Here is a 144179-nt window from a genome sequence, read left to right as displayed (position 1 = left end):
ATATAATATACTCAGCATAAACATTTTAAATAGATTCTGTGTTTTTGGTCCATCCATGACATATTACTAAAGTAGCCTATTTACTGTTGTCGATGTGGGTCACTTGCTGTTAGCCAATTCACTTTCTCGTACCAGGAGAGCTGAAAGGAACGAGTATTATTCCCGACCTTTTTCACCAAGTCAATTTGAGGCGTTGGTCTACCCTGCTCTTTAATTTTAATTTTTTCCTCGAAAGGAAGACTGGCAAATGGCTTCGCCAAAATTAAATCAGCAATGCTTGGCATCTGTGCGCAGCTTTCTTGCTAGCTGACTAGCCCCCTCAAGTTCAAGTTCAGTCACTCAAATAAACGAAATTTCTGTAACTAAGATAGCAAACTTGACAACACTATATATTTACACTTTATTTACAATGAAAATATATACAAACTAAAAAAGCTGGTAGAAACCGTATGTAATGAATGAAATCGAAATGTAAGCCGATCTCTTACAATACACCACAGCACTTGCGAATCCGCATGGGACTGAACTGATGTTGCCAGATACCGCTGACGTTATCCAGCCCAAAATATGTTCAAAACCTGCCAAAATGCACTTAAAACCGCCCAATTGGGCGGTAAATCGCCCAATCTGGCAACACTGTCCGCTGCCTGTCTAAAGTTGAAACGAGCTGTCAATCAAAGAAAATATCCGGCCGCTTTCACCAATCACCAGTCTCCTCACGGAAACTGCCATGTCCCTCCCATGTGAGGCTCGGAGTCTGTGGGCGGGCATTTTCGCAGTATTTGTCCAATAACCGTCTTGCATTTTGAGATTGAAAAGCGCATCGCTCCCAAATGCCATTGAAGTCCATTGAGGCTGGGAGTCCGTGAGACTCCGTGGGCGGGCATTTTCGCAGTATTTGTCCAATAATCGTCTTGCATTTTGAGATTGACAAGCACATAGCTCCCAATCCACTGAGTCTGGGCTGCATCGCGCTGTCACGAGGAGGAAAAACTCACGCACACATTAGGCGAACTGGGGAAAGTTATAACGGAATGATTTCGCACTGTAGTTGGGTTGAGCACATATAATTCTATGATTCTGGATCTGAAATAGCAATGTTATAAGGTCGGCTATAACATAAGCCTAGCGCAATTCATCCTACACGATGTTCGGCATTTTTAGAGGAGGCTGAGCCTCCCTCGTTGTCTTAGAGCAATCGCCCGTGCTGCTTATCACTTTTTAGAAGAGTTTTTCAATTGAGATTTAAAGGCATTTCAAATCGAATGAATGTTCAATAAATGTTGTACAGTAATGTTATTTGGCCATTAAGTGTTTGTTGTATGTGTAGTCTATTGCATCATTTTCAAATTTTATGCATTAAACCTGATGTAATGCATGATGCAAACAAGTTTTGTACACGAGTTTGAATAATTAAAGACATTAAAAGCAGGAACTGCCTCGTCTTATTTGAATGCTATACTGAAGAGGTCCTTCCAGGATGCTGCGCTTCTCCAACATGAACTGATTAGCCATGCCTCCTGCTCACACAAAGCGATCCCAGTCCAAATTGTTATGCATGATGGTGTATGATCTATACACTGTGTATGACTTCTTGGGCTATGTGAAGTTTTTGGTTTTGTTTATATCAGTGTATACCAGTGTAGGCAGCAATACTGACATCTCTGTTATAGAACAGTATCCTGTTACCTAGAATTATCACTCAATACTTTTTGCCTTCACTTACTGAATAATTACATAGCCCTGGCAGTAACAACACCAAAACCCAACATGATGGATCTCTGCATGAAATGCAGAACTTGGCTGGAGTCAACTGGATTAATAGGCTTTCTGCTGTCCTCCCTTTCATTTGCATCCATGGACCATGGGTATGAAAAAGTTCCATATCGGTCATTGACAGTACATCACGGTGTACACGCCGGGCGTGTATATTGAGGTATTTCACCTGACGTCACAGGGTCACGTGACGCCCCGGTGTCCGCCATTTTGAACGTCAAGCTAGCTAATGTCAACAACAGTAGCTGGTATGTTACTGTAGCAATGTTTACGTTCAGTCATTTGGATGACTGTTAAAACCTTTCAGTCTCAAGTTTTTCCTTTACTGGATTTACTAGTTTACTGAGCTAGCGCGCGCTAGCTCCCAGCTTGCCCGAGCACGCTAGCTCAGTGAACTAGTAAATCCAGTAAAGGAAAAACTTGAGACTGAAAGGTTTTAACAGTCATCCAAATGACTGAACGTAAACATTGCTACAGTAACATACCAGCTAGTATGTTGTTGACATTAGCTAGTGCTAACAGCTAGTTGCTAATACACTACTACAACTACACCGACCCTAATAATACAGTTCTTGGTCATTGCCTGGTAACAGCAAATTTATAACGGGCCATGTCTCAACAGACTAAGAAGTTATTTCAATGACATTTAATAACATTTTGTTTATCCTGAGGACCGAAAGTAAATGAAAATGTGAACAAACCTTAGCTGTAATAAGATGGCGACCACCGGCTCCAGGGACGACCCACTGATGTAGGCATGTTACCCAGCCTGACACAAAATATTTGTAGGCATCCAAACTCTTATACGCTTTCAGATCAATACCTGTGTATGGCGATGGGTTTTTAATGACATAGGTATACAGATCATGTGGGCCGAAGTCAGGTAAAGACGAGGGCTTCGTGTACTTCCGTACGTCAGTGAACAATCCTGGTGGAAGCAGGTAAACGTCGTTCTCTAAGCCTGCTAACCTCAATTTTTGCAAATACCTCTCCCTCTGCTCGCCCTGTAAATGCCCTACGTCGCTGGATAGTGAAGGTGTTTTCTGCATCTCGCTCCTTTTTCTTTTATGTTTTTCGTTTGTCGCCTTCCTCGCATTCAAACGGATTCGAGCCGTGCCGTCCAAAATGGCAGCATCACATGACTTGGTCACGTGGGTGAAATACCTCAATAGCCATAAACCGATTTCTAATGATATGGCTTCCCCATTCCAGAACACCCTCACTTTTGGAAAGCTTGATACGCTCCTGCATACAGGACACTTTTCGATGGAATACAAACATGTTTTCTGTTTCCTTCCAGCAGGTTTCATTCATTTGGTTCGATAGCATGCAATATTGTTAGCATATCGCTTATCCTACGTGTATCGTCACTCTACCCAATGGAGAATGAGCGCTCAATATGGTTGTCAAGACAACATGATGTCACACATCGGCGCTGATGCGAATATTCAACATGAGAGTTTTCTGCTGCGCGTACGCAGAACCATTTCTTTGTTTGCCGGTGGCGCCTGCAGTAAACCGTCGCGGTGAATTGAAAATGCCATAATAAGTTCTATTTATATAGCGCCTTTCTCACACCCAAGGTTGCTTTAGAATTGGAGAAAGGGGGGGGGAGTCCACCAAAAAGGAATCAGGATGAAATTCCAGTGGTATAGCTACCCACAGTCCTACAAAACAGCGCACGAAATTATGTCTCGCACAGCCGCTGTGATGCCACCAGGCAACATCGCCCGGAACACTGCGCCATGGATCCACAAAGCGAGCATAGAACCACCGCTGCACAGAGTGCTCAGGGCTCGACATTAACTTTTAAACCTACTTGTGGGAAGTAAATGTTACCTTTTTTTTTTCTCTTTCCTAGTTTTGTGAGCACTTGCAAAATAATTATCTAGTAAAGTAAAAGATACACTTTGATTTTTAGACATACACATGAATTAATGTAATACAGAAGTTAACATTAAGTAATTCTAATAGGTTAATTTGAGTTGTGTAAAATTTTGTTTGAAGATTTGTTTTTGTCACAAATGGCCCTTTTCCACTACCCTTTTTCAGCTCACTTCAGCTCGCTTCAGCTCACTTCAGCCCGACACGGCTCGCGTTTCGACTACCAAAAAACAGCACGACTCAGCTCGCTTCAGCCCTGCTTAGCCCCTAAAACTCGCACGGTTTTGGAGTGGGGCTGAAGCGAGCCAAAGTGAGTCGAGTGAGGCTGGGGGCGTGAGCAGACACTCCCCTGTGCACTGATTGGTGAGGAGGAGTGTCCTCACATGCCCACACACGCCCCGCGAGCACGCTGGGATCTGTAAACACCATAAACCCGGAAGGAGAATAATTACGAATTACGAGAATTTTTGAAGCCTTATGCGCCTCGCCTCATCTATACGCTCTTGCCAGTATCTGTTGGCGTTGTCGGTGACAACAAGCCACAGCACCAAGACCAGCAACACTAACGACTCCATGTCCTCCATGTTTATTGTTTAGTATTCGGGTCGTGAGACTACCGCTTAAAAGATCACTGATGTCACTGTTTGCGCTGCTTAACGACATCACGTGACGTCCACCCACTTTCGCTAACTCCACCCAATGTGTCCACCCACTTCCAGCCAGCACGGTTCAGCGCGGTTGTAGTCGAAATGCAACTCCAACAGCCCCGCTCAGCCCAACTCAGCACGGCACAGCCGCGTTTGTAGTGGAAAAGCGGCATTACTGAACCATCCCTCCTTTTTCCTCTTCCCCTAAAGTTAAATCTCTTAACAGTTCCTAGTGAACAGCACATGTTCCCAGAGACATTTTTGAATAATCCCCCCAAATTAACATCTCGGCTCTTTCTTGAGGGCTTGTTAGTGAGCTGACGGGTTTGGCCGGTGTGTTGGCGCACAAAGCACACGAAAATGGCTGTTTAGGAGAGCTCTATGTGCAGAACTGGGACGTGCAGTGGATAAATGGCTACATTATTAACAAATCTTTGCTTCTCAGCTATTTTGTATTTTTATTGCGTGTGAAGGGTGGGGGCGGCATGGTGGAGTTTGCATGTTCTCCCCGTATCTGCGTGGGTTTCCTCCCACAGCTCAAAGGCCTGCAGATGAGGTAAAATACCCAGCCACTGGAGTTACACGAGCCGGTGCATATTTAGTGCCGGTTCCAAGCCCGGATAGATTGGGGAGGGTTGCATCAGGAAGGACATCTGGTGTTAAAACCTATGCCAAATTAAAATATGTGGAACAGGGCCACTGGGTGGCGACCCCTCACGAGAAGAGCCGAAAAAAATTCTGTATGAAGGGTGGATGACTCAAAGCTGGAGTACTCATTTTTAGTCGTGCTGACTTGAGCAAAACACTTTTAAATTGTTATACGTGTTTACACTTGGTGTGTTTCATGATGGTGTGACGTACGCCATATGGCCAAAAAAACGTGGATGCCTGACCATCACACACGTACAGTACCAGTCAAAAGTTTGGACACCTTCTAATTTATTCATTTTTATAAAATGAAATAAGACAATTTCTTAAAATAATGATGGATGTCGTTTATCTTAATTGAGCGGTTCTTGACGGATTACTACAATTGTGGAATAGGGCTATTTACTGTTGGCTCTCAAACATATTAAGGGTGTATTCAGACCAGGATAGTTCGATAGTTCACTTGCTTTGGTCCGAACCAAATGTTTTTTTTATTTTTTCATTTTGGTGCGGTTCGCTTTCACACTGTACATTTTAGTAAGCGGACCAAAATCTGTCAACAAAGCCACGCGCCCTGAGGTCGTTCAGCTATTGGTCAGAGACGACACGCGCACAAAGCGTTAAGTTCAAAAGTAGTCATGGAGGCTTTCCGTGCTGTTATTCTTTTTAATGTCATCAAAGCTATATGTTTTTTCCAGTTTTTACTGTTTTCACAATTGTGCGATTACTATGCTGTTGTACAAGTAATTTATCAACGACGACTTCAAAGGGCAAGGCGGCTACGGAGGATAGCGCTGATGAGCGCACATCATGTTGTGACAGTTCTGGCTCTTCACGCAAGACGGAGGAGGTATGTGTCGGGATATTCGCCTTATCCATCGTAATAGATGAATTTCTTTTTTGCGTCGTTAGTACCGCCACTTTTTGAAAGAATGTCCCTGATTTTAATGTAGGTCTGACGGAGTTTCTTCAGTTTTAGCTGACATTGTTCTGGGGAGCGCGTGAACCCCTTCTTCGTTTTCTCACTGAATACAGCAAACACGTCGGCATTTTTGTGTTCTCTCCAAAAGCTCAGATATGTGGACATCTGCCCATATATCCACAAGGGTACGCGTTTCTTCCTCGGCCCACGTTTGCCCCCTACTCATTTTTTGTAGTCTAGCCTACCACTGGTCTGAATGACTGAACGACTGTTGTAAGGTTCCCTTGACAACCGAAACAGTGTTTGCACTTTGCGGTCGAGTGTCAAGACTCTGTTTCCCATAATGCTCGACAAACGATGGAAGCTCCCGATGTACAAAAAAGCAAAACTGTCAGATTAGGTCCGGTCTGCTTTCACACCTCCAAAAGGTCCGCACCAGGGTTCCTTTGGTCCGGACCGAGTCCGACCTTGCAGCTCGGTCTCGGTCCGCTTGTTTGGTCCGGACCAGAGTTCGGTGGTTTGTATTCAGACCAACCCAAAAGGTCCGGACCAAGGGAAATTTGGTTCGTTTAGTCGTTTGGTCCGGACCAAACAACGTAGGTGTGAATACGCCCCAAGAGGGCAGGAAATTGCACCAGTTAGCTTTTGACGAGGCACGTGTGTTAACTCAAAAGCATTCCAGGTGGCTACCTCATGAAGCTGGTTAAAATGACGCCAACAGTGTGCAAAGCGTCGTCTTGGTAAACGCTGGCTACTTTGAGGAATCTAAAACATAGTGTTTTAAGAAATGTTTCACCACACAATTCCGTATACGTTCCATGTTCTTTCATAGTTTTTGATGTTCTGCAATGTAGAAAATAGTCAAAATACAGAAGAACCTATGAATGAGTAGAGTAGGGGTGTACAAACTTTTGACTGGTACTGTATTTGTGCAGTAGCGCTTTTTTATTAGTTAGATTTACTTTTTGAAAAATATTAATTTTACAAATTTGTTACTTAGGTCACATTTAAGCCTCGGTCACAACCGGCCGTACGTGCTCCTGCAGCCGGTCTACGTGCAAAAAACGCAAGAAACGCACGGAGGGCGCGCGTGTGACGTGCTGATTTTCGAGCCACAGACCGGCCGCAGAGGTTCTTTGTCATGTCAAACAAACTCTACGGGCGCTTACGTTTTTTTCAGGTTGCAAGACAAACTTACGGCCAACGTGCGTCTTTCTCCATGAACAAAAAAAAGTAGCGATTTGGGGAAATGCCAAAAATCGCACGGCCAAAAAATCATACGTCCGGTTGTGACCTAGGCTTTAGTAAGATTTTGTGTGGAAATTGTTGCCATGCTTGATTAAATCTCGTGGCAATACGTATTTTTTTCAGTGTTGATGGGATACGGACAGAGTTGAGACGACGTAATCAGATTTATTTATTATTTAACCAAGGTTGTTTTTTTTTAAACTGGAAAATTATTTTTTCCCTTCCAGGGCAGTTTCCTCTCCTAATTTATTGTACATTTAAGTGGTTCAGAGTAGCACTATATAATCAAGAGCGCAGGTGGGGGGTGGGTGTGGTCTCACTCACTCTCTCACACACACACACACACACTTTGTTTCTCACACACACACTCTTGTTTTTCAGGCGAGATGGAGCTCTCTTTAGCAGTGCTGTTCTGTTTCTCCCACCTAGCTCCAGTTTTGGGTGAGTGTTCTTTTTAATGTCGTCTCTGCTGCTTTTTGTACTCTTACAGGCTAAAACTGGTACAAAATGTAAACTTTTTTTTTTTTTAGGGGAGGAAAAGGTGATATTTTGAGGAATTTCATTTTCATGTGTCTCCATTGATGGATCCTTGACTATTCTAAGCCGTTGTGACTAGCTTGCGGTGTTTTCAACCTTATTTTCTGCCCTGCGTCACCGGTTTTTAAGCAAATAGTTGGAGAGAGAATGTAGAGAAGATGCAAAAAGCAACACGTGTCTGTCCATCTCCACCAGTTAGAAATATGTTACATGGAGCAAGCCCGGGGTAAATGACACCATTAATGGCCCCGAGAAAAGTCCCTTTATGACAATGACTGTGTGTGTGTGTGTGTGCGTGCGTGCGTAGGCTCAGCTTTTGGCAGGGAGATGCCAGGTAAGTGAGTTGAGGCTTAGATGTGTGCGCAAGGAATGTGTCTCTGCACCTGTTTTTGGCAAAGCTTTGTTTGGCATTTGGTTTGTTTGGTAGGATCTTCCTGATTGAAACATGCTCTGCCTCAGAGTACACCAAAATGGCTGCATGATTTTCGTTACTGTATACACATAAAAGGAAACAAATTGCAGTGTCACGCTTCCCTCAAGTCAAATGAAAATTCTTTTCACAACTGGCTGTCTAAACATTGCAAAAGAGTGTAGAATTTAGTCATCGCACAGACCCTCAAGTGCTACTTTGTCTGAGTGCTAAAGCTTAGAATTCTTTATGAAAGTGTGTGGCTTTTTTTTTTTAAACAAAGATCCATGTCCACGTGGGTTTCCTCTGGGTTCTCCAGTCATCTCTCCCCCCCCCCCCCCCCCATCACATCCGTGGTGAAACTGGGATTGTCTGTGTATCCACCGAGACCCAGACCAGGACAAAGTGCTTACTGAAGATGAAGTAATGAATGGAAAAATTTTTTTTTTTTTTTTCATCATTCAAGACTGCTCTTCAGTTTTTCACAGTTGAAGAATGACTTTTTCCATGTTGCTGGTTTAACTCTTGCCACAGTGTAGTTATTTAGGATTATATCTGTGTTTATATTCTAAATACAGCTTATATTTTTCTTACAGCTTTTTCCTAATCTAAGACTATGTTGTCTATTGACGTTTCCTATTGATAGACCTTGAACCTTGACTATAACTTAACGGCCTTCGACCAAGCAGCAGCCGCCGCTCCTGAAAAGTGAAGCCAATGCGGAAGCACTACAATCTGCAGTTCCTCGAATGGCCACTTGAGGCTGGTTCTAAAAGCGAGTCAATTCCCATAGAGCTCCATGTTAAAATGTCTAACTTTACAGCGAAAACAAACATGTTTACTATGGAATCAATTTTGTGCCAAAATGTTCATACAATACTTTTGAAATATCAAACAAAAACGACAAATCAAAATACAAAAAAAGAAAAAAGTCAATTTTTTTAGACTGGCAAACAAATTCGTGTAATCGTGCAAAATATCAATCTATTACTCTTCGGAAACCTTTTATTTTTGTTCCGCGTCTTTCTCAGTTTTGCTTGACGTAATTTATTTTGGTTGCGATTCCAGCTTTCTCGTTTGCGCTCCCTGACTTTTTGTTTGCAGTTTTGGCACAAACTTCACGTGTGGGTGGGCTGTCCAGGAATGCATTCCCATTGGGTAACTTTTGTGTTTGACTGACAGCTACGCTCAGCCATTCCCTACTCGGATTCTGGCGGACTGTTTGACGAGTGACCGATCCATTGACGGTAAACAAGGATCGAGTGGACTTCAGTGGCGACTATGATATTGAATTAATTCAACAAAGTGTAAATTCAATATCATAGTCGCCACTGAAGTCCACTCGATCCTTGTTTACCGTCAATGGATCGGTCACTCGTCAAACAGTCCGCCAGAATCCGAGTAGGGAATGGCTGAGCGTAGCTGTCAGTCAAACGCAAGTTAGCCAATGGGAATGCATTCCTGGACAGCCCACCCACACGTGAAGTTTGTGCCAAAACTGCAAGCAAAAAGTCAGGGAGCGCAAACGAGAAAGCTGGAATCGCAACCAAAATAAATTACGTCAAACAAAACTGAGAAAGACGCGGAACAAAAATAAAAGGTTTCTGAAGAGTAATAGACTGATATTTTGCACGATTACACGAATAATTTGTTTGCCAGTCTAAAAAAAATTGACTTTTTTTCTTTTTTTGTATTCTGATTTGTTGTTTTTGTTTGATTTTTTTTCAAAAGTATTGTATGAACATTTTGGCACAAAATTGATTCCTTATGGCCCTTTTCCACTACCCTTTTTCAGCTCACTTCAGCTCGCTTCAGCTCACTTCAGCCTGACACGGCTCGCGTTTCGACTACCTCGAAACAGCACGACTCAGCTTGCTTCAGCCCTGCTTAGCACCCAAAACTCGCACGGTTTTGGAGTAGGGCTGAAGCGAGCCAAACCGAGCTGAGTGAGGCTGGGGGCGTGAGCAGACACTCCCCTGTGCACTGATTGGTGAGGAGGAGTGTCCTCACATGCCCACACACGCCCCGCGACCACGCTGGGATCTGTAAACACCGTAAACCCGGAAGAAGAAGAATTACGAGAATTTCTGAAGCCTTATGCGCCTCGCCTCATCTATACGCTCTTGCCAGTATCTGTTGGCGTTGTCGGTGACAACAAGCCACAGCACCAAGACCAGCAACACTAACGACTCCATGTCCTCCATGTTTATTGTTTACTATCCGGGTCGTGAGACTACCGCTTAAAAGATCACTGATGTCACTGTTTGCGCCGCTTAACGACATCATGTGACGTCCACCCACTTTCGCTAACTCCACCCAATGTGTCCACCCACTTCCAGCCAGCACGGTTCAGCGCGGTTGTAGTCGAAATGCAACTCCAACAGCCCCACTCAGCTCGACTCAGCCCGACTCAGCCGCGTTTGTAGTGGAAAAGCGGCAATAGTTTACAGCCTGGTACAAAAAAACAGTCTCGGTCTCTATAGCTAGTTGCCACCTGTACACGGGGTGAATTTCTTGTTGGCCGCTAGCTGGGGTTGCCTCAGAACTCAAGGCAAGTTCACCGCAGGTGATGGATTCATGTAAATAATTTATGGAGCCTTGCCTATTTTCATCTCCGAGCTTTTCCATGCAAACAGCCTTTACACACTACTGCACCTGTGAGTTACTTTAATTTGCTTTATTAGATTGTATTTGCCTTGCAATATTTTTGACGTCGTCGCGGCTGAAGTTTATCGGGGTCAGTAAACTAGGCTCAGACTGACAATTTGACAGCTTGAGCGACTAAAAAAAATTACATTTTGGAGATTGACATAGAAATAATATCCATTCAGCATGAAAAGTCACGTAACAGTTCACCAAGAGACACCTCTCTCTTAAATTGTTTGGTCAGTTGTTTCATATCAAATACACTGTGCTATGTGACAATCATAGACTGACCATCTAACAGTAGCTGCTATTAACCTCAGCCACTACTAGCTAGCTAGATCGCTAGCAAGCTAGCTATTAACCAGGCTAACATTAGTTATCTAAGCTGTCAGAGGAAATGGTATCACTAATGTTATCAATTATTAAGATTGAAAAGACAACCCTCTGTGATCAAATGTTATCGGACGGTTACACACCCAGTGTATCTTATGGAGCAGCTTCTTTTAGTTTAGCCGGTAGCTTGTTAGCTTCGAGTTTAATAGGCGTGTTCCAGCAGCCAGGCTTCACTGTCCCTGCCCCTTTTTCCATTTATGGACTCGGCGGAGTCAGGCGCTACCAAGATGGCGATGCCTGTTGCCTTCTTATTTGAGTTTCAAACCCGCTCTTCAGAAATCCTATGAGTGACATCACAGAGGCTTTGTCCATTATTTTTACAGTCTATGCCTTGGACTTAATTCACACTAACGTTATTATCAGGGCTTTGAACCAGTTCAAGGAACGAAAACGAAAACCGGGAACTTTTTCTATTTCACATGGAACGAAACCAGAAACTTTATTATTTTTTATGTTCCGGAACAGAAACGCTTATTAAAAATAATGGTAACCGGTTAATACCGGTTTTTATTTCGTTCCTCAAAGTTTCCGTAGCCTACAAATAAAAAAAGTCATTCTTCTCCTGCGCAAGTTTCTATGACCCGCTGGGGTTCACTTCCTGTGTGACGTTCGCTGACTGAATGGAGAGAGCGGGAGGGTGGACTACGATCACGTCTCCACATCTTAAATAAGAGGTAAATATTGCAGTCTATCGTTATTCAAAAACGTCAATTTCAAACACGATATCAATTAGGGCTGCACGATTATGGAAAAAATGATAATCACGATTATCTTGATCAAAATTGTAATCGCGATTATTAATCACGATTATTCTTGATGTTAGGGAAATCACTTAAATTTTATTTCACTATATTCAAACAAACAATATGAACAGCTTTCAGTGCAGAATGAAATTTGAAAGAGAAATTCTGATTTCCAAATGACAAATAAATGAAATTTATCCAAGAAATTACCAAAGGATGAAGGAACTGAAAACTCAATTGCAACAATTACATAGCATTATACTGAGGCCTACAAGTTTTTAGCTAGAAAGACCAGCCTACCAACATGCTCTGGCTTTAAACATGAGCGAAGGCAGGTCACAACATTGCCTCCAGTGCTAAATAGTCTGTGGTTCCGACATAGTTAGCTTTTCTCTCTCACCTCAATCTGTTACCTACTCTCACGCTGTCACCCCTTGAAGAAGATACCGCTGCACTGAAGCTCTGCGCACTTGGCCAGTGTTGCCAGATGCTGCTGACGTTTTCCAGCCCAAAATATGTTCAAAACCCGCCAAAATGCACTTAAAACCGCCCAATCTGGCAACACTGCACTTGGCTTGCTTGCTTATTTAGGTGGAGTAATGAAACCTTACATGCGTCAGTTCGCCCCGTAATGGTTTGGCGGAGTATTGGTCAAAAAGTGCTTGATCAGATATACAGCAGAGCTCGCATTTTAAATGGAAATAAATCGCGATTTTAATTTAATCGTGGCAGCCAAAATCGCGATTTTCGATTAAATTTGATTAATTGTGCAGCCCTAATATCAATATATTTGTCCACGTTAATGAGAGGCTCGCGAACATTAAATGACGTTAACCTCTGTTAGCCTATCAATGCATAGGGCCTGACTAGCCTTTGGTAACACACTAAACGAATTATCTTTCATTTTTGGCACTTTTTCTGTTTGTGTAGATGGGAAGACATACTGAGAATCCAAATTGCCAACATTTGAAATAATAATTGTTTTGAATTATTTCTTATTGAATGAAGGTTGTAATAGAATTAGCCTACATTTGGCTTAAGCTGGATGAGACAGAGACATAATTTTATAGCCATTTGTTAAACAGCTGACAGGGAACGTAATTAACCGTTCCGGGAACGAAATTTTTTTGTTCTAACCGGTTCGGGAACGTCTATTTAATGGTGGAACCCAAAACCGGAAACGTTAAAATTCCGTTTCTGTTCGGAACGAACCAATAGGAAAAAAATTCTGGTTCAAAGCCCTGGTTATTATTGATTTGGCCAGTGCACAGTAATACATGACCTTAATGTGACACCCCCGGTGTTCTGGGCGATTCCTGAGAATAAGTTGAGCTTGACACCTTTCTCAGACTCTTTCTTTTGTTGTGCACATGCAAATGTAATTCCATATATAAACACAGAGCAGTGCGCACTTGCACTGTGGTGTCTGAAATGTCAAAGAATCTGAGCCAGTGTTTGTTCGGGTTTGTGGTGGTAGTAAGGTAACCACTCTTGGTTCTCTTCACAAACACCCCATTCATTAGCTTGTGTGTGTGTGTTTCGTTCATCTTTCCTGTCTGTACTCTGTAGCCTGCTTTTGGTAAGATGTTGCCATGGTGGAAGTGTGTATGTGTCTGTGACATCTGTTTTATTATTCAAATGTTCCCATGGTGATGAAGGAAAAAAAAGATGCATTTGATGTTGTGGGGACTTTTTTTTTTTTGGTCCCCATGAGGAAATCTTTGGTTTATTCTGCCCAACCATTCATGTCAAAAGAACTGGAAGACATAAGACTTCCTTTTGTAGTTATGTGTAGCCATGGGAGTAATAAACGTGCAGTAATAAATCGATTAATAGTATTTCATCTGTGTATACCAGAGAGAGAGAGAGGTCGACTGTCTCTGTGAGTGAGCGAGCGAGTGTGCACGTGTTTTGTGCATGGGAATGCTACGGTGTTATGTAAGCTTAAATACAGGCGGCTTTTTGGCTTCCTTTTTATTATTTTGATTTACTTATTTATTTTTACACAGTTATCAGAACTTTTTCTATCTTATGTAACTATTTAATACTAATTCACTTAGCATTTTCATTAGTGCTGGAACGTTACAATGCGTTGCCTTTCTTTTAGTGTTTTCTGTAATGACTTCCTCTCTGCTTTGTCTCTCCAGCCTCAACGATGGATGATGGGCACGGTAAGAATGGTTTCTCATTTCATGTATTTCTATCACGAGACATGACTGAGAAAGGTTCCAGGCCAAAGCTCGCTCCTGTTTAATGTAAAACAAAATGCTTGAACCACAGCAGGGGAAAGAAAACGTTTGTGAAGCTCCTCTGCTCGTGAGCTGTTATTACTGCAGCACATTCCAGGACCGCAAATAGTCTGGAGTGTGGAAGAAACTGCCAGTTTGGTAGGTGTCAAGAGAGAAAGCGAGCCAAGCCTGATTTTACCAGAAGTGTAAGAACCACTTTGGGTTCTGTTTCTTACAGTTCAGTCAGTTTTACACCAGAGTAGGGAAGCTGTTGCAGGGAACTAATGCACTATGTATGTTAAACGCCATGGTGAACAGCCAAGTCTCATGTCTTTTTTTTTTTTTTAATGTATTTCTCCTTCCAGATGATGACAGCCCATTTCATTATGGTAAGTGGAGTGAGATTTCATCTATTTAGGCAATGATCTGGCACAAAGAACAGAGGAAATTCCAGTTTTTGATGGACAGTGAACATGGATAGCATTCTGAAGGAGAGCTGCACTACACCTAGGGCTGCACAATTAATCGAATTTAATCGAAAATCGCGATTTTGGCTGCCACGATTAAATTAAATGAAAATCGCGATTTATTTCCATTTAAAATGCGAGCTCTGCTGCATATCTGATCAAGCACTTTTTGACCAGTACTCCGCCAAACCATTAGGGGGCGAACCAACGCATGTAAGGTTTCATTATTCCGCCTAAATAAGCAAGCAAGCCAAGTGCGCAGAGCTTCAGTGCAGCGGTATCCAGTGTTGCCAGATTGGGCGGTTTTAAGTGCATTTTGGCGGATTTGAACATATTTTGGGCTGGAAAACGTCAGCAGTGTCTGGCAACACTGGCGGTATCTTCTTCAAGGGGTGATAGCGTGAGAGTCGGTAACAGATGAGCGTATTTAGCACTGGAGGCAATGTTGTGACCTGCCTTCGCTCATGTTTAAAGCCAGAGCATGTTGATAGGCTGGTCTTTCTAGCTAAAAACTTGTAGACCTCAGTATAATGCTATGTAATTGTTGCAACTGAGTTTTCAGTTCCTTCATCCTTTGGTAATTTCTTGGATAAATTTCATTTATTTGTCATTTGGAAATCAGAATTTCTCTTTTAAATTTCATTCTGCACTGAAAGCTGTTCATATTGTTTGTTTGAATATAGTGAAATAAAATTTAAGTGATTTCCCTAACATCAAGAATAATCGTGATTACAATTTTGATCAAGATAATCGTGATTATCATTTTTTCCATAATCGTGCAGCCCTAACTACACCATTTCAGTGCACAGCCTCATCAGACCACCTTCAGTTTTGTGCCTTTTTTTTTGGTTTATCTAACACTTTGATTGTATGAATAATACATTTGGATGACGGTTTGGTTTGTGGTTTTCAAAAAGTTCCCCTCTAATCAGGAAACATCTGGGAAGGTCAGTGGATATTTGTGTTTTCACTCCGTTTGCTGAAGTAGATGGAAAAACTTCACTACAAGGGCCAGGCTTTTGCACAGCGAGTCAAAGAACATCAATCTTTGCTCTTAGTTTAATATCTTTTAAGTTGAGATGTTTAAAAAAAAAAAAGCAGTTTTTTCCTTTTTTTTTTTTTTAAAGTCAGATCTTCATGACAGCAGGGTTCCGAAAAATATTCTTCACTTTTTTTCCTTGAAAAATCAAGCTGAAGAAGTATTCACTTTTTTTTTTCCTCTTCACTTAGTCTTTTTTTTTCTTAGTTACCGATTATATCAAAGTGGACTTAATACAGGTTTATACCAACCAAACTGGCACAATTCAAATATTTGTACAGGTACAGCTAGGCCTCTCCATTACGTATAAAATCCCACTCCAGCTTTTAATAAGAGACTTGCTTTTGGGCACCCTGTGCACCATCAGGCTCAAACTCTTTTTAGTTTGAGCTTACTAAAGGTTATTTTAGCATGGAATTATTCAAAAGAGGTATTGGGACTTCCCTTACTTTTAACTTGAACGCAAAACTTGATTTACAATTGAACAGAATCGAGAAGAGTCTTAGACCAACCAACAGTGAAGGAATCTGATTTTCCCGTCAATTTACGAACCGGACACTGAATGACCCCACGTTTTACATCATACGTTCACCATGGGGACTCAACACGCCACGCCCCCCGAAATGTATCTCCCTTCAGTTGTTTGCTGGCTGACAGCACTTTCACTTTGGCTCTTTTTAAAACTGACCCCTGTATTACAGACATGGCCTAATGTGCTAGGGGACAGTCGGGGCTCTGAGTGCGCCTCCCCATGGCTGTTCCAGCCCTTAACCCTCATCCTACCATGCTATTTTACACCTTAATCTTACCATGTGGGGTCCATTTGGACCCCAATACTTTTCTTTAAAATTAAAGCTTATAAAGACAAAATCACCAGATAAGTTTTGTTCAGAACATCTTGTATTAATAACAGCAATACACTAAAGGGCCCAAGGCATAAAGAACACACTTAACCTTCATCCTACCAGCCAATTTTACATACACAAACTACCAGGCGGGGTCCGTATGGACCCCAGGAGGGAATACCTTGAAATCAATGCAGTAAGAACCAATTCAATGCAGCAAACAGACATAACTTTATTGAAGAACAAAATCCACTATGGCTGAATATCAATGATGTATTATAAATGCAATAACATTGCAATAATATTGCAATAACTAGCATACATGTAGCAAATTATAGCGCCACAAAAAAAAATTGGCATTATATACATGATTTTTGCAGCTCATGCAGCTGTAAAACATTCTGGATTACAACTTAGGTCTTTTCTTACAGAATTTAAAACAAAAAAGTAATTGTAAAATAATTTAGGGCTTTTGTTTTGCAGCCTGTGCTTATTGCAGCAGTGGGGTCCACACGGACCCCAAGAAGGAATGCCTTGGTAGTTTCATTATGGAACATAAAAGAAATAAAAGAAGTTAACTTTCAGTGTGCTATTCAATTATAAAATGAAAGACAGATAAACTTTACTCTGGGGTCCGGTTGGACCCCAGTAACAAATTAATTATACCTTCACAATGCAAAAAGCTGATCTTCCGGTGCTTTAGTGTTTTAATTAAGACATAAATTCCAACAAATTCATAAAACGGTGAGGCAGTATGTCACATATTTTTAAAATGGCAAACAAACGTATAGGTGCGGGGTCCAGATGGACCCCACTTGGTAGGATGAAGGTTAAACCATCTTCAGCGCTTGAAGAAGCTCGCCCAAAAAACTTCCACAGCCTGGACTGCGTCGATGTTTGGTTCACGCAGAGATAATTATACCACCACACTGGCTTTTCCAGAAAGGGATTTCTAAAAAAGATGACTTGATTTGTTTATTGCACATACAAGAACAAAATTTGCTTAACAAATACAAAGACATGCAGGGGAGGCCTGAAACCTGATGGATTTTCGAGGGCCTCCCCTTTATTAAAATAAAAATGACAATATTAAGGTCAACTTTATATAAAGCATTAAAAAAAAAAGTGAAAGTGCGGTCAGCCAGCAAGCAACTGAAGGGAGCTACGTTTCAGGTGTATTGTCCTATGATAAAGATGACAAATACATTAGTCACTGTGACGACTGCTAGTAATTTTCTCTTCGTCACAGATGGATTATGTTCGTCCATGATGAGCGTGACGAGTGCCAGCGGGAACCCTGAGACCAATTCTTTTTAAGAATTGGCAATGAAATGTTGAAAAATTTGCTTAACAAATACAAAGACATGCAGGGGAGGCCTGAAACCTGATGGATTTTCGAGGGCCTCCCCTTATTAAAATAAAAATGACAATATTAAGGTCAACTTATATAAAGCATTAAAAAAAAAAAAAGTGAAAGTGCGGTCAGCCAGCAAGCAACTGAAGGGAGCTACGTTTCAGGTGTATTGTCATATGATAAAGATGACAAATACATTAGTCACTGTGAGGTCATTAGTCATCTGAAATCAACTCAGAGCCCCGACTGTCCCCTAATGCACATCATGAGCTAAAACAACAGCATTTTTATCCCCCGCTGGCTGAAAGGCCTGAAGGGGGATTATGTCGTGGCGATGTCGGTCGGTCGGTTAGTCCGTCCTTCCCTCCCGGGAAGGGTGCTCACCTTCTGAAATCAACTCCTCTCACAATTTTTGGAGGAATTTCCTGAAACTTGACAGGATTCTTTGTTTTATGTTGTAAAAAACGCATATTGCAATTTCGTTCAATTCAGTCACATTTTACCAGAGTTATGGCACAGTTGCCAGCGGGGGATATTCTGCTCCCGGAGCACTCCTTGTTTTTTTATTTTATTTTTTTTTAATTTTAAGAATACTGATCAAACCACATGTGGCAGGTTCATATTTATTCCTTTCGGTCAAGGCTTTTTTTTTTTTAATTGTCATTTCAACCATATACAGTTGGTATATGGTGCGACATTAGACATCACAGGACTGCAAATCTCCATATAACAACATAGTGCAAGAGTACAGCGGGTGCAAACGTTGCCGACAAAAATTTACACAAACAGCAAGGACATACCGTACGGTGCCAACCGGTACCTCTTACTGATGATGTGGGGTAAGTTTGTGCGCGTATTCCCTACTGTAGATGTAACAATGGCTGTACCAAAAATGAATGAAAATCATTAATGCCATTAGTGGTGTATGTTATACCAGTATGAAAAATATACTTATAAATTTGAGAAGCTACTTGAGTAAGCCTCGTTCTCTTACCAAGAACACTTATTGTAGTAGTCTCCCCTGAACAAGTGATCTTTTTAAGAAGATATTATGAAGCACTGAAACCCATGATGTTGAAAAGGCTCATCACATGGTGTCCACATCTTGTATTTCTCTTATAAGCCATTGGTGTCATAGAGGCTAATTGGCAGTAATGCAGTGTTTACTGCAGTGAAATGTGCTCTCAGGAAATACATGTTTTTAAGTTTCAGCTCAGGAAATCCACTTGAGGGTTTACCAAACAGTAATTTAGCTCTCCAGTCATTTTCCTCAGCCAGAAGACATGCTAGTCGTGATAATGATGGGTCAGGGTAATCCTGTGGTGCTTATTATCATCAAGGCTGCTCTCATAGGTTCTAACATCACTGCTTTGCTCAGACGTACTGAACCACCACATTGCTGGAGATCGACCAAGCTGTAGAGTTTAAGTCAGGGCTTTGAACCGGTTCAAGGAACGAAAATGAAAACCGGGAACTTTTTCTATTTCACATGGAACAGAAACGAAACCAGAAACTTTATTATTTTTTATGTTCCGGAACAGAAACGCTTATTAAAAATAATGGTAACCGGTTAATACCGGTTTTTATTTCGTTCCTCAAAGTTTCCGTAGCCTACAAATAAAAAAGTCATTCTTGTCCTGCGCAAGTTTCTATGACCCGCTGGGGTTCACTTCCTGTGTGACGTTCGCTGACTGAATGGAGAGAGCGGGAGGGTGGACTACTATCACGTCTCCACCTCTTAAATAAGAGGTAAATATTGCAGTCTATCGTTATTCAAAAACGTCAATTTCAAACACGATATCAATATATTTGTCCACGTTAATGAGAGGCTCGCGAACATTAAATGACGTTAACCTCTGTTAGCCTATCAATGCATAGGGCCTGACTAGCCTTTGGTAACACACTAAACGAATTATCTTTCATTTTTGGCACTTTTTCTGTTTGTGTAGATGGGAAGACATACTGAGAATCCAAATTGCCAACATTTGAAATAATAATTGTTTTGAATTATTTCTTGTCTTATTTAATGAAGGTTGTAATAGAATTAGCCTACATTTGGCTTAAGCTGGATGAGACAGAGACATAATTATATAGCCATTTGTTAAACAGCTGACAGGGAACGTAATTAACCGTTCCGGGAACGAAATTTTTTTTTTGTTCTAACCGGTTCGGGAACATCTGTTTAATGGTGGAACCCAAAACCGGAAACGTTAAAACTCCGTTTCTGTTCGGAACGAACCAATAGGAAAAAAATTCTGGTTCAAAGCCCTGGTTTAAGTCCAAAATATTTTGACTCCCGTATTCAGATTGTACTGAAGGCCTTAATGAACAGGACAAGTTTGTAAGATTAGAGCATGGATACTAGGTACCACTGCGTGTCAACAGTTAAAAACTCATCACTTTAGGGGCAGTGGTGGCTCAGTTGTAGGTTACTGATGATAAGGTTGAGGTTCAAGTCCCAGCACTACCAAACTTCCACTGCTGGGCCCTTGAGCAAGGCCCTTAACCCTCTCTGCTCTAGGAGCACTGTATCATGGCTGACCCTGCAGTCTGTCCCCAACTTCTTAAAAAGGTGGGATATGCAAAGCAAAGAATTTCACTGTTCTGTAATGTATGTGACAAAGGCTTTGTCTTAAGAAGACCACTGAACCATCAATCTATGATGTATCTGTATGTTTGCATACTTGATTATAATATAAATCATTGCAGAGTATGTCTGGCGGGAGTGGTGTATTCATAGACCATGTACAAGTGTCCCTGCATAATTCCTGTAAAATATTCCCAAATTTTCTGTTCACTTTGTGTATAATCCTCTCATTTCTCCTTTCAGACTACGAGTCAGTGCGGATTGGCGGTTTGGTCTTCGCTGTCGTGGTCTTCTTGTTGGGGATCTTTATCGTTATCAGTGAGTTGGTGTGGTGTGCAGGAGTCCTATTTGTGGCAGATATGATACCCAAAAACACACACACTTAAAGTACTTGATTCCCCGAGACCTTCGGTTACAGAGAGTTCTGAACAGTATGCAAAAATTCTCATTAGATATTTATTTCTCTGTTCTGATGCCAGCCGCCTTTTCAAAACTAAATCATTTACATGAAATGATACAGCCAGACCTTAAGCCATGCAAATTAACTAGTCTTCCAAAGAATTACATTTTATCTGTCGTGTCTTGGTATCCTTGACCTTACAACTGACGTCAAAGCAAAACAGAAACCCGGATGTCGGCCATGTTGGTGGATGTACAAATGCGGGGTCAAGCGACGTTCCAGACAAAACATAGTCATGCGTGCGCAACTCTTTGTTTTTCCATTGCTTTAAGCGTTCTTTTAGCTCTGCCGTACCTTTGTGCTGTATACAGTTGTGGTCTCAACAGTACTCGTGACCGCAGCACGTTTCGATTTTTTAGAATTCCGTCCGTGATTCGGAAAGAGGGCGAGGACACTCTGAGGCTTAGCACGGAGAGGAGATGAGCACGGCTGAACAACATCGGCAGGGCTGATCTAACAAGCTAAAGCCAAAACAGCTCGTGTTTGCAGAGATGCCAATCACTACGATTCGTGCGTAGTCACTACGTTTTTGACAGTAGCACTATGAGGCTACGACCGTCTATTCAGTTTATATGGGATTCATATGATTTTAGCATGGATGTGGTTCGAAACGTGTGGATCTATAAGGGTTCACGATATTTTGCCAGTGTTCGGTACATTTGAGGCCAATTATCGCTTGGTAATTCAATATTTTGACTGTATTTATGGTCAAAGTTTGCTTCGATGGGCGCCGCCATCTTTGTTGACAAGCGTTCTGCGCATGCGCGAATTAATTATCGATGCCGCGATGGAATGTCGAGCAGCCCATGTCACTAGGTATTGAGGGGCTGTCGGGGTGTTGTAACCTCACAAACTATCGCTCAAAACATGAAATCAGGGTTGTCATCCACCTAAAACACCATGTTCCGAATACGCAATGAACATTTCACGATATACAGTGGGGCAAAAAAGTATTTAGTCAGTCACCAATTGTGCAAGTTCTCCCACTTAAAAAGGAGAGAGGCCTGTAATTTTCATCATAGGTATACCTCAACTATGAGAGACAGAATGAGAAAAAAAATCCAGAAAATCACATTGTCTGATTTTTAAAGAATTTATTTGCAAATTATGGTGGAAAATAAGTATTTGGTCAATAACAAAAGTTCATCTCAAAACTTTGTTATATACCCTTTGTTGGCAATGACCGAGGTCAAACGTTTTCTGTAAGTCTTCACAAGGTTTTCACACACTGTTGCTGGTATTTTGGCCCATTCCTCCATGCAGATCTCCTCTAGAGCAGTGATGTTTTGGGGCTGTCACTGGGCAACACGGACTTTCAACTCCCCCCAAAGATTTTCTATGGGGTTGAGATCTGGAGACTGGCTAGGCCACTCCAGGACCTTGAAATGCTTCTTACGAAGCCACTCCTTCGTTGCCCGGGCGGTGTGTTTGGGATCATTGTCATGCTGAAAGACCCAGCCACGTTTCATCTTCAATGCCTTTGCTGATGGAAGGAGGTTTTCACTCAAAATCTCACGATACATGGCCCCATTCATTCTTTCCTTTACACGGCTCAGTCGTCCTGGTTCCTTTGCAGAAAAACAGCCCCAAAGCATGATGTTTCCACCCCCATGCTTCACAGTAGGTATGGTATTCTTTGGATGCAACTCAGTATTCTTTCTCCTCCAAACATGACAAGTTGAGTTTTTACCAAAAAAGTTCTATTTTGGTTTCATCTGACCATATGACATTCTCCCAATCCTCTTCTGGATCATCCAAATGCTCTCCAGCAAACTTCAGATGGGCCTGGGCATGTACTGGCTTAAGCAGGGGGACACGTCTGGCACTGCAGGATTTGAGTCCCTGGCGGCGTAGTGCATTACTGATGGTAGCCTTTGTTACTTTGGTCCCAGCTCTCTGCAGGTCATTCACTAGGTCCCCCCGTGTGGTTCTGGGATTTTTGCTCACCGTTCTTGTGATCATTTTGACCCCACGGGGTGAGATCTTGTGTGGAGCCCCAGATCGAGGGAGATTATCAGTGGTCTTGTATATCTTCCATTTTCTAATAATTGCTCCCACAGTTGATTTCTTCACACCAAGCTGCTTACCTATTGCAGATTCAGTCTTCCCAGCCTGGTGCAGGTCTACAATTTTGTTTCTGGTGTCCTTTGACAGCTCTTTGGTCTTGGCCATAGTGGAGTTTGGAGTGTGACTGTTTGAGGTTGTGGACAGGTGTCTTTTATACTGATAACGAGTTCAAACAGGTGCCATTAATACAGGTAACGAGTGGAGGACAGAGGAGCCTCTTAAAGAAGTTGTTACAGGTCTGTGAGAGCCAGAAATCTTGCTTGTTTGTAGGTGACCAAATACTTATTTTACCGAGGAATTTACCAATTAATTCATTAAAAATCCTACAATGTGATTTCCTGGATTCTTTCCCCCCATTCTGTCTCTCATAGTTGAAGTGTACCTATGATGAAAATTACAGGCCTCTCTCATCTTTTTAAGTGGGAGAACTTGCACAATTGGTGGCTGACTAAATACTTTTTTGCCCCACTGTATTCGCAAAAAGGAACTGAAACAGTCATCTTCTGAAGTAAATCAATCAGAACTGAATAAGTACTCTGACTTGATATTGATGAGATTAAAAGTGAAAGGAAGTTGATAAAAATTAAAAGTAATCAAAGTGACTTGACATTAAAGGGGAACAGAGGGCAATATATAGAGTAAATATAACAATAAAACACACATTAACGAACCTTATTCAAGACTTACAAAAGTTTTTTGTTCTAAGGTTGGAAAGTTATAGTGTTTTGAAAGTAGCTCGAGCAAACTATTTCCGCAGTTTGAACAGCCCGCCATGATATTAATTTTATCCAATCAGAATGCACGTTCATTTTCTCTGCATAACACTCATGACGTATGTATGTGCCCAGTTGTGTTGGCTCATTGAGGTTGGGACTAGCACGTGTGAATCGGAAAGTAGGATGAATTGTAAGTGATCGGCTACACAAACTGGTTCAAACTGGTACCCTTCTAAGCCATAGCCTGCTTGCAGTGTGTCTTGCGGGATCTCTTTGTATGATTCGACAGAGCTGTCGCTTTCACTTGATGCGCCCGACGCCATGATTACACGCTTCTCTCCTAGTGCAGTGGGTAGGGCTGACGTCACGGTCTTTTAAAAATGGCGACTCTTGTGCCGTTTAGCGTACCGACTATTATATTTACAATTACCAAGATATTTCGTTGTTTTCTAGTATATAAATTTGATAGAATACTTAAGAATACGTTACTTTGTCACATCAGCAACTGTATATATTATATTTGGTACCCCTTTAATCATGGGAATAAAAAGGAAATAGACATGTTCCAGTACAACTATTTGAGTATTTGCTAATTGAGTGTTCCAGCATGTTATCTATAAATATTGATGGTATGTAATCTGCATTTGTGTAGTAAAGCTAAGAAAATAATATTCACTGTTTGAAAGTTGATTGTATACAAATTACCAGAGAAATCTTTACTTTGTGTGAATATGGTGAGTTATGAGTATCACTCATGAGAAAATCATGAGTGATTGTGGTTTGGTTTTATTTTTCAGATAATTGAAAAAAAAAAACCCAAATCAACAATTTTCTCCCCCCAAAACCAACATGTCCCAGTTCATTGTGGTCACCTGTATTCACTCAGAATGGCCCTAAAAAAAGCACCAATTTCCAAAATTTTCAAAATCCAGCCCCCAGCTGGATTGGACAGACTACACGCCCTGCGGGCGCTCCGCTCGTATGCATGTCTCACTACACATCAGTTTCACAAAAGGTTGGCATCTCTGTATTTGCAGTAATCATTTTATCTCAGGCGAGATTCAGAAAGCTTTCTCATGGAAGAATTTGATTTCGTGTTGCTAGAATTTTGCTATAAAATGAGTGTTCTCTCGTCGTGGTTCACGCGGTCAATTGTTATTTTAACGCGTGTATTACCGTTTCGCTTCTAGGAGCGCCAGCAAAATTATACGATAGAAACAATCCAGACTGGACACCCACTCAGACAACAGGTTATGTTTCGTCCAAGGTCGGATGTGATTCTTTGGCAGCCAAACCAGATAGACTGCAATATCTGGGTACTCGATGGTCAGTAGAAGCATGTTGTCAGAAAAGTTGGACGACTTTTTAAAATGTGGGTCAAAACCGCTATATCTATCTTCTCTTTTGTATTGAATCTTCGCTCGACAGTTCAAATCGTGGTAATACTGAGAAAATTCAGCAATGTTTACAGACACGCTTTCAGTGGCTGCCATCCTAGTTGCTTTGTATAACCACCATCATGGTGAACGCTCGAAGTAGCATATTTTGATCACGTGGTTGCAAGTCATCTATATTCCAGGCACAGTTGATGTGTCTTCATGTAGGTCTGTACTTCTAATTGGGACAAAAAAATGAGAAAACGGGGCTTTTTGTGAGTTGGATAATTGCAGATGCTTAAAGGTTGCATAACGTGCTATTATGATACTCAATAGTTTTTCCCCCTCCCTGCCTTATTATAGCACTTAACTAATCGACTCCTATAAAGCTCCTATAGAGATCTTGCAGTCACGTGACCGGAAAGTACACAACCGCCATCTTGTCGGTCAAAAACACCACTGAATACTGCTGCACTTGTGTACAGAATGGATCAATTTCAACCGACGGACTACACGGCTCATTTTTCTAATGAACAGATAACTAAATATATGTCTAAAATAAACGATCTACAGATTTGTGACCCTTATGGCTTACCGGACGGAGTTTTCACGACCGGATTTTGAACTGCCAGCGGAATACCCGGACGTGTATAATTACCTCATTAACTTTCCCTCGCTGTTCAGTGGTGAAGCACTGCGTGCTTATAAATCTCTGGACAGTTATCTTTACAGAAATTCAGGATTTGTCAGCGACTCAGATGTGGCATCTTGTAAACAAGAATCCTCATTGGATGGGTAAGTCACTTAAGTATTGAGTATAGCACTGACCAGCCGATAATAGAATAAGGTAATTCCAGCTGTAATTCCAAATCGTCCGTCTTGTTTACATGGATCTGGCGTTGGAGAGGTAGAGGCTTGGCAGTGGAGGTTTGAGTGGCTGTTTTCTGAGCTTAGTCAACAGGCCGGCTCTGCAGCCTCGCTTTTGCTTCCGCTCCTGACGCCGCCTCCTTCGCTTTGCTTCCGATAACAATCCACGGAGACCCCGCTGGTCTCGCTATCTCGTCCGGAATGTTGTGCATGCGATGGAAATCGCTACAAACCGTCATTTTCTGCTGGAAACCAATGTCCAGTAAGTCCATACGGTTGTAGTGGATATTGAAGTCCGGTACAGACGAACAACACGCAAAAATACACACAAAAAACATAAACATGCACAGGTAGGGAGAGCTTGTAGCCGCAGCCGTTGTAGTAGAATTGTATATAGTAGGGTTTTCCAGAAGAAAAGGTAGAAGTAAAAGCAGAAGTAGAACCAGAAGTAGAAGTAGAAGGCGGAATATGGCGTTTGACCTACAAGATGGCGTCTGTCACAATCTGGATCGGCTGTGACGTCACATGCAAGTGCTCCATAGAAGCATGTTATCGTCAGAAAAGTTGGACGACTTTTTAAAATGTGGGTCAAAACCACATATCTATCTTCTCTTTTGTATTGAATCTTCGCTCGACAGTTCAAATCGTGGTAATACTGAGAAAATTCAGCATTGTTTACAGACACGTTTTCAGCGGCTGCCATCCTAGTTGCTTTGTATATCCACCATCATGGTGAACGCTCGTGAAGTAGCGCATTTTGATCACGTGGTTGCAAGTCATCTATATTCCAGGCACAGTTGATGTGTCTTCATGTAGGTCTGTGCTTCTAATTGGGACGAAAAAATAAGAAAACGGGGCTTTTTGTGAGTTGGATAATTGCAGATGCTTAAAGGTTGCACAACATGTGCTATTATGATACTCGGTAGTTTTTCCCCCTCCCTGCCTTAAGCCTAGGTCACAACCGGACGTACGATTTTTTGGCCATGCGATTTTTGGCGTTTCCCAAATCGCTGGGTTTTTTTTTTCGTGGAGAAAGATGCACGTTGGCCGTAAGTTTGTCTTGCAACCTGAAAAAAACGTAAGCGCCCGTAGAGTTTGTTTGACATGACAAAGAACCTCTGCGGCCAGTCTAGGGCTCGAAAATCAGCACGTCACACGTGCGCACTTCGTGTGTTTCTTGCGTTTTTTGCACGTGGACCGGCCGTAGGAGCACGTACGGCCGGTTGTGACCGAGGTATTATTATAGCACTTAACTAATCGACTCCTATAAACAGATAACGCTTGAGGAGATGAGGAACAATTTGCAGTAGTGGTCAACATTTCAATTACCTAATAGTTTATGTAATTTAAAATAATATATGGTGGCTGGTGTAGATCAGTGCTTAAGTCTGTGGTTAATCTCACGACTATTTGTTTTAAGTTCAAATTCCAGGACGAGCAGAGAGCCACAGTTGGACTCTTGAGAAAGAAACCTCATCTGTTCAGCTGTGTGTTTGGATTGTGTTCTGTCTTAAGGTCTTTATACATAGAGCGTGATTTTTATTTTTATTTTTATTTTTTCCCCTTCCTCTGGGGAGGGGGAAAAATATTCTATAGAGTGGCGGCTGCAATTATCGACTCCTTAACAGTCTTTTGGCTATTGCAAAAGTAGAAAAGACTTCCATCTCATCTCATTATCTCTCGCCGCTTTATCCTGTTCTACAGGGTCGCAGGCAAGCTGGAGCCTATCCCAGCTGACTACGGGCGAAAGGCGGGGTACACCCTGGACAAGTCGCCAGGTCATCACAGGGCTGACACATAGACACACACAACCATTTACACTCACATTCACACCTACGGTCAATTTAGAGTCACCAGTTAACCTAACCTGCATGTCTTTGGACTGTGGGGGAAACCGGAGCACCCGGAGGAAACCCACGCGGACACGGGGAGAACATGCAAACTCCGCACAGAAAGGCCCTCGCCGGCCACGGGGCTCGAACCCGGACCTTCTTGCTGTGAGGTGACAGCGCTAACCACTACACCACCGTGCCACCAGAAAAGACTTTCCATACGTAAATTGTGCATGAATAATTACTCGAAACTTGAAAAAACTGGGAAAAAAAAAAAGTTGATTCCTGATTACTTCAGATCATGTGATACTGTTCCACAATTATCAACACCTTTATCCACAGTTGAGAAAGACACCTTTTGTCCACAAAGAGAATGACAGGAACCTGAATGTGTTTCTCCTTCACAAACTTGACAGAATGCTTCAGAAATTCAAAGAACAAATCACTGTCCATCCAGCCATTGTCAGTATGACCATAAATGGTTTCTGGGAAATCCAACAAACCTATATTTCTGAATCTCCGGCCAGGAAAGACAATTAAAGGAGGCAAGTAATCCCCTAAGGCGTTGAAGCATGCCAGAACCGTGATTTGACACTTTGTGTTGGAAACAACTTGGTACGCATGTCATGAGAGTACAGATGTTAACACCTGATTACAGTTGTGCTCATAAGTTTACATATTCTGGCAGAATTTTTGCTTTCTTGGCCTTTTTTCGGAGAATATGAATGATAACACAAAAACTTTTTTCCCCACTCATGGTTAGTGGTTGGGTGAAGCCATTTATTGAAAAACAACTGTGTTTTCTATTTTTAAATCATAATGACGACACATCCAAATGACCCTGATCAAAAGTTTACATTCCCCAGTTCTTAATACCGTGTATTGCCCCCTCTAACATCAATGATGGCCTGAAGTCTTTAGTTGTGGATGAGGCTCTTTATTTTCTCAGATGGTGAAGCTGCCCATTCTTCTTGGCAAAAAGCCTCCAGTTCCTGTAAATTCCTGGGCTGTCTTGCATGAACTGCGTGCTTGAGATCTCCCCAGAGTGGCTCAGTGATATTGAGGTCAGGAGACTGAGATAGCCACTCCAGAACCTTCACTTTGTTCTGCTGTAGCCGATGACAGGTCGACTTGGCCTTGTGTTTTGGATCGTTGTCATGTTGGAACGTCCAAGTACGTCGCATGCACAGCTTCCGGGCTGATGAGTGCAAATCTGCCTCCAGTATTTGCTGATAACGTCTGCATTCATCTTTCCTTCAACTATGACCAAGTTTCCTGTGCCTTTGTAGCTCACACATCCTCAAAACATCAGCGATCCACCTCCGTGCTTTACAGTAGGAATGGTGTTCCTTTCATCATAGGCCTTGTTGACACCTCTCCAAATGTAATGTTTATGGTTGTGGCCAAAAAGTTAAATTTTGGTCTCATCACTCCAAATTACCTTGTTCCAGAAGTTTTGAGGCTTGTCTCTGTGCTGTTTGGTGTAAATTTTTGTTGGCCTACCTGACCGTGGTTTGGTTTTAACAGAGCCCCTGATTTTCCATTTGTTAACCACAGTTTGAACACTGCTGACTGGCATTATCAATTCCGTGGATATCTTTTTGTATCCCTTTCCTGTTTTATACCGTTCAACTACCGTACCTTTTCCCGTAGATCCGTTGACAATTCTTTTGCTTTCCCCGTGACTCAGAATCCAGAAACGTCAGTGGCTGGATGAAAGATGCAAGAGTCTGTCTGGATCCCAGAAACTCACTCAGCTTTTATGCACACACACTGATTACAAGCAAACAGACCACAGGTGAGGACGTTACCTTTAGTAGCCATTCAAACCCATTTGTGTCAACTTCTGTGCGTGTTATCAGGCCAAAATCACCAGGGTATGTGAACTTTTGATCAGGGTCATTTGGGTAGTTTCTGTTGTCGTTATGATTTAAAAAGAGAAAACACAGTCGTATGACAATAAATGGTTTCACCCAACCACTAAGCATGAGTGGAAAAGATGTTTGTGTTATCATTCATATTCTCTGAAAAATGGTCAAAGAATCATAGATTCTAGTAAACTAGACCCAACCGCCTAGCGGCCAAAAATATACTATTCAAAAAAAGTAGGGGATATTGGATTTACAAGTAGAATGAAATGCAGATCATGAGGTCAGGAAGGAAACAAATGACAGAAAAACATTAAGGAAACATTTGTCAATTTATTCGAAACCCTGTGTACAGTCAGTAAAGGACAGATTCTCCAGAATAAGGGTCAACACAAACACAGGGTCACACAGCAAATTTACCACCATTTTGAAACCGAGTCAGTAGCGGGTAAAACCCCCTCGGCGTGGCATACTCCTAACGAGACGTCCCAGGTCATTTTGGGGAATGTTATTCCATTCCTGTTGCAATGCTGCAGCAAGTTCTTGGACATTGGCAGGAGGTTGTTGACGTTGGCGTAGCCGCTGTCCAAGCATGTCCCAGACATGCTCGATGGGGGAAAGGTCTGGACTGAGTGCTGGCCATGGTAATCTGGTGATATTCTGCTGCTGGAGGTAATCTGTAACGATCCTGGCCCTATGACATCTGGCATTGTCATCTTGGAAAATGAAACGGCGGCCATAACAACGTGCAAACGGCACAACATGGGATGCCAAGATGTTGTCCCGGTAGTACTGCCCTGTGACACGTCCAGTAACAACATGCAAGTCTGTTCTGCCGGCAGCAGTGATGCCTCCCCACACCATTACAGAGCCACCCCCATACGGATCATGTCTAATGACGTTAATGTCATGGAAACGTTCGTTACGTCGGCGCCAAACCCTCCTGCGTCTGTCCAGGAAGTCCACAGTGAACCTCGACTCATCTGAGAACATTACGTGGTTCCATCGGCGATTATCCCAGCGTTGATGATGACGACACCATTGGAGTCTGGCCCTAATGTGACGATCCCTCAAACAGGGAATGACACGAGGATGTCGGGCGTGTAAGTGAAATCTGTGCAGTCGATTCCTGATGGTCTGGCCACTCACTACCAAGCCAGTATCCCTTCGAAGTTGAGACCTTATCTGATTTGCTGTTACCATACGATTTCTCAAGGCAATAGTGCGGATGAATCTGTCCTGAGCCTGAGTTGTTGCCCTTGGGCGACCGGATCGTGGTCTATCCTGAACAGACCCTGTAGCACGATGTCTGGACCATAATCTGCTGATGACAGACTGGGAAACATTCAATGCTCTTGCCACAATGACCTGTCTTGTGCCAACCTGTAGCATGCCAAGGGCATGTAACCTCTCATCCTGTGTTAGACGGCGCATGGTCTCTGTTTAATTAACGACTTCAACCACTGATAATCTGATGCTTTCTCTTCAAAATCTTCCTTTGGAGTGGCTCTAACCTTCCAATTCAGAGTCATGCAAATTTGTGGCACGACCCCCTTGATCATCAGTAGCATCCCGTGCTGATCATGAGTGTCATTGATGTGTTTGGGTGATGAATTTCTTTGGAAATGCTTCCTCAGTAAGGAACTATACAACATGCTTTCGTATCCCTTTGTATATGTGAAAATTTGGATCTCAAAATAAAATATCCCCTACTTTTTTTGGATAGTATATTTTTGCCTAGCGAGTGGGTCTAGCCTCGCACCATATAAACAAAAACACCCCGGGCATCAAATCGTGCCTGCCAATCACAACGCAAGGTTTTTGTTTGGATTCTTTGGGCAGGCTTTTGCAGGAGTGACGACAAAGCTGCGCGACGCTGGAGAAAGCGCAACAGGAAAGATGGCTACGGCTAGTGAACAGCGCGCGTTTGACTCCGCTTTGGAATCAATTTTAGAAGAATTAGACTTGGAGTTTTCATCGAAACATGAGCAGGAAGAGGCTCTCCGCTCATTCCTTTTCAAGAAGGACGTTTCGCTGTTTTGCCGACCGGCTATGGCAAAAGTCTGATCTACCAGCTGGCTCCGCTCGTAGCCAAAAGGATGGGGCTAGTTTGTGCAGTACGAAGAATTAATAAACAGCTTTGAAACATTACTTTTTGATTGTTTCTTATTTTCCCGTTATTTTAAATTTAAGGGAAATTATTTCACCAAACACCACTAAATAAAAATAAAACCTCAAAAGCAGTTTAAGCAAACCTTTGAAAAACACTTGGAAAAAAATGTGTATGTGGTACAGACTCCAAACTTGTGGTCATTATCTCCAAACTTCTTAATATCTAGAACCTGTTTATTAATTAATACGCATTTTGAAAAATTATTTAATTTCAAGGCCTCCCCCACTGCTTTCTGTCGCTCTGACTACGTCACAGTCACTGTTGCGCTGATTGGTCAGGGCGTTGGCCTATACACACAGAGACAGTTTGAAAGACAGCGGTTTGTTCCTCCCACCCCCTTCGGAAATGTCTATGGATCGAGGCCAGACTAAATATTCACATTTAGTCTGGCTTGCCAGGGTATGTAAACTTATGAGCACAACTGTACTTGTAATGCAAAGGGGAAATCCACTCTCCTCTGCGTTGAAAATGCGCCTGGGATTAAGATTCTGAAAATCCGGTACCTCTTTCTCCAAAAATGAATTAAGGCCCTTGTACCAACCCTGAAGCATTTTCAAAATTGATGGAGGCTCGTTCTCTCCCAAGAAGTTGCGGAACCCGTTCTGTTCTCTCTGGATGCCTCTTGTGAAATGGGTAAAACCATCCTTTGCCTGGCAAATTGGTGGTGAATGGCGTTTTCCTCCCATCGATCCATAACAGTTGTAAATGCCACTTAATTCCACAGGGTGTCGATAATGGTGGACACCGGTGAAAGTGATGACGATTATCAAAACATCACGTGACTTCTCAAACACACGTTTAGATACAAAATGGCGACTGTCAAATGAAAGGGTAAGAAACAAAGTAGGTTTCGACAAGCATATCATGAAATGTTGGTGAATTTTTGATGAATAAAAACACGACCAGGATCTTTCCATCATGCTTACCTGCAATGATGACGTCCAGGTTTTAATCAAATTGTTGATCAGGCTAAAAAAAATTCTATCTCCGGTAACGAGTTGTGTCATCAGACGACAAGATCAAAGGGCGAGCGGGGGCCTTCCAGTTGATTAACCAGTAATAACGGTTATAACTGCAACTCAAATTTTTTTATAAAAGGTTTTTTTTTTAAATATTGGTGAATCTGAAAAGGTGTCTAATTGTAGCCCCCATTCTATCATTTCCCCCCTCTTTTTTCAAACAACTGTTGTGTAAATGAACACCTTCACGTCAAAGGTAAATGTTTGTGTGTGCGGGGGGGGATTTTATTTATTTTTTCAGCAGGTTTGATTTTTTTTTCTTCTAATTTTGTACGCAAAAGGAAAAACCTGCAGATTAGGTAAAAATATCGAGTGACTGGAGTTGCACAAGCCAGTGCGTACTTGGTGCTGGTCCCAAGCCTGGATAGATTGGGGAGGATTACGTCAGGAAGGGCATCCGGTGTAAAAACCTACGCCAAATCAAACGTGACTCATGATCATCCGCTGTGGCGAGCCCGAACGTGAACGGCTGGAAGTAGTAGTTCGTATACAAAAGGAACATATTCAGCCAATCAGGGTGTAGGTTGTTGAAACGTCCTCACCCTGCTGCAGGTTTGCTGTGATAAATGTCTTTGCGTTTTCATGTCACTTATTCATGTAGTGCTTTGAGTAAAGACCTTTTTGTTATACTTTGCGTTGGAGAAATCATCTGCTAGTTTAATCAGCTCACAGAACAAAGCCTTCCTGATGATTTGAACATACTTTTATTGCACTCATGATGACTTTCCAGTTGTATTTGTAAAATAGTGAGAGAAAAAAAAAGCCCAATACCAGGGGTTTTCAAAGTGTGGGAGAGTCAGCCCCCCCTCAGAGAGCAAATAAACAACAGTGCCCCCCCCTTACAATTTGTTGTTGCTATCCTTAATGTTCCATTAGTATTTTAAAAAAAAAATGGTTGTTGTACACTTATTTTTTTCTTTTACACATTTTAAACATCTGTGCTTTTTAAAACATCTTGTTTTCCACATTTTAAACATCTCATAGCATCGTTAGCTAGCACCTCTTGGCAGACAACACACTGTAGCAGTGGAGCATCTTCAGATCCAGTCCGTGAAAATCCAAACTTTAAATAATCGTGGTCATACTTCCTTCTTTTTTCAGTACCCCCAGGATGTTGCGGGCTAAAATGTCTGATGTTGCGGGGTTTTTTCCAAAAAATTGCGATGAAAGTTGCGGTGTGTTTTAGGTTTTTGTTGCGATTACGTTGGGGGAGGAAGTGAAAGTTGCGAGAAATTGTTGCGATTTTCTCTTTTTGTGATTAAAATTGAGTGATATGTTAAATATTAAGTTATTACTGAAAAACTATTGATTAAAAAAAACAAAGACACTGAGAAATGGTCCTATAAACAACTTTACCAATATAAAAGATTACCAGGACTACAAAAATGCAGAAAAATAGGCTTTACTTATCCAAATGCACCTGTTGGTTCAAAAGTTAAAGTGCAGAGAACCTCACAGCACAACATGAAGTTACCTTAAAATATAATATAAATGCCTCAGCTTTCATGTAAGAAAAAAACTATTAATACTAGTACTGTGTGCAGGCAGTCTCTCCTGAAGACTAAATTAAACAATAATTATAAACAAATAAAATAAATGGCTCAGGCTTCATAGAACAAAAAAACAACAACAATTTGAAAAGAATCTCACAGTATGATGCTGAAGCTGCCTAAACAATGGAAAATAAAATACCATTTTGGCAAAAATGTTGGCATCCATTAATTTCTTGTATTAAGTAAAAAAATAATGTAAAGTGCACACAGTCCTTCACTGTAAACATAACACACTTTCAGTAACAGAATTTAAGCCTACATAAACACTGACTCGCACATGCAGCTTTGCCAGATACTGCTGACGTTTTCCAGTCCAAAAAAGTTCAAAACCCGCCAAAATGCACTTGAAACTGCCCAATCTGGCAACATTGCACGCATGCTGCTTCTCTTGAACGTATACACGGAAGTAAGGCGGAAGGTAGTTTGTCGACGTCACCTCAAGACGACACCAACGATTGGTCAAATTTGCGGGAAGGTTGCAGTGATTTAGATATAATTGCAACACCGCCCTGAATTCGCGGGGATTGGTTGAATTAGCGTTGAAGTTGCAAATCGCGAAATCCTGGAGGGTCTGTTTTTTAGCTTGGCCCAGACTCTGTCTCCTCACTCACTGTAGCTTTAGGTACTAAAAGTCAGTCCATTTTGTCTCTGGCAAAGGCTAGCTGAAGTTCACTAAATGTCCACAATAGTAACTTATTCTGGTTTATTTTTCCTCACGTTGCACCCCCCCGAAGAACTCTGGTGCCCCCAAGGGGAGGCGCGCCCCACACTTTGAAAAGCCCTGCCCAATAATAAATGAATGCAGTTACTCGTTTTAAACTCGGATTTATGTCAGGTTTCATTAACTGCTCTCTCTCTCTCTCTCTCTCTCTCTCTCTCTCTCTCTCTCTCTCTCTCTCTCTCTCGTGTTTCCCATAGGCCGAAAATGCCGTTGTAGAGGAAGCCAGGCCTCTTAAAGTGAGTTGAGAAGGAAAAGCAGTTTACATCATAGCTTAAGATTCTTTCTCCTGAGCATGTGATGCAATGCAGTGTAAAGTGTTTTGGTTTTTACTCTGTTTCTGTCTGTTCTTCTTTGTTGCCTTGCTGTAGGCAGTTTATTGGGAGTTAAATTCAATATTTTCTTTTTTCATTCAAAGTGAGGGGGGGATGTAATCCAGAAGCATCCTGAGGTAAGAAATCCTTGTTTTATCAGTGTAAAACCCTCATAGCAGTTCAATGGCAGGAAAAACCATGACACACCATCTTTGATTTACCAAATATATTACTTATTTTCACACACACCAGTAAGATTGGTTGACTGAGACTGTGCATTGCTTACTGCACCATCTGGCAATGCGTGTGAAGTTCTATACTGTCGATAGGAATTAGAAGCTACTGTATAAAATGCAGAACCTGCATTTGAGTGAGTCAATTCTATGCATCATTTTGCGTAACTGAGACTCGATTTAAGCTTTTATACCCGAGTGGAAGAGTTCCGAAGGTAATGGTATAAATGCCTGTTTGGTTTAACGTTGTGATCGGATATTAAAGTCAGGAAATCCTAATGCTTGCCCAAGATTTAACTACTTTATTCATGCTCAGCTGCTAATTTGCAATTCATTATATTTTTGCCAGTGTTATTTTGCTCCTCTAAAGAAATCATGCGCACAAATTAAGTAGGCTGTTTTTAATTAGGCTCTGTTTTTAACTGACCTATTAAAAAAGGTGTGTAACAGTCCTCCTACAATTATGCTGTGGATAGCAATGACGAGATGTATATCGCATCCCCAGGCTATCACTAATTAAAATCGTCTGTCCAAAGACACAGTATGGTCAGAAATTTACTCATCATGGGCATGAATTTCATTGAACTGTTTTTCAGGGGAAGACTGATTGATTGATTATACAACATGCATTTTTTAATAGGGAAAAAAACAAACAAAAGAATTTTAAATTTTTTATTTATTTTGGGTTTTCTGAAATCAACATGGTCAAAATTATACATGCAAGGTCAAATTTACATACACCCACTTATTATTAATTCAGTGTTGCTGAAAGGTTGAAAATGTCTTAACTTCCTGTTTAGTGATCATGATTTATTACAGCTGCTGGCTTCTCTGTGCCTATATATATATATATATATATATATATATATATATATATATATATATGAGTGATTCCACGCTTATGGGTACTGAAATGGGGACATGAACTAATTTTTAAAAATCCACCTAAAACCATTTCTTTTTTTTTTTACCATCAGGTCACAAAACATGTAATCTTTAATGAATGATATGTTAAAAGATAACTTTAATTTTCTGAGATGTAATAAAAACATTTATATGCCAAAGTCAGAACGTAACAGAAGTGTTGTGGACATATATATTCTCAATTTTAACAATGTAGAATTACTTTTTGAAACATAGGAAGGTGATGTTTTAGGAAATATAATTAATAAACATGTGTAGTAGAATAAACATACACATTCTTTCAATAAGATTAAGATGGTATATAGCTAGATTGTAATTAATTTGTAACAGACGCGAGATGGACAATCGTAACAGAAGTAATGTAACAGACATCATTTTGGAACTCATAGGCTTGACTTTGGCATATAAATATGTTTTTATTACATCTCAGAAAATTAAAGTTATCTTTTAACATATCATTCATTAAAGATTACATGTTTTGTGACATGATGGTAAAAAAAGAAATGGTTTTAGGTGAATAAGTTCATGTCCCCATTTCAGTACCCATAAGCGTGGAATCACTCATATATATATAAGGATTTGTTGAGGAAGTACATACAGTTGTGCTCATAAGTTTACATACCCTGGCAGAATCTATGACTCTTTGACCATTTTTCAGAGAATATGAATGATAACACAAACATCTTTTCCACTCATGCTTAGTGGTTGGGTGAAACCATTTGTCAAACGACTGTGTTTTCTCTTTTTAAATCATAACGACAACAGAAACTACCCAAATGACCCTGATCAAAAGTTCACATACCCTGGTGATTTTGGCCTGATAACATGCACAGAAGTTGACACAAATGGGTTTGAATGGCTACTAAAGGTAACGTCCTCACCTGTGGTCTGTTTGCTTGTAATCAGTGTGTGTGCATAAAAGCTGAGTGAGTTTCTGGGATCCAGACAGACTCTTGCATCTTTCATCCAGCCACTGACGTTTCTGGATTCTGAGTCACGGGGAAAGCAAAAGAATTGTCAACGGATCTACGGGAAAAGGTACGGTAGTTGAACTGTATAAAACAGGAAAGGGATACAAAAAGATATCCACGGAATTGATAATGCCAGTCAGCAGTGTTCAAACTGTGATTAACAAATGGAAAATCAGGGGCTCTGTTAAAACCAAACCACAGTCAGGTAGACCAACAAAAATTTACACCAAACAGCACAGAGACAAGCCTCAAAACTTCTGGAACAAGGTAATTTGGAGTGATGAGACCAAAATTGAACTTTTTGGCCACAACCATAAACATTACATTTGGAGAGGTGTCAACAAGGCCTATGATGAAAGGAACACCATTCCTACTGTAAAACACGGAGGTGGATCGCTGATGTTTTGAGGATGTGTGAGCTACAAAGGCACAGGAAACTTGGTCATAGTTGAAGGAAAGATAAATGCAGCACGTTATCAGCAAATACTGGAGGCAGATTTGCACTCATCAGCCCGGAAGCTGCGCATGCGACGTACTTTGACGTTCCAACATGACAACGATCCAAAACACAAGGCCAAGTCGACCTGTCATCGGCTACAGCAGAACAAAGTGAAGGTTCTGGAGTGGCTATCTCAGTCTCCTGACCTCAATATCACTGAGCCACTCTGGGGAGATCTCAAGCACGCAGTTCATGCAAGACAGCCCAGGAATTTACAGGAACTGGAGGCTTTTTGCCAAGAAGAATGGGCAGCTTCACCATCTGAGAAAATAAAGAGCCTCATCCACAACTACCATAAAAGACTTCAGGCTGTCATTGATGTTAGAGGGAGCAATACACGGTATTAAGAACTGGGGTATGTAAACTTTTGATCAGGGTCATTTGGATGTTTTTTGTTGTCATGATTTAAAAATGGAAAACACAGTTGTTTTTCAATAAATGGCTTCACCCAACCACTAACCATGAGTGGGGAAAAAAGTTTTTGTGTTATCATTCATATTCTCTGAAAAAAGGCCAAGAAAGCAAAAATTCTGCCAGGGTATGTAAACTTATGAGCACAACTGTATTCTTGGGAGGTGTAGCCACTTTGCCAAGCCACTTTGCTGGAAAAAGACCCAAACTGTCACCCTCAGCTGAGACGAAATTGGTTTGGATGTTCAGGAACTACCAATTCCCAGGCCTGCTATGAACTGGAAGCTGCTAAAACAGTGTCTACAGTCAGTGGACTGAAAGGCTGCCATCCAAGAAAGGAGCCCTAGCTCCAAAATCAACACCCTCAAGCTCAACTAAAGTTTTCAGCTGGACCACATGGACAAAGAAAAAGCCTTCTGGAGAAAAGTTTTATGGTCAGGTCAGACAAAGAATGAGCTGTTGGCCACAATGACCAGATATAGGTTTAGAGGCATAATGTGAGGCACTGAACCCTGTACCAACTGTAAAGCATGGTTAAACAAAGTGACTGGAATAACGAAGGAGGACTACCTCCGTATAACCTCAAATCATCAGAACCTGGGACACAACTGGGTGTTCCAACAGGACGAAGACCCAAAATGCATCAAAGCTGGTTGTGGACTGGATAAAGCAGGCTAACTTTAAGCTGTTGGAATGGCCTTCCCAAAGTTCTGACTGCAACCCAATATGTGGAAATATGTGGACTGTGCATAAACGCCAGGTCCATTTTAGGAAACCATTCATCCATCAATCATCGATGCTGCTTATCTAGCAGGATCAGGGGAGAAGTTGGAGCCGTTCCCAGCTGACTTCGTGCAAGAGGCAGGGTCCACCCTGGGCAGGTTGCCAGTTTATCGCAGGGCTAACGCAGAGATGAACAACCACTCGCACTCTGACACTATGGGCAGTTTAGAGTAGCCGGTTGACCTAATCTGCATGTTTTTGGACTGTGGGAGAAAACTGGAGCACCCAAAAAAGAGGGAAAAAAAATGTAGGCACAAGGAGAACACACAACCTCCACTCGGAGCCTTCTTGCTGTGAGGTGACGGTGCTAACTATTGTGCCACCCTGCCAGGAAAGCAACAAATTTAATCGGACTCTACTGATTCTGCCAAGAAGTGGTCAAATATCCAACGAGAATTCTGCCAGGAGCTGGTTGGTGGCTACCAGAAGCATTTACCCAAATATTAAGATGTGCCGTCTGTGTATAATTTTGACCCTGTATTGATTTCAGATAACCCCGAATAAATTAAAACTTGTTCACCAAAATATTTTTATTTAAGATGCTGTACAAATCATTCTTCCTCAGGAAAAAAAAAAGTAGCTGAAAGAAATCCGTGATCACCATGACCTTCGTGACCATGATGAGTACATGGTATAAACTTCTGACTGCCACTGTGTAATGGTTCTAAATATGCAATTTTTTTTTGTTGAATATGCCTGGTCCTGATGAGGATTAAGCTTACAGAATTGTTGTCTTGGTAACAGGTTTGACAGCCACTTCAAAGACTGGACAAATCCAATCTAGCTAACTCTGTTATCCATGTACGAAGAACCCCAAGTTATCAAGAACAACTCAATTTTGTATCACTGCTATGCAGATGACACCCAGATTTATTTTGCTCTATCACCTAATGATTATGCCCCCCTTGAATGTCTCTACCAGTGTATCGACCAAATCAACAACTGGATGTCACAAAATTTTCTTCAGCTGAACACAGATAAAACAGAAGTAATTCTATTTGGGGGGGAAGATGAAAGACTCAGGATTACCACTATTCTTGACACAAAGGGGATTAAAACAAAAGATATGGTTAAAAATCTTGGTGTTTTCATTGACAGCGAGCTAAACTTTGACAGTCACATGAAAGCAATCACTAAATCGGCGTTTTATCACCTAAAAAACATTTCCAAACTAAGAGGACTTGTGTCAAAAAATGATCTGGAAAAACTTGTACATGCCTTCATCTCTAGTAGGGTTGATTACTGCAATGGCCTTTTCACAGGCCTGCCAAAAAAGACCATCAAACGACTTCAGCTGGTTCAAAATGCAGCGGCGAGGGTTCTCACATGAACAAAAAGAACAGAGCACATTACTCCAATTCTAAGGTCCCTTCACTGGCTTCCAGTAAGCTACAGAATTGACTTTAAAGCATTGCTGCTGGTGTACAAATCTCTAAATGGTACAGGGCCCAGTTACCTCTCTGATATGTTGCAGCGGCCTAACCCAATCAGATCTACCAGATCGCAGCAGCAAAATTTACTGGTAAAACCTGTTGTTAAAACAAAGTGTGGTGAAGCAGCTTTTAGCTACTATGCAGTACAGCTATGGAACCAACTGCCAGAGGACATTAAAAATGCTCCTGCTGTTGGCAGCTTCAAATCTAGACTAAAGACGAAGCTGTTCTCAGATGCTTTCTGCTAACTGATAAATATCATCATCTTTACATGTTTTAAACTTTACTTAACTTTTACAGTCTCTGCATGTTTTAAACTTTTATTCCATTTTATTCTGCTGTTTTTTACTGAACTTTTACTTCATTTTATTTTATTTCTACTATTGTTTATTTTTTTTTTCTCTTCTTCCCCCTTTATTTTATGTAATTTTATTTTCTATTGTTTACTGTTTTGCTTTTACCTCTGTAAAGCACATTGAACTTAGCCTGGCAAGCCAGACTAAATGTGAATATTTAGTCTGGTCTCGGTCGTAGACATTTCCGAAGGGTGTGGGAGGAACAACCCGCTGTCTTTCAAACTGTCTCTGTGCGTATAGGCCAACGCTCTGACCAATCAGCGCAACTGTGACATAGTCAGAGCAACAGAAAGCAGCGGGGGAGGCCTTGAAATAAATAATTTTTCAAAATGCGTATTAATTAATAAACAGGTTCTAGATATTAAGAAGTTTGGAGATAATGACCACAAGTTTGGAGTCTGTACCACATACTTAACATACACTTTTTTTTTTCCCCAAGTGTTTTTCAAAGGTTTGCTTAAACTGTTCTTGAGTTTTTATTTTTATTTAGTGGTGTTTGGTGAAATAATTTCCCTTAAATTTAAAATAACGGGAAAATAAGAAACAATCAAAAAGTAATGTTTCAAAGCTGTTTATTAATTCTTCGTACTGCACAAACTAGCCCCATCCTTTTGGCTACGAGCGGAGCCAGCTGGTAGATCAGACTTTTGCCATAGCCGGTCGGCAAAACAGCGAAAACGTCCTTCTTGAAAAGGAATGAGCGGAGAGCCTCTTCCTGCTCATGTTTCAACGAAAACTCCAAGTCTAATTCTTCTAAAACTGATTCCAAAGCGGAGTCAAACGAGCGCTGTTCACTAGCTGTAGCCATTTTTCCTGTTGCGCTTTCTCCAGCGTCGCGCAGCTTTGTCGTTACTCCTGCAAAAGCCCGCCCAAAGAATCCAAACAAAAACCTTGCGTTGTGATTGGCGGGCACGATTTGATGCCCGGGGTGTTTTGTTGATATGGTGCGAGGCTAGACCCACTCGTAGGCAAAAATATTTTTGGCCGCTAGGCGGGTGGGTCTAGTTTACTAGGCTACATTGAACTGCCACTGTGTATGAAATGCGCTATATAAATAAACTTGCCTTGCCTTTAAAAACCCTTGAAAGTTCATTTAAGTGCTACTGTTCAAAATGTACCTTATTAAAACAAAAAACTTGTGCATTTGCTTTCAGAGATGCTTATTTGTATGTTATTCCATTGTATGATTTTTCTGTGTGTCTGTTGCAGCATGTATTACCACCAATAGGAGACGGCAGTGGGACGGCACAAGCTTAAAAGGATCCCGTTTTCTTAAGTGTGTTCACGTTTGTGTCCGACTGACTTAAATAATTGCTTTCATCCAACGCTACTGTTTTTTCTTTCTCAAAGATCTGATCCATATCCTTAGTTGACAGTCTTTTATTATGTGGTAGGGATTGCAGCTTTTATAGTTCATCTGAGCACCCTTGACATTTCCTTTGACTTCTGTAGCTTGCAGTTTATGAAGTATTAAGGTATATTTTTCCCTTCATATGATAGCATTTTATACATTTTGTAAATTCTTTTAATTGTTTGCAAGACACTGATTTGCTGTTAATGATTCATTCGATTAAAAGAACACATGACTGATAGCTTTTCTATCAAATAAACATGACTAAATGCAATACGCAGTGGTTTATTGTGGTAATCTGTACCAAAAGCACAAATTGAAACTAACAACACATCGGTGTTCTTTCAGATAGGGTTTGACTAATACACTATCGCTACGTTCACACTGCAAGGCTTAATGCTCAATTCCGATTTTTTTGTGAAATCCGATTTTTTTGTGAGGTCGTTCACATTAACAAATATATGCGACTTGTATGTGATCCTCAGTATGAACGAAAAGCGACCTAAAAGTGTTCCGCATGCGCATTGCAGGATACGACGACGTCACACGCAGTGAGCATGGCCAGTGTTTACGGAAGTAAAACCGCCCGGTTGCGGTATGACCCATCCAATCTAGCTTGAATAGCCGCATCCCCCCAAATGGAAATCAGCTCCCTAACCTCTGCGTCCTTCCATTGAGAAGATTCAGAACCTTCACAGCCCGAAGCGTCCCTCGCATTGATGTCATGCGCAGGGGCGCAGATATGTTTTTTGAACTGGGGGGGACAAAAAACTGGGGGGGACAAAGCTGCCAGCAAACCAACCCCAACCCCGATATGCCTGTCAAACTTGTTGTGGGTTACCATAGCAACCAAGCTCGAGCTCGCAACCTGTGCAGTCTGCGCAGCTCAACCAACCGAATATCAGTCTTTGTTTTGTTTTATGTGAGTTGTTGCAACTATGTATACACTGCCGTGCACCTCAGTAAACCGAATGGTAATTAGTCTTTTGATTTTTCCGTGAGGTTTGCCTTATGCAAAGTGGGGGGGACCGAACGAAGTGAATTTAAATCTGGGTGGGACAAATCCCACCCGTCCCACCCTCTATCTGCGCCCGTGATTATGCGCCATGTTGTTGTAACGTTTTTTGAGAGACCCGCCGCCTACTTCAGCGCAGAATAGTGACGTTTGTGGCTTGTTGATGACGTGTAAGTCGGATGAATGCGACCTGGCAGTTCAGACTGAAGTCGCATATGAAAAGAGCGGATAGGAATCGGAATTAGGACCACATATCCAAACGGCCTGGGTCGGATTTGAAAAAATCGGATCTGTGTCGTTCATATTGTCAATAAAAGATCAGATGCAGGTCACATATAGGCGAAAAGATCGGATTTGAGTCACTTCAGCCTGCAGTGTGAACGTAGCCTATGACCAAAAGATTTGGGAACCTGACCATCATACAGGTCGAGTCCCGATTTGCTGCTGTTATAACCTCTACTCTTCTGGGAAGGCTAGCGCTTGTGCAGGCCACTCGAGGTCTTCCACTCCGAACTTTAACAAACCGTGTCTTCATGTAGCTCATGCACAGGGTCCATGTTTAGACTTTGTAGTTCCAGTGAAAGAAAATCATAATGTTACAGCACATAAAACATCCTGTATAAGTTTGAAGTTTGTGCTTCTAATTTTGGGGCAACGGTTTGGCGAAGACCAATGGGTGTGATTTAAGTGTCCAAAAATTATTGGCCATCTAGTGTACACCAAAGTGTCCGTATGGTGTAAGGGTACCCCTTGGTGGCATAAATAGAAATTACACAGTTTCACAAAGATGTGACGTTTATCTTCGGGTAGCGAACATATTCACGAGTTATTGATGCGAATGAGCAATATTTCTCAACATGAGATGTTCATATCTTCATGCCACCATGTAATGTTCTTTTATATTATATGGACACATCCACAAAAAAAACAAACTCGTTATCTCTAGCCGCTTTATCCTATGCAAGTTAATCAAAAGAATTTAATTTTGAACGGTTTGCCATTGACAACGCACATCCAGTTAGCAGGAAAACACTGGAAGTGATGACGACATCAGAGTGAAATATCAGGAACTCAGATCCGTGATGTATTTCGTATGAAAAATGCAAGTTTTTCAACACAAACTTCATATCTTCAAATCAAATCAATGTTTTTTTTTTTTCTTATATAGACACGTTCACAGGGGCGGCACAGTGGTGTAGTGGTTAGTGCTGTCGCCTCACAGCAAGAAGGTCTGGGTTTGAGCCCCGTGGCCGGCGAGGGCCTTTCTGTGTGGAGTTTGCATGTTCTCCCCGTGTCCGCGTGGGTTTCCTCCGGGTGCTCCGGTTTCCCCCACAGTCCAAAGACATGCAGGTTAGGTTAACTGGTGACTCTAAATTGACCGTAGGTGTGAATGGTTGTCTGTGTCTATGTGTCAGCCCTGTGATGACCTGGCGACTTGTCCAGGGTGTACCCCGCCTTTCGCCCGTAGTCAGCTGGGATAGGCTCCAGCTTGCCTGCGACCCTGTAGAACAGGATAAAGCGGCTAGAGATGATATGAGACACGTTCACAAGCATAGTACACAAATTTATCAAAACAATTAATTGATTTCCTCAGGAGTGATCTATAGAGCTTTATCATGATTTTGAGTCCTAAGCCTCTAATGCAACACCAGCATAGCAGTGCCATGGCTACTGCTCAAACAGCAAACTGCCGAGTCAATTGCTGCATTCGAAATGAAAAGATTGCTGCCATAATAGACGGGTGTCTCATAAGGCAAGACTTTAGACTGAAGGCATCTTCCAAGGACGTTTGTTTGGAATGGCCTTTTAGAGTAGTATTTATGGTAACGTGATGTCAGCATGAGTTAGTTGTCTAACAGATGCCTCGCGAATCGTATCAAACTGATTTATTTGGTTAGTCATGGAGTTATAAGATGTATTTTTCTCAATAGCCTTTCAAAAACCTGAGCAAGCACAAAAACCTATTTGTACACGAAATCACTTCTGTGAAGTTCGGTCCACCATCTTTGTTTTGTTTGATGGAGGTGCCACGCAGATTTATTGATTAATATTCAGCATTGAGGATCCATCGATGTTGCCTTCAACTGGGGCAGCTTGAAGGGTTCTTGAAAAGACCTGAAACGAGAGTTTGATCCGTTTAGAATGGTCCTTGATGCTTCACGGTCTTGTTGGGCGTTCTCCTGAGACGGCATTTTCCTTGTTTCAGACACACCCAATGTTTTACACTGAACAAGCAAATATTTCTGTGTGTTGACTTCGCAAAATCAAATACTTGTAAAAACCATATAACTCCATTTACATATAAGAAGTGTTTTGTTTATTTCTGATGCTGTGCATGGCCATGGCGAATTGATGTCACTCCGTAAAAGGGGAAGGAACTCCTGGTTGAGAAGACTCCTCCAAGTTGATGGTACATTCCCACAGAAGGCAAAAGCCTAGGGTGAGTGTAAAAATAGCAAGTTTAAGATTATGGGTTGGTTGGATGATAAGAATAGTGGATATGAATAGGACAGGAGGTTGGAGGCATGGCTGCAAGTTTTATTTCCACCACAGAAACAGCAGTGCTGGCATTTACAGATGGTAAGAACAGAACAACCAGGATGATTGGGGGGGGGAGTAGTTTCATGTAGAAGAGAGAACATGGACAGTGCCAGTGGAGTGTAGAAACAAAATAGGACTACACTAGGCCGTATTTAAAGTAGTTAACCTGACTGCCAAAGCCATCCACCCATTATCCATAATGGCTTATCCTATGCAGGGTAGCGGGCAAGCTAGAGCCTATCCCAGCTGACTATGGGTGAGAGGCGGGGTACACCCTAGACAAGTTGTCAGGTCATCGCAGGGCTGACCTATAGAGAAAAACAACCATTCACACTCCTGGTCAATTTAGAGCCACCAATTAGCCTAACTGCATGTCTTTGGACTGGGGTTGGAAACCCATGCAGATATGGGAAGAACATACAAAATCCACACAGAAAGGCTCCCATCAGCCACTGGGCTCAAACCCTGAACCTTCTTGCTGTGAGGCAACAGTGCTAATCACTACCCCACCGTGCTGCCTGACTGCCAAAGCATCAAATGAAAACTAGCTAACTACACTAGGCTAAGCTTATAAGAAACATAAGGGGTGATACCGGCTTTCAAACCTAGTGTGTCTGGACATCCAAGAGCACCCATGTGATGGGATGTAAATGCACACAATCTTGCCTGTTTTCAAACCAAGGGAGAACAAAGCAAGAATCAAAACAAGTGAATAGCAAGCAAGCTGTCCACCAGTGAACCAAGGGTAGGGTGACCAGACGTATTTGTTTTCCAGGGACAGTCCCTGTTTTTGGTGGCCTGTCCCTGGAAACGTCCCCATTTTTAACCATGACCGACAGACCCGCGAGAAAAAAACCCCCATCAAAACATCTACCAGATTCCAGCAGACACCTTGCGTATTGTTTTGTGGATCACTTTAAGATGGGCTCAGGATGATAGCCTTTCCAGTATTTTGATTGGTGGAGCTGAAGAACAACTTTTTAGCGGAGTGCTGGAATCTTTACCTAAACTAATCATTCATTCAACTTTGACCGATCACTTCATCCGCTCCTGGACAGGTGAACAAGAGTCTTTTCTTGTAGGCCGAAGTGACACCGTCATCTGTTATTTTGCCTTTAAATGTGGAAGCTACATTTTGCGATGCTGTATACGACATATCATTGCTTGTCAGACTGTATTGAAATGTAGCAGTTGACCGAACAAACCATAGCCTACTGTGGCTAATGCTAGCAGGAGAAAGCTCAGTGCAGCGCCAATCACTCGGCTGAAGTTGTTGATAGATGTAGTGTTGCTGTAACAGAATTCCAGCCGAGGTAAAATTGTAACAGTTCAACGGCACAAGCTAACTTGCACACAAATTGGAGTGTTATCCCACAGAGTAGCTGGCTATGTAAAGCTGTAGGCTTATGCTAATGTTACCAAAGCGTCAGTAATTTGTATAATTTGTTGTGATGTGTAGCGGACTACTCATTTAGGCTTGGTTGTCAATTCAGCTATGGCTACAGTTTACGCTATGGGAGATTGGGACTCATTTGCATCCTCAATAATAACAATGTTACCATACCTTGAAATTACTTGGATTGAAGTAAACTGTTTATTGAAATAGTGTTGTGTTTTGTATATTTTTAAATACATTGTCCATTACTAGTGGCATATGGTAATTAATTTAATATATTTACTTTCATGGGTCTAAAGCATCTATTTCAGCTAGCCTACAATTAAAGAGTCTATAAATCTAAACTATGGACCTATACCAGAGATTTTCACATTACCTTTAATTAACGTGAACCTAAAGCAGTTGCAGAATCGGCCTACAGTGCCCTCAGTGAGGAAAATCCCACTTTCCATGCAATGCATGATCAAAATACATGAAAACCAGAAATATCCCTCCTTTGTATTACAAAGATGAAAACGTTAGATATTTTAACGATATTTTCACCGCCGAACTGAAAATGTCCGTGGTTTTCTTCTCAGAAATCTGGTCACCTTAGCCAAGGGGCATGCACAAGGGCTTCAGTGTGCTGTTTTTAAACCAATAGGGGCTTTTCACACGACTCACTGTAACTGTGGACTTGTTTGCGCGGCCATGTCGCCGGGCAAACTTTGTATTTGGCAGTGTTCCGCGCAAGTGTAAGCGAGTGATTGTAAGCCCAATTCAGTAAACCTCCACAAATAAACTTGTAGAAGTTCCATCAAAAAGAACAATGCCAGAGACCTGAAGTGCTTTTGGATGTAATAACAGACGAGGATATAAGCCTGGTTTAATTTTTCACCACTTCCCCGTGAACCCAGAAAGACGAGAAAAATGGCAAGCTCCATTTAAACTGGATGACAACAAAGCATTCCCGTGTGTGTGGAGAACATTTTATATCAGGTTAGTATGAAAGCTCTGTGCAACATTAAAATATAGATTTGGATATGGGCTTTGGACGCAATGTATTTTATTAGACCTCATGCTTGGTGAGACTCGTGGCAAGTTTGTGATGTACTAGATGAGGCTAAACATCATAAAATATGCTAGCTCTAGGCCCTGGCTTGTTTATTACTATTAGAAGTCCATGTTTGAGCTTACCTTTGTCATGATAAGGTATTTTTCTTTATCGGGAATTTCCCATCACGTTCTTACATGCATGCAACCTGCCTCGAAATATTGGGAGGCATGTGTACTTTTGTATGCCTTTAGCATCTCCAGTGTATTTAGAAGTCCAGATACTAAATAGTTCAGGATGTCGTAGTGTTCTAAATCTGGTAGCTGGTTTGCCAAACACTCCAAGTTGAATAAATACATTTGTGGGTAAATTAAGAAAAAGAAGCCTTTATTTTGTCACATGTACACTCAAGCACAGTGGAATTCCTCCTCTGCATTTAACCCAACCTGAAACAGTGAGAACACACACACACACAGCAGTGTGCAGAATAAAAAATAAATACATTTGCGGGTAAATTATATGGATTTGTGATGCCTGCATGTTTCAGCTTTTGGATGTAACGTGGTTGCCGGTATAACTTAAATTTTTAATTGCTTCATAGAGATTGTAGTGATTGCAGTCGTCTCGATTTTCATTACTCACTGTCACGGCTGTTTCTTTGTTTGCCTGGCAATATGGCAGATGCTGTGTGACAAACAAAAATCCGTGGGGAACCCATAGCCTAATGGTTAGAGAAGCAGCTTTGGGTTTGATTACCTGGACCAACAGGAATGGCTGAAGTGCTCTCGAGCAAGGCACCTGACCCCTAACTGCTCCCCAGGCTGCTTTGGGCATGTTGTACATTGCTCTGGACAAGAGCGTCTGCTAAATGCCTGGGATGTAACGTAACAACCAGAGACCGACAAGCAAACTGGAGAAGGAGCACACAAATGCAAGCACACAGACACTAACAGTTGAAGAGTAAGAATTTAAAATTGAGGGAATGTTTTCTTTGTCTTTTCCTGGTTGGAGGTTGTGAATTACAAATTGCAACCTTTATTCAAAAGCAGCATTAAAGCTAGACGGCCTTTCGGCCTTTCCTTCGCAACATAACGTCTTCTCGCTTTCCGTTACTGTAGTCGGTCTTTCACATTTCATTCGCACACTCACGTCCTCCATTTTTCTCTCTTGTTTCAAATTTGTATCCCACAATGCCTTGCGCGAACGGGGAAAGCCCACCACGTGATGCATGATGTAGTATCTTGTATTGCGTCATGGTGAAGCAGGAAAAAATAGCAGAGAATTTAGGGCCATGTGGCCTTAAATTCATTAATTGTTCTATTAGAAAAAAAAACCCTAATAAAATTGGAAGTCTGTGATTCGAATTCAGGAGCTTTCGGTCCACTAAACAAAAATAACTGAGTGTCGGGAAAATTCTTTTTATGACCTGAACTTGAAAAATCTGAAAGGCCGTCTACCCTTTTAGTGTCTCTTTGAATGCCATAGCACCAATATTCAGGGAGACTATTAAATTTCACACTTCCAGAAACATTTAATCGTAATAAACTGAGCTTTAACAGAGCTTGAATACAGAACCCCTTAAGACCTTTATCTTCTTTTTACAGAACTGTGATTTGTAGCAGCATTGACGCACAATGGCCTGGGTCAGTTCCTGACTCCTCATCTCAAGGATTCTGTCACTGCTTAGAACAAGATATGAATGCTGAGTACATTACTCTAGATAGTTTTGCTTTAAATATATTATCCTGACGTGTCCCTGTCCATACTGCATTGTAGATCAATTTAATGGACTGCTTGGAGGCAGAAAGGTACGGTACGTCTGGAAGAAGCACTTGATACCGCCATGTCCAGAGTCATTGACTGGATCTCATGGTTGATTTTAAGTGACTAGCATATTATAGAAATGATCTCAAATTCTCATCACGCTTTAATTGTTTAAGACAGTTAAGAATAGATTCAGCCAAAGCACTTGACCAGAACAATGTGACACAGTATAGCCATGATTAGGAAAGAATGACTTCTTGATTTGGTGAATGCTGTCACCATGGACCAACTATTAGAAAAAAAACCCTAATAAAATTGTAAGTCTGTGATTCGAATTCAGGAGCTTTCAGTCCACTAAACAAAAATAACTGAGTGTCGGGAAAATTCTTTTTATGACCCGAACTTGAAAAATCTGAAAGGCCGTCTACCCTTTTAGTGTCTCTTTGAATGCATAGCACCAATGTTCAGGGAGACTATTACATTTCACACTTCCAGAAACATTTAATCGTAATAAACTGAGCTTTAACAGAGCTTGAATACAGAAGGCAGGACTGTAAGACAAAACATTTGTTACTTAAAGGTAGACTGCCTTTCAGATTTTTCAAGTTCAGGTCATGAAAATAATTTTCCCGACACTGTTATTTTTGTTTAGTGGACTGAAAGCTACTGAGTTTGAATCACAGACTTCCAATTTTGAGTTTTTTTTAATTATTTTTTTATTTTTAAATAGAACAATTTCTGAATTTAGGGCCACATGGCCCGAAATTCTCCACTATTTTTTTCCTGCTTCACCATGACCCAATTCAAGATACTACGCCATGCATGACGTGGTGGGCTTTCCCCGTTCACACAAGGCATTGTGGGATACAAATTTGAAACAGGAGAGAAAAATGGAGGACGTGAATGAACCATGAAAGACTGACTACAGTAACAGAAAGTGAGAAGAAAAGACATTATTATAGGCGAAGGAAAGGAAATGCAGGACCAAACATAAATATCGGCGGTCAGCAAGCACCTCGGTGTGATCAGCTGTTTGTTTAGCGACAGAATGATGGAACTGTCAGTGCACGGTCAAAGGTAAACCTGCGCATGCGTGCACACATGGACTTCCTCTGTCTGCTTGACTGCGCAAAGCGAGAAATTTCATGCACATTATTTGCTTTAATCCCCTCAAATGAAATAACTTCCCAGCCACAGAATGGCCTGATATTTTGTGAGATATTACAGGAATAAACATATATCACAACGAGCATACGGTGAGTAATCTGAAGGTGGCTTTTTATCTTGCCCGCGACGGAGTAAGCGGAGCGAGGTATTGTAATCAGTGCTGTTTGTTTGTGTGTCTGTCTGTTAACAATCTAGCGTCTAGACGGTTACACTGATTGACTTCAAATTTTCAGGGTAGGTGAGCAATGGTCCATAGATTACCTGATTAAATTTTGGGGGTTATCAGGTCAAGGTGACTGTCAAAATAACATTTTCCATGATAACTCAAAAACGGTTGCCGATAGGCATAACGGTAAACATCTGAGCATATAGGAATTCCCATATGGCCTTTCATTTGGCACCATGATCTTTGACCTTGAAAGGTCAAACTGAAGGTCATGGATTTTCAGAGGGCTTGTAACTTGAAAACGGTTGATGGTAGACAGATATTTGCCATTATCAACTTACAGGAAGTGCCATATGGGCTTTTATTTGGGACCATGATCTTTGACCTTGAAAGGTCAAACTGAAGGTCACGGATTTTCAGAGGGCTGTAACTTTAAAATGGTTCATTATAATCAGATGTTTACCATTATCAACATATAAGACGTCCCATATGGGCTTTCAGTTGTTGCCATAACCTTTGACCTTGAATGACTTTGAAATGTCAAACCCAAGGTCATGAATTTTCATAGGACTATAACCTGACAGCTGATGATTTGAGAAATAGTACCATTATCAACATATTGGTATAAAATAAGTGCTGCCGGGTGAGGTTTGTTTTGCCTGGCAACACTTTTTTTTTTTTTTAATTATTATTTATTTATTTAAATACCTCTGCCATCTTTGTTGGAGGTGGTTATGTTTTTGTTTGTCTGTTCCCAACGTAACTCAACAACTACTAAATGGATTTTGATGAAATTTTTGAGGAAAAGTGGGTCATGGGCCAATGAACAATTGAATAGATTTTGATGGAAATCCAGATATGTATGTTGAACCAGGATTTTTTTTTTTTCATCTGATCCCAACATAACTCAAAAAGTAGGGAACGGATTTTTGAGGAAAGGTGAACCATGGGCCAAGGAACAATTTCGAATTTGCATCAAAATCTAACGTGGCTTAGAAGAGGTATGCTCTCAAGTTTTATATGCATGGTATGTACATGAACTTTGAAAAGGAAGTCGGCTACCATACAAAACCCTGAAGTTCTTTTTTTGTTTGTTTGTTTTTTAATTAAAGATCGCATCATGGTACAGCCCTCTAAACTTCCTACAACTGGGCCTTTTGTGTGTTTCTAACATGTTTAGTGCAATTGCATCATTTGGCACTTGGCATCTGCCTCAACTACCAACATAGAAATCCATCTAGTCCCCAATCCCCACCTCTGCTAGCAGTGCGCATGTGAAGTGGTTCCTGTTGTTGTTCAGCTGTTAGCCTGTGTAGTCGCCACACACACAACTTTCACTGACATGCCTTAATAATCTAATTACTGTTAATTAGTAATTATGAATTATTAATAATAATAATGTCTGCTTGAATCTCCACTGGCTTTTGTGCAGAAAGTATGGCTATGCCAAGGAAAGACAAGTGGTACCAACATAGACCTGAGAAAGTGCTGGATGAGGAAGGGAAACCCAAGATCCTTTGGGACTTTGAGTTCCAAACCGACCATGTAATCGAAGCTCGAAAACCTGACTTGGTGGTCTTTTAAGAAGGAGCAGAAGGGATGCCTGATGATTGATGTAGCAATGCCAGGTGACCATAACATTGTCACCAAACAGGCAGATAAGATGACCAAGTACGCACTACTAAAAATCGAGATCTCAAAAATGTGGGACCGGCCAGAATCAAAGATCAAGGTGGTTCCAGTTGTTATTGGCACCTTGGGTTCAATTCCATCCATCTATCCATAGCCGCTTATCCTGTTCAACAGAGTCGCAGACAAGCTGGAGCCTATCCCAGCTGACTATGGGCGAGAGGCGGGGTACACCCTGGACAAGTCGCCAGGTTATCACAGGGCTGACACAGAGACAAACAACCATTCACACTCATACTTAAGTCAATTTAGAGCCACCAATTTAGCCTAACCTGCATGTCTTTGGACTGTGGGGGAAACCGGAGCATATTTCACATCCAAAATGTCTAAGTATGACATTATGACACTACAAAAGTCATTTCTGCTCAGAACTGCCCACATATGAGTAATCATCTCATCTCATCTCATTATCTCTAGCCGCTTTATCCTGTTCTACAGGGTCGCAGGCAAGCTGGAGCCTATCCCAGCTGACTACGGGCGAAAGGCGGGGTACACCCTGGACAAGTCGCCAGGTCATCACAGGGCTGACACATAGACACAGACAACCATTCACACTCACATTCACACCTACGGTCAATTTAGAGTCACCAGTTAACCTAACCTGCATGTCTTTGGACTGTGGGGGAAACCGGAGCACCCGGAGGAAACCCACGCGGACACGGGGAGAACATGCAAACTCCACACAGAAAGGCCCTCGCCGGCCACGGGGCTTGAACCTGGACCTTCTTGCTGTGAGGTGACAGCGCTAACCACTACACCACCGTGCCGCCCCATGAGTAATCATATTTATAAAAAATGAAGTGACAGAAAACAAACTATACCGATGTCTGTGAAGATTCTCAGTCATCCAGGTCATAGTAATTGTGGGTGGTAAAAGAGAGCAACTGGACTTGCTTGAAGATTCTTGAAGACGTTTCACCTCTCATCTGAAAGGCTTCTTCAGTTCTGTCTGACTAGTAGGGAGTATCAGGTATTTATCCTCTCATGGATGAAAAGCTCATCTAAGGTGTCGTTGAGTCATCCTGTTGGTGTGGGTCACTGGGGGCTGGTTGTGAATGGCCTCGAGAGTCGTTAGGGTGATCAATGGAATGCTGATTCTCTCTGTCGTCCTGTGAGTCACTGAAAACAGCTGGGTTTTGGTGTGCATTCAGTTGTCTGGGAAGTGTGCCAAGGACTGCATTGTAGGTGGCTGATAAATGGTGCCCACCTCTGTTCAGTGATGGCCGTCAGACAGAACTGAAGAAGCCTTTCGGATGAGAGGTGAAACATCTTCAAGAATCTTCAAGCAAGTCCAGCTGCTCTCTTTTACCACCCACAGAAACTATAACGATCTTTTAAAAATAATAACTAGGCTAAATTTATCTTGTGTTTTATGCAGTCTAATCTGGTCTTTTATCTGAATGACCTGGTTGATTTAAGATTTATGTTCATGTCTGCTGCATGTTGAAAAGAAGTCAAGTTTGAAATCAGATATTATCAGGTTGACTTGGCCGCTAGATGGCGCTGTGAAACAACAGGTTGGATTCCAAATGGCTTCACTCCACCCTTTAGAAACGCAGTGCGCATCTTTGATGTAATAATGGCTTCTACACCTTATGCAGTGCACCTCTATGCCCAGTAGGGAGGTATTTGGGATTCATCCATGGAGTTAACTGGCATTTGATAAATAGCTTGCACTCCACCACAGTGAGGAGAGAGAGAGAGAGAGAGAGAGAGTGAGAAAGCCCAGCTTCAGCACCAGCTCCAGCTCCTGCACCACAGACATGGCCACTACTGCAGGTGCGTACACATTTCAACTTAAAAACTTCATATATTTATTTGTGTTAATGGAAACCTTTTATTTATTTTTGTTCATGGAAACCTTAATATCCTACAAAACTAATTATACCTATATAATAATACAGAAATAATGTTTGTACGCTGTTTAAAACCATCCCAATAGACCTGCAAGTTTTGCACATTTTTTTGGGCAGATCCTCCCTTCTTTTCATTTTCCGAGTGCTTTACTTTGTTTGAGTTTGTTGCAAACATAATGAGTTGATTCGAAAAATTAGCCTAGAAATGTATATTTTCAGGTGAGTTTCGACTCCTACTGCTATCCACGTTCTTGAAACGTCTCCAGTTAACTGATTTTTAGTTGCAGTTTCTTCAGTTTGAAGATGCATCATGATGTTGCTAGCACTGCAACTGGACATCCCTTTCATTCCGTATCTCCAGTATTTGCTTGTGATTTGTGTAAGCATGTTTTTGAATAGCCTCCAGTCGCACCCTGTTTGAGCATCTCGTCATAAATTGGTGCTCCCAGGAGACCGTCTTGCTCCTCATTCAGACTGCGCATGCGCATTTCAGCCATGCAGTCACACAGCACACTTGGGGGAACATTTCGCTGAGCTCACAAACTCCTCCTCATCCTCCTTCCACTGCAGCTGATCAATACACCAAACTGCTCGGGTGTGTTTTAAAAAAAAAAAGCTGTTATGTGGAGATTCCTCTTTTCTTACTGGCAGCACTAGCAGCATAAGAACTACTCTGATGTCTTTATTCCACAGAAATTGCTCTTGAGCTTCCCAGATATTGCACATTACCATATAAACGCACAATTATTTACTAGCCCAGCTGTTTTTCATCCAGCCACCTGCTGGGGTCCATAGTAGAGCAGATGGAGCAGCTCCCATGGCCTCTGGTTTGATCCTGATCTCAGGTTATTGTCTGTTCTCTCTGTGTCAGCATGGGCTTCCTCTTGGTTCTCTGGTTTCCTCCAACCTCCCTAAAACAAAGAAGTACCTAGATTGGCTATGCTATATTAGCCAGGCTTGTAGTACTCAAGTCCAGGACTCGGACTAGAGTCCGACTCGTGCCCTAATTTTAAGGATTCGTGACTCGACTTGGACTTCAGCACTGATGACTCGGACTCGTGCATTAACTGCTTTAGGACTTGTAAATTGGAGATGAGGACTTGGATTTTTTCTTTATTTTTTGTAACATGCCATAATAATTTGGCACAAGATATTTTATATCTACATTAATTTTTGTACTAATTTTGTGCAAGAGTGTCACACCTGTGTGCCTTGGCGCATGCATCAGATAGACTCTCGGGCGCGCGCCGGACAGTACGCATGTCGTAAACAACTCGCACCTGCACAGGATTAAGGCGCAATCAGTGCGCCGATATAAAAACTGTGAAAACGCACTTACTTTGCGAAGTATTGAGTTGTGTTGCTGACACCTTACCGAGCCTTATTTCCTTGTTTGAGTTCCTGTTTCTTGTCTTTGATTCTGCCGAGTCTACGATAGCCTGTTTGTGCCTCGCTCGACCTGTTGCCTGTTTCACCGTTTTACGATTTTGCCTGCCATTCTGGATTGTTTACCTCTCTTCACTTGTACTAATAAACACACTTCTGTCTCCCAATCATCTCTGACAGAATACTTCACACTCCCTGACAAAAAGAATGCACATTCACCTGTTCATACGTCATGTTCAGGAACAAACTAATGTTAATGGCACTAAAACAGCCCCCGTCAAATGGTGCGGTTGGAGTCTTGGACTCAACTCGGACTTGACTCAAAAATTTTTTTTAATGACTTGGACTTGAACACTGGGGACTCGAGGTTTAGTGACTCGACTACAACACTGACATTAGCTAACCCTAGGTGTGAAGACATGCATGAAGAAGCTTCTGTCCTGGCACCCAGAAAGTGAAATAAATTTCCCCTGGCTGTTCAAATAGTTGAATCACTGGCTGGCTTCAAAGAAAGACGAAAGACTTACCTCTTCACCAAGCACTTGATTCAATTCAATTCATTTTTATTTGTATCGCACTTTTAACAAAGCAGCTTTACAGAAATATATAAATTCCAGATATAAATTTTACATTTATATGGAGTTATAGATTTATCCCGAATGAGGAAGCCTGAGGTGATGGTGGCAAAGAAAAACTCCCCGAGACCTCATGAGGAAGAAACCTTGAGAGGAACCAGACTCAAAAGGGGAACCCATCCTCATCTAGGTGAAACCGGATCGTGCAATTATAAATAACTCGTTTCTATAAGTGTGTTCTATATGGTCAAAAAAGTGCAATTGTTTAACCAGGAGATTCATTATAGTTTTAACATGAAGTCTTTTGATGAAATAATCAATTGTTTTCTGATGGATACTTGAGTGCAAAACTGTTCGTATCAGTTGCAGGTCAAAGCCATCTTCATGGTTTCTAAGTGCATTTTTTTGGCTGTCTATATGTGATTATATCCCTCATCAAAAAATTCCTGTGCAGAAGTTGGCCAAGGATGGCTCATGTGACATTAAATAGTTCCACCATTGATTAAGCAATGTATCTTGTGAAATCAAAAATAAAAAAAATGGATATGGTGTGAGTCAGTCATGGTATATCCTGGATATACCATGAACTGACCTCATAATTTCAAGCTATACAGCTGTGGCTCCGTGAGCATTTCTGTGTGTAGATCTAGGAATCATAAATCATGCCTAGCGAGGCAGGCATGGTACATTGCACATGTGCAGGTCGAAGGTTGCTCCAACGTAAACAACAAACATGGCTGCCTCCAGTGAATTTATGCCGAGATTCAATCTTAACACTTTTAGCTTGGAATTTTTTGATGAGGGGAAATAAATCCAATATATCATGCACTCAGAGGCACCAGTAATTATAAATTCTCTTCGGTGACTAGCATAGTACTGCGCCCCTCAGAAAATAGTACTGTACCATTCACCTCAGAGAATCACTAATTTAAACCAAAGCCTCTCAGTGCATTGTATATTTGATTACCATCCTGAGCAGGAATGAAGTGCTGAGAACTCCAGCCAGAAGTCGGGCATCAGGATGGATTGGACCAGATGAGCACTTATTTCATTTATTTAAAAAAGAAAAAAAGAGCCTTGATTGGTCATATACAGTGGCCAGAAAAGAGTCATTGCTTAAGAAATCACGTTTGGAGTTTGCCCAGCAGCATGTGGCAGACTCCACAAACACATGGAAGAAGATTCTCTGGTCAAATGAGACTAAACTTGATCTTTTTGGCCATCATGGGAAATGCCATGTGTGGCATAAACCCAACACCCTGAGAACACCATTCCTACAATCAAGCGTGGTGGTGGCAGCATCATGCTGTGGGGATGTTTTTCATCTGCAGGGACAGGAAAGCTGGTCAGAACCGAAGGAAAGATGGATGGCACTAAATACAGGGCAATTCTGGAGGAAAACCTGTTTGAGTCGGCCAGAGGTTTGAGACTGGGATGAAGGTTCATGTTCCAGCAGAACAATGACCCTAAACATACTGCTAAAGCTACACTGGAGTGGTTTAAAGGGAAACATTTAAATGTCTTGGAATGGCCTAATCAAAGCCCAGACCTCAATCCAATTGAGAATTTGTGGCATAACTTGAAGATTGCTGTACACCAACGCAGCCCATCTAACTTGAAGGAGTTGGAGCAGTTTTGACTTGAGGAATGGGCAAAAATCCCAGTGGCTAGATGTGCTAAACTAATAGAGACATACCCCAAGAGAGCTGTAACTTCAGCAAAAGGTGGCTCTACAAAGTATTGATTTGGGGGTGAATACCTATGCACGCTTTAGATTTCTGTTTTTTTTTTCATCTTAATTATTGTTTGTGTCACAATAAAACAACAATTTGCACCTTTAAAGTGGTAGGCATGTTGTGTAAATCAAATGGTGCTAACCCTCCAAAAATCCATTTTAATTCCAGTTTGTAATGTGACAAAACAGGACAAATACCAAGGGGGATGAATACTTTTGAAAGACACTGTATTTTTTTTATACTGTACTAAGTGCTGTAAATGTAAATAACCTCCAGATCCACAACTGTCCTGACCAGGATAAAGTGGTTTCCAAAGCTGGCTACTACACCGTTCAGTGCAGCTACATTTTTTTTTTTAGCAATTGGCATCTGCCTCAGTGCTACAGCGTCTCCATCCTGTCCCCAATCCCCCCCTCACTCTCACCTCCCACACACACGCACACGCCGCCTTCGGTGGTAAAATGATGCACCTCACATGCTGGAAAGATTAATGGGTTTTCAGCTGTTTGTAGTGTAGTCACCACCCGCACAATTTTTAGTGACATGCACAACATAATGACCTAATTATTTTTGCTTTCAACTTGTATTGTGTCATTTTTTTATATTTTACCCAAATTAAGAGTAACATATTAAAGATCTACGATTATTCACTTAACGTTAGTCTATTAATCATCACATATATATGAAGGAATAGGATTTCTCTGTTAAAAATGAGCTTTTAAAATAACAACTCGGCTAACTTATCTTATATTTCATGTAATCTAATTAGCTCTTACACCGATCAGCGATAACATTATGACCACTGACAGATGACGTGAATATCATTATCTCATTATAATGGCAGCTGTTATGGAGTGGGATAAATTAGGCAGCAAGAGAACAATCAGTTCTTGAAGTTGATGTGTTGGAAGCAGGAAAAATGAGCAAGCGTAAGGATCTGAGCAACTTTGACAAGGACCAAACTCTCAACAATGGCTAGATGACTGGGTCTGAGCATCTCCAAAATGACACATCTTGTGGGGGGTTACCGGTACGGTATATGCAGTGGTTAGTACCAACCAAAAGTGGTTCAAGGAAGGACAACTGGTGAACCAGCGACAGGGTCATGGGTGTTGAAGACTCATTGTTTGGCCTGGGGCACGAAGGCTATCCCATATGGTCCAATCCCATAGAAGAGCTCCTGTAGCACAGACTGCTGAGAGTTAATGCTGGCTAAAACAGAAAGTTGTCACCATTAACTTTTTCAGCAGTTTGTGCTCTTCTATGGGATTGGACCATATGGGATAGCCTTTGTGCCCCATTCGAATCAGTGAGCCTTTGGCACCCATGACCCTGTCAATGGTTCACTGGTTGTCCTTCCTTGAACCACTTTTGGTAGGTACTAACCACTGTATACCGGTAACCCCCCACAAGATGTGTCATTTTGGAGATGCTCAGACCCAGTCATCTAGCCATTGTTGAGAGTTTGGTCCTTGTCAAAGTCGCTCAGATCCTTACGCTTGCTCATTTTTCCTGCTTCCAACACATCAACTTCAAGAACGGACTGTTCTCTTGCTCCCCCCCCCCCAGTAACCTTAGCTGTATAGGTGAGAGGCTGAGGGCGATGGAAACAGAGATTGGTGCCATGCCTCAAAGAGCTGGTCAGTACTGGGACAGGAGAACAGATCCTGGTGTGGAAGTGACTTTGACTTGACAGGTGCCACTGTAATGAGATAATCAATGTTATTCACTTCACCTCTCAGTGGTCATAATATTATGGCTGATCTCTGTTTATCTCAATGACCTGGCTTGTAATATTTATGCTCATGTCTTTTTGCCTTTATAAAAAGAGATAAATTTGAATGTTTGAAATCAAATATTAATTTAATACCCTTCAGGGTTCTTCAGCTGTCCCTGTTTTGGAGCCCAATCGAGAACCCTATCAGAAAGGCTTGAACACTTAATTAGAACACTTTTTTAAGCGTTAACACACACACACAAATAAGTGGTGATGCAATGGTGGATGGGGTAGGACTGGAGCATGGACCCTGGTAAGGTGATGAAGCGAAAGCCCAAGATGCTAACGCAACCCCCAGAACACAATATTGTGAATATTGTTACTTTACATTTCACATTGTCAAGGTTTGTTGTATTTTATACTCTCTTTCCAGCATCGATGAGGGAGGACCATAGTGCTTTTGAGTATGGTGAGTACTGAAGGAAAGAAACACTGATTATGGAAAACACTTTACAGCAAAATCATCCAATGAACTGAATACTAACAATCATTAAAGGTGTCCAGTTAGGCATATGCATATGTATCTAACCACTATAATAGTTATAATTTACAATACCTATCACTTAATCAGTTTCGGGCACCTTGTTAGGATGCCCCTTGGACGCCTCCTAAGGGAGGTTTTCCGGGCATTCCCCACCGGGAGGAGACCCCGGGGTAGATCCAGGACACGCTGGAGAGCTTACATCTCTTGGCTTGCCTGGGAATGCCTCGGTATTCCCCCGGAAGAACTGGTGGAGGTGGCCGGGGAGAGGGAAGTCTGGGCTGCTTTGCTTAGGCTGCTACCCCCGCGATCCGGATAAGTGGTAGAAGATGGATGGGATGGATGGATATCAGTTAATAAAGCATTGAGACGTATTGCTTTGTGCTACATTTGTCTAGCTTCAATTCACAGGTCTAACTCGATAATCACACTTTTAATTTCTCCCAGATTATGAGACTCTGCGAACCACTGGCGTCATTCTCGCTGTCATCATGTTTGTAACCGGAATCCTCATAGCCCTGAGTAAGTTGATCTGTGGAATTTGCATTCATATTTACATTTATTCATTTTACCAAAATTGATTTGACGGGTGTACGATATGAGTGTACAGCTGTACCAGTTGTGGTACAAATACAGATAGGAAACGCAAGATATTTTATGTTGGCGTATCAGACGCTCGCTGGCCGTGCTGTGAAAATTGTGCATGCAGACGCTCATCTAAGTTTCCACATCTGTCATTGCTTAACTCTTGAATATTTTCTATCGTGAAGACTACCATTAAAAAGCTTATAACCTCTGCTTTCTAAAGAAATGTATGTCATTAAGATCTGTTCAGTACTTGGGGAGTAATGGCAGGTTGAAGTTGGTACAACAGAGTAAAAACTCTGCTTTTTGAGTCATGAGAAAATGGTCAGGCTGTCTCTCTCTCTCTCTCTCTCTCTCTCTCTCTCTCTCTCTCTCTTCTGATCAGTTTCTTACTGGATTACTCATGAATATCAATCAGATAACTTTTACAGGGATGTTCTCTCGCTCTCACTCTCACTGTTTCTGATGAAGTATTCAGCAAAATTTGCTGTGTGCTAGTTTTGATGTTATGATTCACACGAGACTTTGAAGTGAGTTTTCATAGCTTTACCTACTTTTTTTTTTTATTAAATCAAACTGATTCCTGTAAATAAATAACTATTTTAGAATATAACTGGAGTTGTTTTGATGAAAAATATTGAGATGTTAGTGGTTGGAATGATATTTTAAAAAACCGGAAGTCATAAACGCGGGTGTCAATTTCACTTTGGTTAAAGTGAATTGTTTACTGGATGTGGCTCACAGAGTTTTTTCGAAGTTCGCCTCGAAAGCTGTGAATATTCATCATTTATATTCTTTCATATAAACACTAGTAGGCCCTACTTTTTTGAGAAATACAAAGGCCTTCAGAGCACAAAGAGGGTATTAGAAATAATCTTTAATTACTTTTTTTTATTGTGTACCGATTTAACATTTTTACCTAATGAGCATAATTAATACAAATTAAATACTAATTTGCATTATTTCTTTTTACTAATTTTTCAAACTTTATATTCAGTATACAAACATCTATGTGCCTGCCAATTTCCATGTAAATATCGTGAAAAATAAAAAGGTTATTAAGAAAAAACATTGGTTAATGAGACCCGTCTTGGACCATGTGATCCTCATAGAGAATATTATGGCAGTTTTCTAAAAATTAAGCTGTTTCTTCAATTTTTGATTTGTAATATCACAAGAACGGATAAACGTTTTAATTCTGTAAAAAGTATGTTGTTCTGTATTCAATTCTGAATTCAGCGAGTGCCGTTTCAAGCAACACGGATTGAATTTGAATTTTCACCTGATACGCTTCTTTGTACAGCTTTTCTCATTTGTAAGATTTCAGGCCACTTTCTTATTTCTCCAACTCACAATATCACAGTTAATTGTGTAGAATGAGTTGAGGAAGCCACCAGTCATGAGCATGATTAAAAACAATTACGCGGATAAACTCGTATTTAAATGTACTGTATGTGCAAGGAAAATGATTTTATTTGGTCTGTGCAGAAAGATCCAACAAACATTAACTCATACACTGCCATTCAAAAGTTTGGGGTCACCCAGACAATTTTGTGTTTTCCATGAAAAGTCACATTTTTTATTTCCCACCATAAGTTGTAAAATGAATAGAAAATATCGTCAAGACATTTTTCTGGCCATTTTGAGCATTTAATCGACCCCACAAATGTGATGCTCCAGAAACTCAATCTGCTCAAAGGAAGGTCAGTTTTATAGCTTCTCTAAAGAGCTAAACTGTTTTCAGCTGTGCTAACATGATTGTACAAGGGTTTTCTAATCATCCATTAGCCTTCTGAGGCAATGAGCAAACACATTGTACCATTAGAACACTGGAGTGATAGTTGCTGGAAATGGGCCTCTATACACCTATGGAGATATTGCACCAAAAACCAGACATTTAGTAGAATTTAGCTAGAATAGTCATTTACCACATTAGCAATGTATAGAGTGTACTTCTGATGAGTTTAAAGTGATCTTCATTGAAAAGAACAGTGCTTTTCTTTCAAAAATAAGGACATTTCAAAGTGACCCCAAACTTTTGAACGGTAGTGTATGTTCTAGTTTAAACTTTCCGTAAATGTAGAACGACTCTACATGAAACGTCTGTCGAAGAAATTTGAAAAAAGAACCTAGTTTTTCGAAATGGGAAATTCTTCAGGACTTCTCTCTTCTTTTTTTTCTCAAATATGAACATCAACTTGTTTGACTTATTAACTTCAAAACAGAGGAATGATTGACTGTCGTTGCAAGTGACAGCAGGAAGCGACTTGTTTCATGGACATTATACAAATACAAAAAAATGTAACAATAAAACTAAGGATAAAGTAATTTCATGTAAATTGTTTTCACATGTTTTTTTTTAATCTATCTATATTTTAATCTGTTTTTGTCTCTTATTAGGTAAAAAATTCAAATGTTCAAAGTCATCCAAGTAAGACTTTGCACACGTACGGAAAGCCTGCTCTATGCATGTGGAATGACTTGGAAATGATGATGGGGATGAGGAGACATTACGAAAGAAAGGACCTTCACCCAGAAGACTCTTCGCTCAAATGCAGCCCCTGGGTTAAAGGCTTGCTGAGAGTTTCTCTTTGTCCAGGAAAAAAACCCAAACCAAACCAAAACACTGCCTATCCATGAACAGAACTGGATTAAAAGTTGTCTCTGAAAAGTCAGGGATACACGCTGTACCCGGCAACACTGGAGTAGAATGAATATGTCCAAGCTCGGGTGGTGAACATACATGTCAACTCCTTTGGGTGTCCACCTGTAGTATCAGAGGAAGAAATCCATAAAATCAACATAAAATCCTTATAGCCTTCGAATCACACCAAACTTAATAAATAAGTAAGTAAATATAACTTGCCTGAGAACTTCGTCCAGCATGTCGAAAATCGCCTCGCCCGTGCCGATATTGCACATGGGCATGTCTATGATTCTTGACTTCGCCCCTCTGTTTATGTCGAAGTAGAGCCCTGCACTCCCGCAGGAGTCCCGTGGGACCCGCCGCAAAGCAGTGCGGCACGGGACAAATTTTGAAAGCTCATTGCGGGCGCGGACGGGAGCAGGAGTGCACAATGCGGGCGCGGGTGGGAGCAGTGATAAGCTGCAGTCCCGCTAACTAAAAACGTGTTTAAAATAAAATTTATAAATTATTAATTTATGTCTATCATATATAATTTGTGCTGGATATTTTATTTGGCATTAATAAAAACATTTTAAGATGCCTAAATTTGCAGAGAGAGTCAGATTGCCATTGATCACCCTAACGGGCAATCCTTTGATCACTCTAATGACTCGCCGTTCACACCCAGCCTCCAGTGACCCAGACTAACATGATGCCTCAATGACACCTTAGATGAGCTGGTCATCAGAATTCTGATTCTGATCCAGAAGAGGATAAATATCTCTCGTACGTTTCCGATTCCTTTCCTCTTCTGTGTTTGAGATCTCCGATCATGGCAGAAGAGCAGAGCTCCTCTACTGAAGCTCACAGTGCTTCAAAAGTAAGTGCTGCTTTAAAAAGAGGTACATTTACCGTTAAAAAGTCAAGAGTCCTGAAATCGAACATTTGGAAATCATTCTCACTCGTGTACGACGCGGAGGGAAATCAGCTGCCCTTTGCTTGCTGTGATAAGTGCCAAAATGTTCTGACATACTAGGATATTCTAGTTAGAAATGCTTTACAAATGTAAACTGGGTTAGCCTAATGTTTTGTATGGCTGAACAATAAATATACCAAATTTCCACTTGGAATTACGTGCTCACCTGTCTTTTTTTATTGTTTATTATTATTATTATTATTAGAGACACTGACGAAGGCAACAGCCGAAACGTTTGTCTCCTTCTGCTGCTAAAAACAACTGAAAAGAAATGTAACTAGAAGAATAAGTTCAAGAGTGCGATCCATCTCTCCTTTCACACTAATTATTCATAGGAGACGCACCACGGGAGAGCGCATACTTAAATGATTAGCCTACTTAAATAATTATTATTATTAGGTCTACATGTTGCCATTTCAACATTCCGAATTCAGAAACAAGGTAAATAATAACAAACGTGAACGTGAGCTGTAGATATTTATGCTCAAATCCACTCAAAGTAGGGGGCGGGGCACCATCACGCTGTGTCAAGACAAGAACTTTCCTGAGAAATAACGCGAACGTCTGCATCATGCGGGATTTGCGGGCGGGAGCGGGACAAAATATGGCAGGCGTGGGCGGGAGCGGGACTGAAAATCATAATTCTTTGCGGGAGCAGGCAGGAGCAGGACTGCACAATGCGGGCACGGGCGGGAGCGGGACTGAAAAATCCGACCCGCGCAGACCTCTATGTCGAAGATCCGCACCAAAACAGCCAGTCGCTTGTCCATCTTTTTGTCATTGGATTCGTCGATCATCAAGGAAAATGGCGACATCCGGCAGTGCTGGATGATCGGTAGTGTAGCTTCGGGGGCCAAGCTCTTTTTGGTTATTTGCGTTGTTTTGGTGTGCCTACAGTTGATAGATTTCGCAATCGTACTGTCCGTGCAAATTCGCGGCAACAGTTCTGTCAGGTGGTCCGCAACGGCTAGCGGCAAATTGTGCTGAGCAATAAAATTACAGATCATAACTTCTGCTCTTATTACACTTGTTGGTTGATCATCGGTCTTAGGCTTTGCAAACATCGTCATTTGCAGCTGATTCTGTTTCTGGTGCAAATTTCGCTGATGTAGTTTGGACCTCATGTGTTCCCTCACGTCGTAAAATCCAGACGCCGCAACTTTTATATCTCGCACACAAACTGTGCAGTGCGCGTACTCCTCATTTTTCGCCTGAACAATGACACCATTAAATGTCTCCTTCCATTCAGGAAGATACCGCCCGCTGTATCTCATTTTCTTTCTCGGTGTTCCCATTCTTTCACTCAGCAGACACGATTCAAAATCTCTCAGGTGTAAACAATGTCGCTCTGCACAATGAGAAAATCATTCGAACAATGACCATTTGGCGCGTTTAAATGCAGATCGTGCACATGACCGGAATGAGCGAAGTCTCGCAGTCGCGATACTGCACGAGGCTTGAGGAATAAACATCCGGTTTCACATAGTCTGGGTTATCTGCCCCTGCATACATGCTGTTCTTTGTCTATAAATCGAGCTTTTGTATGTTTTTGCGACGATCAGCTGATGATGTTCAAGTAAGATACACAAAATAAATTTAGGTCAGAAAATACTGAAAATCTGTAAGACTTTGTTTTTACGCCCTTGAAATGAGCTAAAATCCGTATAATTTCCGGACAATCCGTATAGGTTGACATGTATGGGTGAATTCGAGAAAACACTTCATGGAAACATTAATTCTTGTGGTGTTTGAGTGATGTTGATCTGGATAGACAGTGTGTACTGTTGTGTGTAAGGCTGAAATGCAGTGCATGCTGGAATCTCAGTGCCTGACAAGTGCTTCTGATTCATTCATATTGAACGCAATATACTGTGATCCTAATAGTGGCAATATTAGTGCTGCTACTACTACGGATAATAATTTATTACCTAATTTGCACTCATTGACAAATCCTGTGCTGGATTTTTATATTTTTTCCTGACTGTGCATGCTCACGAACTAATGCTTTTTAAGCCTGTATGAATAGAGCGGCGGCTACGATTATCGACAGTCCATAATTATCAACACCTTTTCAGATTTACCAATAAAAAAAAATTTTTTACAAAGGTGACTTTCAGTTCCAACATGTATTACTTGTTAATGAATCAACCGGAAGACCCCGTTCACCCTTTCATCTTGTCGTCTGATGCCCGAGATGGATTTTTTTTTTAAAGCACGGTCAGCAAGTTGATTAAAACCCGGATGTTATCAATTTCGCCCATATTTCATGATCTCCTTGTCGAAACCTGCTTTGTTTCTTCCTCTTTCATTCGGCAGCCGCCATTTTGTATCGAAGCGTGTTTGAGAAGTCATGTGATGTTTCGATAATGGTGATCGCTTTATCCACCATTATCGACACGCTGCGGAATGAAGTGACATTTACAACTGTTATGGATCGATCTTTGTGTCACACTGATGATAGATGAAGTACTTTAAAAGAAAAAAAAGTGCTGTGATTTTTTTTTTCTTCTGATTCATAACAGAATGGAATATTTAGAATCCGATCGCAATAGCATATAAAAAATGACATGCTTGGAAATATTCAGATTTTTCTCTTCCATTCAGAAAATATATATATATATATATATATATATATATTTGCAGTTTGTTGTAAATATCTACCACATATTACAATATCAGTAGATGTTTTATATTTTGGTTCGAAAAATGACATGACATGGATTTTAATCTGGTTACAATGTCGTTGATATTTATTGGTAAACTAGACATTTAATACAAACAACAACGAATGTGATCTACGAAAATACGTAGAAAGTGGAACAAAGATTTTCTGACGCAGGTTAAATATTATCCGTTCATTTGTTTACAAATGTTAGAATTACTTCCTCATTTACATAAACACCGACATCGATATATTTATATAGAAGATATTTTGGACTAAATATAAGTCTATGGAAAACTCTTGAAGACGTTTCGCCTCTCATCTGAAGGCTTCCTCAGTTCTGTCTCTGTTCAGTGATGGTCGTTCCAGGTTGACAAAAAAAAAATGAACGATCCTCTCTGGCTAAGATGTCTGCCAATTTTCTGGAAGTCCTCTCATACTCCCGCACCAGTCGAAGGGGTCTCATCCCAAAGTGCGTAGAAACATATCTGTGAAGATACTTCAGTCATCCAGGTACATAGTAATCTGTGGTTGGTAGAAGAGAGCAACTGGACTTGCTTGAAGATTCTTGAAGACGTTTTGCCTCTTATCTGAAGGCTTCCTCAGTTCTGTCTCTGTTCAGTGATGGTCGTTCCAGGTTGACAAAAAAAAGCAAGTCCAGTTGCTCTCTTCTACCAACCACAGATTACTATGTACCTGGATGACTGAGTATCTCATCTCATTATCTCTAGCCACTTTATCCTGTTCTACAGGGTCGCAGGCAAGCTGGAGCCTATCCCAGCTGACTACGGGCGAAAGGCAGGGTACACCCTGGACAAGTCGCCAGGTCATCACAGGGCTGACACATAGACACAGACAACCATTCACATTCACACCTACGGTCAATTTAGAGTCACCAGTTAACCTAACCTGCATGTCTTTGGACTGTGGGGGAAACCGGAGCACCCGGAGGAAACCCACGCGGACACGGGGAGAACATGCAAACTCCGCACAGAAAGGCCCTCGCCGGCCACGGGGCTCGAACCCAGGACCTTCTTGCTGTGAGGCGACAGCGCTAACCACTACACCACCGTGCCGCCCCTCTTCACAGATATGTTTCTACGGAAAACAAATTTGAAATAAAAACTTGAAATAAAAAGTGTCGATAACTGTGGACAAAGGTGTCGATAATTGTGGAACGGTGTCACATGATCTGATACGCTAAGTAATCGGGAATCAACTCTTTTTTTTTTTTTTTTCAGTGGAAGTTTGAGTAACTATTCATGCACAATTTATGTATTGAAAGCCTTTTTTACTTTTGCAACGGCCAAAAGATCGTTGTGTCGATAACTGTAGCCGCCGCTCTACAGTAGTTTGTGTTGTTCGTGTGAGAGCATGGTAACTACTTCTCCAACTTTTTTCCGCAGATCGAGTCCTGTGGAACGGCTTCAGCCCCCCAAAACAGAAGGTAAAGCTCACGATGATGCCAAAGCATGTACCACACGATCATTTATTTCACTTGGTCCTAATTTCCTTACTTATTCCCCCCTCTTCCTTTCAGTACCTGCTCAGTCAGTATAGAGACTGCGATCTATGCCCAAGGATGCTCCTAAGAATGTGAGGAGAGATGCATGGGATCAATCCTCTTTTTATTTACAGCTCATCGTTTGTGACATTTTGTTCAAGACTTTTTTTTTTTTTTTCAGGTTATTATGGTACATACTCATAATTTAATACACATTACTCACCATGAAGTGTTTATGGTTTATTATACTTGTATGCAAAAGTCCACAATGCGCATGACAGGATGTTTGTATTCCAATTCCAAAGCTAAAAATGGAATTTCAGCAGTCGTGTAAGAAATCTGCTCTGACGTTGAGGTCGAGCATTTCGGCTCATGTTGGTCTTGTTGACTTCCTTCTCCTCGACATGCCTCACCACTTCCAGTTTAGCAGCATGACTCTATTCTACTTCTGTATATCATCGCAGCGTTCATAACTTTGTCATGCTCACAGCGTCATTACGGAGCTGACGGTAATATGATGACTGATAGAGTAATGATTATGCAGGAAAATAAAATACTCCTGGCAACCTTGAACACAATGCTTATCCTCGACTATAGAAAGTAGTAAATGCTTGGATTCTGATATGTATGATTAGCATGTTTAAAAAAAAAAAGGTGTCAAACAGGAAAGCAAAAGAAGTTTTGTTACCTTGATGACTTTTTTTTTTAATCAATCAATAATGACAAATATAAGAAAAATGTTGAGCCCTGGCTTATTAAAAAATCCTGAAGTATCACCCAGATGTTTTGGTGTCTCATTGGATCCATAAATCTTAACCAGATGTCAGTGTGTACCTTAATCAAATAAACAAGGCGTGGTTTGAACAGAAAATTTTAATGCCATTGTTAAAGCTTTGAACAATTCGTTTGGTCAGTGTATTACATTCAAACAGGAAGTTTATTTTAATTGCAGTGTCAACCATTTATTAAAATAACAAATAGACAAATGTTTGATTTCTGATTCCATGAAATGCTCATATGATTCTGATAAATTAACAATCATTTCACTCCGCCTTGAAAGGAAGTGACAGTATAATGTTTTTTCCCCCCTTATTTGAATTACAAGGCAGTCAAGTCCCAGAAACCCAGTGATTCACATGAGATAATCCCCTTCGCCATTCCTCCACCCTGTCTTTATCACTTCTAGAGTCGCTTCTAATTCTGATGTCTTTACCTGATTCAAAAAAAAAAAGCTAACATGGCTATAACAGATGCGTTGTCGATGCAGATTCTGTTCAAATTATAATCTAGTAAATGTCGCTGACATAAAGATCATCGTTACTCGTTTGAACCGGAGAGATGACTGCCGTGCTGAGGTCAACATAAAAAGTGTGACATTTTCACTCCTCTATAATGACTCATCAAAACACTCCTATTCGTGCAATAACTGATGAGCTCTTGTGCTCTCTTACACAACCGTAAAGGTTACATCGAGAACACATGGAGTTTCTGTGTGTAAATAATTTATCCCTGAGTCAAATACTAGCGAACAATACATACATGTGTTTTAAAAAAAAAAGAATAAATAGATCATTTTTTTTCGAAAGATAACCTATGACACTGATGCAGTGTAGTGTACTGAGAAAACTCCAAACCAATATGGTTGATGATAATGGTGGGAAATCTGACTTGAATCCCCTGTAGATGATTTCACAGAAATCGCATTTTCATGAGTATTTTTTTACAAGAAAGGCTGGTGAAATGAAATGTTCGAGTTCTGACACATCGCTCTGTAGGAATGGACAGAACTGAACTGAGAAATCCCTCATAAGAGGATACTGTAGCAAAAATCAAGATCTGAATTCAGTCAAGGGATAGGACGCAGCACCTTTTTGGAAGGGTTCCTAATACCTAATTCTGCCTCTCCAAAGATTCTTTATAATTTGCTGTCATTACACATTCGTTCAATTATTTCCATTAAAAAAAAAAAGGTTTTAAAACTTTTTACTGCACAAAATTCTTGGGAAGTGACGTCATTCCGCATCCCTGACGAAGGCTCCTGAAGGGGTTGAAAGCTTGGGTATGTCCAAGAATTTTGTGCAGTAAAAAGTTTTAAAACCTTTTTATGGAATTGATCGCTGTTTCGATGAAAATCTTCAAATTATTATTATTATTTTTTTTTTAACGCACATTTCTGCTTTAATTTCCCTTGAGTGAATACAGACCTATGAGAAGTCCCTATGAGAAGTAAAGGGAGACATTTTGGGACTGGAAAGTAGTCCTGGTCACTCTTGGTCCTGTAAGGATGTGATACGCCGCCTAGAGGCATTTCTCTTCTTTAAGATGAGCTTGAGCTGAGTGGTTAAAGAGAAAAGAGCTCGGTCAGTAGGCTGATTTGTGTTAACACATCACAGTTTTAACCTGACCTTCCAAAGGTCAAAGTTTCACATATACATACACACGTGCATGCTATATGAGAAAAAAAATATATCCAGATGTGACAAATTAAAGGAAAACAAAAAAGTTGTTGGGCCAACTCTAGATCAGCTACAAAGTGACATCAAGCCAAGACACACCCTGTGACCGAAATCACTTCCTACTCACTGTCGTGGACTATATAGCGAGTTCGCCATTTTGTAGTGGTGTCTGAATGTACAGTGAGAATTATTACACCCTATATAGTGCACTCAAAGTATCCCATGATGCATAGTGTACAATCGATGGTCACGAACCAAACAATATATCCCATCATGCACTGCAGTTGTGCTGAAAGAAATCAAATCAAAAGTCTCGAATTTGATTTCATAAAAGGCAGTGGCAAAGAAGCAAACATTCAGCCTTGATTTAAAGGAACTGAAAGATGCAGCCGACACAAAGTTCTTTGTATTTATTAATGAGGGAAAGATGCTCAGTATAATATATGTTATTTACCAGCTGGGAGGTCCGTATCGTGAAATATCGTGACCGAGGTCTTGAATATACTCTGGGCCGAGGTCACGGTATTTCACCATACGGACCGACCTTAAGCTGGTAAATAATAAATTTTTTTCTTTACCAAATTCTAACAGAAAACGAGAGCGCCCGAAAGGGAAAACCGAGCCGAGCCGCCATTTTGAATCCTCATTCACGGCTGTAATGCAAATGGCTTCCTCCTCGGTATACAAGTGCACTTCCATGGCAGGAAAAAAAACTACATTTTGCCGCCTATGTAGTCCCCTATTTATACAAAATTGACTCATTCAGGATTCAGCCATGTTTGCTCGGCGTTAGCAACAGTTACAGGTTTTTAGCTTTCTCCTGAAATGTTTTCTTTTATTTCTTTTTCCTCAGGGTAGTGAAACTCGCTTTCGCTGTGAAGACTGTTATCGCTATCCATGCTGTAAAATTAATGCTATTCTCCTGAGAAATGCGAAAATACTGTAAATGTTGACAAAAATTGCTACGATGTTTGTTGTTATTGTGAACAAGCGAGTCGCCAGAGGTCCGTAACTGGGGTCTGTATCGTAGGATACGGACCCGTTCGCCAGCCAATCAGAGCGCAGGATTTGATGGAAACCGGACCGCGAAAAAATAAGCATTTATTATTTTTGAAAACCCAGCAGCCGACTGATCTGGCACGTTTTAATTGTGCGACAGTAATGACGTAAATAACGGTGCAATGGAGTAGTGTCCGAAAGTGTTTTTTTTTTTTTCATCTTACCAGTGAGCTCACTATATAGTCCTCTATATAGTGAGTAGTGAACGAGTGAGTGATTTCGGACACAGGGACAGATTCTGTAAAGGTCGTAGTATATTACACTATTCATGCCACTTTTTCTAATCGTTGAACCTTTCAGTGAGCCCTCATGGCCTGTGGATCATCCTAGCAAAGCTCAAGAGGGAAAGCGGATGATGATGTTGACTAGTCAGAATGACTGGTTTACAGAGACTCTTCTGTCTCAGGGATCACGTGAACCCGAATCCATGATGGCATACTGTAATTCCTGTTTTTTCCCCCCCTTTAATTTGTCACCGTCTGCATCTAGATATGTTGTGTATTTACAACTGACTGTAAAAGAAATGACATTGTTTTTATCAGTTAAGAAAATTCTGTGGTGGTGTTTTTTTCTTTTTTTGCCATTTTCTTCTGCCTGGTTCACGTTGGGTGGGACTTGATTTTGTGGTTAGTCACAGCTACAAAAATAGAATCATTAAAGTTTGAACCCAACCGCAGAAATTGAACCGACTTCTTTCCTGCTTCTTTCCTCCTCAAAATTGCAACTAGTTAGTTCTTTCTTTTTAATTTTTTATACACTTGGAAAAAATATATCTATATATTTTACGTACTCTGTTTTAGTGTGGTAATGGCGAATAGATTGGGTGTTTTTTTTTTTTTTAAAAGGTGAAAAGAATGAGAATTAGCAAAATGGCTGCACTGCGTTTGATATAATCACGCCCTGTGTCCGAAATCACTCACTACTCACTATCTAGTGGACTGTATAGCGAGTTCGCCATTTTGTAGCGCTGTCCGAATGTACGGTATAGTGAGAATTATTGCACCCTATTTCGTCGACTCATAGTATCCCACAATGCATTGTGAAAAGTAGTGTACAACCGATGGTCACTAACCAAGCAATATATACAACCCCGATCCAAAAAAGTTGGGACAAAGTACAAATTGTAAATAAAAACGGAATGCAATGATCTGGAAGTTTCAAAATTCCATATTTTATTCAGAATAGAACATAGATGACATATCAAATGTTTAAACTGAGAAAATGTATCATTTAAAGAGAAAAATTAGGTGATTTTAAATTTCATGACAACAACACACCTCAAAAAAGTTGGGACAAGGCCATGTTTACCACTGTGAGACATCCCCTTTTCTCTTTACAACAGTCTGTAAATGTCTGGGGACTGAGGAGACAAGTTGCTCAAGTTTAGGGATAGGAATGTTAACCCATTCTTGTCTAATGTAGGATTCTAGTTGCTCAACTGTCTTAGGTCTTTTTTGTCCTATCTTCCATTTTATGATGCGCCAAATGTTTTCTATGGGTGAAAGATCTGGACTGCAGGCTGGCCAGTTCAGTACCCGGACCCTTCTTCTACGCAGCCATGATGCTGTACAGTAATTGATGCAGTATGTGGTTTGACATTGTCATGTTGGAAAATGCAAGGTCTTCCCTGAAAGAGACGTTGTCTGGATGGGAGCACATGTTGCTCTAGAACCTGGATATACCTTTCAGCATTGATGGTGTCTTTCCAGATGTGTAAGCTGCCCATGCCACATGCACTAATGCAACCCCATACCATCAGAGATGCAGGCTTCTGAACTGAGCGCCGATAACAACTTGGGTCGTCCTTCTCCTCTTTAGTCCGAATGACACGGCGTCCCTGATTTCCATAAAGAACTTCAAATTTTGATTCGTCTGACCACAGAACAGTTTTCCACTTTGCCACAGTCCATTTTAAATGAGCCTTGGCCCAGAGAAGACATCTGCGCTTCTGGATCATGTTTAGATACGGCTTCTTCTTTGAACTATAGAGTTTTAGCTGTCAACAGCGGATGGCACGGTGAATTGTGTTCACAGATAATGTTCTCTGGAAATATTCCTGAGCCCATTTTGTGATTTCCAATACAGAAGCATGCCTGTATGTGATGCAGTGCCGTCTAAGGGCCTGAAGATCACGGGCACCCAGTATGGTTTTCCGGCCTTGACCCTTACGCACAGAGATTCTTCCAGATTCTCTGAATCTTTTGATGATATTATGCACTGTAGATGATGATATGGTCAAACTCTTTGCAATTTTACACTGTCGAACTCCTTTCTGATATTGCTCCACTATTTGTCGGCGCAGAATTAGGGGGATTGGTGATCCTCTTCCCATCTTTACTTCTGAGAGCAGCTGCCACTCCAAGATGCTCTTTTTACACCCAGTCATGTTAATGACCTATTGCCAATTGACCTAATGAGTTGCAATTTGGTCCTCCAGCTGTTCCTTTTTTGTACCTTTAACTTTTCCAGCCTCTTATTGCCCCTGTCCCAACTTTTTTGAGATGTGTTGCTGTCATGAAATTTCAAATGAGCCAATATTTGGCATGACATTTCAAAATGTCTCACTTTCGACATTTGATATGTTGTCTATTGCCGCTTTTCCACTACAAACGCGGCTGAGTCGGGCTGAACCGTGCCGTGCTGAGTCGGGCTGAGCGGGGCTGTTGGAGTTGCATTTCGACTACAACCGCGCTGAACCATGCTGGCTGGAAGTGGGTGGACACATTGGGTGGAGTTAGCGAAAGTGGGTGGACGTCAGGTGATGTCGTTAAGCAGCGCAAACAGTGACATCAGTGATCTTTTAAGCGGTAGTCTCACGACCCAGATAGTAAACAATAAACATGGAGGACATGGAGTCGTTAGTGTTGCTGGTCTTGGTGCTGTGGCTTGTTGTCACCGACAACGCGGACAGATACTGGCAAGAGCGTATAGATGAGGTGAGGCGCATAAGGCTTCAGAAATTCTCGTAATTCGTAATTATTCTTCTTCCGGGTTTGCGGTGTTTACAGATCCCAGCGCGCTCGCGGGGCGTGTGTGGGCATGTGAGGACACTCCTCCTCACCAATCAGTGCACAGGGGAGTGTCTGCTCACGCCCCCAGCCTCACTCGGCACGGCTTGGCTCGCTTCAGCCCCACTCCAAAACGGTGCGAGTTTTAGGGGCTAAGCAGGGCTGAAACGAGCTGAGTCGTGCTGGTTTTTGGTAGTCGAAACGCGAGCCGTGTCGGGCTGAAGTGAGCTGAAGCGAGCTGAAGTGAGCTGAAAAAGGGTAGTGGAAAAGGGCCATATGTTCTATTGTGAATACAATATCAGTTTTTGAGATTTGTAAATTATTGCATTCCGTTTTTATTTACAATTTGTACTTTGTCCCAACTTTTTTGGAATCGGGGTTGTACTATCGTGCACTGAGGTCGTGTTGAAAGAAAAGCTGTTTCATAAGGACTGTTAAGTATTTTAGACTGAGTATAGCAGTAGTTTGTAGTGTGTTGGGGTGAATGGACAGAGGAAGAAACGCATTATAAACGGACATTCGAGTACAATTAAAAATAGTAAGAGAATTGAAAAATAAGCTACGCTAGAATAAGACAGGTAAAATGGACGAATAAAAGTTACAGTGCAGAGCGAGGAATTAATCAAAAGCCTCAAATTTGATTTAATAAAAGGCGGCGACGAAGAAGAAAGGATCCAGCCTTGATTTAAAAGAACTGAACGATGCAGCAGACACAAAGTACTTTGGATTTATTAATGTGGGAAATACGCTCAGCATAATGTGTATTTATTATTTTGAAAACCCACCAGCTGACTGATCTGGCATGTTTTAATTGTGCGACGGTAATGACGTCAATAACGACACAGTGTCTGAAAATTTTTTTATTTTTAATTCTTCATTTTACCGATGAGCTCACTATATAGTCATCTATACAGAATTCCCTAGATAGTGAGTAGTGAATGAGTGAGTGATTTCGGACTCATGACACTGTAACCGTAAAAAAAACCCCAACTTATTCTGATCTTGCCAAGCTTCAAAAACTCACGTTCCTAAATGATTAATTCGCCACAAGCTGCCAGGTTTCAGAGAGCAGAGAAATGAAAGGACAGTAAAGCTAATTCAATCAGTTTTATTAAACCGGGAGAATACGCAAGCTGTTTCTGCACGTTGCAGTGCCAATGACTCGCACGTAAAAACAAAAGCGGTGTGGAGGCACCATTCTGAAACTGGCACTTCCTAGAATTCGCATCCCTGCAGATTTTTCACTTTAATTGAGCCTTTCTCATCCAGACGCAAATGGTTGGCTAGTGTCTCTGTGATTGATAGGGGACAGAAGGCATCCCGTCCTTCCCACCCTGAGAGTACGGCCAATTTTGCTCTCTTGGACTCCCAGACTAATCACCCGTGTCATCATCTGGCATGATAGGATGCCATGCTTTTCTATTAAAAACACGAGGCAAAAATATCATGATCCCTTCTCAAAACTCCCAGAGAGCTTATTCCTATTGTCATAACAACAGGAGCAAGTTCGACTCTGTGCTCACCTTCTCGCCTTGTTCTCCGCTTTGCAGCAGATGCACTGGCTGGTCGTTCTCCAGGTTGCGGATACTGGGATCGGCTCCTCTGCTCAGCAGCAGTCTGATCAGTTCCTCCTGACATGGGTTTCCATGTAACCCTGCTGCCATGTGCAAGGCCGTGTGTCCGTGTGCCTGAGAAAACGGACATGAAAAATATTAACGTCGCTGTACTATTTGTTCATTAGCAATAGATGTCACGTTCTAGACCAAAGCCATACTGAGTCGAGAGAGAGAGAAGAAAGATTTTCGCGCAAGCGAATAACATATTTTGTTTTTAGTAAAAATGGATGTTACGAACTTTTGCTGGTACATGTAGAAAGATAGACAATATACTGTACACTCCAAGCAGAAAGTGAGGTCTCTGCATGTGTTACCTTCATGTTGATAAAGGCCTGCATGTTGGGCAGCTGGAGTTTCAGGAAAAAATGAACCAACTGGATATTTCCCTCCTTCACAGCCAAGTGGAGGACAGTCTTATTACTTTTGATTTCCTGATGAAGAACAAAGATTGAGCATAGTGAAAACAAAGCAAGCACGTGAATTCATAATGAAACTGCCGATATAAAAAGAGATCTTTCACTTTCAGTTTTGCCAACAGGAATCTAAAAATGTTACACGGCAAAAGAATTTAGTGCATTTCCTGCATATGAGCTGAATAAATGGCCATGAATTAGTCACATACACACAGTTTTCTAATCAGTGGAGCTTGTGGTGACTTGTGAATGTTGGGTGGTGAATTGTGAATGTTGGATGGTGAACATTGGATGTCATTTGGATATGTAACATTTTCTGTTGACCGGCGTGTTGCGGTTGGTGCGCAGTTTCACCTGGCTGAGTAGGGAAGCGCCTGCTTCCAGCAGCAGCTGCAGGCAAATGAGTTTATTTTCAACTTGAGACTGCAGATGACCATCAGGTAGCCAGGCAGAGGTTGAAGAGGAGGTGGAAACAAGGGCCTTCATTGTGGTGTTGTGGGAGATCACTGCACAGTGCAGTGGGGTGAGACCTGAGAGAGAAGGATCAGACAGAAGCTTATTTAACTTATTTCCTTTCCAAACCCATGTCTATTTTTATTGTTCCTGTTATTTAACTACAATATACAATGTTGTACATGATCCACTGAAATGTCTTACCTTCAAAATTGCGAGCCTCCAGGTCCACTCCGTGTTCCATGGAGAGGAGAACCTGTGAATTGTGACATTCAGACATCAATAAATGTTTGGTGATGGAATAAATTACACATGTTGTAAGCTTTAATACTGACATTATGTACAGCCTGTGGACTAACTGCGAACTACAAAACATTAAAGTTAGCGAACGAAACGTTAGAATGAACATGGTCTATTCCTTCTCAAAACTATTTTTATTCATGACGATGCCTGGAATAACACAAGATGGTTTCAGGAGTAAAACAAATTACAGTAATATTGGTTTTGTAAAATTGTGTTTTTAATACTGCTTCACGAAAAATGTATTATGTTGAATTGACGGTCATGCTGTTAGCTGTTGGATGGTGAACGTTGAAAGTCAGATCGTGAATGTTGGATGGTTAATATTGGATTTTGGATGGTGAATATTGGATGGTGAATGTTGGACAGTGAATAGTGAACGTTGGATGGTGAATAGTGAATGTTGGATGGTGAATATTGGATGGTGAATGTTGGACAGTGAATAATGAACGTTGGATGGTGAATAGTGAATATTGGATGGTGAATGTTGGATGGTGAATAGTGAATATTGGATGGTGAACGTTGGATGGTGAATAGTGAATGTTGTGTAGTTACTTGTGAATTTTGGGTGGTGAATTGTGAACGTTGGATGGTGAACATTGGATGGTGAATGTTGGATGGTGAATAGTGAATGTTGGATGGTGAACATTGGATGGTGAATAGTGAATGTTGTGTGGTGACTTGTGAATGTTGGATGGTGAACGTTGGATGGTGAATATGGGATGGTGAATGTTGGATGGTGAACATTGGATGGTGAATAGTGAATGTTGTGTGGTGACTTGTGAATGTTGGATGGTGAACGTTGGATGGTGAATTTTGGATTCTGGATGGTGAATGTTGGACAGTGAATAGTGAATGTTGGATGGTGAATGTTGGATGGTGAATGTTGGATAGTGAATAGTGAATGTTGGATGGTGAATAGTGAATGTTGTGTGGTGACTTGTGAATGTTGGGTGGTGAATGTTGGATAGTGAATAGTGAATAGTGAGTGTTGAATAATAAATAGTGAGTGTTGGATAGTGAATGTTGGGTGGTGAATGCTGGTGGATGGTGAATGCTGAATGTTGGATAATGAATGTTGAATGGTGGATAGTAAATGTTGGATGGTGAATGTTGGATAGTGAATATTGGATGCTGCCTGTAGGTTCAGAAAGGGGCATATTTTAGCTGTTTTTTTACTATTTGGTGGTTAATAATCAAAGAAACTGCAGCTAGATACTTCATTACTACATGTGCTGTTTTTAGGATCTGAGCTCACCTTCATGACTTGTGGAAAGCCATATGTGGCCGCCAGGTGCATCGCAGTTTGACCTTTGATGTCGCAGATGCTGATATCAGCGCCCAGAGTAAGCAAGTCTTGCACGATCTCTGGCTGATTGGCTGCCACTGCTACCAGCAATGCAGTCTGGGATACAATAGCACTAAGAATGAATCCACTGAGCAAAGCAACCAGCAAACATAACCGACATGCACTAAAGATATGTGGATATCTGCAGTTATCAAGATGAAAACTAATCCTGGCTTTTATAATCAAATAAATGTGTTCTGAATGCAATAAAAATACAGCCCTGAGAATAAACATTGCACATATTGGGCTTCATTTATCAAGCTGTACAAATCTTTCGTAAGAATATTTACAAAAGAAATTTGGTATTTGGTCGGAAAAACATTCGTATCGTACTCGTGCTCTTGAGTGTGTTTACATTTACACATAAGAAGACTACCTAAAGTGCTTATTTATTTCACTCACACAGAAATGAATTTTTTTTAAACCTGCCATTTCATGTCAGTGACATGAAGAAATTATTTAGGATAAAAAAATAAAGACAGCAAGCCAATCTAAATTTATTCAACCCAAATATATTTTAAGACATACATTACTGTTCAAAAGTTTGGGGTCACTTTGAAATTTCCTTATTTTTGAAAGAAAAGCACTGTTCTTTTCAATGAAGATCACTTTAAACTAATCAGAAATCCACTCTATACATTGCTAATGTGGTAAATGACTATTCTAGCTGCAAATGTCTGGTTTTTGGTGCAATATCTACGTAGGTGTATAGAGGCCCATTTCCAGCAACTATCACTCCAGTGTTCTAATGGTACAACGTGTTTGCTCGTTGCCTCAGAAGGCTAATGGATGATTAGAAAACCCTTGTACAATCATGTTAGCGCAGCTGAAAACAGTTTAGCTCTTTAGAGAAGCTATAAAACTGACCTTCCTTTGAGCAGATTGAGTTTCTGGAGCATCACATTTGTGGGGTCGATTAAATGCTCAAAATGGCCAGAAAAATGTCTTGACTATATCTTCTATTCATTTTACAACTCATGGTGGTAAATAAAAGTGTGACTTTTCATGGAAAACACAAAATTGTCTGGGTGACCCCAAACTTTTGAACGGTAGTGTATAGTTATTCAATTTAGAAGAAATGCTGCCATATAAAAAGGGCTGATCTATGCACGTGGCAGCTGTAAGCCAAGATGGTGCAAATGGCAGAACTGATATTGCTGGAAGAGTTAGCACATGTTTTGGCCTTTTCAGGTGCTGGAACTCTGCTGGTTCTGCTGCTAAATAATATAATTTTATTCCCGTAGATGTGAGTCAAAGGTCCTACTTTTGCCTCTGAGAATGTCTTTTTTTGGGGGGGGGCGGCATGTTAACAGCCATTTTGTGCTTTCTGCTCTGTGAGCTTTGTTTTTATGGAGTTTTGTGGGCATCACGAAATGAGAATCAGCTGTGCTGTGCACATGCCTGGTAATTTATGGGTGACTGTCATTTAACAATGTGCACACGTGAATACAAAGAAAATTAGCATGTCCTAAACGGTTATTCATCAGGCTGAATTTTTAAAAAAATTCAGTTTCACTTATGCAAATGCTACACACAACTATGGTAAATGAGACCCATTGTTTGTGCCTTACCTTTCCCCTGTGCTCCTTTGTGTCCAGTGTGCCGAGCTCCTGCAGTTTCTCAGCTGCAGCGAAGGCATATTCCCTCTGGCCCTTAGCAGTGTATATGTGCAGAATTCTAAATGAGGCACAAAACCAAACAATTTACAAAACCATTATTGTTTCTTCAGCTGAAGAAACTGTCTCTATGACTCTGTTAGAGGCAGAACTCATGCTACAAACTAATGATGCTAAGGCATTGCTTTTGATATCAAAATTAAATGATGACAATTATTATACATACATGACACTTTTTTTGATGGAATAAAAACATGCGTTCTGTTCCCTTCTAGCGGGTTCCGTTCATTTGTTTTGACAGCATGCAATGTTGTTAGCATATCGCTTATCCTACGTGTATTACATCACTCTACCCAATGGAGAATGACTGTTGAATATGGTTTACGATATCGCATGGTTGTCAAGACAACATGATGTCACACGTTGGAGCTGATGCCAGTATTCAATGAGAGAGTTTTCTGCTGCAAATTCTTTGTTCGCCGGGAAAGAGAAAGACGCGTTGAACAACCGAAAGGCTACCAAAACTGCATTAGATATTCAAGCATATTTACAAGAGAAAAGCATACCAACGGACACTGAAAAACTGGAAAAGAGACATGTCAGAGATGTATGTGACAATTTGTAAACAAACATGGCAGCCAGGTTTGCTTCATTAAATACGTCAGATTTTGAGAGAATTTTGAAAGAGAAAGACGCGTTGAACACCCGAAAGGAATGTGTATGTATAATAAGAATAATACTGGCTGGCTTTTTTTCGTGGTATATCAGATATATTCCACTCAGCTAGTATGATCCTGAACTTGTCTTTGACTTGTTCAATATTACACTAGCTGAATGGAATATATCTGATATACCATTCAACGCCCATCAATATATATATGTTATTTACCAGCTGGGAGGTCCGTATCGTGAAATACCGTGACCGAGCTCTTGAAAGTACTGAGCGAGGCCCTCTGGGCCGAGGTCAGTATTCAAGGCCGAGGTCACGGTATTTCACCATACAGACCGACCTTAAGCTGGTAAATAATATATTTATTTTTTTCTTTACCAAATTCTAAGAGAAAACGAGGGCGCCCGAAAGGGAAAACCGAGCCGAGCCGCCATTTTGAATCCTCATTCACGGCTGTAATGCAAATTGCTTCCTCCTCGGTATACAAGTGCACTTCCATGGCAGGAAAAAAACTACATTTTGCTGCCTACTGTATGTAGTCCCCTATTTATACAAAATTGAGTCATTCAGGATTCAGCCATGTTTTTGCTCGGCGTTAGCAACAGTTACAGGTTTTTTGCTTTCTCCTGAAATGTTTTTTTTTAAATTTTGTCTTCCTCAGGGTATTAAAACACGCTTTCGCTGTGAACGCTGTCATTATCGCTGTCCATGATGTAAAATTAATGCTATTCTCCTGAGAAATGCGAAAATAAATGTTGACAAAAATTGCTACTATGTTTGTTGTTGTTGTGAACGAGTGAATCGTCAGAGGTCCATAACCGGGGTCCGTAACTGGGGTCCGTATTGTAGGATACGGACCCGCTCGCCAGCCAATCAGAGCGCAGGATTTGATGGAAACCGGACCGCGAAAAAAATACTAAAATATTATGTGGCAAAGATGACGACTGATGACAGATGGTACGTTTCCAAAATTCAATTGAAATATTGGGATTATGTTACAATTACAAATCATGTTGTACCAAAGCAGTCACTGGACAGTATATCTGACCAGATAGCTTCAGAAAGGTCACACACTATGCAGTTTGAACGTAACCAGGTGTAACTCATTAAAATCTTGGTCCTTTACTCATCAGTTAATTTCGGGAAAAGTTTAATGACGGAAATGTCGACCACCTACAGTCATTCTGGATATAAAGGATTAAAAAAATAAACTGAAAGAATATCCCTCCATTCTGTTGCCCTCACTCACGTGTCCCCATCGTCGTCCTTCCATGTGGTTCTGTTGTAGTCCATGGCTTGGAGGAAGAGCCGCGCCTCATCCAGCTTAGCCATGTCCATCTGAGGCCTAACTGATACACTGCAGGGGCCTGTGGATGCCTGGGCTCTGGGCCCAGGATTCCACAAGTAACCAGTGCTTGGAACATTTATACTCGGAGTCCTGAGGTCAGCGCTGGCACTGGGCATGGCCGAGGCACTGGGCACAGGACACTCTGAACTGGGCTGCTGCTGCTGCAAAAAAATAGACAACACTTTAAAGTTAGCACTTCTTTCAAGCAGAATTTAATAGCGGAGCTCCATACTTAAGAGAATATGCCAATGCATCGACCTGATTTTTGATGGCTTTCGCCAGGTACGTATGAACGATGAACGTGTACCACCACAGGGACCCCAATTGTAAGTACAAGGCAACCCATCTCAAACACTTGACCCCCAGACAATGAAATTTGTATCTTTATTTACATAAGATAGATGGGTTTTTATTCAGCACTTATTTTTCATTTGCTCTTCAAAAAATCACATGGGATTATTTACTAACATTTTACAGAAAATATTCACGATAGCTTCATATAAAATGAGATAAAACAGACTTATTAGTCTACGAGCTTGTTGGACAATTGACAGTTTCTGTCATGGGCGATAGATGAAGGTAAGTACAGGAAGAGTTTTATCGAAAGCGCGCTAGCGAACAGATCCAAAATGTCGATAAAGGCAGAGTTGAAAAACAGGCAGTGGTTGAGTGGGGCACGGACAGGATATCAGAGCTAATACAGTACTCAAAGTCCAAAACCACAAACGGGATCAAAACCAGAAAAGCGATGCAAAATATAAGGCTTGGTAATGTTAGACGCAGGATGCAGAGCGTATACTTCACAAAGTCTGTGTGTTACTGAGAGTCCTTATACTGTATGTATGCGCTGCGATTGCGTTCTAATCAGGAACAGGTGCATGATAAGTAGTTCTAATGGTGCTGTGTGCGCGCGTCGACGTGCGTGGACGTGACGGATGTAACGTTTGACGTATCAGGTTTGATATTCGATCGTGACGATATAGTAACGCTGTAAAGTGAAAGTGCTGGTTCACTGCTGTCCACCAGGCACCCGGCAGAGTCACACCGTAATAAATGTCATGGTGTTGTTTCTGGCGCATGGCAGGCGGTGTCGAAGAAGGGAATAAATATGTATTCGTAACTGCGATACGTATCTCATTATTGGTCTCACTGTCACGAGACGATGCAGAAATTTATTGATGTGGAATACACGACACTACACAACTCGATGGGGGTCGTATGCTCTAATATTATTATTCTATTCAGATTGATTTTGTGCCCTTGCAAATATTTTGTTCATACGCACATCAGGAGCTCTGCTTTTAGGCACTGCCTAAATATTTGGACCACATATATAGTACCAACAATGCTATATACACCAAACACAGCATATACACCTCACCATCCACTTTGATAGGAACACCTGTTCATCTGCTTTATTTATGCAGTTATCGAATCAGCCAATCATGTGGCAGCAAGCACAATTCATAAAATAATGCAGATGGTATGTATCTGTCAAGAGCTTCACTTAATGTTTGCATGAAAGATCTAAAGTGTGACCTCGGTAATTTTAACGTGGCATGTATGTTGGTTTGGGCGTCTCAGAAGCTGCTGATCTCCTGGGATTTTCCCACGCAGCAGTCTCTAGAGTTTACACTGATCGGTGTGAAAAACAAACACCTTGTGAGTGGAGATTCTGCAGGCTGATACAGCTTGTTGAGAAGAGAGATAAGAGCAGAATGACTAGACTGATCTGATCTGACAGCAAACTCAAATAATCACTCTTTACAACCGTGGTGAGCAGAAAAGCATGTCAGAGTGCACAGCACATCAAACCTTGAGGTAGATAAGCTACAACAACAGAAGACCACATCAGGTTCCGCTCCTGTGAGCCAAGAACATGAGTCTGACGCCATCATGGGCACAGGTTCGCCAGAACTGGACAGTTGAAGACTGGAGGTGATATATATATAGTCAACTGTCCAGTTTTCATGATCGCATCAGATTCCTGTTCTTGGCTGACAGGAGTGGAACCCGATGTGTTCTCATGCTGCTGTAGCCCATCCATCTCACAATGTTTTGTGCATGCTGAGATGCTTTTCTGCTCACCGCGGCTGTATAGAGTGATTATATGAGTTACTATGTCCTTCCTGGCAGCTCGAACCAATCTGTCCATTTTCCTCTGACCTCTCTTATCAACCAGGCGTTCGTTTCCGCCCGCAGAGCTGTCGCTCGCTCGACGTTGCTTGTTTTGCGCACCGTTCTGTGTCAACTCTCGACATTGTCGTGTGTGAATGAAAACCCCAGCAGGTCGATGAAACGCTCAAACTAGGAAGATAAGACCTTCCCCGCGTTTGACGTGAACGTTACCTGAAGCTCTTGACCTGTATCTTGATCTCGCGTACTGAGCTGCTGCCGCCTCAGCAGGCATTCCTATTCAAGTGGACAGCCAGGCTTTAAACTGCTTTTGTGTCAGAGACTTACAAAATGCTGTGGAATCTGTGCACTCGGACAGTCCTGCAGGTGATTATAGCTGGAAAGCTGAGGCTCTGCAGAGGTTAAACTGGGGTTGTAAACCGGAGCATGTGAGAAGTTGAGAGCACCTGGAGAGTCTGTGGCATAATTCAGGCACATCGGGTTGAAGGGGCTGCACTCCTGAAACGCAGAGGAGTGTGGCTGCATATCCCACCGGTTGTACCTCGTCGCTGTCATGTCCGAGTAGCTGCTGTTTGCACCTGGACAGAAAAGAAACTCTTAAGAGCAGGAATCAATACACGAGTCGATGATTACTCTCAGAATTAGAGAGCTGGGTGTGTGAAATTCCCTGATGTGTGTATGAAGAGGCTGTTACTTACTGGCAGACAGCTCTGATGTTGTCACCTAATAGAGAAAAGATCACATTATTATTTGATTTCTATCACAACTCGCGCATTACTTGAAATGAAGGAAACCTCATCCCGGAACACTGAAGGTTTTCTGAGCAAGTGTGAGCGTGTACTCACTGGGATTGGCACAGCAGCAGCACCAGCGTTATTGGTCGCAGAGGTGCAGGTTGGAGGAGCTGAAGATGTCTCTCGCTTTCTCTTCTGCTCCAGGAGCTTCTTCACTGTGGGCAGTGTGTAACACGGCTTCTCCTTTGGCGCTGTGGACCAACACAAATGGAACGGCTTTCTTTACTAAGTGATAGCTTTTCCAAAAGAAAAGCTTGTGTTTGTGGGACGCTAAGTAAGCAGTTAATTAGTATTTGTACGCAATTTATGAGTAAGATTCATCCACTTGCTCACGTTTACAATGTTATCTAAAATCATATAGAATCAATTTTCTGCCAAAATGTTCATACAATACTTTTGAAATATCAAACAAAAATGACAAATCAGAATACAAAAAAAATAAAAAAAAAGTCAATTTTTTTAGACTGGCAAGCAAGTTATTCGTGTAATAATTCGAATAATTATTCGTGCGATTCCAGCTTTCTCGTTTGCGCTCCCGGACTTTTTGCTTGCAGTTTTGGCACAAACTTCACGTGTGGGTGGGCTGTCCAGGAATGCATTCCCATTGGCTAACTTGTGTTTGACTGACAGCTACGCTCAGCCATTTCCTACTCGGATTCTGGCGGACTGTTTGACGAGTGACCGATCCATTGATGGTAAACAAGGATCGAGTGGACTTCAGTGGCGACTATGATATTGAATTTACACTTTGTTGAATTAATTCAATATCATAGTCGCCACTGAAGTCCACTCGATCCTTGTTTACCGTCAATGGATCGGTCACTCGTCAAACAGTCCGCCAGAATCCGAGTAGGGAATGGCCGCAACAGCCTCCGGGGAATGGCTGAGCGTAGCTGTCAGTCAGGGAAAAAGTCAGGGAGCGCAAACGAGAAAGCTGGAATCGCAACCAAAATAAATTACGTCAAACTAAACTGAGAAAGACGCGGAACAAAAATAAAAGGTTTCTGAAGAGTAATAGACTGATATTTTGCACGATTACACAAATAATTTGTTTGCCAGTCTAAAAAAATTTGACTTTTTTTTCTTTTTTTGTATTTTGATTTGTCGTTTTTGTTTGATATTTCAAAAGTATTGTATGAACATTTTGGCACAAAATTGACTATCAAATTTCACCAAATAAAAACTGTACCATCTTACAAATAAGAACAACCATGAACTTTTTTTTTTTTAAGACCACTGCTGGTAAAAAATGACAACGAGGAAGAGGAGCCATGAGGCTGTAGATAAATGGCAAACGTTTTACTCTCTCTATACAAGTTCAATACAAATCTATAATTCGTGATTACATCTCTATCTAGTCATCTGTTTTGATTAGTAATTCGGCATATCTTGACACCAGAAGAGTAAAGTCTTCCGTGTGACATCTTGTTTTTGTTTTTAAAGAGCACTTTGTCACACCGTTGTGCTTCCCCTATTGTAATCTTTTACACTAAAGATATGCTTGTGTGCTTTAAAAAAAAAAAAAAAGAAGAAGTAATTTCCCTGAGTTACTCACCAAAGGAAAAAAGCAAAAGCAAAGCAAAGAGATTAATGCAAATATCGGCGGGTTTCCAGTGGTCATCAGGTACAGACAGGGAGGAACGTTTCTTCAAAATCTCAACCTCAAGAACGTGAGATAAGTCTGAAATTTCCATCAGAGGAGTTTCGTTCTCGTCACACAAACCATGAGGAAAGTATTCCATCAGGAAAAGAGGTGGTGAGGTCATGTCGAACCTGTTCTCCTCGACAGAAAGCCGTGGCGAATGTCGCAAAGCATTTTTCTGTTTCCTTTGCTCCGTTACGCTGCGTGGCCAACCACATCTTCCTGCCTGAGTGACGTATGGGGCCTCAGTAGCTTCTGTTGCAGTGTCTAACACTCAGCACTGTGTTGGCAACGCTTGACTTATTTCTGCCAACATGCGTATGGATTTTAAAAAGCAAGTCCTGGTCCAAAATGCTAGTTTTTGATATGTGATTTATTCGCAGGACGCAAAAGACTTTTTCGAGGTTTGTTCTGGTTCATTATTTAACCTCCTAGGGCTTAGCGGTCACATGTGTGGACAGCACTTTATGGAAATTCGGAACAAGAATCCACATATGTGGACATACTTTTTCTCTAAAAGTACATCTCATCAAAAGATGATGCTTAGTTTTTATTCTAATCAGGTTCTAATAAGCCCAAATAGCAAAGATAAATAAAAAATGCATGTAAAAAAAACAGCTTGGGCCTTAGGAGGTTAAGGAAGGATCCATCCCATTCACAACTCTGATGGCGTTTGAAGAGTAATTTTAATATATTACTTCAGTGATGTCACTTCCCTGCCTGTCTCTGAGACAGAACTTTTCGATTTCCATATCCCCTCATGGGGGGGGAAAAACAGCAGTTTCTCTGAAAACCACTGAAGTGAGCAACTTTCATGGCAGAGGATTCAAAAGAGGAAGATGAGGCAAGTTGAAGCAGTGTGGAAACTCCATTGTGCCTGGCTGGGCTTGGAGAATTCCCTTTCCTATCAGCCGTTTTGATTTGTTCTGCTCTCGCTTTAGTTTCGTTTTACTCCTACCAGCCCGATTCTTCAAACGCCTCACCACCACAAGCTCACGAATCACTCAGACACCCGGCTTTACGCTCCTCTACCCAAACCAAAGAGTATAGGAAAATTAGAGCTCTAGTATTCTATATTTAGAGCATGACACACCAAGTCGCCCTTGTTTTTGATTGACTCGTCATAAACATTTTCATCTATTAGCTGCTGTCACATCCTGTATTTTGGTCGGTAAACAAATGGCTGTGCTGAGGGCTTTACCAAAAAAAAAAAACACAAAGGACATCCCTGTTTATTAAGCAAAGAAAATCACGTCAACTGTGTCAGGTACAGAGACAACAATATGTAAATTCTTCATCTTATTACTGTATTATTACTTTTACAGCTTATGTCTTGTTGATCTGTTATTAATGATATTAGGAACCAACCTAGAGATGGCATGGTGGTGTAATGGTTAGCACCGTCACCTCACAGCAAGAAGGTTCTAGGTTCGAGCCCAGTGGCCGACGGAGGCCTTTGTGTGGAGTTTGCATATGCCTCTTCTTCTTCTTTTGGCTGCTCCCGATGAGGGGTCGCCACAACGGATCTTTCGTCTCCATCGCTCCCTGTCTTCCGCATCCTTCTCTCCCACTTTCATGTCCTCTCTCACCACATCCATGTATCTCCTCTTTGGCCTTCCTCGTTTTCGTTTGGCTGGCAGCTCCATCCTCAACATTCTCCTTCCAACATGCTCTGCATCTCTTCTCAGGATGTGCCCGTACCATCTCGGTCTCATCTCTCTTAGCTTAATTCCCGAGCTGTCCCTCTGATGTGCTCGTTCATAATCATTCGCGTTATGCCATCGGAATATTTTCACTCATGGCTTGAGGACTGCCTTGGTGAATGAATATTCATGTCGGAAGTGCTACCTGACTGGCTGGCGGAAAGGTGCGGGTTAAGCAGTTCTATAATTTTTGAAAGGAACAGGCGTTTTGAACAGGGCTGTTTAGACAAGCTGAGACGAGAGCTGTGGCGCTTTTATCCTTGTAGTAGTTTGACCAAAGCATCTCAGAGATATTTCATGAAGATCTCAGGGAAAAGGGCTATAATATTGCCCCTTTTCCACCAAATCAGTTCCAGGGCTGGTTCGGGGCCAGTGCTTAGTTTGGAACCGGGTTTTCTGTTTCCACTGACAAAGAACTGGCTCTGGGGCCAGAAAAACCGGTTCCAGGCTAGCACCAGCTCTTTTACCCCTTTTCCATCAAATCAGTTCCAGGGCTGGTTCGGGGCCAGTGCTGGTGCTGGTTCACAACTCGTTCAACTTGCGAGCCAGCTGAGAACCAGTTTGCTTTTCCATAGCTCGGGGTGCTAAGGGGAGCCATGTCATTACGTCACTGTATACGTCAGTTACGTCGCTGCGGTTGCATAAACCTTGGTGCGAACATCGAAGCAACAACAACAACAACAATAATGGATGACTGCTGCTTTACTGCATCCATGATATCTCGTCGCTTATTTAAAAATGCTGACCTTTCGCGGTCTTGCTAATGTTGTTGGTCTTAACAACTCCGCCTCCCCGCTGATGTAAGCGGTTCTTTCCTCTGGCCCAGCAAAGAGCTGGTGCTAGCCTGGAACCGTTTTTTTCTGGCCCCAGAGCCAGTTCTTTGTCAGTGGAAACAGAAAACCCGGTTCCAAACTAAGCACTGGCCCCGAACCAGCCCTGGAACTGATACCCCTTTTCCACCAAATCAGTTCCAGGGCCAGTGCTGGTGCTGGTTCACAACTCGTTCAACTTGCGAGCCAGCTGAGAATCAGTTTGCTTTTCCATAGCTCGGGGTGCTAAGGGGAGCCACGTCATTACGTCGCTGTATACGTCAGTTACGGTACATCGCTGCGTTTGCATAAACTTTGGCGCGAACATCGAAGCAACAATAACACGGAGAAGAAGAAGAAACAGCAACAACAACAATAATGGATGACTTCGTGTTTGTACAGCTGCTGCTTCTCGTCGCTTAAAAATGGCGACCTTTCGCGGTCTTGCTATTGTTGTTGGTCTTAACAACTCCACCCCCCACCCCCACCCGCTGACATAAGCGGTTCTTTCTTCTGGCCCAGCAAAGAGTTGGTGCTAGCCTGGAACCGTTTTTTCTGGCTCCAGAGCTAGTTCTTTGTCGGTGGAAACAGAAAACCCAGTTCCAAACTAAGCACTGGAGCTGCTTTGGTGGAAAAGGGGCATGATTTGGTGGAAAGCTTTATGGAGAATGGAGATGATTTGTATGTTGAGTTTGCCTGAGGACACCTGATTCAAGAAGGATTTGGCTTATCGAAGACGTCATTAACCTAGTGATGAGAGATATGATCTTCAGGCATCCATGAGCGTTTTCAGAAAACGAGATCTCTCATCTCAGTCAGTGACCTTCAGTGAACTCATCTGCTCTGGTGACATTAAGCATGACCAAAGATGATCTTTCATCGTCGCGGATTGACCCTTTAAGTGTGAGGTTGTGGGTGCGCGAAACAGGGGGGCGGGGCGGGGCGAGGGGGGGAGGGATGCCCTCATGCAAACGACGGAAATCCCTGACCAGTGAGTCACGCGCGTGGGCGGGGCGGGGATTCCGCCGCTCACTCGTGTCCCCTCTGCACGCTCTCTGAGTCTCAGTGCATTTCCTATTTTATATATATATATACATCACACACTACAATCCGCCATGTCAGTTTAATAATACCAGGTTTAGCAGATTTGTACAAGAAATAAATAATAATAATAAAATCAACAAAACGTCCTCAATGACGTCATCACCCATTCATTGATCCCCTTCGCTTTATCCTGAAATGGTTCATTCCTCCATCACACCTGTTTGAGCTCTCTCTCTCTCTCTCTCTCTCTCTTTCTGCGCCTCTTCTTGATATAACGGTTTGTTAGCCATGTGTAACAAAACAAGACACGTATTTAAAACAGACCTGAAAATAAAGCTCGGAAGGGAGGAGGTACTCTAAAGGAGTTCCTCTTTCACGCAACATTAATCTGAATGTAGAGAGCCCTTTACTACCGGGGATCCTCCAAACAAATTAATGTTTATGACTCACTACTCGAGCCATGTTTACAACACTATCATCAGCAATACAAAGCGATGAAAAATAAAACAGACAACTTGTCAAAACTAGTCAGGCTTTAGACTTAGCACTTCATTACAAATAATAATAATAATAATAATAATAATAATAATAATAATAATCATATTATTATTATTATTATTATTATTATGAATAATAATAATAATAATCATAATCATAATAATAATAATGTTCCCTGGGGAATTATTCATATTCAACACTGGCTGAAATTCTAACTGAAGGTTATTTAAGACCAAAAAAACCCCCAAAAACTGTTACTCACATTTCTGTAAGTGCATGTCAAAACTCCTTTTTACAGCAGTCTGTAGTTTTCAGCTCGCCACGCCAAGTAAAACAGGTTAGTTGTAGTTTAATGCAGGTCTCTGTCTTCGTGTCCGGACCGGTAACTTCTCTCTCTGCGTCTCTCAGGTGTCGGGACTTTTCACTGTGTACACTCTCGCACGCGCCAGGGGGCGGAAGCCTTTGTCCAGGGGGCGGGGCTTACCAGAGTCTTTCTTTCTTTCTTTCTTTCTTTCTCATCTCATCTCATCTCATCTCACCTCATCTCATCTCATCTAAAAAGAATTGTTGCGTATGTAATCTAGTCTAAGGTGTCTCATAATTATGACGTAAGTTCTCTTAATGATAAAAATAATAATGAGTATCATAATGATGACGTGATGTTATCAGAATAACTGCTGAACACGTTATGAGATAATGATGAGTTCTTATAACGACGAGCCCGATTTCACAATAATGACATCATGACATCTTTTTTTTATTTATTTTTATTTGTACAACAGAATAAACAAAACAACCAGACATTCCAGTTCATAAATGAAATATTAAAAGGACGTATAAATAAGAAAAAAAGAGAGAGAAAAATAGTGTAAGTGACGTCTTCAGTTAAAACGTTCTGAATAGAAGTTGATAACATAAACTTTTCTTCTTATAATTTTTCTACATTTTACAGACTCAAATTAATATTTTATTTCAATTAAAAATAACACACATACCGTACACTACCGTTCAAAAGTTTGGGGTCACCCAGACAATTTTATGTTTTCCATGAAAAGTCACACTTTTATTTACCACCATGAGTTGTAAAATGAATAGAAAATATAGTCAAGACATTTTTCTGGCCATTTTGAGCATTTAATCGACCCCACAAATGTGATGCTCCAGAAACTCAATCTGCTCAAAGGAAGGTCAGTTTTATAGCTTCTCTAAAGAGCTAAACTGTTTTCAGCTGTGCTAACATGATTGTACAAGGGTTTTCTAATCATCCATTAGCCTTCTGAGGCAATGAGCAAACACATTGTACCATTAGAACACTGGAGTGAGAGTTGCTGGAAATGGGCCTCTATACACCTATGGAGATATTGCACCAAAAACCAGACATTTGCAGCTAGAATAGTCATTTACCACATTAGCAATGTATAGAGTGGATTTCTGATTAGTTTAAAGTGATCTTCATTGAAAAGAACAGTGCTTTTCTTTCAAAAATAAGGACATTTCAAAGTGACCCCAAACTTTTGAACGGTAGTGTATGTTGGCCTTGTGGATATGAAATCTTTCAAACAAGATAAAAATGTGTACAATGTTACAACCCCGATTCCAAAAAAGTTGGGACAAAGTACAAATTGTAAATAAAAACAGAATACAATGATGTGGAAGTTTCAAAATTCCATATTTTATTCAGAATAGAACATAGATGACATATCAAATGTTTAAACTGAGAAAATGTATAATTTAAAAGAGAAAAATTAGGTGATTTTAAATTTCATGACAACAACACATCTCAAAAAAGTTGGGACAAGGCCATGTTTACCACTGTGAGACATCCCCTTTTCTCTTTACAACAGTCTGTAAACGTCTGGGGACTGAGGAGACAAGTTGCTCAAGTTTTGTGATAGGAATGTTAACCCATTCTTGTCTAATGTAGGATTCTAGTTGCTCAACTGCCTTAGGTCTTTTTTGTCGTATCTTCTGTTTTATGATACACCAAATGTTTTCTATGGGTGAAAGATCTGGACTGCAGGCTGGCCAGTTCAGTACCCGGACCCTTCTTCTACGCAGCCATGATGCTGTAATTGATGCAGTATGTGGTTTGGCATTGTCATGTTGGAAAATGCAAGGTCTTCCCTGAAAGAGACATCATCTGGATGGGAGCATATGTTGCTCTAGAACCTGGATATACCTTTCAGCATTGATGGTGTCTTTCCAGATGTGTAAGCTGCCCATGCCACATGCACTAATGCAACCCCATACCATCAGAGATGCAGGCTTCTGAACTGAGCGCTGATAACAACTTGGGTCGTCCTTCTCCTCTTTAGTCCGAATGACACTGCGTCCCTGATTTCCATAAAGAACTTCAAATTTTGATTCGTCTGACCACAGAACAGTTTTCCACTTTGCCACAGTCCATTTTAAATGAGCCTTGGCCCAGAGAAGACGTCTGCGCTTCTGGATCATGTTTAGATACGGCTTCTTCTTTGAACTATAGAATTTTAGCTGGCAACGGTGGATGGCACGGTGAATTGTGTTCACAGATAATGTTCTCTGGAAATATTCCTGAGCCTATTTTGTGATTTCCAATACAGAAGCATGCCTGTATGTGATGCAGTGCCGTCTAAGGGCCCGAAGATCACGGGCACCCAGTATGGTTTTCCGGCCTTGACCCTTACGCACAGAGATTCTTCCAGATTCTCTGAATCTTTTGATGATATTATGCACTGTAGATGATGATATGTTCAAACTCTTTGCAATTTTACACTGTCGAACTCCTTTCTGATATTGCTCCACTATATGTCGGCGCAGAATTAGGGGGATTGGTGATCCTCTTCCCATCTCTACTTCTGAGAGCCGCTGCCACTCCAAGATGCTCTTTTTATACCTAGTCATGTTAATGACCTATTGCCAATTGACCTAATGAGTTTCCTCCAGCTGTTCCTTTTTTGTACCTTTAACTTTTCCAGCCTCTTATTGCCCCTGTCCCAACTTTTATGAGATGTGTTTCTGTCATGAAAATGAGCCAATATTTGGCATGAAATTTCAAAATGTCTCACTTTCGACATTTGATATGTTGTCTATGTTCTATTGTGAATACAGTATCAGTTTTTGAGATTTGTAAATTATTGCATTCCGTTTTTATTTACAATTTGTACTTTGTCCCAACTTTTTTGGAATCGGGGTTGTACAAATATTGTTATTTTGAAACACAAAACTGGAAATGTTGGAAATGTTTTTTCCCCCCTCCAATACAAATCCTATTTGATTGAATGAAGTATTGTTTAAAATATAACTCGAAGTCATAATTATGACAGTGATAGTTAACAAGTAGTCGGATAATTCTTCATTCATAATTAAGAAAGTAATACATTCTGAAATAATATACAAGAATAAAAATATATATTTTTAAAGAAGAAAAAGCCTTTATTTGTCACACTCAAGCACAAGTGAAATTCCTTCAGAGGAGGAATATATAGATGAGTTTGCTTTTTTGAGAAAATATGATTCTAAGCTAAGATACATAATATGGCCAAAAGTGTCCATCACACCTATATGTCATTCTTCCCAAAATTGTTGCCACAAAGCTGGAAGCACGCAATTGCATAGAATGTATTTGCGTTCTGTATCATTTTAATTAATGTCCCTTCACTGGAAAATGGAAAGGAGCCCAAACCTGTTCCAGCATGACAATGCCCCGTGTACAAAATGAGCTACATAAAGACATAGTTGATACACAGTGCTGTGCAAAAGTCTTAGGCCCCCTTTTTTTCATACAAACTTTGTTATAGAGTTCTTTTTTATGACTTGAGTCAGTACAAAAACATTCTCGAGTTCCAAACGTTCGCTTTTTCCAGCACAAAATTAAATGTTACAGAAAAAAGTGTTTGTATCTGAGCAGCATATTCCATAAGAGAGCACTTTTCAGATTAAAAAAGAAAACATAATCAAGACTACTGGGTTTTGGTGCAAAATTAAGAAGCGAGTGTGACAGTCAAAGTGTCCAGAAGAACTGTAGCTGGTTCTGCAAGATGCTCTAAAACCTACAGCTCATTTCCTTATAAAACTGCACTCATTGTACCTGAGACTACTGATTTTTTTTTTTTTTTGCTTTTTTTTTAAAGCAAAGGGTTGTCTCACACCAAACACTGACTTTGTTTCATTTATTAAGACTTTTACACAGTACTGTAGAAGAACTCAAGTGTACTGCACAGAGCCGTGACCTCAACCCCATTGAACACCTTTGAGATAAACTTTAAAGTCGATGGCAACCCAGGCATACTCGCCTAACATCGCTGTCTGACCTCACTAATGCTCTTGTGGCTGAATGGGCAAATCTACACAGCCATGCTCCAAAGTCGAGTTAAAACCTTCCCTGAAGAGTGCAGATTGTTATGATTGCAAACTGGGGACCAAGTGTAGTTAACAGGACATATGTGGCAAAAGTCTAATGCTTTGCAGCCTGGATAATGCATAATACTCGTTGACCAACGCCAATATTTACTGAGTAGGGAAGCTGATAGTCAAGATGACACCATAAAACAATATCATAGCAAATGAAAATATATACTTGAAATTGCAGAATTAAATAATATTAGGGGGTGGCACGGTGGTGTAGTGGTTAGCGCTGTCGCCTCACAGCAAGAAGGTCTGGGTTCGAGCCCCGTGGCCGGCGAGGGCCTTTCTGTGCGGAGTTTGCATGTTCTCCCCGTGTCCGCGTGGGTTTCCTCCGGGTGCTCTGGTTTCCCCCACAGTCCAAAGACATGCAGGCTAGGTTAACTGGTGACTCTAAATTGACCGTGAGTGTGAATGGTTGTCTGTGTCTATGTGTCAGCCCTGTGATGACCTGGCGACTTGTCCAGGGTGTACCCCGCCTTTCGCCCGTAGTCAGCTGGGATAGGCTCCAGCTTGCCTGCGACCCTGTAGAACAGGATAAAGCGGCTAGAGATAATGAGATGAGATGAATAATATTGGCTGGCTTTGGGTGGTCTATCAGATATATTCCATTCAGCTAGCATGATATTGAACGAGTCGAAGACGAGTAGCTGAATGGAATATAGCTGATATACCATGAAAAAAAACCCCAGCCAATATTATTATTATTATTATTATTATTATTATTATTATTATACATGCACATTCAGTGGAACAATTATAGATTTTACAAAAAGTTAAGAACAGGGGGGTAACTTACCAATACTGAATGCTGATTCTGATCGAATGTAATTCAATGTTCTGTCAATCCAATATACATGTACAAAGTCAAAGTTAGAACAATAAAAATGGTACAAGGCCAAAAAGCCTGAACAACAACCCAACTTATATACAAGCTATATCCAGGTTGACAGTTCAAGTTCAAAGTTACTTTTGGTCGTAGTTAATTGTTCCATTGCAGTTGTTGAAAACAAAAGGGCTTTGCTGAGTGAAGTCCACAAGTGAAGTCCTCTTGTAAAAGTCTCTGTCACTTTTCCTTACCTCCAAGTAGAACTTTGACAATATTTCCGCTACTGCTCTCTTTTCCAGTTTCTCGATGTCTGTTGGTATGTTTTTCTCTTATGCATGAAGAATAGCGAGTGAAGTTTTGCCAAACTTCCGGGTGTTCAGAGCGTCTTTCTCTAAATCTTCCACTTTTAACGACGCAAACCTTGCAACCATGTTTGTGTACAAACTGTCAGTCACTTGCTAGTGTGGAAATTTTACATCTCCGATGTGTCTCTTTACCAGTTTTTCGATGTCCTTTGGTATGTTTTTATCTTGTAAATATGTGTGAAGAATATATAATGAAGTTTTGGTAGCCTTTCGGGTGTTCAGCATGTCTTTAGTTTCAGTTTTCAGTTTATTTATTTAGTGCTTAAACCTAGCACTGAATTAACCCCGTCTTCTCTCTTTCCCGGCCGACAAAGAAATGATCGTGCACATGCGCAGCAGAAAAGTTTTGTCATTGGATCTTCTCATGAGCACTGATGTGTGATGTCATGTTGTCTTGACAACGTGCAATATTTTAACAATATTGCACGCTCATTCTCCATTGGGGAGAGTGGCGTAATACATGGAGGATAATCGATACGATAATATTGCATGCCATCAATAAACCCACTAGAAGGGAATAGAATACATGTTTTTATTCGATGGAAAAAGTGGCCCGTATGTATATTAATTGAAAATATTGAACGTATTTGCACAAGGGTCACTTCATGAAAACTGCATCCAAACTGTGACAGGAGGGTAAAATTCCAGAAAAGAGAATTTTGACAAACACTCCCACACTTAGACTGACATTACCATCAGACATAATGGTATACAGTATGTGACAAAAGATAACATCTCCACTCAAACATGGGTCATGCAGCATCACATTTTCTGCATTGCACGTGACAAGGACACAAAAAATACCCATGAGTTTATGAATAAAAATTATATTAAAAAATAGGAAAACATTTGACATCAATAAATAACATGAATAAATAACAGGGTACAAAGTACATCACTAAGACCATATCAGTTATTTTAGTTTTCATGATAATGTATTTGCAATATATATTAATTGGGTGGGGCCGGCATGGTGGTGTAGTGGTTAGCACTGTTGCCTCACAACAAGAAGGTTCTGGTTCGAGCCCAGTAGCCGACGGGGGCCTGTCTGTGTGGAGTTTGCATGTTCTCCCAGTGTCTGCATGGGTTTCCTCCGGGTGCTCCAGTTTCCCCCACATGCAGGTTAGGCTAATTGGTGGCTCTAAATTGACCGTAGGTGTGAATGATTGTATGTGTCAGCCCTGCGATGATCTGGCAACTTGTCCAGGGTGTACCCTGCCTCTCACCCGTAGTCAGCTGGGATAGGCTCCAGCTTGCCCGCGACCCTGCACAGGATAAGCGATTATGGATAAATTAATTGAGTGACTTCAATATACCCTACACAAGCCATTGCACGTGTAACATGGACGACAAATTTTGAAATGTGGCTGCATTTTTCATGCTGTGATCCAAAACACATATTGCAGACTCGGATTAGGGCCGAACAGTATCAGCTGCCCTGTCAACCTCAACATGAATGTAATGCTGTGCAAAAAGATACTTTCGGTTTCATAGGAGACAAAATTTCGCAGCATTTGGAATTTACATAACTATTCTCAAATAAAAAAAAAAAGCATTTAATCCGTGTTAAAACTGAAATTTCACTGAATGTATTATGATTATTGTGACTTTTTTTCATTAACTGTGTATGCACTTTTAATGGTTGATAATAATCATTAAATTTGTGCTGATTGTATCTATTCAAGTGTTGCTCGTGCAGGAAGGATATTTAGTGCAGCAGAAATGATGATCAGTGCAAAGGAAACTGATGCAAATATACTGTAAGGCATTTCCATTTATTATGGTATCTGAGGGGAAAAAACAGCACGACACCCCTACTTGTCTCCTGAAACAACAACAAAACACAATATTTAACCACTCATCCAAACCTATCTCCAGTCTTACACCTCCTAGCTGCTTAGATGAGACATTACATTACATTACATTACAGGCATTGAGCAGACGCTCTTATCCAGAGCGACGTACAACATACCTAGAGCAGCCTGGGGGGCAGTCGTGGGGGTTAGGTGCCTTGCTCAGGGGCATGAGACACATCTACACATACCATAATGAGGAAGTGCTAATTTTCAATTTTTAAGTTTTAAAAGTTCTTTGAAGATCTGAGTACATACTGTATACTGTACTGACACTCTCCGAAAATAAAGTAGATGATTTTACCTTGAGGGGTACAATGGCTTGTCACTGGGGCAGCACCCTCAAAGTTATTTATTTGTACCTTTTATATACTGCTTGGGAACATATGTGGATCTTTTTGGCCATAAAAAGGTACCTTGAGATCCAATAACGAGCCTTATGGGGTAGATGAGTGTAGATTGTACCTTGGGGGACAGAAATGGACTCCTACTGTACTGTACACCTATTTCTGACAGTATATGGTTCTTGTATTCCCTAAAACCCTTAATTGCACCTGGCACGGTGGTGTAGTGGTTAACACTGTTGCCTCACAGCAAGAAGGTTCTGGGTTCAAGCCCAGTGGCCAACGAGGGCCTTTCTGTGTGGAGTTTGCATGTTCTCCCCATGTCTGCGTGGGTTTCCCCCGAAGTCCAAAGACATGCAGGTTACAGTGGTGCTTGAAAGTTTGTGAACCCTTTAGAATTTTCTATATTTCTGCATAAATATGACCAAAAACATGATACTTTATCTACTTTTAGGACTTTCACACAAGTCCTAAAAGTAGATAAAGAGAACCCAGTTAAACAACTGAGAAAAAATATTATACTTGGTCATTTATTTATTCAGGAAAATGATCCAATATTACATATCTGTGAGTGACAAAAGTATGTGAACCTTTGCTTTCAGTATCTGGTGTGACCCCCTTGTGCAGCAATAACTGCAACTAAACGTTTCCGGTAACCGTTGATCAGTCCTGCACACCGGCTTGGAGGAATTTTAGCCCATTCCTCCGTACAGAACAGCTTCAACTCTGGGATGTTGGTGGGTTTCCTCACATGAACTGCTCGCTTCAGGTCCTTCCACAATATTTCGATTGGATTAAGGTCAGGACTTTGACTTGGCCATTCCAAAACATTAACTTTATTCTTCTTTAACCATTCTTTGGTAGAACGACTTGTGTGCTTAGGGTCGTTGTCTTGCTGCATGACCCACCTTCTCTTGAGATTCAGTTCATGGACAGATGTCCTGATATTTTCCTTTAGAATTCGCTGGTATAATTCAGAATTCATTGTTCCATCAATGATGGCAAGCCGTCCTGGCCCAGATGCAGCAAAACAGGCCCAAACCATGATACTACCACCATCATGTTTCACAGATGGGATAAGGTTCTTATGCTGGAATGCAGTGTTTTCCTTTCTCCAAACATAATGCTTCTCATTTAAACCAAAAAGTTATATTTTGGTCTCATCCGTCCACAAAACATTTTTCCAACAGCCTTCTGGCTTGTCCATGTGATCTTTAGCAAACTGCAGACGAGCAGCAATGTTCTTTTTGGAGAGCATTGGCTTTCTCCTTGCAGCCCTGCCATGCACACCATTGTTGTTCAGTGTTCTCCTGATGGTGGACTCATGAACATTAACATTAGCCAATGTGAGAGAGGCCTTCAGTTGCTTAGAAGTTACCCTGGGGTCCTTTGTGACCTCACCGACTGTTACATGCCTTGCTCTTGCAGTGATCTTTGTTGGTCGACCACTCCTGGGGAGGGTAACAATGGTCTTGAATTTCCTCCATTTGTACACAATCTGCCTGACTGTGGATTGGTGGAGTCCAAACTCTTTAGAGATGGTTTTGTAACCTTTTCCAGCCTGATGAGCATCAACAACACTTTTTCTGAGGTCCTCAGAAATCTCCTTTGTTCGTGCCATGATACACTTCCACAAACATGTTTTGTGAAGATCAGACTTTGATAGAGCCCTGTTCTTTAAATAAAACAGGGTGCCTACTCACACCTGATTGTCATCCCATTGATTGAAAACACCTGACTCTAATTTCACCTTCAAATTAACTGCTAATCCTAGAGGTTCACATACTTTTGCCACTCACAGATATGTAATATTAGATCATTTTCCTCAATAAATAAATGACCAAATATAATAATTTTGTCTCATTTGTTTAACTGGGTTCTCTTTATCTACTTTTAGGACTTATGTGAAAATCTGATGATGTTTAAGTGGTTACGGATAATGGATGGATGCACTTAATTGCACCATCTAGTGGCATCTAAAATGTTTACACATTGAACATTGATCCACTGGTGATATCCAAGTTGGATGATAAAATATCCATCCATCCATTTATCCTGTGCAGGGTCGCGGGCAAGCTGGAGCCTATCCCAGCTGACTATGGGCGAGACACGGGGTACACCCTGGACAAGTCACCAGATCATCGCAGGGCTGACACATACAGTAGAGACAAACAACTATTCACACTCAGTCAATTTAGAGCCACCAATTAACCTAATCTGCATGTCTTTGGACTGTGGGGGAAACCAGAGCACCCAGAGAAAGCCAACGCAGACACGGGGAGGACATGCAAACTCCACACAGAAAGGCCCCTGTCGGCTACTGGGTTAGCACCCAGAACCTTCTTGCTGTGATGTGACAGTGCTAACCACTACACCACCATGCCATCATGTTAAAATATTAAAGGTTAAAATTCAAACTGATTCAATTTTATTTCTATGGTGCTTTTAACAAGAGACATTGTCAAAAATCAGTTTTACCGAAATCTGTATGGAAATCCCAAATGAAGAAACTTTGGAAGAGGATTCAGGCTCAAAAAGTACAAGTGTGTTGAAAGGATGTTCAATATATGATCCATCATCATAGTCTTTATGCTTAGCGCGGTTCTTACCATTCAGGGCTACAGTATCCAAGTGAGATGATCCACAGAAGAAGGGGTGAGACTTGGTCAAACTAAAAGACAACAACAATCAACTGTGAAAAAGTAAGAACATGGAGTGTGCGAACAGGATATTGAGATCGATTTCGGTTTCATCCAAGGTCATTCAAACTTTTCGTCTCGAAGTAATAGTCAGTAAATGTTAAAGTATAGACATGAAAACAATTATTGGTAGCTCATGTGGTCTTTTGTAATCTAGTGCAGCGTTTCTTAACCACTGGGCCGTGGCCCATTAGTGGGCCGCAAGTTTTTTTTCAAGTTGAGGCTAATTTTTACTTGTAGTAGGCTACAATTGCTGGGTTGCATCTTACATCACATCCGCCTCATGAAGCTATGGCCACACTGAAGCTCGAAACTTTGCGATGGGTTATCGATGAAAATTAGGTGTTTTGGTGGTGATATACTGTACACGTGAGCTAAAAGTTGTGGTCACACAGGAGGTCAACACTTGACTGTCAAGCTTTTGCGTGCTTGATTCTTGGGACCCAGTCGTTATGGGAAACACCTGATACTGATTTGAGCACAATCAGCATGCGCATATAAGGGCGCTGTTTTCACAGAGACTTTGCGAAGTATCATTATCACGGTCATTTTTGTCTCTAGCCATGTTTATAACACTGTTTAAATACTCTGCTTCATGATTCTGCTTTGCTTTCATTTGTGCTTTGTTTTGTAACTATCACGCCTGCTAATAAACACTCTTCCTGCACTTAGAGCCGTTTACTGAGATACGCCTGCACAAAAATTCACTCGTTCATATTTTCCACCTACGTGTATACACAAACATTTACCCAGGCTAAGAATCAAATCAAGGACTCTTTTGCTGTGAGTTGACAAAACTCTTTTCCTGCTCGACTAATTAGAAATGAAATACTCCTTTAAAGATATTTCTAACAGCAAGTCTGCTGCTGACAAACTCATTTACGAAGCTGGAAAACTGCATAAGACACTCACTAAACATAATTACATAAAATGCTGTAATGGCTGCATCGGGCTTTAAAGTGCATATTCTGGACCAATTTTGTTTTGTTTTTTTTTATATGAAAAGTATGTCCCTTTACACACTCATCCAGAAGGGTAATTTTGCACAAGGCCATCTGTCTACAGCAGAAAAAAATAAAATAACAAAACGCATCTGGAAAAATCCCAAGGGAGTCTGGAGCCAGATTCGTGACGTCACCTGCCGAAGCGCCAGCAGGCTGAGAGAGCTTTGTACGGTTTCAGTGCACAGCCTGTGTAGACCAAGCGCTCCCAGTTCTCTCTCATTGTCCGGTCTTTTGGAAAATGATGAGTACTAATCCCATCAAGATTGGTGTTGCTACACCCTCCTACGATACATCCATTAACCATTTTAATAATTATTTGATAACGTTGAAGAAATTTGCAGAAAACCGCCAGGTCGTTTTCTCATAAACAAACCAGCGCTGACGTAGGATTCAGAGGGAGGCGTCCCGCACGCGACATCACGAAAATCAGTGTTTCCCGGGAAATCCAGATGGCAAGTTTTTTCAGAGGTGGACCAATTCGCCTCAATTGGCTTGATTTCAACTGAATTTTTCTGGTATTGCACAAGGTAAAAAAATTGCACAAAATGCAAAATGTGACAGATATTTGACCAAAGTTTAATATAAAATAGAATTACATTGATCTTGCTCTTGAATTTACCCGTGATATGCACTTTAATGTATTGGGGCAGCCATGGCCTGAAGGTTAAAGAAGCAGCCTTGGGCCCAAAGGGTTGCTGGTCGAGTCGAAAAAATGTGATGGGAGTTGAGTGAATGAACAGCACTTGCCCCTCCCTCTGTATCATGGCTGAAATGGCCTTGAGCAAGGCACCTAGTCCCCAACTGCTCCCCGGGTGCTGTAGCTAAGCTGCCCACTGCTCTGGGTATGTGTGTGTGTGCTCACTGCCCACTTGTCTCTGCAGGCGTGTGTTCACAGCTTCAGATGGGTTAAATGCAGAGGATGTGCACGAGTATACATGTGACAAATAAAGGCTTCTTCTTCCTTCTGTTTCTCGGTTATCTTAGGACAAATTACAAAAGGTTAAAGCTAGACTGCCTTTCAGATTTTTCAAGTGTAGGTCATAAAAAGAATTTTCCCGACACCCAATTATTTTTGTTTTAGTGGACCGAAAGCTACTGAATTCGAATCACAGACTTCCAATTTTATGAGGTTTTTACCTCCACCAAGGAGGTTATGTTTTCGGTAGCATTGGTTTGTTTGTTGGTTTGTCTGTTAGCAACATTACGGAAAAAGTTATGAACGGATTGCTCTGAAATTTTTTCCAGAGGTGTGACTGGGCACAAGTAACATTCATCTCATCTCATTATCTCTAGCCGCTTTATCCTGTTCTACAGGGTCACAGGCAAGCTGGAGCCTATCCCAGCTGACTACGGGCGAGAGGCGGGGTACACCCTGGACAAGTCGCCAGGTCATCACAGGGCTGACACATAGACACAGACAACCATTCACACTCACATTCACACCTACGGTCAATTTAGAGTCACCAGTTAACCTAACCTGCATGTCTTTGGACTGTGGGGGAAACCAGAGCACCCGGAGGAAACCCACGCGGACACGGGGAGAACATGCAAACTCCGCACAGAAAGGCCCTCGCCGGCCACGGGGCTCGAATCCGGACCTTCTTGCTGTGAGGTGACAGCACTAACCACTACACCACTGTGCCACCCGGCACAAGTAACAATCCGTTAAATTTTGGCGGTGATCCGGATCACTTTCTGGATCCCATAGTTTTTTAAAGGATTCTTGATGGAGGTCTGCGCTCTCTGAGTGCTGTTCTAGTTTGTTACCTCCGCCAAGGAGGTTATGTTTTTGGTAGCATTGGTTTGTTTGTTGGTTGGTTTGTCTGTTAGCAACATTACGGAAAAAATAATGAACGGATCGCTCTGAAATTTTTTCCAGAGGTGTGACTGGGCACAAGTAACAATCCATTAAATCTTGGCAGTGATTTGGATCACCTTCTGGATCCTGGATTTTTTTAAAGGATTCTTGGCAGAGCTCTGCGCCCTCCGACTGCTTTTTTCTCCTCTGTTATCTGCGCTTCCGCCTCTGGCCATTAGAGGGCACTTCATCCTGAAACTGCTTCAGTATTGAAAGGAACAATGGATGTGCTGGTCTTTTTTTTTTTACCTCCACCAAGGAGGTTATGTTTTCGGTAGCGTTGGTTTCTTTGTTGGTTTGTCTGTTCGCAACATTACGGAAAAAGTTATGAACAGATTGCTCTGAAATTTTTTCCAGAGGTGTGACTGGGCACGAGTAACAATCCATTAAATTTTGGTGGTGATCCAGGTCACCTTCTGGATCCCGGATTTTTTTAAAGGATTCTTGGCGGAGGTCTGCGCTCTCCGAGTGCTTTTCTAGTCTTTTTTAACAGAACAATGAATGAATTTCGGGCCATGTGGCCCTAAATTCTCTGCTATTTTTTCCTGCTTCACCATGATCCAATTCAAGATACTGCATCATGCATCACATGGTGGGCTTTCCCTGTTCACGCAAGGCATTGTGGGATACAAATTTGAAACAAGAGAGAAAAATGGAGGATGCGAATGAAACGTGAAAGACCGACTACAGTAACGGCAAGCGAGAAGAAAAGACGTTATGTTACAGGCGAAGGAAAGGAAACCCAGGACCAAACTAATAAATATCGGCGGTCAGCGAGCACCTCGGTGTGATCAGCTGTTTGTTTAGTGACAGAATGATGTAACCGTCAGTGCACGGTCAAAGGTAAACCTGTGCATGCACACACACACACACACACACAGACTTCCTCTGTCTGCTTGACTGCGCAAAGCGAGCGATTTCATGCAGATTATTTGCTCGGGAATCCCCTCAAATTAAATAACTTCCCAGCCACAGAATGGCCTGATATTTTGTGAGATATTACAGAAATAAACATGTATCACAATAACCAAATTTCAGACAGAACTAAATTTCACCGATTTTATGAAATTGAAAGGCCATCTAGCTTTAATAAACAGTTAATTTTACTGTTTTACCTTTTGTATTTCTCATCATGCCATGAATATTCCTATCATTTCTCAGCCTTGTGATGACATTTCAAGTGTGATAGGAAATTTGAGCTGAGCAAAGATAGCATTGTTTATGTACAGTACATTACATTGTACCCAAGTTGACTCATTGAACCAGGCAACATTAAGAGACATTCAGTTTTACTCTTCATATTTTAGAATTTTATCTTATTTAAAAAAAAAAATTCAACTACAATAGTTGTACTTGTTCATAAAAGGTTGAAAGTCTGTGTGTTGATATTATCGTGATCACTGAACGGGATGAAAATATATTTGGACAGTCCTCGGTCCTTATTGATTGATCGATGAGTATTACAATAAAATCAATTTATTTCAAAGTTGTATGTGTGGCGGCACGGTGGTGTAGTGGTTAGCGCTGTCGCCTCACAGCAAGAAGGTCCTGGGTTTGAGCCCCGGGGCCGGCGAGGGCCTTTCTGTGCGGAGTTTGCATGTTCTCCCCGTGTCCGCGTGGGTTTCCTCCGGGTGCTCCGGTTTCCCCCACAGTCCAAAGACATGCAGGTTAGGTTAACTGGTGACTCTAAATTGACCGTAGGTGTGAATGTGAGTGTGAATGGTTGTCTGTGTCTATGTGTCAGCCCTGTGATGACCTGGTGACTTGTCCAGGGTGTACCCCGCCTTTCGCCCATAGTCAGCTGGGATAGGCTCCAGCTTGCCTTCGACCCTGTAGAAGGATAAAGCGGCTAGAGATAATGAGATGAGTTGTATGTGCAATCTTGTTTACTTGCTGAGAAGGTTTTCAGACTGCAGGCCAGTGTGGAAGAAAGCGCAAAGACAATCATTGATCATCAGTTACCTTCATATAGAAGTGCACTTCTTTAATACCATCACCTTTCACTATCTGTAAAATACAATGAAAAGTATATTACTACTTTTTTAATGTAAAATTAAATTAACAAGTGCTGACCACTTTAAAGGTAAAAATTGTTGTTTTATTGTGACACAAACAATAATTAAGATGAAAAAAACCCCCAATAACCCAGAAATCTGGAGTGTGCATAAGTATTCACCACCTTTCATATGAAACCCCTAAATAAGAGCTGGTCCAACCAATTCACCTCGTAACTCACATAATTAGTTGATTAAGATCCACCTGTGTGCAATCAAAGTGTCACATGATCTGTCACATGATGTCTGTAAAAATCAACCTGTTCTGGAAGGACCCTGACTCTGCAACACTACTAAGCAAGCAACATGAAAATCAAGGAGCCTCCAAACAGGTCAGAGACAAAGTTGTGGAGAAGTATAGATCAGGGTTGGGATATAAAAAATATCCCAAACTTTGATTATACCACTGAGCACCATTAAATCCATTCAATACACTCCACAGAGTGGGGCTTTATGGAAATGTGGCCAGAAAAAGTTATTGCTGAAGAAAAAATGTTTGGAGTTTGCCCAAGAGCATGTGGCAGACTCCCCAAACACATGGAAGAAGATTCCCTGGTCAAATGAGACTAAAATTGATCTTTTTGGCCATCGAAAATTATGCCATGTGTGGCACAAACTGAACACCCTGAGAACACCATTCCTACAGTGAAGCATGGTGGTGGCAGCATCATGCTGTGGGGATGTTTTTCATCTGCAGGGACAGGAAAGCTGGTCAGAACCAAAGGAAAGATGGATGGCACTAAATACAGGGCAGTTCTGGAGGAAATCTGTTTGAGTCAGCCAGAGGTTTGAGACTGGGACGAAGGTGCACGTTCCAGCAGGACAATGACCCTAAACATACTACTAAAGCTACACTGGAGTGGTTTAAAGGGAAACATTTAAATGTCTTGGAATGGCCAAATCAAAGCCCAGACCTCAATCCAATTGAGAATCTGTGGTATAACTTGAAGATTACTGTACATCAATGCAACCCATCTAACTTGAAGGAGTTGGAGCAGTTTTGCCTTGAGGAATGGGCAAAAATCCCAGTGGCTAGATGTGCTAAGCTAAAAGAGACATACGCCAAGAGACCTGCAGCTGTAATTGCAACAAAAGGTGTCTCTACAAAGTATTGATTTTTTTTTTGGGGGGGGGGATACTTATGCACACTCCAGATATCAGTTTTTTTTTATTTTAATTATTGTTTGCATCACAATAAAACAACAATTTTCACCTTTAAAACTGTAGGCATGTTGTGTAAATCAAATGGTGCTAACCCTCCAAAAATCCATTTTAATTCCAGCTTGTAATGCGACAAAACAGGACAAACACCAAGGGGGATGAATACTTTTGCTAGACATTGTAAATATTGTAATTATTGTGCATCATCTTTTTTTAAAAATCTATATTCATTTCTAACATCAGATATGTACTTTTATCTGATGAAATAAAGACATTTGAATTGAATTTGAACTCTCACCAAAGTCATGCTGTTACCCCAGATCTCACGGACAATCGTGGATTCTTGGTTATTATTCCACTTCTGCACTTGTACCAGTTGACTTCCCTGAAGGCTTATGACACTCTGGGGGGGATAGGCATGCATTTATCTTATGTAGATATTTAAAGTCACTAAAGATAAAAACAAATACAGCAAACTGGCAGAGTTGGTCTCCTCATAGAACATCTCATCAAATCTGAACTTCACATCTCTGGTAAAGTCATTCTTTATTGTCAAGACTATATGTTCCCCATCTTTGGTAAAAAGTTTCAGTTAGCTCAGTCACATCACTGGAGACGATACCTGAGGGACCTGTGAAAGTATACAGTAAAAAAAATAAAAATAAAAAGTAATAATTTAGAAACATAATTTTTACTGTTAAAAATGTCTTTACATTTACATGTAATAAGTGCCATATATAAGAAATGCCACTGCAGTAAAATACTTCTGAAAAAACCTAACCAATTAGTACGAAGGACTCATGAAGGTCCACTTTTTTGAGGAGTTTCCATTTACCAAAGAAAACTTCCATTTTTCTCATGTGGTTTCAGGCCTGTGTTTAATCAGAAATCACAAAAAAGATGCTCTTCCAAGCCGATCTTATTTCTATAGAGCTGTACAACATTATTGATACAAAATCTTATGGGAGGAGATAGCAAAGCTCCTGGTATACAGTTCTCATGGACATGATTTGTATGTATTTTGCTTGTGATTAAGGTCAAACACCCAAAGCAAATTCCTTTGAGCTCATTTAGTTAACAGAGCAGCTGAGGGCTCAGGGTGTCGCACGGGGCCCAGCCAGGGGTGTTGCTAGACATAAAGTTCTACTGGGGCACAGACCCCTCACCCCCCAGTACCCATATCTCATCTGATTCTCATCTCATTATCTCTAGCCGCTTTATCCTGGTCTACAGGGTTGCAGGCAAGCTGGAGCCTATCCCAGCTGACTACGGGCGAAAGGCGGGGTACACCCTGGACAAGTCGCCAGGTCATCACAGGGCTGACACATAGACACAGACAACCATTCACACTCACATTCACACCTACAGTCAATTTAGAGTCACCAGTTAACCTAACCTGCATGTCTTTGGACTGTGGGGGAAAACGGAGCACCCGGAGGAAACCCACGCAGACACGGGGAGAACATGCAAACTCCGCACAGAAAGGCCCTCGCCAGCCATGGGGCTCGAGCCCGGACCTTCTTGTTGTGAGGCGACGGCGCTAACCACTACACCACGGTGCCGCCCCCCACGCTGACTTGTTTTGGTTAAAAGTAGCTCAAAGACGCCCCACAGTGGTCACGTGATATTGTTGCTTACTTGCTTCGGCAATCTGCGGAATCGTAAAATGCAGGACGCATTTTATCTCAGCAAACATTTACACATAGGATACATGGTGTGTGTGTGTGCAGCAGTGAAACACCTCGAAACTCCAACAGCAATAGAAATAGAACATTTTACCCAGAATTCAATTTTGCATTCAGAACCTTTAAGTATATATGAACAGTATTTTTTTCCTGCTCCTTTCAAAGCATTTCTAGAGAAATAAAAATTAAATAAGGTATTTAGATGTCCTCAGAGTTATTTAAAAATATAGTATAAAATCTAAAAACTACTTCATTACGTCCACCGACTTTGTTGGAAGAGGTTATATTTTTGCCTCCTTTTTTTTGTTTGTTTATTTACAGTGTAACTCAAAAAGTAGTGAACGGATACTGATGAAATTTTGACGAAAGGTGAGCCATGGGCCAAGGAACAATTGGTTAGATTTTGATGCAAATCCGAATATATGGCTTGACGGAGGTATGCACTCTCCCATGTCAAGTCAAGTTTATTTGTATAGCGCTTTTAACAATAAACATTGTCGCAAAGCAGCTTTACAGAATTTGAACGACTTAAAACATGAGCTAATTTTATCCCTAATCTATCCCCAATGAGCAAGCCTGTGGCGACGGTGGCAAGGAAAAACTCCCTCAGACGAAATGAGGAAGAAACCTCAAGAGGAACCAGACTCAAAAGGGAACTCATCCTCATATGGGCAACAACAGACAACATGACTAAAACATTAACAGTCCTAACATAAAGTCAGCTTCCTTGATGCTATAAACCCCCCACCGATAGAAACCCGAGCGCAAAACCATTCACGACAACCGCAGTCCCAAAGTCAGCAAGTCAACTGCAGCCCTAAAGTCAGCAAGTCAACTGCAGTCCTAAAGTCAGCAAGTCAACTGCAGTCCCCAGCCACAAAAGCACCACTGCAAGAGTCGAGCGTGTCCTCCAGGCGCGACCACCAACTGTCCACATAGGGCCGTCCTCCACAGGAGCGATGCGATGAGACTCCAACCAGACACAGGGCACCAGGATGGATCAGGCAGGTCCGAGGATCAGAAGAGGTCAGCATCTCGATCCCAGGACCGACATGTAACTCAGAGGGACAGAGGGAGAAAAAAAACACAGGTTGTTAGGTATGCCCAATGTCACCTGAATAAGTAGGAACAGTATACATATTGCACTGAGTACAAGCAGGGACTCCAGCAACTAACTATGACAGCATAACTAAAAGGGGAGAGCCAGAAGGTAACACAGGCATGAGGAAGCCCCGGGACATAAAGCAGCAGCCACTACACCATCAACAAACTCGAGTGAGCAAGCGAGTGGGGGACTGACAGCATCCATACATCCCAGTTTACCAAAACACTCTATGTCTGAGGACCCTCCAGATCTACACCTTTACCTCATAAACACCATTAACAAAAGGCTTGACTAAACAGATATGTTTTCAGCCTAGACTTAAACACTGAGACTGTGTCTGATTCCCGAACACTACTTGACACATGTGCCCTTCTCGTTGATATAAGTATTTGCAGAACAAGCACTGTGGGAATCCTGAAGTATAAACTCATCCATCATGTGCCAAATTTTTTCAATTCAAATACATAAATGTCAATTTGCGGAAACCCTCTGGGTCTGATCAAATTTCAAGCTGGAGCTTTTTGGTTTTGTTTTACTTACTAAATTTTCTCTTTCCAAAATAAAGGTAAAATGTATATTTATTCACTGTGTCTTTTGATGACGTGGTGAAAATTATTAAATTGTGAATATCTCTAGAAAAATCTTTCAATTTTATGAATTTTCACAAAGATACCGAAGTAACCAAATGCCTTATCATATTCTATATAGACAAATCTATGAATTGTAGTTATTTTTCCAAAATAAATTAGTTTATTTTAACATCTTAACAGTGTTTAAATCTTAAATGCATTGTATAAACCACTAAATTCAATGAAATATCATTGCCATGAAGTATAAATCTTTTTTTTTTTTTTTTTAAATTCAGGTCTACTTTGGGGCAAATTTTACAACCTGCAATTTATTACATTTACATTTTTGCACTTTTTGATACATTTCCAGCTGAAGGTTCTTGACATGTTAGAATGTATAATGTAATTGTGTTAAACTCTGTTCATATTTTTATTAGTTTATTGTTAATTCACATTTTTAATGCGACTCTGTTTTGCTGTTCATTGCTTTCAAGTAGAGTTATTTGTTCCAGAATAATGCTTTTTACACTGATTATTTTTTTAATTTAGCTTTAACTTTGTTAAAGCTATACAGCCTTTCAGTTTCATAAAATCAGTGAAATTTAGTTCCCTCTGAAATTTGGTCATTGTGATACATGTTTATTTCTGCAATATTAAAAAAAAAAAAAAAAACAGGCCATTCTGTGGCTGGGAAGTTATTTAATTTGAGGGGATTCCCTCGCAAATAATGTGCATGAAATCACTCACTTTGTGCAGTCAAGCAGACAGAGGAAGTCTGTGTGCGCATGTGCAGATTTACCTTTGACCGTGCACTGACAGTTACATCATTCTTTCGCTAAATGAACAGCTGATCACACCGAGGTCCTTGCTGACCGCCGATATTTATTAGTTTGGTCCTGCGTTTCCTTTCCTTAGCCGATAACATACGTCTTTTCTTCTCGTTTTCCGTTACTGTAGTCGGTCTTTCACGTTTCATTCTCATGCTCACATCCTCCATTTTTCTCTCCTGTTTCAAATTTGTATCCCACAATGCTTTGTGCGAACGGGGAAAGCTCACCACATGATGCATGACGTAGTATCTTGAATTGGGTCATGGTGAAGCAGGAAAAAATAGTGGAGAATTTAGGGCCATGTGGCCCTAAATTCATTAATTGTTCTATTAAAAAAAAAACTCATGGAAAATTGGAAGTCTGTGATTCAAATTTAGTAGCTTTTGGGGACCAAACAAAAATAACTGGGTGTCAGGGAAATTCTTTTTATGACCTACACTTGAAAAATCTGAAAGACATTCTACCTTTAAGATATGAGTATTGATCATTTTATGTTCTTAATTTTATTAGTTATGAAATGTTACAAAAATCAACATGTTAAATGCAAATACAACATGTTAAAGTTTCATAAGCAGCTGGATTTGAATACCTAGCAACTTTACTTGCTAGTGGTGACATGGCTTGTAATTATACCGCAACCTTAATCACAATAGTCAGGTGAAAACACTGTCACTTATAAACAGGTTTAAATGAGTCACTGGTAATATCTTAATGTGCATGAGAATTTGGACACAAAGGGGCTAATCATTTTTGCGTTTCACAAAATAAACATTTAAATCCAATCAATGAACTAAAGAATAGACTTGATTGTGATCTGATTACATAATACATTTCTTAATATACTTATTCATATGTCACTATTTGCTTTGTTTGCTGTTATCCAATGGCATGCAAATACAGTTGTAGTCAGAAATTTACATTCAGGGAAATGAAGCTCATTATGGACATGAATGTCATGACAATATTGGATTTTCAGTGATTCTTTGAACTGTTCTTTTTCTGTGGCAGAATGACTGTACAACATACATTTTAATAGAAAAAAACAACAAGAATTTGGTGCACAAGCTTGAATTTGGGTGGCATGGTGGTGTAGTGGTTAGCACTGTTGCCTCATAGCAAAAAGGATCTGGGTTCAAGCCCAGTGGCCAGTGGGGGCCTTTGTGTGCTCCAGTTTCCTCAACAGTCTAAAGACATGCAGATAGCTTAACTGGCTGCTCTAAAATTCCCCATAGGTGTGAATATCTGAGCTGTGTTCAGACATGAGCAGTATGCTTGGCTTCCAGCAATGCCTTTGTATGCCTTTGACTTGGCCATGTTGAGCTGTGTCCTTTGTAATTCAGCTGCAAGAAAGGATAATTAGCTCTTCCAATGTAATTTATTTCCCGAATTGAATTTATGCCCTAGAGGAAGCTGCTGACTGCATTGGTCTCCAATGCAACCCTTCAAAGACAGAGTTAATTTCTACCAAAATGACCACTACCGTGTGTTCCAAGCCCGGAGCCTGTTTCAAGCAAGTTGATGATTTCAAGAACCTAAGTTCTTGGATCATGGACTCTGGGAAAGACTTTCTCACTTGGAAAGCCCAAGCTGGGATAGCTTGTAATAAAATAGACAGCATTTGATGCTCCAACCTGCTCAAACTCATTGAAATTGAATCTCTTCAAGTGCACCACTGAACCAATCCTAATGTACAGCTCAGAGACCTGGACCCTCAGTGCATGCCTCCATAAACGCCACGACGGTTGCTATACTGACTTGCTGAACAGGGTTCAGGGTTTGTCCTGGAGGTCCCATCCCACCTTAGACAAAATCTATGGTACTCTGTCAAGGCCAAGTACCTGCCTGAGCCAGTGACGTGCACAGTTTGCAGGCCACTAATTTCCAAGCTCCTCTGGAAATTAGCCAGTAGGGGTCACCTTACCTATCTCCAGGTCATTGCGTGGGACACTGAGATCAATCTCACTGAACTGAGCACTGCCATAGGAGACCCCGACTGCTGGCAGCATGCTGTGCGTCGTCTCTCGGCCAAGCCCACAAATGATGATGATGACGACGATGACTGAATTTATTTTGGGTTTTCTGAAATCAACACAAGGTCAAAAATATTCATACAGGAGAACTAATATTTGGTCAAATGTCCCTTAGCAAGTTCCACCTTGACCAGATGCTTTTGCTAGCCATCAGCAAGCTTCTGGCAGAATTCTACTTGGATATTTGACCACTCTTCTTGCCAGAGTTGGTAGAGTTCAATTAAATTTGTGTGTTTCCTGGCACAGACCTAACTTTTAAGCACAATCCACAGATTTTCGATAGGGTTCAGGTCAGGACTTGCTTTACGCTTAATGTTAGCCTACTTTATCCATTCCACAACCAGTTTTGATGTGTATTTGGAGTCATTGTCCTGTTGGAACACCTAGTCAAGTCAAGTTTATTTGTATAGCGCTTTTAACAATAAACATTGTCACAAAGCAGCTTTACAGAATTTGAACAACTTAAAATATGAGCTAATTTTATCCCTAATCTATCCCCAATGAGCATGCTGGTGGCGATGGTGGCAAGGAAAAACTCCCTCAGACGACATGAAGAAGAAACCTCGAGAGGAACCAGACTCAAAAGGGAACCCATCCTCATTTGGGCAACAACAGACAACATGACTATAACATTAACAGTCCTAACATAAAGTCAGCTTCGTTGATGCTATAAACCCCCCACCGACGGAAACCCGAGCACAAAACCGTTCACGACAACCGCAGTCCCAAAGTCAGCAAGTCAACTGCAGTCCTAAAGTCAGCAAGTCAACTGCAGTCCCCAGCCACAAAAGCACCACTGCAAGAGTCCAGAGCGTCCTCTAGGCGCTATCCCCAACTGTCTACATGGGGCTGCCCTCCACAGGAGCGATGCGATGAGACTCCAACCAGACACAGGGCACCAGGATGGATCAGGCAGGTCCGAGGAGCAGAAGAGGTCAGCATCTTGATCCTAGGACCGACATCAGAGGGACAGATTTGGGGGGGACGACACAGGTTGTTTGGTATGCCCAATGTCACCTGAATAATTAGGAACAGTATACATATTGCACTGAGTACAAGCAGGGACTCCGGCAACTAACTATGACAGCATAACTAAAAGGGGAGAGCCAGAAGGTAACACAGGCATGAGGGAGCTCCGGGACATAAAGCAGCAGCCGCTACACAGTCAACAAACTCGAGTGAGCAAGCGAGTGGGGGACTGACAGCATCCATACATCCCAGTTTACCAAAACACTCTATGTCTGAGGATCCTCCAGATCTACACCTTTACCTCATAAACACCATTAACAAAAGGCTTGACTAAACAGATATGTTTTCAGCCTAGACTTAAATGCTGAGACTGTGTCTGATTCCCAAACACTACTTGGAAGGCTGTTCCATAAGAGTGGGGCTTTGTAAGAAAAGGCTCTGCCCCCTGATGTAACCTTCACTATATGAGGTACCAGCAGATAGCCTGCACCTTTTGATCCAAGTAGGTGTGGCAGGTCATAGAGGACCAGAAGTTCACTCAGGTACTGTGGTGTGAGGCCATTCAGTGCTTTAAAGGTCAATAGTAGTATTTTATAATCAATACAAAATTTGATTGGGAGCCAATGCATTGTGGATAAGACAGGGGTGATGTGGTCATATTTTGTAGTTCTAGTAAGGACTCTTGCTGCTGCATTTTGAACTAACTGGAGCTTATTTATGCACTTATTGGAACATCCAGACAGTAAGGCATTACAATAATCCAACCTGGAGGTAATGAAAGCATGAGCTAGTTTTTCCGTGTCATGTAGTAACATTAAATTTCTTATCTTTGCAATATTTCTGAGATGAAAGAAAGCTATCTGGGTAATGTTATCAATGTGAGTTTTGAATGAAAGACTGGGGTCAATAATCACCCCGAGGTCTTTTACTGCTGCACATGAAGAAACAGAAAGACCATCCAGAGTTACTGTGTAATCAGAAAATTTACTTCTAGCTGCATGTGGTCCTAGTACAAGTACTTCAGTCTTGTCAGAGTTAAGCAGAAGGAAATTAATAAGCATCTGGTGTCTAATGTCCTTTACACATTCCTCAATTCTATTAAGCTGGTGTCTCTCATCAGGTTTTGCAGAAACATACAACTGTGTGTCATCAGCATAATAGTAGAAACTAATACAATGTTTATGAATAATATCACCCAGAGGTAACATGTATAAAGAAAAAAGCAGTGGACCCAAGACAGAACCTTGTGGAACACCAAACTTTACCTCAGTACATCTAGAAATATCACCATTTATATCAACATACTGATAGCGATCAGTTAAATAAGAGCTGAGCCAGGAGAGGGCCGTTCCCTTAACTCCCACAACATTTTCTAGTCTATCCAGAAGAATGGAATGATCAATGGTATCAAATGCTGCACTAAGGTCAAGCAACACAAGCAACGAGACACAGCCCTGATCAGACGCCAACAGTAGGTCATTTACTACTTTAACCAGAGCTGTCTCTGTGCTATGATGAGGTCTAAATCCTGACTGATACATTTCATGGATGTTATTCCTATGTAAATATAAGCATAACTGCTGTGCCACAGCTTTTTCAAGGATCTTGGAGATAAAGGGGAGGTTTGTTATTGGACGATAATTGGACAGCTGACAGGGATCAAGGTCAGGTTTTTTAATCAGGGGTTTGATAACTGCTAGTTTAAAGGATTTGGGTACATAGCCAATCCTAAGAGAAGAATTTATTATTTTTAGAAACGGTTCAATTACTTCAGGCATTATCTGTTTGAATAGACGTGTAGGTAAGGGATCTAGTACACCTAGTTGTGTCCAAGCTTCTGATGGTTTGAGGGCATGCTGAAGAATTCTGAGGTAGACCTCCTTCTTTATTATTGCATCAACTTTGTGTTATGCACCAATTCCACTGGCAGCAAAACAGCCCCAGAGCATGATGCTACCACCACCACCATGTTTAATGGTTCGTACAGTGTTCCTCTGTACCTCTGGTCATTGTGGTCAAGCAACTCGATCTCCTCTGACCATGAAACATTTTGCTTTGTCCATGTGATCAGCTGCAAACTTTAGTTGAGCTTGAAGGTGTTGATTTTGGAGCAAGGGCTTCTTTCTTGAATGGCAGCCTCTCAATCCATGGTGATGTAAAACTCACTTGACTGTAGACAGTGACACTGGTGTTCCAGCAGCTTCCAGTTCATGTTAGGCCTGTGATTTGATGGTTCCTGGGCTGTTCTTGACCATCCAAGCAAATTTTCTCTCAGCTGAGGATGATAGTTTTGGTGCTGTTCCAACAAATTGATTTCACAAAGTGGTCACACTTCCCAATAACTTGTACTTATATATGTTTGTTTGAACTTATGATCTTGAAATCTGCAGTTGTTTAGAAATGACTGTAAGAGACATTCCTGGGTTGTGTAAATCTACAATCCTCTTTCTCAGATCTGCACTGAGCTCCTTGGACTTTCCCATTATGCTGTGAGTTGGTCAATCCAATGAGTCTGTCAAACAAAGCCTTATGATGTTGACACAGAGAAGCTACCAACTGTAGTCAATCATGATCACTAACAGGAACTTAAGAAGCCTTGGCCTTGGCTATTTAAAAGACATTTTCGAACTGTCAACACCATTGAATTAATAATTTAATGGGCTTAGGTAATTTTTTTTACCCTGGATGAATAATTGTGACCCTTTGTTGATGTCAGAAAACCCAAAATAAATTAAAACTTCTGCACCAAGTTCTTGTTTTTTTCTCGATGTTCTCCAATCATCTTGCCACAAAAAAGAACAATTCAAAGAAGTCAATGAAAGCCCAATATTGGCATGACATTAATGTCCATGCTATAAACTGCCTCTGTTTGTAAACATCTGATTGCAACTATATATGTTCACTGAGCAACAACACCACACTGCTGTTTAAAAAAGGCACATAATGACTTTAACTGATGGTGCTATTGCAAATGTTTTCCACAAAAAATACACAACAGAATTCCAAACTAGGCATTTTAGGCATATCAGATTGTTAAAATGTTCAGACTACATCATCATGTCATTAAAGTTTTTGCCAAAAGTGACAGGGGACACATCCATCCTGTCCAACCAGATTTTGTCAGTGATAAATAACAAGCTTAATGGTGACAGGGCTGACATTTCTGGTCTATGTCAGCCAATGCTCCTCATATACTAAAGCACTGGGGAGCACATGAGTTTGACTAGGCAGTACATTAGAAAGTTATTTTATATACGGTACATAATAATTACTTTCTGCTCACAAAACCTGCACTTTATTACAAAATGTATACATTATATGATAGCAAATTGTCCATCTCTGTCTGTCTGCAGACTTTCACACTGGTTGGTGTTTGTTTATAAATCTGTTCTTGAGCTAGTTCCTCCTTATCTTTCTTTATACTTGCATCTAAAACATAATCGACACGGCCTGCATTCTAATAACACCATACAGATGTTGATCTCTGGAGTGAGAACAGACTTAGGAAAATAAGCTTTTACAGTGGTGCTTGAAAGTTTGTGAACCCTTTAGAATTTTCTATATTTCTGCATAAATATGACTTAAAATATCATCAGATTTTCACACAAGTCCTAAAAGTAGATAAAGAGAACCCAGTTAAACAAATGCGACAAAAAGATTATACTTGGTCATTTATTTACTGAGGAAAATGATCCAATATTACATATCTGTGACTGGCAAAAGTATGTGAACCTTTGCTTTCAGTATCTGGTATGACCCCCTTGTGCAGCAATGACTGCAACTAAACGTTTCCAGTAACTGTTGATCAGTCCTGCACACTGGCTTGGAGGAATTTTAGCCCATTCCTCCATAGAGAACAGCTTCAGCTATGGGATGTTGGTGGGTTCCTCACATGAACTGCTCGCTTCGGGTCCTTCCACAACATTTTGATTAGATTAAGGTCAGGACTTTGATTTGGCCATTCCAAAACATAAACTTTATTCTTCTTTAAACATTCTTTGGTAGAATGACTTGTGTGCTTAGGGTCATTGTCTTGCTGCATGACCCACCTTCTCTTGAGATTCAATTCATGGACAGATGTCCTGACATTTTCCTTTAGAATTCGCTGGTACAATTCAGAACTCATTGTTCCATCAATGATGGCAAGCCATCCTGGCCCAGATGCAGCAAAACAGACCCAAACCATGATACTACCACCACCATGTTTCACAGATGGGATAAGGTTCTTATGCTGGAATGCAGTGTTTTCCTTTCTCCAAACATAACGCTTCTCTTTTAAACCAAGAAGTTCTATTTTGGTCTCATCCATCCACAAAACATTTTTCCAATAACCTTCTGGCTTGTCCACATGATCTTTAGCAAACTAAACGTGAGCAGCAATGTTCTTTTTGGAGAGCAGTGGCTTTCTCCTTGCAACCCTGCCATGCACACTATTGTTGTTCAGTGTTCTCCTGATGGTGGACTCATGAACATTAACATTAGCCAATGTGAGAGAGGCCTTCAGTTGCTTAGAAGTTACCCTGGGGTCCTTTGTGACCTCACTGACTGTTACACGCCTTGATTTTGGAGTGATCTTTGTTGGTCTACCACTCCTGGGAAGGGTAACAATGGTCTTGAATTTCCTCCATTTGTACACAATCTTTCTGACTGTGGATTGGTGGAGTCCAAACTCTTTAGAGATGGTTTTGTAACCTTTTCCAGCCTGATGAGCATCACCAACACTTTTTCTGAGGTCCTCAGAAATATCCTTTGTTCATGCCATGATACACTTCCACAAACATGTGTTGTGAAGATCAGACTTTGATAGATCCCTGTTCTTTAAATAAAACATGGTGCCCACTCATACCTGATTGTCATCCCAATGATTGAAAACACCTGACTCTAATTTCACCTTCAAATTAACTGCTAATCCTAGAGGTTCACATACTTTTGCCACTCACAGAAATGTAATATTGGATCATTTTCCTCAATAAATAAATGACCAAGGATAATATTTTTGTCTCATTTGTTTAACTGGGTTCTCTTTATCTACTTTTAGGACTTGTGTGAAAATCTGATGATGTTTGAGGTCATATTTATGCAGAAATATAGAAAATTCTAAAAGGTTCACAAACTTTCAAGCACCACTGTAAATATGCTGCTCCCTCGTCCTGGAACAATTTACAAAGGGACTTGAAACTGTCAAAGTTGATGACCCTGAGTGAATTTAAATCCATTCTAAAAGATTGGGAAAACACAGTGTCTTGCAAACGTATTCATCCTCTTTGGTGTGTGGGCTGTTTTGTCACATTACAAGCTAGAATTAAAATGGATTGTTGGGAGGTTAGCACCATTTGATTTACACAACATGCCTACCAGTTTAAAGGTGAATACTGTTTGTTTTTTTCTTGTGACATAAATAATAACGAAGATGAAAAAACAAAAATCTGGAGTGTGCATAGGTATTCACCCCCCCAGTCAATACTTTGTAGGGCCACCTTTTGCTGCAAATACAGCCGCAAGTCGCTTGGGGTATGTCTCTATTAGCTTAGCACATCTAGCCACTGGGATTTTTGCCCATTCCTCAAGGCAAAACTGCTCCAACTCCTTCAAGTTAGATGGGTTGTGTAATTGTACAGCAATCTTCAAGTTATACCACAGATTCTCAATTGGATTGAGGGCTGGGCTTTGACTAGGCCATTCCAAGACATTTAAATGTTTCCCTTTAAACCATTCCAGCGTAGCTTTAGCAGTATGTTTAAGGTCATTGTCCTACTGGAATGTACACCTTCGTCCCAGTCTCAAACCTCTGGCCGACTCAAACAGGTTTTCCTCCAGAATTGCCCTGTATTTAGTGCCATCCATCTTTCCTTCAGTCCTGACCAGCTTTCCTGTCCCTGCAGATGAAAAATATCTCCACAACATGATGCTGCCACCATCATGCTTCACTGTAGGAATAGTGTTCTCAGGGTGTTGGGTTTACGCCACATGTGGCATTTCCCATGATGGTCAAAAAGATCAATTTTTGTCTCATTTGACCAGAGAATCTTCTTCCATGTGTTTGGAGAGTCTGCCACATGCTGCTGGGCAAACTCGAAACATGTTTTCTTAAGCAATTACTTTTTTTCTGGCCACTCTTCCATAAAGCCCCAATCTGTGGAATGTATGGCTTAAAGCGGTCCTATGGACAGATATTCCCATCTCCACTGTGGATCTTTGCAGCTCCTTCAGTGTTATCTTTGGTGTCTTTGTTGCATCTCTGATTAATGCCCTCCTTGCCTGGTCTGTGGGTTTTGGTGGGTGGCCTTCTCTTATCAGGTTCGTAGTGGTGCCATATTCTTTCCATTTTGCTATAATGGAGTTAATAGTTCTCTGTGGGACATTCAGAGTTTGGGATACTTTTTATATCCCAACCCTGATCTATACTTCTTCACAACTTTATCTCTGACCTGTTTGGAGTGCTCCTTGGTTTTCATGTTAATTAGGTTGGTGCAAAAATGAGTACACCCCACAACAAAAATTACTACATCTAATACTTTGTATGGCCGCCATGATTTTTAATGACAGCACCAAGACTTCTAGGCATGGAATGAACAAGTTGGCAACATTTTGCAATCTTAATCTTTTTCCATTCTTCAACAATGACCTCTTTTAGTGACTGGATGCTGGATGGAGAGTGATGCTCAACTTGTCTCTTCAGAATTCCCCATAGGTGTTCGATTGGGTTCAGATCAGGAGACGTACTTGGCCACTGAATCACTTTCACCCTGTTCTTCTTCAGAAATCCAACAGTGGCCTTAGATGTGTGTTTAGGATCATTGTCATGTTAGAAAAGTGCACGACGACCAAGGGTATGGAGTGATGGTAGCATCTTCTCTTTCAGTATAGAACAATACATCTGTGAATTCATGATGCCATCAATGAAATGCAGCTCCCCGACACCAGCAGCACTCATGCAGCTCCACATAAGGACACTGCCACCACCATGTTTCACTGTAGGCACCATGCATTTTTCTTTGTATTCCTCACCTTTGTGACGCCATACAGTTTTGAAGCCATCAGTTCCAAAAACATTTATCTTGGTCTCATCACTCCAGAGTATAGAGTCCCAGTAGTCTTCATCTTTGTCAGCACGGGCCCTGGCAAACTCTAGGTGGGCTTTTTTGTGCCTGGGTTTTAGGAGAGGCTTCTTTCATGGATGGCATCCATGCATGCCATTCCTCTGCAGTGTACGCCATATTGTGTCATGGGAAAAAGTCAGCCCAGTTTGGCTTTCTACTTCTTTAGATAACTGCAGTGAACTTGCATGCCAATTTTCTTCAACCCTTCTCATCAGAAGACGCTCCTGTCAAGGTGTTAACTTCCGTGGAAGACCTGGATGTCTCTGTGAGATGGTTGCAGTTCCATCTTTCTTAAATTTTTGTACCACTTTTGCTACAGTATTCTGACTGATAAGTAAAGCTTTGCTGAGCTTCTTGTAGCCTTCACCTTTGTGGTGTAAAGAAATTATTTTCTTTGGGGAATTCTGAAGAGACAAATTGAGCATCACTCTCCATCCAGCATCCAGTCACTAAAAGAGGTCATTGTTGAAGAATGACCTTGAGCTTTACTGGCATTTACCTGAATGCTATTTCATCTGTAATCATCTGTAATGTTGCACCAGGTGTATTTTGTCTGTTTGTATGGTTGTATTTTTATTGTAATATTGTTTATGCTGCTCTCTTGGCCAGATCACTCTTGGAAAAGAGATTTTAATCTCAGTGAGTCTTTTACCTGGTTAAATAAAGGATATTGATTAATTGATTATAACTTACAAGACTTTCAATTCACTTGACATTTTAGATTTCACAGAAATTCTACCAGAGTTTGCTGCAGGGTGCTAAAAAAACACTGATTGAAAATAATGACACTGTTGCCTCTGCCAATTCTTTTAAAATGGTCATTTCCTCTTACCCCTCTGTCTGTACTCATATGTTTATCATTACATTTCTGGTAATTAATAGATGCTCTTATCCAGAGTGAATTACAAAAGTGCTTTGTAGTCTCTATCAAAAACATATATATCCTCATTCTAGTTTACTCAGTCAAGGACTAAGAGTACAACTAAATAAAATGCATGTCCTCAAGTGGTTCACTGCCTTTATTAAACAGCAACAAAAGCAATATGCTAAATCCAGTGTTCAAAAAATAATTAAATGCATTATGAATAACATTCACAATAAGCTATTCTTTAGCCACACAGGATAGTCTGTTAGCTTTGTTTGCAAAAATAACTGGCAAATATTAGGCCATTCCATGGACTGAACAGTGGCTTATGCGCCGAGATATTCAAGCTTGTTTGATATTCATGACAATGAATCTTGTAGTGCGAGCACCTCTATGACAAGTAGCAAGAACAGAGATGAGAAACAGCCAATGAGAGTCTGAGAAGAAATCAAATCCATCTGCTGTCATGCACAGCAGATCCCTGAATCCAGTTTATCATTCATCTATTTGTGCGGGAATGCAAGGGCAAAATGCAAGCACAGTAATGTTGGTTCTATAAGATATTGTTTGGCATGTCATATCCGAATCAACTTTAGGAGTGGTGCATAGTTTTTCAATAGGCATTAGAGGAAATATTTTATTGAATTCAAACCTGGAACATTAATACAAAATCGAAGGTGCATTAATGTCGAAAAAAATTATGAAGGATTGTGCCAGTTCATTACTGTCCATAACCTTCTCATGATATACAATCTAGTTAATGCTATAATTATCTGTGTGCCTTTTGAATATGGATAAGTCCCAAGGCTGCAGTGTCAATACTGATGTGACTACCGCCAACTTAATGCCAGAACCCGCAAAGACGCCTTCCCCCTTCCTCGTATCGAGGAGTCCCTTGACTCACTGGCCGGAGCCCGCTGGTTTTCAACGTTGGATTTAGCCAGCGGGTACCATCAGGTCCCTGTGGCAGAAGGTGACCGCGCTAAGATGGCCTTCTGTACACCGTTTGGCCTCTTTGAGTGGCAGAGAATGTCATTTGGCCTTTGTAATGCCCCCGTGACATTTCAAAGGTTAATGGAGATAATTTTCGGAGACCCTCTGTTGTTGTACTTGGATGACATTGTGGTGTTTTCGTCCTCCGTTACCGAACATCTGGAAAGATTGGAGCTTGTCCTGGGTCGCTTACAGCAGGAGGGCCTTAAGGCTAAACTTAGCAAATGTGCATTCTTTAAACAAGAGGTGAGTTATCTGGGACACGTCATCTCGAGTCAGGGGGTGGCAACTGACCCCAAGAAGATTGAGGCAGTGGTGAATTGGCCCCGTCCCCAGACTGTCTCGGAGGTGCGTTCGTTTTTGGGCTTTGCCAGCTATTACCGCCAGTTTGTGGAGGGGTTTGCTAAGTTGGCGGCCCCCCTCCACAAGCTAGTGGCGGTGCTGGGAGGTATGAAAGCCAAACGGAGTTCAGGTCAAAGTCTCCTGTCCCTGTGGTCCAAGGAGTGCCAGCAGAGTTTTGAGTCATTGAAGGGTAAGTTGACGACCGTCCCTGTACTCGCATATGCTGACTTCAGCCTGCCCTTCATTCTAGAAGTGGATATGAGTTACAGTGGGCTAGGTGTGGTTCTATCTCAAGAACAGGGCGGGAAGGTGCGCCCGATAGCGTATGCCAGCCAGGGTCTTAAGCCCACTGAGCACAACATGTCTAACTACAGTTCGATGAAACTGGAATTTTTAGTGCTCAAGTGGGCTTTGACTGAGAAGTTTAGGGAGTACCTTCTGGGCCAGCACTGTGTTGTCTTCACGGACAACAATCCCCTGAGTCACCTGTTGACTGCGAAGTTGGGTGCCTTAGAGCAGCGTTGGGTTGTCCAAATGGCCCCTTTCAACTATGAGATCAGGTACCGCTCTGGCAGGCAGAACCGCAATGCGGACGCTCTCTCAAGGCAGAGTCCTGACCCTTCTGTGTTACTGGATCAGGCCCTTGGCACTGCTCTCCCTACTTCCTTACAGCAGGCGCAGCAGATGCAGTCTGTAACCCCGGTGGTTCAAGCGGTGGTTACAGCCTTGCCGGGTAATAACATCGCCCACTTGCGCGCTTGCCAGGAGCAAGATCCAGTCCTCCAGGAGGTAGTACCGCACTGGAGGCGAGGGGTCAAGCCTGGGTCTAACGACTGAAGGCAGATGTCAAAATCCGCCCTGACCCTGTTGTGTCAGTGGGATCGGCTGGTGGATAGGGATGGTGTAATGTACCATAGGGTGTTTCGCCCAGATGGTGCCGAAGAATACTTTCAAGTATTGCTTCCCGCTAGTTTGAAATCTGATGTTTTGACTCCTCTACATCAGGAGCATGGCCACCAGGGGGTGGAGCGCACCCTGGAGTTGGCACGTAAGCGGTGCTATTGGCCTAGTATGTCTTCTGATGTGGCACAGTGGTGTCTGGAGTGTGAGCGCTGCCAGGTCGCTAAAGACACCAGGCCTCCAGCCCGTAGTTTTATGGGACACCTATTGGCCTCAAGGCCTAATGAGGTATTGGCGGTGGATTTTACATCATTGGAGCTGTCCTGGTCTGGGGTGGAAGATGTCCTTGTTATAACTGACGTGTTCAGCAAGTATTCATTGGCTATCCCCACTCAGGACCAGCGTGCGTCCACTGTGGCAAGGGTGCTTGTTAATGAATGGTTTTACAAGTTTGGCGTTCCGGCTCGCATCCACTCCGACCAAGGTCATTGTTTTGAGGCAATTCTCATCCAACAGCTTTGTAAGCTCAACAGGATTGAAAAATCTCGCACCACACCGTATCATCCCGCTGGCAACGGCCAGTGCGAGTGATTTAATTGCACCTTACATAATCTTCTTCGTACTCTTCCTGTGTCCCGCAAAAGAGATTGGGTTGCGTGCCTGCCCCAATTGCTCTTTTGCTACAACACCACCCCGCACTCAGCTACCGGTGAGTCTCCTTACTTTTTGTTGTTTGGTAAGGAACCACGCCTGCCACTCGACTTCTTGCTAGGAATGGTGCCCAACCCTGTTGAAGGGACGGTGCATAACTGGATTGAGGAACATCATGCCAGGCTGCAAATTGCTTTCCAGGGCTCTAAAGATTGCCTTCGAGCAGCAGCCGCCAAGCGGAAAGAAGCTCACGACAGTCAGGTGAACGATGTGCCACTGGGGGTGGGCCAATTAGTCTACTTCCGTGACCATAGTACGAGGGGCTGCCACAAAATCCAAGATCGGTGGAGTTCTGAGGTGTACGAAGTCATCAGAGCCCCCCCCCCAGCCAATGGGGCTGTGTACACTATTGTTCTAGTGGCTGACCGGAGTAAAACCCGACAAGTGCATCGGTGTTATCTTAAAGCCCGTCTGGGTGGCCAGGCCCAAGCAGGCCCCCCAATTTCTAGCCCGCTGGGGGTAGAGGCCATTGCCAGACTGGAGGACGAATTAGATGCTGACCTGGCCCTTTTGCCCCTCGTACCAGTGCCACCTTTAGCAGAGGCACCGGTGGGTGCCCTTGGGTGTATGGACCCACAAAGTGGGCCTGCTGATTCAACATCACCCACTGAACGGGGGTCGACCACGGCCAGTATTGAAAACCCAGTAGGCTCCACTCCGCCAATTTCTAGTACCGATGGCCATACTGATCATATGGCTGCAGTCCCAGGGGTGGAGAACCTGGGCCTAGCGGACATCCCTGAGCCAGTGGTTAGCAAGACGGCCCTACGTCGGAGTAGCCGGTCCACAGAGGGTAAACATTCTAATATTCACCATCTACCTCAGGCAGTTAGCCAGAGGGCTGTGTGTTCCAGTGGCCTGGTGACGGGATCAGATGGAGATGACCATCAGCCTGAGAACTTTAATGTGACCGCTGGCCAGTGCATCGTCGGGGCGCCAATCGAAAAGCTGGGGGCAGATTGTGGCGAGATGCACGGAGTTAAGTGCTCCTTAGCAATTGGGGCAGCCTCAACCAGTGGTGTGCGTCGCCAGCCTATTTATGGTAGAGTGATTTTGAATTCTGGAGGCGTGATGACCTGTCCCCCCCCTTGCTGTTTCCTGTCACACTTCTTCCTGTTTACCTGTGGCCATGCTCCCACCATTTGGCGTTGTCCACTTCTTATCAGCAGTGCATCTTTCTGCGATGTGATTTCTTGTCTGCCGGTGACTGCTGTGCATTTTGTGTGCGGTGATCCCCGAACGTTCTCTTGGCGTCTGTTACTAAGTGCAGATGACCTATGGAATTCTGTGAGCCTCGCTGGGATTAGGCGAGAAGTTTTGGATCGCTTGGTGTTGCCGGTTTTGGTTCGGGTTTGCTGCTGTTCTTGCCAACGCGTTTCTGCCGAGTGCTGCTTTCTCTGATTGGTGCAGCTGCCTGCATGAGGAGGGCTGTGAAGCCACCACAGCATTTTAACACTAGTTTTAACTTTTGTTTGTGTGTGTGTGTGTGTGTGTGTGTGTGTGTGTGTGTGTGATTGTTTGTGTGTCTGATCATCTAGAATTAGTGTGCGTGTATGTGTGTTTGGAGTGTGGTGTGAGGGATATTTTCTTTTCTGTTAAATTGGGTATTTTTGTTTATTTGCTTTAGCCCTGCTCAGGTTCTACCTGCTGGCAGGAGGCCCTTTTTCTATAGCTGTGGATAGCCAGTGGGCTATCTTATTGGGCCTGATTTATGTTAATGCTTTTTTTTTCTTTATTTCTTATTCATTTAGTTGGTTTAACGTTCCTGAGAGCTTATTTTATGTGAATTTGTGTGTAGCTAGCAACCACGTTTGTTAACCCTTTTTTTTTTGTGGCAAGTAGCCTCTTGTTGCCAGTTGTATGCCAGTACTGGTGGGAGGCTGTTGCAAGCTGTGGATCATCAGTGGTCCACATAGTTCCCCCATTTTCCGTGTGTGTGTGTTTACGTGTGCTTGTGTGGAATTTTTCCTTTTGCTGTGTTTTTGATTTATTTTGATTTATTTCGATTTGGTTTATAGCGAGTGTGACACGTGTGCTTGCATGGTGTGTCTTCTTGGATCCCTCCTCCGTCTCCTGGTATCTTGCCCCCTGCTGGTAGGCCTCAGCTCTGTTAATATTGATTTCTTCCTTACCCTTGCCCCACATACGTCAGTAAAACCTTTGGATTGTGAGTGTGAATGAAAGTGATTGTTTGTGAAGTAAAGGAAAGAGCTTTTATTTTTGTAAACATTGTAATAAAATAACCTTTTTGTATTTTCATAACTTTGGTCTCTGGTGTCTTTAGTCAAACGAACCTTGCGTGTCAACATTGTGAAGTGTTTTCTGGTTAATATTCCTGGGGTGAAAGTCCCCTGGTGGCGTCGTCAGTAATTGCTCTTCTGCTTAAGGTTAAATTTAGTCAAATACTTGCTTTTCTGCCCCAACGCCACACTGACAATGACCACCTCTGGCCTTATGTCAGGAAAATGTTTCAATATGCAGGAGTAAACTGAGACCATGATCTCCATCTCACCTGAAAAAAAACAAAAACATGTTGAGGTAAGTTTTGTGTTTTGCTAATTTGCTAAAATTAAGAAGAAGAAAAAATACTGGCTACATGTATCCAACAAAAATACACGTGTATTCTTTGCTAATGCAAATTCAGAATTGCATTGTTTCTAGTAACTAATGTAATCGACTCAGCAGCAAGTCAAATTCTAGCTAATTGTGAATATATCAAACTCACAAAATTATGTTTTCAGGCAAACTGGCATAATAAAAGAGTCCAGGTGCTAAACTGGCCTGCCTCCAGTCTAGACCTGTCTTCCTGTCTCTCCTCTTGAAAACATGTGGCGCATTATGAAGCGCAAAATACAACTGGTCAGTAGCTGAAACTGTATATCAGGCAAGAACGGGACAGCATTTCACTTTCAAAACTACAGCAAAAGGTCTCCTCAGTTCCCAAATACTTATCGTGTTGTTAAAAGTAAAGGTGATGCAGCACAGTGGTAAACATGCTCCTGTCCCAACATTTTTGAAACATGTTGCTTGCATCAAATTCAAAATGAGCATATAAAAAAAAAAATCTCCTTCTCACCCCTGGCGGGGGTGGGGGGGTGGGGGTGGTGGTGATGGTGGTGGTATCCATGTCATCCTCAAACTCGGGTCCTCTACCAGAGGCCTGGGACTTTGAGGGTTCTGCGCAGTATCTTCGATGTTCCTAGGACTGCGCTCTTCTGGACTGAGGCTTCAGATGTTGTTCCTGGGATTTGCTGGAGCCACTCTCCCAGTTTGGGGGTTACTGCCCCAAGTGCCCCCACTACCACGGGGACCACACAACCCTTGACCTTCCACATCCGTTCCAGCTGCTCTTTCAACCCTTGATACTTCTCAAGTTTCTCATGTTCCTTCTTCCTGATGTTGGCGTCAGCTGGGATCGCCACATCTATCACCACCACCCTCTTCTGCTCTTTGTCCACCACCACTATGTCCGGTTGGTTAGCCAGGATCTGTTTGTCAGTCTGGAAGCTGAAGTCCCACAGAACCTTGGCCCTGTTGTTCTCAGCCACCTTCTGTGGTATGGCCCATTGGGACTTGGGTACTTCTATTCCATACTGGTTGCAGATGTTCCTGTATACTATCCCAGCCACTTGGTTGTGCCTCTCCATGTACGCTGATCCAGCTAGCATCTTACACCCTGCTACTATGTGCTGGACTGTTTCAGGGGCTTCTTTGCACAGTCTGCATCTTGGGTCTGATCTACTCTGGTAGATCCTGGCCTCTATGGCTCTTGTGCTTATGGCCTGTTCTTGTGCTGCCATGATTAGTGCCTCTGTGCTGTCTGTCAGTCCTGCATTATCCAGCCACTGGTAGGATTTCTTGATATCAGCCACTTCCTCTATCTGACGGTGGTACATGCCATGTAGGGGTTTGTCTCTCCAGGTTGTCTGTTCCTCCTCCTCCTCTGCACTCTCATCAGGGTTCTGCTGCCTGAGACATTCACTTAGCAGTTCATCCTTTGGGGCCATCTTTCTGATGTATTCTCGGATTTTCGATGTTTCATCCTGGACCGTGGTCTTGATGCTCACTAGCCCTCGGCCTCCCTCTTTCCGCTTAGTGTATAGTCTCAGGGTGCTGGATTTGGGGTGGAACCCTCCATGCATGGTGAGGAGCTTTCTAGTCTTGATATCTGTGGCTTCTATCTCCTCCTTTGGCCAGTTTATGATACCAGCGGGGTATCTGATGACTGGTAGTGCGTACATGTTGATGGCTCGGACCTTGTTCTTACCATTCAGCTGACTTTTCAGGACCTGCCTTACTCTCTGGAGGTATTTGGCTGTGGTTGACTTCCTTGTGGCTTCTTCATGGTTTCCATTCGCCTGTGGGATGCCAAGGTACTTGTAGCTGTCTTGGATATCACCTATGTTGCCCTCTGGTAGGTCAATCCCCTCAGTCCAGATCATCTTGCCTCTCTTTGAGACCATCCGGCCACACTTGTCCAATCCGAATGACATCCCTATGTCATCGCTGTAGATCCGGGTGGTGTGGATCAGCGAGTCTATTTCTCGCTCGTTCCTGGCATACAGCTTGATGTCATCCATGTAGAGCAGGTGGCTGATTGTTGCCCCACTACAGAATCGGTACCCATAGCCGCTCTTCATGATGATCTGACTGAGGGGGTTCAGGCCTATGCAGAACAGCAGTGGTGATAGCGCATCTCCTTGGTATATGCCGCACTTGATGTTGACTTGGGCAGTGGGTTTTGAGTTGGCCTCTAGGGTTGTCTTCCACATTTCCATTGAGTTCTGGATGAAGGTCCTTAGGTTCCTGTTGATCTTATACAGTTCCAGACATTCCAGTATCCATGTGTGTGGCATTGAGTCGTAGGCTTTCTTGTAGTCAATCCAGGCAGTGCACAGGTTGGTCTGTCTCTTCTTACAGTCTCGGGCAACTGTTCTATCGACCAGTAGCTGGTGCTTGGCTCCTCTGGTGTTACTGCCAATTCCTTTCTGTGCCTCGCTCATGTATTGAGCCACATGCTTACTCATTTTTGCCGCAATGATGCCTGACAGGGCCTTCCATGTTGTGCAGAGACAGGTAATTGGCCGGTAGTTGGATGGGATGGGTCCCTTCTGGAGGTCCTTCATGATTAGGACTATATTAGGACTATATATATATATATATTTTTTTTTTAATTCTTAGTTTCAATTTGATATATTGTCTTTGTACTATTTTCAGTTGAATATAGGGTTTACATGATTTACATTTTACACAGTGTCCGAACGTTTTGGAAACAGTTGTAAATTTTATCAGTTAAAAACTTGAAAACATTTAAAAGTAGCAACGTTTATCGATTTTGACACATCTATACTTTCACTTGAGTGTAATTTCTTAATACTTTGTCTCATATAAAGGTGAATTAATCGCAAAAGAGATACAACTAAGTGTGATTGAAAACTGGGTTTGTTTCAGTGCAGGGATAAACACTAGGATGTGCTGCCATCTAGGGGCACTGTTATCAAACAAAATTCAATCAGTGGAGGTACTGTACATAGTAACTTGCATGCAATAACTAAATGAATTTAGCTCTGAATGTTTTGTTTATTGCAAATATATTCTCATTCTGCTCTGCTGTCACAAGTTTCCAGTCCATAAAGGAAGATGGAAAAGACTTGTAAGCTAACCACCCTTTCAGCAGTCATTTGGTTATTCAAAAAATGTTTCCTCACATTTATTTGCACCAGGTTGTGGCCTTAACATGAACAATACTTTCATCGAAAGACGTGACAAACAAAAGCTAATGGCAATGTTTTCATTTATTTTACATCATTAGAAATAGGGCTGGCATGGTGGTGTAGTGGTTAGTGCTGTTGCCTCACAGCAAGGAGGTCTGGGTTCAAGCCCCATGGCCAACGAGGGTCTTTCTGTGCGGGGTTTGCATGTTGTCCATGTGGGTTTCCTCTGGATGCTCCAATTTCCCCCACAATCCAAAGACATGCAGGTTAGGTTAATTGGTGACTCTAAAGTGAATGGTTGTATATGTCAGCCCTGTGATGACCTGGCGACTTGTCCAGGGTGTACCCCACCTTTTGCCTGTAGTCAGCTGGGATAGACTCCAGCTTGCCTGTGACCCTGTAGAACAGGATAAAGCGGCTAGAGATAATGAGATGAGGTTTTGGTGCTAACATACCAACACTCCAGCCTTCATATCTTTCTCTTCTTAGTATTTGATCACAAACTTTTAATTCACATTTGATGAATAGCTCACTTGCTATCTATGTAATTATAATCTTGATGGGAAATTTCTAAGGTATAAACAGTAAAATCTATAGCAGTTAAATTGCCGGGGTGAAGCATTTACTCTAAAGCATGGTGTACTCGAAATCTCTAAACACATCAGAACTGTCTCATTTAATGCCAATATTCTGGCTTTGAACATCACAGAATCTCTCTAGGAGTTGGGATCTGTTCATTTGCCAGTTATCCTGATAAGTCATCAAAAATAGTTTTCCAGTCCAAATACAGGACTTTAAAAAAAAAATCAAGATCAGTTACCTCTGCAACATTTATGTTTGGTGGCACAGTGGTTAGTGCTGTCGCCTCACAGCAAGAAGGTTCTGGGTTTGTGCCCAGTGGCCGACGGGGGCCTTTCTGTGTGGAGTTTGCATGTTCTCCCCGTGTCTGTGTGGGTTTCCTCTGGGTGCTCTGGTTTCCCCCAAAGACATGCAGGTTAGGCTAATTGGTGGCTCTAAATTGACTGTGAGTGTGAATGGTTGTTTGTCTCTATGTGTCAGCCCTTGTCCAGGGTGTACCCCACCTCTCGCCCATAGTCAGTTGGGATAGGCTCCAGCTTGCCTGTGACCCTACACAGGATAAGTGGTTATGGATAATGGATGGGTGGACATTTATGCTCTGAAACAAACCGCAAAACAACAAGCAGCAGTGCAGGTAGACCTGCTTGTCATGCTGCCTTCTTATACATTATATATCTGAGGGTTAAAGTGTGCTTCTGTTTTTCTTTGTGTGCTTATAAGGTATTGATGAAATTAGAATGTACAGAATGGTGGAATATCTTTAATAAAGTTAAAAATGACTGTCCCGAGGGTATTCATTCTCATTCCCTCACTGACTCACTTTCAGTCACTGTTTTATCCTTGTCATGATTTGCTCTGGATCCAGAACCTAGCCCAGGAAAACTAGACGTGAACACTAGGGAATACACCCTGGATGGGACACAAGTCTATTGCAGAGCACCATAAATGTACACATTCACACCTAGGGGCAATTTATCATAGCCAATCCACCTACTGGCAAGTTTTTGGGAGGTGGGAGGAAAGTGGAGAATCCAGAGAAAACCCACACGGGCACAGGAAAAACATGGACAAAAAATCTGTTCCCAAACCTGGGACTACAGAGCTGTAAAGCAGCAATACTAATCACTGCGCCACACCCCTTAGAGCATTCAAATATTGTAAAATGTATTTGCATTTCCAGAAGTAGGCAAATGTCACAATGACATTTACTGTAGTAATGATCAGTAATCATGACTGTGCAAATGCCTGTGTTGGCTTGTATACACTGCCAGGAAGTCGAAACACAGTGTAACGTGGCTGTGACAAACCAGACACTCACGGATTAAGAATAAACTCAAGGTTTTAATAGACACAGTGAGAGAAGACAATGTACAATAATCAGGCCAGGTCAATACCGGGAAATCCAACAAAGTAGTGAGGGCTAGACAAATCGGGGTCATGAAACGGGCAATAGTCCAAGAACCGTAAATCAGGAAAACACAGGTAAGATAAACACAAAGGCTAAGCAAATCGGAGTCAAGAAACAGGCGAAGATCGAGAAACCAGGAAGCAAGAGAAACGAGCAGATAAACACAAGGGCTAGGCAAAACAGGAAGAAACCGGGAGGCAAAAAGGATCATACACGGAAACGCAATCAGAAATATAAACACTCAGTAGGCTCATGGAAATGTGGAGGCAATACTGTGGAATGAACAAAATAAACAGAGGGGTATAAATACAGACATAAACAAAAAGGTACAGGTGATGACAATTAGAACTCAGGGGAGCCACTCCTTGGAAGTGGCTCCAGGTTGGCTGATGGAGTACACGTGGTAGTGTCAAGTGTGTGAGTGGGACTGTGGGAAGTGGAGTCAAGAGTGTTAGGTGAGCCCAGGAGTGTGACACACAGCCTGTAATGCAGCATCTGTCTATGCTATCCATAGTGGCGCTACAATTTCACTTAAGTCAGTAACCTGTTCAATAAAAGGGCATAATGGGGGCAGCCATGGCCTGAAGATTAGAGAAGCAGACTTGGGCCCAAAAGGTTGGTGGTTTGATTCCTGGAACCAGCAGGAAAAATGTGAGAGGAGATGAGTGAATGAACAACACTTTCCCCTCCCTCTGTATCATGGCTGAAGTGCCCTTGAGCAAGGCACTGAACCCCCAACTGCTCCCCGGGTGCTGTAGCACAGCTGCCCACTGCTCTGGGTATATGTGTGTGCATGTGTATGTTCACTGCTTCAGCATGCTTGAGTGTACATGTGACCAAATAATGTTATGAATGTATAACCACAGTTATGAATCTAACTGTGGTTCAGTAGACCCCAGATAACCACTGGAATTGACCAGTAAAAACCATTAATATGTATTCATAATGAGACATTCAAACAACAAGTAAAATATGATACAGTCATTACAATAAGTACAACTGTCATACAGCTATATTTCCCTGGAACCTTATCTTCAATTTCTTGCTTGGTTGGTCGTGGTTCTGAAGGACAAGGAACTCTGGTAGTTAAATAGACTTAGAACTTTCAAGAAGGGAGTTTGACTGACCCACCAACCCATGGACTGACCGACCCACCGACCAACCCACTGACCCACCCCTGAGGGAAGTTCACAAGCTGCTGTAATCATCTACCACTGGCAGAGCACTTGGAACTATAATGATAAACTTGTAGAACTTGGCCAGTGCTCAGTGCACAGTCATGCCCAGGTAGCAGGAATTCAAGCTTATTGGAGTCTAAGTATTTTCCACAAATAGGACACACTACTTGTAGACATGTCCCTGTTGAGGCCAGAAAAATAGTCTACCTATAGGCCATACTCTGTTTTTCCTCCATTACACATGAGCATTGGTTTGAGGATCATATGGATATCATTAGGTCTAAATAGTACTAGAAGTCCTCATTTGGGACAACAAAGGTTCTTTTGGTTTCTTCTTTCAGCTGCTCCCATTAGGGGGCGCCACAGTGGCTCTGTTCTGCATATTTGATTTGACATAGTTTTTACACTGAATGCCCTTCCTGACACAACCCTCCCCAGTTTATCCAGGCTTGGGACCAGCACTAAATATACACTGGCTTGTGCAACCCCAGTGGCTGGGTGTTTTACCTAATCTGCACATCTTTGAACTGTGGGGGAAACCGGAGCACCCTGAGGAAATCCATGCAGACACGGGGAGAACATGCAAACTCCACAAAGAAAGGTCCCCTTGGGCCATGAGGTTCTAACCTGGAACCTTCTTGCTGTGAGGCGACAGTGCTAACCACTGCACCACCGTACCACTCTAAACAAAGGTCAGTCAAATAATTAAAAAATTGGGGGATATGTCTTTGGGTAGATGACCTAGGTTCAGCCACAAGTTTACTACAGAGCCATCTGGCCACAAATAGCCATCTGGCAAGGTGGCAAGGTTATCATCAGGGCATGTAGCCTGTAGGCATCATCCACACTTTTTACTGAAGTGATCAGTAGTAACAAGGCACCTAGTAAGGTCAATAATGTCTGCCAAACATTGGGGTGATGGTGTGGCTGGCAAGAAAGAAGAACTTTTTGGGTTATAGCAACAACCTTATTGGGGTCTGATATTGGCAAGACCCTGGGACCAGAGATCTTGGGAGCCAACAAGGGACCTGGAGTTTAGATCACTGTCAGTTAGCAGTAGCCAGCTACCCAATTCCTGATACAAAGACTCAGACATGATCATTTTTAATATAATTTTTTTTTAAAAATCAGGAAAATATCTTGCAAACCAACTCAAACAAAATAATAAAAATTAATTTACCAGTCATAAAGGACTTGGCAGGGAAGTCCGAGTCATCCAAAGAAATAAATGATGCATTCTGAGAGGTTTACAGTAAATTACACACCCCTGACAAATAACCTAATTCAATAGATATTAATTATTTCCGCAGTAATATAGAACTACCCTGACTTAAGGAACAAGCAAATTAATTCGACACACCATTCAGGAAACTTAAACTCCATACAGCACTCAGTAAAATGCCAAACAATAACGCTCCAGGACTTGACGGCTTTCCTGAGTTCTTTAAACATATTTGGAATACAATCTCACCACTGTTTTTTAGAATGGTACTCAACAGTAAACATAATTCAACAATTCCACCACGCAACCTTACTGGAGCCCTCATCTCAGTACTACTGAAACCTGATAAAGACCCAACTCTCTGCTCCAGTTACCCTCCCTTTCAATGGCATACAGATCTCAAAATTATCAGTAAAGCACTAGCTTCCTAAATCAAAACTGTAACCCCATCACTAATCCATTCAGACCAAAATGGCTTCATCAAAGGTAGTCAGAGTCAAAAAGCAAAGGTCCCTCTCATGCCAGAATCTGGTCTTCCCAACCAGTCTCCTGTCCCAGTACTAACCAACTCTTTAAGGCATATGGGTGTGGTGTTGATCTCCATTTCGATAGCCCTCAGCCTCTTGCCTATACAGCTAGGGTTACAGTGTGGGGCTAGTCCTCTGGTAACCATGAGAGTTTGACTTCCACACTCGCATCTGTATTGCCAGACAGTAGTAGGCACCATTTTTATAATGGTCTTTGGCATGACCCAAACATGAGTAGAACTCGCAATCTCCCAGTCAAGAGGCGGACATGCTAACCATTAGGCCAACTCACAGTCCATCAAAGGTAGGCACTCATCAAATAACGTGCAGATTGTTTAATCTAATTAATGCATCAAAGAAAAGGCATCTGAAAGAGTAAATTGGACATTTTTATTTGAAACATTATGCACATTTGGTTCCGGAGAATCGTTTATTCAGTGGATATGAATACTGTACAGTCCAATGGCATCAGCTGTTCCTAATGGCTTAACATCACAGAGTTTCACACTGCACAGGGGAGCCAGCTAAGGACACCCAATCTCCCCAATGCTTATTGCCCTGTTCACTGAACCTCTCACTGCTGCAATACATCAAAACAACAACAACATCAAAGGAATCCAAACCCTTAACACGCACCACAAGATAAGCCTTTATGCAAATGGTATCTTACTTTATTTGCAAGAACCATCAAACTCTCTACAAGAGGCCATTGAGCCTCTTTATCATTCATCAATTAATTCTCCAAACTTTCCGACTCTGCTATAAATTGGACAAAATCGACAATTCTACCCATATATGGTGATGATTGGAATACTGCAGCACAAAGCCCACCTCTCTCCATCCTCTTTGGTAATATTAAGTATCTGGGCATAAACATTTTCACCAGAATGTCAGACTTGCTCCAACTGAATTTCATTCCATTAATAATAGAAGATGACATGAACTGCTGGATAAACTTAAACTTATCAATAATTGTCAGAATAGCAACCATAAAAATGATTATATTGCCAAAAATGTATTATCTTTTCACATTGATTCTGATCCAGCCCACCACCAAATGGTTTAATTCACTAAACTCCATAACAAGCACATTTTACTGGAAAAATAAAGTACTCTGAATCAAATTGATGACATTACAGAAATACAAAACTCAAGGAGAATTAGAAGCTCCAAACTTCTAAAATTATGATCTGGCAAATCAACAGTATATCACCAACTGGATTAATCTAAACCAACAGAACAACTCTTGGTTCCAAAAAGAATGTAAAGAAATCTCAATATCCAATCTACCGCTTCTCAATGCCAATATACAGTGTCTTGCAAAAGTATTCATCTCCCTTGGTGTTTGTCCTGTTTTGTCACATTACAAAATGGAATTAAGATTGATTTTTTTGGCGGTGAACACCATTTGATTTACACAACATGCCTACAACTTTAAAGGTGCAAATTGTTGTTTTATTGTGACACAAACAATAATTAAGATGAAAAAACATAAATCTGAAGTGTGCATAGGTATTCACCCCCCAAAGTCAATACTTTGTAGAGCCACCTTCTGCTGCAATTACAGCTGCAAGTCTCTTGGGGTATGTATCTATTAGCTTAGCATGTCTAGCCACTGGGATTTTTGCCAGAAAATCTGGCAAAAACTGCTCCAACTCCCTCAAGCTAGATGGGCTGCATTGGTGTACAGCAATCTTCAAGTTATGCCATAAATTCTCAGTTGAATGAGGTCTGGGCTTTGACTAGGCCATTCCAAGACATTTAAATGTTTCCCTTTAAACCATTCCAGTGTAGCATTAGCAGTATGTTTAAGGTCAGTGCCCTGCTTGAACGTACACCTTCGTCCTAGTCTCAAACCTGTGGCTGACTCAAACAGGTTTTCCTCCAGAATTGCCCTGTATTTAGTGCCATCCATCTTTCCTTCAGTCCTGACCAGCTTTTCTGTCCCTGCAGATGAAAAATATCTCCACAGCATGATGCTGCCACCACCATGTTTCACTGTAGGAATGGTGTTCTCAGGGTGATGGGTTTGCACCACACATGGCATTTTCCATGATGGTCAAAAAGATCATTTTTAGTCTCATTTGACCAGAGAATCTTCTTCCATGTGTTTGGGGAGTCTGCCACCTGCTGCTGGGCAAACTCCAAATGTGTTTTCTTCAACAATGACTCTTTTTCTGGCCACTCTTCCATAAAGCCCCAATCTGTGGAGTGTATGGCTTGAAGTGGTCCTGTGGACAGATATTCCCATCTCCGCTGTGGATCTTTGTAGCTCCTTCAGTGTTATCTTTCGTGTCTTTGTTGCATCTCTGATTAATGCCCTCCTTGCCCGGTCTGTGAATTTTGGTGGGCGGCCTTCTCTTGCCAGGTTTGTAGTGGTGCCATATCCTTTCCATTTTGTTATAATGGATTTAATGGTGCTCCGTGGGATATTCAGAGTTTGGGATACTTTTTATATCCCAACCCTGATCTATACTTCTTCACAACTTTGTCTCTGACCTGTTTGGAGGCTCCTTGGTTGTCATGTTGCTTGCTTAGTAGTGTTGCAGAGTCAGGGTCCTTCCAGAACAGGTTGATTTATACAGACATCACGTGACAAATCATGTGACACCTTGATTGGACACAGGTGGATCTTAATCAACTAATTATGTGACTTATGAAGTGAATTGATTGGACCAGCTCTTATTTAGGGGCTTCATGTGAAAGGTGGTGAATACCTACAGTATGCACACTCCAGATTTCTGTTTTTTTTTCATCTTAATTATTGTTTGTGTCACAATAAAACAACAATTTGCACCTTTAAAGTGGTAGACAGGTTGTGTAAATCAAATGGCACTAACCCTCCAAAAATCCATTGTAATTCCAGCTTGTAATGCAACAAAACAGGACAAACATGAAGGGGGATGAATACTTTTGCAAGACACTGTAAAACATCATAATTGCTTTAATAATTCTGTAATTTCAACAACTCTGACAGCCTGGCAGAAAATCAAGAAAATCTTCAACTCTATGATGAAACTATGTGAATACACAGCAATATGGAACAACCTTAATTTTATACTCAACAAAAACCCACTTATATTTAATACATGGAAACAAAATGGGATCACACACCTTCACCACCTTTTCCACCAGAACAATTTAATCACTTTTCAACATTTCGTCCAAAAATGCGAAAAATCATTTGATTTGCTGATTTTAGCTTTCAGAACAGACTTTATTTGGAGGTACTGTCAAAATTGTTCTTTCCAGGTGTTGTATTTTTGGACAAAGGTTTACTCCCATTCCTACTGGTAGAATAAATTAACAGAATAGTCAACCAAAAGAAAATTTTTCCAAAATTTTATAAACTAATATCCACAGTAGACTTAACAATTTCCATCCCAATCAAAGCCTGGGAAAAGACTTATCTTTTAGTCCTGATGACAAATTCTGGACTGAAATCTGCAGGAACACCTTCACAATGACTAACAATACTAACCTTCAACCAATACAGTTAAAGGTAATCTACAGAGCACATCACCCAGGACAAGATGTATAAGATGGGACTCATAGACTCCGACACGTGCTCTTATTGTACATTAAACACCCCAGATACAGTAATTATCTCCACTCCACCAACTCAACTTTTCTGGCAAGAAGTCATTAGCAGAATTTATCTTATTATGAGTGGTAGCATTCCTGTATCTTCATCCCTCTGTCTTCTTGGAGATCTTTCAACAATAAATCCACCAATCCAAAATTCAAACCCTATACTCATTGCCTTAACTATTGCCAATAAAGCTGTCCTCCTAAACTGGAAAATGAGAAATAGGTACATTAAACATTACATCATCATTAACCTCCTCAAAGAATACATCCACATGGAACAAATTAGATTCAGCACCAACCCTCACACTTTGAAAAGGTTTGGGATACTTTTATCATTTCATTTGACTTGCCTGTTAACTAATCCCTCCAAAACACACACACACACACAATAAACCCTCATCAAAACCTTATTTTCCACTTTTCATCATCTTACTCTCTGAAAGTATACCTCCGACATCAGCACATATACATCCACTTTAACTTTCTTACCACCCATTATAAGTTTGATTCTCTTCATGTCTCATCATGGCTTCCCATATCATCTATTTCTCAATCTATCTGTTTGTCTACTTGGCCTTGTTATGTCTCTTCAGGTTAGTCTGGTTGTTTGTTTGTCTGCCCATGTATTGTCACAGTATTTGGGTAGGAGGGTGGGCAGGTTCAGAGCAGCTTCACTAATAGATTTGCACATGAAACTAAAGGAATAAAGTTGTTTTCTGAAGACAGTGGAGGGAGTGGCTGGGGGAAAACAAAAGCAGAAACCAACTAGTAGCTTAGTAAATTTTCCAATACAAAATATCTCTGGGGCGGCACGGTGGTGTAGTGGTTAGCGCTGTCGCCTCACAGCAAGAAGGTCTGGGTTCGAGCCCCGTGGCCGGCGAGGGCCTTTCTATGCGGAGTTTGCATGTTCTCCCCGTGTCCACGTGGGTTTCCTCCGGGTGCTCCGGTTTCCCCCACAGTCCAAAGACATGCAGGTTAGGTTAACTGGTGACTCTAAATTGACCGTAGGTGTGAGTGTGAATGGTTGTCTGTGTCTATGTGTCAGCCCTGTGATGACCTGGCGACTTGTCCAGGGTGTACCCCGCCTTTCGCCCGTAATCAGCTGGGATAGGCTCCAGCTTGCCTGTGACCCTGTAGAACAGGATAAAGCAGCTAAAGATAATGAGATGAGATGAGATGAAAATATCTCTGGCATTTTGGCCTGACCCACCCCAGTTCTAAATAAAGGCTAACATAAAAGAATGCTTGTCATTCCTTAGCCTTCTTAAGCTTGCTAATCTATGCCACTGAGTACCTGTTGTCTCAACATAGGTATTCCCAGGGACCATCCACACAAGACAGTGAGCACATCCATATCTGGTGCCTGTTTTCAGCTTCCAACGGATTCGGACACCGACTGTTTGAACGTGTCTTGCAACATGGCTTGGTTAATCACACATCTGGCTAGAGTCTCATCACATCACTCCTCTGAAGGATGGCCCCATATGGACAGTCGAACGATACACTTTGAAGATGGCTCTGGACACTTATAGTATTGTTACGTTGGTTTAGGACAACAACTGCCATGATAACTTTAGGACTGCAGTTGTCATGAACAGTCTTCCATTCATGTCTCCATCAATGAACAGTTGATAACTTCAACAAAATAGACTTCATGCTAAATCTATAATGAATTTCCTGGTTACACAGTTATCCTTTGTGACTATAAAGGACACACTTTTAGAAGAGAGTTATTAATAATAACGCTGTCTGTTATCACCCAAGGTTCCTCTCAAGGTTTCTTCCTCATGAGGGCTCAAGAGTTTTTTCTTTGCTACCATCGCCTCAGGCTTGCTCATTAGGGATAAATACGTTTATTTGGGAAAAAATTAGGGTGGCATGGTGGTGTAGTGGTTAGCACTGTTTCCTCACAGCAAGAAGGTTCTGGGTTCAAGCCCAGTGGCTGATGGGGTCCTTTCTGTGTGGAGTTTGCATGTTCTCCCTGTGTCTGTGTGGGTTTCCCCCACAGTCCAAATACATTCAGGTTAGGTTAATTGTTGGCTCTAAATTGACCATGAGTGTGAATTGTTGTTTGCTACTGTTTTCTTCCATTGTGGATTGTGCGATGCCCTCCATTCATGACAAATCCTTGATTACAATGGTTCTACTCAAAAATGTTGAAAAAGTAGGCTGGTTTGGTAGCTGGTACCAAGGTTCAAAGAATACTGAAGGGAACTGATTCAAAAATGTATTCCCTATGGTCAAAAAGGGGTATGTTTGGGAGCACCACAAGCCCCCTTCTATACTATAGGTCCCTCCTACAGAAGCCCCCAGCAATACTATACAAAGTCTTCATACCAATGATTACTTTTCCAAGGAGCACTTCATGAAGATTCTGAAGTTTGTGGATGGTAGTTGACATCAACCTATGATTACAAGCAACTGGTGTCCTGTGGCCAGGCGGCATGGTGGTGTAGTGTTTAGCACTGTCGCATTGCAGCAAGAAGGTTCTGGGTTTGAGCCCAGTGGCTGATGGGGGACTTTATGTGTGGAGTTTGCATGTTCCCCTGTGTGGGTTTCCTCTGGGTGCTCTGGTTTCCCCCACAATCCAGAGATATGCAGGTTAGGCTTATTGGTGGCTCTAAATTGACTGATTGTGAATGGTTGTTTGTCTCTATGTGTCAGCCTTGTGATGACCTGGTGACTTGTCCAGGGTCTACCCTGCCTCTTGCCCATAGTCAGCCGGGATAGGCTCCAGCTTGACTGCAACCCTGCACAGGATAAGTGGTTATGGATAATGGATAGATGATCAAAATGCATGAAAAAAATATATTCACCATGGCAGAAAAGAAGAGAACAGAAGAGAAGAGAAGTCTATCTCCAGCCTTGGAGGACAAGTTCCCTGTAGCTCTGAGCATAGTCACAAGCTGTTAAGTAGATAGATTTATTTGGTGTACATGTGGTCTGATGTGTAAGAAGAAGAAGAAAGGAAATGTAGTGCAAATACTGCATTGCTGGTCATGCTGTGGCTTTGTTGGACTGTCTTGGAATGTTCACACACACAATGAGGTATCCAGGTGATTGGTGGTTAGGAAGGGTGAAAAAGAACCAAATATATTTTATGATTATGGATATCACACTAGCTCAGGCAATGTCACATGAGTACTGAACTCTTCATGTGCCTGTT

General features: G+C 41.6%; 3 protein-coding genes across 7 annotated transcripts in view; 2 read left to right on the top strand and 1 right to left on the bottom strand.

Annotated features, from left to right (window-relative positions):
* fxyd6l (FXYD domain containing ion transport regulator 6 like) overlaps window positions 1–42571 on the top strand; it is a 55012-nt gene extending 12441 nt beyond the window's left edge. For 3 of the 5 annotated variants that reach the window (XM_060921245.1, XM_060921246.1, XM_060921244.1), the window contains exons 2-9: window positions 7507–7566; window positions 7970–7996; window positions 14001–14024; window positions 14447–14470; window positions 20617–20691; window positions 35223–35261; window positions 35441–35473; window positions 42156–42571. In XM_060921245.1, coding sequence (XP_060777228.1) covers window positions 7512–7566; window positions 7970–7996; window positions 14001–14024; window positions 14447–14470; window positions 20617–20691; window positions 35223–35260 — 243 coding nt within the window. In that variant the 5' untranslated portion in view covers window positions 7507–7511 and the 3' untranslated portion in view covers window position 35261; window positions 35441–35473; window positions 42156–42571. The remainder of the gene's footprint in view (window positions 1–7506; window positions 7567–7969; window positions 7997–14000; window positions 14025–14446; window positions 14471–20616; window positions 20692–35222; window positions 35262–35440; window positions 35474–42155) is intronic. The other 2 variants (XM_060921247.1, XM_060921248.1) reach the window with 2 other exon arrangements.
* An 18205-nt stretch (window positions 42572–60776) lies between these two features.
* Window positions 60777–69288, top strand: fxyd7 (FXYD domain containing ion transport regulator 7). Its single transcript, XM_060920783.1, has 5 exons — window positions 60777–60807; window positions 61327–61401; window positions 63865–63895; window positions 69135–69175; window positions 69269–69288. Exons 1-5 carry the CDS (start codon window positions 60777–60779, stop codon window positions 69286–69288), a joined length of 198 nt encoding a protein of 65 aa, XP_060776766.1.
* An 827-nt stretch (window positions 69289–70115) lies between these two features.
* LOC132885898 (NF-kappa-B inhibitor delta) lies at window positions 70116–92486 on the bottom strand. The gene is made up of 12 exons (XM_060920421.1): window positions 92408–92486; window positions 86501–86640; window positions 86354–86378; window positions 85983–86233; window positions 83421–83680; window positions 81457–81562; window positions 79796–79942; window positions 78442–78493; window positions 78139–78314; window positions 77686–77802; window positions 77279–77443; window positions 70116–71565 (listed from the first exon to the last, which is right to left on the bottom strand). Exons 1-12 carry the CDS (start codon window positions 92421–92423, stop codon window positions 71497–71499), a joined length of 1524 nt encoding a protein of 507 aa, XP_060776404.1. The 5' UTR covers window positions 92424–92486; the 3' UTR covers window positions 70116–71496.
* Window positions 92487–144179: the final 51693 nt, after the last annotated feature.

This window comes from Neoarius graeffei, chromosome 5, assembly GCF_027579695.1.
Source record: "Neoarius graeffei isolate fNeoGra1 chromosome 5, fNeoGra1.pri, whole genome shotgun sequence".
NCBI lineage: Eukaryota > Metazoa > Chordata > Actinopteri > Siluriformes > Ariidae > Neoarius > Neoarius graeffei.
This window is presented reverse-complemented; position numbering and strand designations above follow the sequence as displayed.

Bases quoted from the DNA above. Each gene is read 5' to 3' on its own strand.
- fxyd7 (XM_060920783.1), top strand. From the start codon at position 60,777: ATGAGGGAGGACCATAGTGCTTTTGAGTATG. The intron at 60,808-61,326 runs GTGAGTACTGAA...AATTTCTCCCAG, and splicing joins CCATAGTGCTTTTGAGTATG to ATTATGAGACTCTGCGAACC. The intron at 69,176-69,268 runs GTAAAGCTCACG...TCTTCCTTTCAG, and splicing joins TCAGCCCCCCAAAACAGAAG to TACCTGCTCAGTCAGTATAG.
- LOC132885898 (XM_060920421.1), bottom strand. The intron at 86,234-86,353 runs GTAAGTAACAGC...TTTTCTGTCCAG, and splicing joins AACATCAGAGCTGTCTGCCA to GTGCAAACAGCAGCTACTCG. The intron at 83,681-85,982 runs GTAAGTCTCTGA...ATTTTTTTGCAG, and splicing joins CACAGATTCCACAGCATTTT to CAGCAGCAGCCCAGTTCAGA.